The sequence below is a fragment of the Phyllobates terribilis genome, unplaced genomic scaffold (assembly GCF_046119375.1).
Source record: "Phyllobates terribilis strain yellow unplaced genomic scaffold, ASM4611937v1 Scaffold_3__8_contigs__length_932513732, whole genome shotgun sequence".
Lineage (NCBI taxonomy): Eukaryota > Metazoa > Chordata > Amphibia > Anura > Dendrobatidae > Phyllobates > Phyllobates terribilis.
Window position 1 is genome coordinate 339,154,555 of NW_027362763.1, and position 144,179 is coordinate 339,298,733.

Genomic DNA, 144,179 nt, shown 5'->3' on the forward strand with positions numbered 1-144,179 from the left:
GATGGGATGGGTGTAAAGCTGCGCTGCTAGACATTCAATACATGATAGGAAACCAAAAGCGTCAACGCGTTTCGAGGTAATCCAACCTCTTCACCAGGATAAACCACAAAAATCATTGATGAAAATGTTGGGTTTCTTCAAAACGCGTTGATGAATAAAATCGCATCTACATGAGTGGTCATAACCATAGATACCTAATCTACTACAATGCCTGCACATGACGTAAGTTACATAGCAAATCAGAAAAACTATACTACATTTCTTATTGGAGGTATTTACTAATATTGTTATTATTACACCTACTACATATTGGGATTGGATCTTGGAGATGGGAATACCCCTTTAATGTCAGTCCAATGATTCTTCCAACTGAGACTCCTGTCCATATGCTCTTATTTTTAGCATTTTCAAATGCCATCATGGTTAATGGATCTATTCAGAACCATATAGAATAAAAAGAACAAGTTATTAAATCATATCAACTGTATAATCAACTGTCAATATAATTTATAGAAAACCTGAATTTGTATTACTTCATGAGTCTTTGTTTTTCCATTGACCTAACCTTTCTAACATGCATTTCTAAGCAGATCTTATCCTTGTACAACAACAAAACATTTTAAAGCAGGTTGGCACAGACATGGCATTGCGACACTGTGCAAACTTACCAAGGCTTCCCATAAGTTGGTGGAATGTGGTTCTCTCCCTCTTTTAAAAGGCCATCTGCAAGGTGTGTCTGTTAGTTGCGTAACTTGGATACCAGCTTTCAGAATGAATAGAAAGACAAACCTGGCACTACACAAACCTGTTTACAAAATGCCAGGTTCTCATTACTCACTTGCTGCAAGCAATGTTGGGTATACTTAAGCAATATTCAATTTAAGCTTTAAGCCGTTTCAATGCAAGCTTTATGCAACCACCTGACAAAGATATGATCCCCGAAATAGACACTAAGCCACATACAGCTTTCCCCTCTAACAGTAAAGGTACTGTCACACTTAGCGACGCTACAGCAATCCCGACAACGATACGACCTGGCAGGGATCATTGCTGTGTCGCTATGTGGTCGCTGGTGAGATGTCAAACAGTCAGATCTTCCCAACAACGCAGCAACGATACGGCGACCCGTAGCGACCTGTATAACGATGTCGGCGGTCATTGGGACCCTGTCACATAGCAGCTACTCTGACGATTCAGACCTCGATGAGGGACGACTTCTCAGTTCTGAGTCGCCAACATGGTCGTTGGTAAGGTGTCAAACACACCGATGCATGCTACCCAGCGGGACCTCAACGATCAAAAAATGGTCCAGGCCATTTCAACACGACCAGCGATCTCACAGCAGGTGCCTGGTCGCTGCTACGTGTCAAACGTAGCGAGTTCGCTGCTGAGGTTGCTGTTGTGTCACAAAACTTGTGACTCAGCAGCGATCTCGCTTAGTGTGACAAGGGCTTAACAGAAATGCCAACAGATGTCCTATAGAATCCAAAGAAAACATTAGCCCTGAACTTGATTAGAATTGTAGAGTTTACTAGTTATAGAATTTCACATACAAATAATTTATATGCAATAAAAAATCCATGCTTAAAAATATAATAATAATAAAAATAATAATAATAAAAAATGATGAGTTCATTAGCATGTCATCCTTAAACATTAGCTGTGGCCAGTAGAATGCATCTATAGCCTGTTTTTTAGTATAAATTTAAAATAATGATGAGCTTCACTTGTCACTTCTGTTCATGTCTCATCTTTACTTGGGCATTTGATATTATTGTCAGAAAATTCCACACCTTCTTGTATACTTTTTTATAAGGTCGTTTTGTTGGCATTGATATAAGGCTACTGTTGCTGATACTTGGGGGGCTTTGTAATGAGAACACAGGCTCTGACATTTGGACATACTGGACATTGTGCAACAACTTTTTTTTACTTGTTCTAGTAACCATCTAAATAGGGATATATAATTACTTGGTTACAAATGCTGAAGAAATGCACAGGTCAATCAAGTTTAATCTTTCTCAGTCATATATACCATAGTCATTGCTAGATTAATTATAAATCTTGATACCAGTTGTTATACGATAAGCATCTTACTATTTTAATGATGACATAGTATGTTCCTTCTTACAGAGTGTCTATTTAAATTCTCCTCCTAACGCTTTCTAAAACTCAACATGGACAAAACTGGACTTAACATTTTTTTCTATACCACTCAATTCCTTACTAGACCTATCAATCACTGTTAATGACCCCACACTTTTCCCTGTCTCACAAGTCCTCTGCCTTGGTTTAACCTTCAAACCGCACTTCCAAGAGCTTACCACTTCCTGCCACCTCCAATATAAAACCTTTCTCAAATTTGCTCTCTTTCTTCAACCTCAACAAAAATGCTAGTACATGCCCTTATCATGTCCAAATTGGACTACTGTAACATCCTTCTCTGTGGCCTCCTATGTCGCACTCTTACGCTCTTCCAATAAATGATCAACTCTGCTACTCAATTTTTCTGGCTCTACTCATCTTTATCTCATCTTTGCCAAGTCCCTTTACTTGTCCTCCATTACTCAGAGAATTTAGTAAAATATGTTAACAATGACATACAAGGTTGTCATTTTCCCATTCATACATCAACAACCCAATTCCCCCAATACATCACTACATGTAGTCTCCACACAATACCATTTTCTTTGCTCTCATCTTGTATATTCCTCATAAATGTCTCAAAGATTTCTCCCGAGCATCACCCATTTCTTGTAAATCGCCACCTCATCGCACATTAGATTGTCCTCAACAACTGAAGCCTTCAAGCACAACCTGAAAACTCACCTCCTTAGAAATGCTTACAGCCTTTAATAACCCTTCTGCTACCTCACTTCCCAGGTCCCTAACCTATTTGGAGATTGTATGGCCACAAGGGAAGGATACTGTAACATACCTGTCAGTGTGCTTGCATAGTGCACCACCTCCCACTATGCAAGACCGCAATCTTACCCATCAGTCCAGCCTACAAACCTTGCTCCAGTTCATGCTGTGTGCATGTCTCTCGTCTGATTGCTTAGGGCGGTGGCCCAGTTACTTCCTGATTCTTATAGCCGCTGTGGGCACGCTCCTAATGCGTCCCCAGCCTAATGCTGTGAGTCACTGGATATTTAAACCCACTCCACCCAGAAGGAGGGGCATGAGCAACACCTTCACTCAGTTTGTCTTTGCAACTGAATTGCCAGGTCCTGTCCTGTATCGTGTCTGTTTCTGCCACCCTAGGGGCTGCATACCCAGGCCTGTTATCTCTGACTTCTAGTCTGCTTCCGCCACTCTGGGGGCTGCATACCCAGACCTGTTATCTCTGACTTCTAGTCTGTTTCCGCCACTCTGGGGGTTGTATACCCAGGCCTGTTACTTGTGACTTCTAGTCTGTTTCCACCACCCTGGGGGCTGTATACCCAAGCTCGTTCTTGTATCTCGTTGCAGTATCAGCTCCTGTCTGAACTGTCTCCTAGCCTGCTACCAGTTTGTCTCTATGTCCATACCTTCCCTTTTCTTGCAGTGTCTGAACCTGCACCTAACTCCAACTCATTGTCTCTGTACTTCAGTTTGTGAGTTTTGTGTCCACTCGCTACTTCATAGTAAGTACCTTGTGTGTATCTGGTTCTGCTTGTCCCTTTTCCCTTCCTCCGTATCTACCTCCTGTGTTCTAGCCATCTTCCTGTATTTTCCAGTCTGTTCCATGTGAGCAGAGTCCTGTCCTTTCTGCTGGCACCCTCAGCCCTGTTCGGCTCTACTTGCCCACCGCTCCGGCGGCTTCTCTCTGCTCTGCCTTGCCCACCGCTCCGGCGGTTCCGCTCTGCTCTGCCTTGTCCACCGCACCTGCGGTTTCGCTCTGCTCTGCCTAGTCCACCGCACCTGCGGTTTCGCTCTGCTCTGCCTTGTCCACTGCACCTGCGGTTTCGCTCTGCTTTGCCTTGTCCACCGCACCTGCGGTTTCGCTCTGCTCTGCCTTGTCCACCGCACCTGCGGTTTCGCTCTGCTCTGCCTTTTCCACCGCACCTGCGATTTCGCTCTGCTCTGCCTTGTCCACCACACCTGCGGTTTCACTCTGCTCTGCCTTGTCCACCGCACCTGTGGTCTCGCTCTGCTCTGCCCTGTCGACCGCACTTGCGGTTTCGCTCTGCTCTGCCTTGTCCACCGCTCCGGTGGTTCCTCTCTGCTCTGCCTTGACCACCACTCCGGCGGTTCCTCTCTGCTCTGCCTTGTCCACCGCTCTGGCGGTTCCACTCTGCTCTGCCTCTCCCAGTCTGTACTGGACCCTATCCAGCCTGCGCTCCAACCTGCTAGTACCTCCCTGTCTGCAATCCAGCCGTGCTTGCCAGTATCTTCCTGTCTGCACTCCAGCCGTGCTTGCCAGTGCCCACCTGTCTGCATACCAACCGTGCTTGCCAGTGCCCAACTGTCTGCATACCAGCCGTGCTTGCCAATGCCCACCTGTCTGCATACCAGCCGTGCTTGCCAATGCCCACCTGTCTGCATACCAGCGGTGCTTACCAGTATCCACCTGTTTGCATACCAGCCGTGCCTGCCAATACCCACTTGCCTGTATGCCAGTCTAACCTGCCTGTTCCTGCATTCCCCGGTGTGGGTCAACAGCTGTGACCGGGGTCTGACCTGGAGTAGCACCTGGTCCCTCTGCTCGGTTCCTCCTTGGTTCACGGAGTCGATTGAGCTGCCGTGCGACCTTGGTCGGATCGGGTTGATACTTAGTTACTCCCCTCCAGGCACTCCTCGGTTCATGGTACAGTGGGATCACTAATCACGCTCACGCCAGTCAGTCCGGGCGCGAGCGTAACAGATACTCTCCCTTTCTGTAACTTTCTGTCAGGGTTAGTTTGTGTTTATTGCTTTATATTTGGTGCTTTTGTCATGCCTCTGGATTCGGACCCTTGGTTCTGTGTTCTGTAGTCGGCGTCTCTTTCTGCTGAGCAGATACACCTTTTCTTTGGGTGTTTTAGTTCTGTTATCTTTGTTTCTGTTGGTTTTGGGTAACAGGTGTTTTTCATTTACTCTATTTGTCTGCCCTATCATCTTTTGGGTGCAGCTTGAAATACCTTCCCCTTACTGGTGTTTCCTGCTGGTGATAGACTTTGTTGGATTCATTCACTGTGCTGTATTTTGTGCTGGTTGCAGTAGTTTTGTGAGTCATTCCTTTATTCCTTAGAGAACTGCTACTCTAGCGATCCTAGGAGCTGCTAAGGACATTCAGGGTAAGCTGCTGTTGAGTGGGGGCGCCATTACGGTATCTTAGGGATCCAACCTCCGTGGTCAAGCAGGGACAGACCAGGGTCAGAGAAGGGTTTTTCCTGGTCTGATCAGGATCTGCCAGGTTCTGGTATTCATCTCTCTGGTTTGTACGTTACCCATGTGAATGTGCTTTGGCAGTCATAACAGCATTATGATATATTTTATGCATGTATACCCTCAGAACATGCAGAGCAACCTGGAATTAATGGTGTTTTGAAATAAATAATAACTGCTCATGTAGCACCCCGAGGGTTCGGTTGCTACAGAGGTATTGCATCTCACCCAGATGTGCGATATCTCACTTCCAGGTAAGGATGGAGTGTGGCTCAGGACCCTAACACCCACATGCACTACACCACATTTCCGGGGGACAGCTCGACGGTGCTCCCATTAGTTATGCAGGCACGAGTGAGCATGTCCCTGGCTGGAGTGGGGGGAGGGAACACCTAGAGAAGGGAACCCGGTAGTGTGTGCGTGGGGGAAGTAGATCCTGGGTGCACTCTGTACAGGAGTATAAAGGGAGGCACCATCTTGGAAAGGGAGTGAGTTGAGAGAGGAGAAGACAGGGAGCAGAGCTGCTTTATGGGCTCTGCTCCACAGGCAGGCCCTGTCAGGAGGCCTGAGCTTGGAGGAGGGAAGAAGGAGGAAGAGGAGCAGACTGGGCTCCAGGAAGGACAGAGGGGACCCCAGGGGTGTGGACTGGCTGGTAGCCACCACACGCCCGCCGCTACCTGAGTAGGGGGGTCAGGTCAAGAAGATGGGAACCGGATCCCAAATTAGTGGAGGAGAGAAACTACCCTCAACTAAGAACCGGAGGCTGCGACATTACATGTGGAGCAGCCCCTCACCACACCCGCTAGGAAGGCACCACATAGGACCTGGGAAACGCAGGCCAACGTTTGCCCACCAAGAAGGTCCGAGGCAGCTGGACATAAGCGTGGTCACTAGTGGGGTTGAAGACCAGAGACAGGGGACATAAAGGGGGTCCTGCAAAGCACTTCAGAAAGACCTGGGAGTTAACCGAGCCCCTCACCTGGTGAGCACAGCGCGACACAGGCGGCCACCTCTGCAGCGGTGGCCTGGAGCAGTAACCGAGTAACCATGAGTAAAGACCCTGAACTGCACCACCAAGACTCCGAGTTGTCTTTGTTGCGCTCGTGTACCACCATCACCCCCATCATCTATCCCTGCTGCCCTGAGGCCATACCCCTCCCGTTGGGGGTTATACCACCACGCTGCACATCCTCATACACCTGGCCTCAGTGGACTGTTCTGCAGCGGCGGCTTCAAAGCCGCACTCAACGGGTGGCGTAGTCGATCAAGTTAACATCTACTGCCATAGACCGCCACTTAGTCTGACTCCCTGGGCACGGACCGGATCACCGCCACGAGACTACAATCCTAAAGAGATCCGGCTCCGGGTAAGCTCCCGCGTGCGCAACGCAGCGCGACACAGGCCCAGGGGCGCGTCAACTTTTGGCGTAGTCGGCAGGATTTCGTGCCCGCAACCACCGGGTACTGCGTGCCTGAAAAAGAGACTTTTAAAACTTACCATCCGTGAAGTTTTCCCGCCATCCGGCGCCATCTTCAGCCTTCTTCCCGCCATCCGTGAAGATTCCCGCCATCCGGCGCCATCTTCAGCCTTCTTCCCGCCATCTGTGGAGTTTTCCCGCCATTGGGCGCCATCTTGAGGACGCCGCGCGGGAAGAAGAGGGGCGTGGACTCCGAAAGCGCGCGAGAACTGAAGCCCCGCCTCACGTCCGGACGTTGCGTAAGGTCCTGGAAGGAGCCCAGCAGACGCCGACGTCACTGGAGCGCGACGGAAGGTCCTCGACCCTGATGATCAACTGCGGAGCCGCGGCCTACGGAAGAGGATCATCGCCAGGTAGGCCACGGTCCACCAGGGGGGAGGAGGACACCAGGAACGGACAGCAAGATGGCGGACCGGCAGCAGACTAAGCTGCCCAGCATTGGCAGCGCCCCAGCCGTCGCGGGCCCCGACCAGCACCAGGAGAAGACGCGTGACGCAGGAGCGGTCGCGGGAGCAGGTAAGAGGAGTCTCCCTGTCCCGGACGCTGCCAGCGTCAGCCTGCTCCCGGGCCACCCGGTGGAGCCGCCGATCCCGGGCGCTGCAGACGCAGACCTGCTCCAGACCCCGCAACAAGCCCTGCAGCTGAGCCCTCCAGACCTGGGCACTGCCACCACTAGCCCGCGCCCAGGCCCAAAGTCGCAACCCCTGACCCCGGGCGTCATTAACAGTACCACTCAGACCCCGAGTACCAAGAGGGCCCGGACGGGTCTGAACCTGAGAAAGAGAAAGGAGCGTGTGGAGCACACCGTTAAGCGTAAACGTTAAAAGAGGAGATGTAAATAGTTACCCGACCGGGTATAAGGACTGTTGTGGGACTGTTTCCACTAAGAGTGTGGTCCCCGTTGGGACAGAAAGAGAACTGTTTCCCTTACCCCCTACCTGGCTGGGGACTGAGAACAGCCACCCCTTTTCCCTCTAACTGGCTGGGGACTGAGAACAGCCACCCCTACCTGGCCGAGGACTGAGTGCGGCCATATCCTGTAAATAATTATGTGTTTCTAGTAATGTATAGGAGTCCTTGGTGGATTTACCGGGAATCCTTTGTACAGTTAGTGGAGCGTAACCCAGGATGGACTAAAAGACTGTTAAGGACTCGGGGCAGGACAGACCCCTACCTGGTTACGTCTCCCTGTTTTAGGAAAATGGACACCTGGTTGCAGAATAAACTGTGACCTGTTATAAAGAGACTTCTTCGTGGATCTGATGCTAGAAATGTTTTATATGAAAAATTTATATGCTAGAATGTGTTACTATGAAAAAGAGTTCCAGAACAGTACATATGCACTTATACCGTTTAAGAGAGAGCCGTTCCCATAAAGGGAAACTGAATGTTGATACCTGTTATACTTGTTGTTTATGAAAAATTTGCATGTTCTAATGTATACCCTGTCTTTTGCTCAGTTCCAGCCCGCGGACGTGCTGGGTTTTGCCAGGGGGGAATGTAGCACCCCGAGGGTTCGGTTGCTACAGAGGTATTGCATCTCACCCAGATGTGCGATATCTCACTTCCAGGTAAGGATGGAGTGTGGCTCAGGACCCTAACACCCACATGCACTACACCACATTTCCGGGGGACAGCTCGACGGTGCTCCCATTAGTTATGCAGGCACGAGTGAGCATGTCCCTGGCTGGAGTGGGGGGAGGGAACACCTAGAGAAGGGAACCCGGTAGTGTGTGCGTGGGGGAAGTAGATCCTGGGTGCACTCTGTACAGGAGTATAAAGGGAGGCACCATCTTGGAAAGGGAGTGAGTTGAGAGAGGAGAAGACAGGGAGCAGAGCTGCTTTATGGGCTCTGCTCCACAGGCAGGCCCTGTCAGGAGGCCTGAGCCTGGAGGAGGGAAGAAGGAGGAAGAGGAGCAGACTGGGCTCCAGGAAGGACAGAGGGGACCCCAGGGGTGTGGACTGGCTGGTAGCCACCACACGCCCGCCGCTACCTGAGTAGGGGGGTCAGGTCAAGAAGATGGGAACCGGATCCAAAATTAGTGGAGGAGAGAAACTACCCTCAACTAAGAACCGGAGGCTGCGACATTACATGTGGAGCAGCCCCTCACCACACCCGCTAGGAAGGCACCACATAGGACCTGGGAAACGCAGGCCAACGTTTGCCCACCAAGAAGGTCCGAGGCAGCTGGACATAAGCGTGGTCACTAGTGGGGTTGAAGACCAGAGACAGGGGACATAAAGGGGGTCCTGCAAAGCACTCCAGAAAGACCTGGGAGTTAACCGAGCCCCTCACCTGGTGAGCACAGCGCGACACAGGCGGCCACCTCTGCAGCGGTGGCCTGGAGCAGTAACCGAGTAACCGTGAGTAAAGACCCTGAACTGCACCACCAAGACTCCGAGTTGTCTTTGTTGCGCTCGTGTACCACCATCACCCCCATCATCTATCCCTGCTGCCCTGAGGCCATACCCCTCCCGTTGGGGGTTATACCACCACGCTGCACATCCTCATACACCTGGCCTCAGTGGACTGTTCTGCAGCGGCGGCTTCAAAGCCGCACTCAACGGGTGGCGTAGTCGATCAAGTTAACATCTACTGCCATAGACCGCCACTTAGTCTGACTCCCTGGGCACGGACCGGATCACCGCCACGAGACTACAATCCTAAAGAGATCCGGCTCCGGGTAAGCTCCCGCGTGCGCAACGCAGCGCGACACAGGCCCAGGGGCGCGTCACTCACGTCACTACCTGTTGGGATTGAGCATTGCAAAGTATGACTACTCTAACTGTAAAGAACATTTGCTATATATTAATGTCTTGATCATATTTCCTCCACACATAATGAAATTTCTTTTGTCCTTTGTAAGGTCCCTTGGAGGAATTAATATTTTTTTTAGCAATTAATAAAATGCAAAGTCAATGAGTAAAAAAAGAAATCTAAATCAAATTAGTATTTGGTGTGACCACCCTTTACCTTCAAAACTGCATAAATTGTTCTAGGCACACTTGCACAAAGTTAGGGATTTTGTAGGATTATGGTAAGGTGTATGAATAACCAATTACACCAAACAGTTGGTAATGAAGATCATTTTCATATGTAGGTTGACACAGGCACTAACTGAAACATAAACACATGTGTAGGGTGAGGTGATGAACAGTTAAATTCTGTTACAAAGATGAGGCTGTGCAAGACAGTTTTAAGTCACAGGTCAAATACCATATATTACATCAGTAAGGTCTCTTCCAGGAAAAAATTTCAAGGCAGACTGTGGTCTCAAGATGTGGTGTTCACGCGCTTTTAAAGAAGCCTGAAGAAGTGGGCAACGTTGAGGACTGTACAAACAATGGTCAGTCAAAGAAACTTAGTGCAGCAGATGAAAGAAATATCATGCTTACTTCCATTGAAATCATAAGATAACCAGCAATGCCATCAGTTTAAAAATGGTAGCAACCAGTGAGACTCAGCTTTGCCCATAAACACTGTTCAGAAAAGTATGGCCAGAACTGATGTTCAAGGAAAAATTGCGTCATATCTTCTGCAAAGTGGCTCAACTATGCACAGAAACATAGGAACTGGGGAGCAGAAATATGGCAGCAGGTGCTCTGTACTCATGAGTCTAAATTTAAAATATTTGGCAGTATCAAAATGCAGGTTTTTTTGCCAAAGGACTGGAGAGTGGTACAATAATGAATGTCTGTTGGCAATAGTGAAGCATGGTGGCGGTTCCTTGCACGTTTGGGGCTGCGTTTCAGCCAATGGATTTGGGGATTTGGTCTGGATTAATGGGGTCTTCAATGCTGAGAAATATAAGCAAATACTTATCCATCATGCAATACCATCAGGGAGGCGTATGATTGGATAGATTAAATAGATATGATTGGATAGATCCGCATTCTTGAATATCGGTACCACATTAGCCATCCTTAGAGACCAGTAGCGGAGTAAATTAATCAATTTGGTATAATGTCCTATGCAGAACATAAGTGTGTTATTTGACTTTAAATGCCACACTGAACAAGTGAATTTTGAGTTTTGTTTCAAGTGTGTCTAGGCATGATATGTCTTGATTGATCATGGTGGTGTGTTCCAGAGAATAGAGGTGCATAACGAAAGGCTTTGTCTACAAATGTTTTAAACTGGGTTCTGGATGTGGATAATTTATTCATGGGGATTCAGTAGCTCCTTGAAGTGGCCTAAGTTATATGTGGCTTTAAAGATCACCTTATAAGTGACAGTTCCCATCATTAGACGAACCCAAGTTGTGTTCCTGGTCTGAATTTTGAAGAGTTGTGTTTCACAGGGATAGAGGCACTTAGCCCCTTCATGACACCCTTCAGTAACACTCATGATCAGTGCTAGCGCCGTTCGAAGGCGTTTAACCCCTCTGATGCTGCTGTCAATAGCGACAGCGGCATCGATCTGGTTACAGAGGGAGGGGGCTCCCTCTCTTCTCCAATCGGCACAACATGATTGTGATCTCGTTGAGCCAATGGTCTCCACGGTGACTCAAGGCCAAATAATACAGTCATATGAAAAAGTTTGGGCACCCCTATTAATCTTAAGCTTAATGTTTTATAAAAATTGATGTTTTTGCAACAGCTATTTCAGTTTGATATATGTAATAACTGTTGGACACAGTAATGTTTCTGCCTTGAAATGAGGTTTATTGTACTAACAGAAAATGTGCAATCTGTATTCAAACAAAATTTGACAGGTGCATAAATATGGGCACCTCACCAGAAAAGTGACATTAATATTTAGTAGATCCTCCTTTTGCAAAAATAACAGCCTCTAGTCACTTCCTGTAGCTTTTAATGAGTTCCTGGATCCTGGATGAAGGTATTTTTGACCATTCCTCTTTACAAAACAATTCCAGTTCAGTTAAGTTTGATGGTCGCCGAGCATGGACAGCCCTCTTCAAATGATCCCACAGATGTTCAATGATATTCAGGTCTGGGGACTGGGATGGCCATTCCAGAACATTGTAATTGTTCCTCTTTATGAATGCCTGAGTAGATTTGGAGCGGTGTTTTGGATCATTGTCTTGCTGAAAGATCCATCCCCTGCGTAACTTCAACTTTATCACTGATTCTTGAAAATTATTGTCAAGAATCTGCTGATACTGAGTGGAATCCATGCGTCCCTCAACTTTAACAAGATTCCCGGTGCCGGCATTGGCCACACAGCCCCAAAGCATGATGGAACCTCCACCAAATTTTACTGTGGGTAGCAAGTGTTTTTCTTGGAATGCTGTGTTTTTTTGCCACCATGCATAACGCCTTTTTGTATGACCAAACAACTCAATCTTGGTTTCATCAGTCCATAGGACCTTCTTCCAAAAGGAAATTGGCTTCTCCAAATGTGCTTTTGCATACCTCAGCCGACTCTGTTTGTGGCGTGCTTGCAGAAACGGCTTCTTTCGCATCACTCTCCCATACAGCTTCTCCTTGTGCAAAGTGCGTTGTATAGTTGACCGATGCACAGTGACACCATCTGCAGCAAGTTGATGCTGCAGCTCTCTGGAGGTGGTCTGAGGATTGTCCTTGACTGATCTCACCATTCTTCTTCTCTGCCTTTCTGAAGTTTTTCTTGGCCTGCCACTTCTGGCCTTAACAAGAACTGTCCCTGTGTTCTTCCATTTCCTTACTATGTTCCTCACAGTGGAAACTGACAGGTTAAATCTCTGAGACAGCTTTTTGTATCCTTCCCCTGAACAACTATGTTGAATAATCTTTGTTTTCAGATCATTTGACAGTTGTTTTGAGGAGCCCATGATGGCACTCTTCAGTGGAGCTTCAAACAGGAGAACAACTTGCAAGTGGCCACTTTAAGTAGCTTTTCTCATGATTGCATACACCTGGCTATGAAGTTCAAAGCTCAATGAGGTTACAAAACCCAAAAAAGTGCTTTAGTAAGTCAGTAAAAAGTAGGTAGGAGTATTTAAAACAAGAAAATGATAAGGGTGCCCATACTTATGCACCTGTCAAATTTTGTTTGAATGCAGATTGCACATTTTCTGTTAGTACAATAAACCTCATTTCAAGGCAGAAACATTACTGTGTCCAACAGTTATTACATATATCAAACTGAAATAGCTGTTGCAAAAACACCAATTTTTAGAAAACATTAAGCTTAAGAATAATAGGGGTGCCCAAACTTTTTCATATGACTGTAGCTGCGGGGTCACCCTGGTATGGTGGTCTGTAGGTGATGGTCTAGTACGCCTCCTGCCTGTGTCTGACTGACACCTCTAATGCCCTGCAATGCAGAGTTATAGACCAGAAATCAGACCATGGAAAGTAGATGTCCCATCCTGGGACTAAGCAAAAAAAATGTAAAAAGTGGCACAAAGTTAGTAGAAATGTGAAAAAATAAAAGTGGAAGTACGAAAAAAAATGAAAATATTTTGCAAGTAAAAATGCAGTTTTTCACAAATATAAAATGAAGGATCAAAAGTGCACATATTTGTTATCACCGCATCTGGAACGAAGCAATCTATAAAACTGTCATATTACTTAACTCGTTTGATGAACACCATAAAAAAACACAACAAAAATATAGCTTTTTTCTCATACTTGCCCACAAAACATAGAATAAAAAATGATCAAAAAATCACATACAAAAAAATTGTATCAATAAAATCGTCACCTTGTCCTGCAAAAAGCAAGCTTTTATATAGCTCCGTCGACAAAAAAATAAGTTACAGCTATCAGAGTATGACGATGGAAAACAAATTGTTTGTAAAAGTGTATTTAGTGTGCAAAAGTAGCAAAACCAAAAAGACAAATATAAATTTGGTATCACTGTTATTGTAATGACGTGAAGAATAAAGTTGCCTAATCACTTTTACCGCACGGTGAATGGCATGAAGAAAAGATAAAAAACATTTATGAATTTTTGTTTTTTGTTTGCTCACTCTGCAACCCAAAAATAAAAAAAAAGTTATCAAAAACTGTTATGTAGTCCAAAATGGCACAAATAAAAACCTAAACTCATCCTGCAAAAAACAAGCCCCCACACAACTTGTTCAGTGAAAAAAATAAAGTTATAGCTCTCAGAATATGATGATGCAGTAACATATACTTTTTTGTAAATCAGTGTTTTAGCATGCAAAAATAGCAAATGATAAAAATATTAAATAACTCTGGTGCCGCTATACCTGTACTGACCCGAAGAGTAAAGTCACCTTATCAAGTTTACTGCATGATGAACAGTGTAAAATGGTGTAAAAATAAACTAAAGACAATTTCTGAATTGCTTTTTATTTGTTCATTCTGTTTCTCAAAAATTGCAGTAAAAATGAAATAATAAATGTTATGTACAGGTGGACGCTGCAAAGAGATGTGTACCATGCGATATACATTTCTTTATAGTCTATAGTAGAGAGAAGAGCATTGTGAACCTAGCTTTAGTTCGGGCCACTGCTAGCGCAGTTTCAGCTGATCGTGAGATTGTCAGACGCCCACCAATCTTATATTGAGATGAGTTGTCAATTGTTTGGTCCTGGGCACCCTTTTAACAATCAATGTGGCACATGTCTCCGGAAGCACAAAAACAGGGACTATGTATTGCGCACTAAAAAACGTAATTTTTCATTTTCACGTCCCAGTGTTATAAAATTCTGAGAATAACCTGTGGGTTCAATATCCTCAATATGGATGGGTTCAATATGCTCACCACACCTTTAGATGAATTCCGTGAAGAGTATACCTTCCGAACTGGGGTCATTTGTGGAGGGTTACTGCTCTTTTGGCAGTAAAAGGGGTTTACAAATGTGACAAACCATACAAGCAAAGTCTGCTTCCCAAAACGGCACTCCTTTCTTTTGGAGAATCAGCATTGGCATATTCAGGAGAAATTGCACAACAAATTTGGCAGTCCATTTCTCTAGTACCCTTATGCAAATGGTACTAGATAAATCTCTAAATAAATTGCATGTGGGCTGCAGTTTCCAAAATAGGGTCACTTGTGGGGGTTTCCACTGTTTAGGCATATCAGGGACTCTACAAAAGTCAAATGGTGCTTCTTCCCTTTCAAGCCCTGCCATGTGCCAAAATATTCCAAGCCCTGCCATATGCCAAAATTCTGCTTTACTGTGCAACATGTGCACGCTGCAGATATGGATGTGGGGGTATAAAAGGTGGATGGTTGGTGTGCAGTATTACCCCTTGAAAAAGGTTTTCCTACCGAAACGTGCGTCGGGGTGACGGTAGCAGAGCCTGTCTGGTGGCCTTACCCAGGTACATAGCTATTTTAGCTTATTTATGACCAATTGTTTGTATTACTTCCATCTGTATAAGGGTTTTAACCCTTTTGTTTCTGGGTATTTTGATTGTGATGGGATATTATTGTTTTGGGGGTACAATTTGGAAAAGGTATTCTTGATGGGTGGTATATATTTATTAATACATGTGACCCTGTTGCTGTCCCCCTTATATTTCCACTTGCTATATAGGCTGACCTTTCGGGCGCTGTGTCACAGTTTTTAACATTGTTTTATTCATGTGGATCCAGCACTCTGTGTCCACTCTGTCGTCCGCATTTATCTTTGTAATTTGTGTTTACTACATGTGTTAATAAAGGAATTTTCTTACTTCTTTACAATTTTGAACTTGTGTGGCCATCTTTTTGTTTCTCTGCTTCACAGAGGAATAATCCCCCCTTTCCTTTACTGTTACAAGATGATGGCCCGTTCTCATTATTAGTCCTATATGCAATAATATGGGTCCATTGGGATTAGATTTATTTTCACTGAGTTGTTTGCATCTGTGTTTCTGTCTCTCACTACATGTGCCAAAATAGTAGTTTTCCACCAAATGTGGGGTATCAGCGTAATCAGGAGAAATTGCTAAACAAATTGTACAGTCCACTTTCTCCTGTTACCCTTGCTAAAATGAAAAATTTGGGGCTAAAACAACATTTTTGTGGGAAAAATGTACATTTTTTTCCTTCCACATGGCTTTAATTTTTGTGAGGCACCTAAAGGGTTATTAAACGTCTTAAATATGGTTTTGAGCACCTTGAGGAGTGCAGTTTTTAAAATGGTGTCACTTTTGGGTATTTTCTGTCACATAGGCCCTCAAAGTCAGTTAAAATGTGATGTAATCCTGTTATGAACATGTACACATTCATGCCCGGGTAATGGAAAAATGGAAGTTCAACCATAGGGAGATGCCACACCTACACCCAACTGGTCCCTCTACAGTCTACAGACTAAAAAGGCCCTAACTGCACAATTAAAAACATCACCTCGGACGTAAGTTCCTAAAATACCATTGAGGGGTTTCTCCAATCTCCTGAGGAATCAGAGGGGAAGCTGCAACACACTGCAAACAAGGGGAAAGGAAAGTGTGACGTAAGATACCAAAACCCAGGGTGAGAAACTAAAACACATTCATATTTGGTAGAGACGGAAATAGAATCAAAATAAAAGGAACAAATAACCTCCCAGAAACTTCAGTGGTAAAAGGAAAAGGTGCTGAGAAGGAAAGCAAACACACTCACTGCAGGAATACAACTGGAGTTTACCAAACAAGGTAAACTCCTTAGTTGAAGGGCTGGAACTCCTAAACACATCCACCAAGAAGTATAGCCAGCAAGGAAGTGCAGTGAGCGGTGAACATATAAACCCCCACCTAGACTTTGATAGGGCAAACCATAAAGGGAAAATGAGAAACACCTAGAGAGGATCAAACCAAAAAGGAAAAAACGAAGACAAAAGAATCCATAAGCATTTGGACAGGGAAGAAATAGATCATCAGACAGAGGAACTAACCACGCTGCAACAGGTCAGCGGATCGAATCCCCAAACCGAGCCATAGCAGGTCCCTAAAAAAATTGTTTTTGTCAATTTTGTTGGAAAAATTAAAAACTGCTGATAAACTTTTAACCCTTCTAACTTCCTAACAAAAAGCCTGTTTCAAAAATTATGCTGATGTAAAATAGACATGCGATAAATGTTATTTATTAACTATTTTGTGTGGTATATCTGCTTCAAGGGCATAAAAGTTCAAAGTTTGAAAATGTAAATTTTCAATTTTTTTGTCAAATTTTTGATATTTCATTAACGCAAATTATATCAACCAAAACTTACCACTAACATTATGTATAATGAGTCATGAAAAAACAATTTCAGAATCACTGGGATATGCTAAAGCATTCCGAATGTATTACCACATAAAGTGACACTGGTCTCAATTGAAAAATTTGCTCTGGTCAGGAAGGTGAAAACAGGCTTCAGGTTAAAGGAGTTAAGCTGCCATTTTGCTTTTAGGCTTTGATCTCCAACCAAAAGAACTTCAGCTTTGTTCAGGTTTATAACATACAATGGTGTATCAACTTGTAAGCTCAAGGTCCTTAATGTCCATGGTTACCATGTGGTCAAGGGGCTTAAATGCTCAGATGTGAAGATGAGAGGATTTGATGAGATTCTAATTTGACAAAATGCAAGGATTTTAGAGGAAAATTCTATTTGTAGCAATTTTTTTTGGCCCAAATTGAATGTTCTTTATTATGCTTTTGAGTCTCTCCAGACCTCAGAGCATAATAAATGTAGGATGTAAAAAAAAAGCAATACTCACCTCACCACTCACCTATTCTGCTGTCCCCGCAGCCCATTGTTTGGTCCCTTTTCTCCTTCCTCTGTCACTCATATTGTCTTTGGTTTCTTCAATCCAGACCGTGGAAAGTCTAAAAAGTCTAAAGTCTAAACATTGCAACATTACAACTCGCACCAGTGCAGGATGAACAGGCAGGGAGCTGGATAACAGTTAGGAGGGATAGAGAGAAGAAGTATAGGAAGGTTGGTTCAGAACCGGCATTATTGGAGCACGACAGATCCTCTGACAGCCGGGGGAGTGTATGCTCCAGTAATGAGGGGGAGGGGGGAAGTGTAGGGCAGGCAAGACAGGTTCTGGTAGTGGGTGACTCTATTATTAGGGGGACAGACAGGGCAATCTGTCACAAAGACCGGGATCGCCGAACGGTGTGCTGCCTCCCTGGCGCTCGAGTCCGGCACATCGCGGATCGGGTTGACAGGTTACTGGGTGGGGCTGGCGAAGACCCAGCGGTCATGGTCCACATCGGCACCAATGACAAAGTGAGTGGTAGATGGAGGGTCCTTAAAAATGATTTCAGGGACCTAGGTAGGAAGCTTAGGGCAAGGACCTCCAAGGTAATTTTCTCAGAAATACTACCAATCCCGCGAGCCACACAGGAGCGCCAACGGGAAGTTAGGGAGGTGAATAAGTGGCTAAAGAGTTGGTGCAAGGCAGAAGGGTTTGGGTTCATGGAGAACTGGGCCGACTTCGCGGTCGGCTACAGGCTCTACCGTAGGGACGGGCTGCACCTCAATGGGGAGGGTGCAGCGGTGCTGGGGAAGAAGATGGCTAATAGGTTGAAGGAGTTTTTAAACTAGAGACGGGGGGGGGAAACCAAGGAAATAGGTGGGATGTGAGGCAAGCAAGGGGGAAGGGGAGAAGTGAATATAATGAGGGTGGAGAGGGGGGTGGGGATAGTACAGTTAGATCGTTAGAGAAGAATAGGATGCTAAATAACCCCAAAGTTTTATCTTGCATGCTGACCAACGCAAGAAGCCTGATCAATAAGGCGGATGAGCTGCAGGCGCTTATATCGGAGGAGAGGTATGACATCGTAGGTATAACAGAGACTTGGCTAGACGATAGCTACGACTGGGCGGTAAATTAATTAGATTATAGTTTATTTAGAAGGGACCGGAAACAGGGGAAAGGCGGAGGAGTCTGCTTATATGTAAAGTCATGTCTAAAACCCAGACTAAGGGAAGATATAGGAGAGGGAGAAGAGGGGGTCGAGTCCATGTGGGTAGAGATAGAGGGAACTAAAAATAATAATAAAATATTACTGGGGGTCTGCTATAAGCCACCCAATATAACAGAGGAGAATGAGAATCTGCTATTAGGACAAATAGACAAAGTAGCAAAACATAATGAAGTGATTGTAATGGGGGATTTCAACTACCCGGATATTGACTGGGAAACAGAAACCTCAGAAAGGAAAAAGGTTCTTGACAAATATTAAGGATAATTATCTCTCCCAACTAGTGCAGGAACCAACGAGAGGGAAGGCCGTGTTGGACTTAATATTGACTAATAGGCCTGATAGAATAACTGAGGTACAGATAGGGGGGCACCTAGGTAATAGCGACCATAATATTATCGACTTCAAAATGCCCTTCAGTAGGGTTATCAATAAGGGAACAACAAAAACATTAAACTTTAGGAGGGCGAAGTTTGATCAGCTGAAAGAAAGCCTTCAACTTATTGACTGGGACAAAGTTCTTAATCAAAGGAATACGAATAGTAAATGGGAAACCTTCAAAAGAATTCTGAATACTCAGTGCGAGAGATATATACCGTATGGGAATAAAAGGGCCAGAAATAAGAGGAAACCAATATGGTTGAACAAGAACGTAAAAGGGGCGTTAAATGGCAAAAAAGAGGCAATCAAGAGATTAAAACAGGAAAACAGTAAGGAGGCACTAATGTGTTACAAGGAAAAAACGAGAACCTGTAAAAAACAAATAAAAATAGCGAAGGAGGAAACAGAGAGACGTATTGCTAGGGAAAGTAGATCAAATCCCAAACTGTTCTTTACATATATAAATAGTAAAAGGATTAAATCGGATAATATTGGACCGATAAAAAGTGAGGAAGGCAAAATCATAGAGAAAGATGAGGATAAAGCTAATCTATTAAATAATTTTTTTTCGACAACTTTCACAAAGGAAATCGAACTAACAGGAGAAATGAGAAGTGACAAACTTAATCCTCCACTAAGTATGACAAATCTAACCCAAGCTGGGGTACCGAAACGCCTCAGTAACATTAAAATAAACAAATCACCAGGACCTGATGGCATACACCCACGGGTACTAAGGGAACTAAGTAATGTGATAGACAGACCGTTATATCTTATATTTAAGGACTCTGTTGAGACTGGGTCTGTGCCACTTGATTGGCGACAGGCGAATGTAGTGCCAATATTCAAAAAGGGAGCGAAAAGTGACGCCGGAAACTATCGGCCGGTGAGTCTGACATCCGTTGTGGGCAAAATTTTTGAAAGCTTCATTAAAGAGGCAATTACGGAGCATCTTGATGCTAATAATCTTTTAATCCCGAACCAACATGGATTCATGAGGAATCGCTCCTGCCAAACAAACCTGATTGACTTCTACGAGGAGGTTAGCTCTCGAGTAGATCAGGGGGAACCAGTGGATGTCGTGTATCTCGACTTCTCAAAAGCATTCGATAGCGTGCCACATAATAGGTTGGTATACAAAATGAGAATGATGGGGCTGGGGGAAAATGTCTGCAAGTGGGTAGCTAACTGGCTAAAGGATAGAAGGCAGAGGTTGGTTATAAATGGAATATACTCAGATTGGGTAAGCGTCACTAGTGGGGTACCACAGGGGTCTGTACTAGGCCCAATGTTATTTAATATCTTTATTAACGACATAGTCAACGGGATAAATAGTAAAATATCAATATTTGCAGATGACACAAAGTTATGTAAAACAATTAATACAAAAGAGGACAGTGCAGACCTACAGAGGGATTTGGATAAGCTGGGTAGGTGGAGCATTAAATGGCAAATGAGGTTTAACGAGGAGAAATGTAAGGTCATACATATGGGAAGGAAAAATGGAAGTCACCAGTACTCACTGAATGGGAAATCATTGGGGAATTCAGAGATGGAGAAGGACTTGGGCATCTTGATTGATAGCAAACTAAATTGGAGTGCCCAAAGTCAGGCCGCTGCTGTAAGAGCAAACAGGCTAATGGGATGTATCAGAAGAGGTATAGCTGCAAAGGATGAGAACATTGTTCTTCCACTGTACAAAGCACTGGTCAGATCACACTTGGAATACTGTGCTCAGTTATGGGCCCCAATATATAGAAAGGATATAAATGAGCTTGAAAAGGTACAAAGGAGGGCAACAAAATTAATAAAGGGAATGGAGGGACTGCAATACCCAGAGAGGTTGGCAAAACTAGAACTATTCAGCCTGGAAAAGAGAAGGTTGAGGGGGGACATAATAAATGTGTACAAATATGTTAGGGGACAGTATAGAGATCTTGCCCGGGATTTGTTCAAAAGGAGGGATATTACGATAACAAGAGGGCACTCACTAAGACTGGAAGAGAAAAGGTTTCAGCACCAGCATAGGAAGGGGTTCTTTACGGTAAGAGCAGTGAGAATATGGAATTCACTGAGTGAGGAGACGGTAATGTCGGATTCACTACACCAGTTGAAGCGGGGACTGGATGCATTTCTAGATACCAGGCAGATTTCAGCATATACTTAAAAATAAAATAAAATAGTAGGTTGATACAGGGATTTATTCTGACTGCTGGTTTCAGAGTCGGGAGGGAATTTTTCCTCAGGTGAAGATTGGCCAAATCATTTGGGGTTTTTGCCCTCCTCTGGATCAACTTTAGCAATTACAGAACTAACAGGTCGAACTTGATGGACGCAAGTCTTTATTCGGCTTTACAAACTATGTTACTATGTTACCATACAGCTGACAGCACGGTCTATCTGGAAGCCAGGGCCTAAAGTAAAGTTGGCTGAAGAATGTGTGCACAATGGGGTAAGAGGAAAGAATGCCAGGCTGTCGGGATGGTGGGGCATGTGAACGGTGATGTATTATTAGGTATTATTATTTTTTTCTATTCATTTGTCTGACCTTCTACAGTTCAGCAAAATGGCAGCTGCAGCTAGAGACAAGTAAATTGCAAAAAAAAGTCTACTCGAATAAATTAGCTTATCTCTACTTAAATGCAGTAATACTTCTTGCAAGGTAGTTTTATTGGGTAGAGAACTATAATTACAGTCCCCCTAAATCTGTGTCAGACTGGGGTGCAAAGGGCCTGCTATTGATATTGATTCTGAGAATAACCTGTTCAGTTATACATAATATTCCCTGACCCTTACTCAGCCTATGTTTCTAAATAATAATAAACTGGGTAGTTTGTTAAATGAATGGTGAGATTTTGTCTATATCTGTACACATTACATTAAGTGTAATTTGCCAAATACTGCTCATGTAGAGGTTGGCAAGTTCACTCCTACTCAGGGCCCACCAGGGAAATCACCTCCTCTCATGTGGGCCAGTCTGAGCTTGCTCTTAATGATATCAAGCATATCTATTTTGCTGGTGAACACAGATTTAAAGTTGGTGTTAAAGTTGGTGTTAAAATGTCAACCTTCTCTTTATCCTCAACAAAACCAACAACCTAATATATTCTTAGGATGCTATTAAGCTGGGGTGAGGAGACCAGGCACCTCTCCTGACATCATTTCCCATATTCAGACTATGTTTTTAGACCTGTCTGAATTTTGACGCTTTCAATAAGCTTTACTATTACATGACATGAAAAAAACGCAATAGGAGTTTACATAGTTATCCACTTTCTACAAAATTACTGTTGTTTCCCTGTACCTACCATATTTGAATAAATGTTTTTATTCCATTAACTCTTTTTTAATACTCTTCTCTTGTTAATACATTGGAATAGAATAGCTACTCTATGTAATTGTATGTCAGACCTGTAGCATATGCTGAAGTTGATCATAATAAGATGTACAGAGCGTGCAAATATTGATATAGTCTATTCAACAGTTATAACCTTGAATCTGTTTATGCAAGGAAAATACTTCAAGTATCTAAAAAGAGCCCACGACACACACATTTTTTTTATGGCAATTCTATCATTAAGGACAGAAAAGTGAGAAAGGACAAGGCAGGCTGCACCCATATGGATCTATTATTCTCCAAATGCCACTGAATAAAAGATGTCCACCTCCGAGAACAGATTGTCCTTGTCATAGACTTGGTTGCCTTCCTGGATCTATCACTCACAGAGCCAAGCCAAGAAGCTCTTAGAATCCTGCTCTAAATTGTGTCTGCCAGAACAAAACCTCACATAGTGTACTCCGAACAGTTCCTTGAGCAGAAAGCAGCATACCTCAAAGGAAACATTTGATTTAAAGCCTTTGACGAGCAACATTGTAGCTGGCAATCCATACAGTGTTCTGAGAACTTCTACATAATTTGCATTTCCAGAAAACTGTCGTGTTTTGTGCACATATATTTAAAAACACATTAATAATAAAAAAAAAGAAAACTCAAAACAGAAGCAGAAGAAATATGGGAAACCATGTATGTCTCATATTCGTTGAATGTTGGAAATGATAAGATCATTTTCTTTCGGTTCATTTGGAGAAGTAGTCTGTAACCTGAAGCTTGGAAATACTCTCACAGTTCCTACTATATTTAAATCTCTGGTTAATGTATCTAAAAGGATAAACTAAAATGAAACAGATTAGTGAAATTACTAATTCACAATATATCAGCTGATAATTTAAAAGTTCCATGTTATTGGCATAATTTTTGTAAGGATGACACAACAACCAAAAGATGAATATTGATATGCAGAACTTCTCACGTGAACCCTACAGTCTCATGTACAAGACCCTCTTCAATGAGAGGATCCATGGGTATCCATTAAAACACCTTTCCTGCAGCCTGTCTGTACTGTTAGATCTCAGGTATCATGAATCATTCAGGAACCTGTACAGTGAAGGAAATAAGTATTTGATCCCTTGCTGTTTTTGTAAGTTTGCCCACTGATAAAGACATGAACAGTCTATAATTTTAAGGGTAGGTTAATTTTAACATTGAGAGATAGACTATCCAAAAAAAAAATCAAGAAAATAACATTGTATAAATTAAATAAATTTATTTGCATTTTGCAGTGAGAAATAAGTATTTGATTCCTCTGGCAAACAACACTTAATACTTGGTGGTGAAACCCTTGTTGGCAAGCACAGCAGTCAGACATTTTTTGTAGTTGATGATGAGGGTTGCTCACATGTCAGGAGGAATTTTGGTCCACTCCTCTTTGCAGATCATCTCTAAATCATTAAGACTTTGAGGCTGTCGCTTGGCAACTCGAAGCTTCAACTCCCTCCATAAGTTTTCTATGAGATTAAGGTCTGGAGACTGGCTAGGCTACTCCGTGACCGTAATGTGCTTCTTTTTGAACCACTCCTTTGTTTCCTTGGCTGTATGTTTTGGGTCATTGTCTTGCTGAAAGACCCAGCCATGACCCATTTTTAATGTCCTGGCGAAGGAAAGGAGGTTGTCACTCAGGATTTTACGGTACATGGCTCCATCCATTCTCCCATTGATGCGGTGAAGTAGTCTTGTGCTCTTAGCAGAGAAACACCCTCAAAACATACTGTTTCCACCTCCATGCTTGACAGTGGGGACGGTGTTCTTTGGGTCACAGGCAGCATTTCTCTACCTCCAAACACAGCGAGTTGAGTTAATGCCAAAGAGCTCAATTTTTGTCTCATCTGATAACAGTACCTTCTCCCAATAACTCACAGAACCATCCAGGTGTTCATTGGCAAACTTCAGATGGGCCTGCACATGTGCCTTCTTGATCAGGGGAACCTTGCGAGCACTGCAGGATTTTAAACCTTTAAGGCGTAATGTGTTACCAATGATTTTCTTAGTGACTGTGGTCCCAGCTGCCTTTAGATCATTAACAAGTTCCCCCCGTGTAGTTTTAGGCTGATCTCTCACCTTCCTCATGATCAAGATTACCCTATGAGGTGATATTTTGCATGGTGCCCCAGATCGATGTCGATTGACAGTCATTTTGTATTTCTTCCATTTTCTTACTATTGCACCAACAGTTGTCTCCTTCTCACCCAACGTCTTACTTATGGTTTTATAGCCCATTCCAGCTTTGTGCAGGTCTATGATCTTGACCCTGACATCCTTAGAAAGCTCTTTGGTCTTGCCCATGTTGTAAAGGTTGGAGTCTGACTGATTAATTGAGTCTGTGGACAGGAGTCTTTTATACAGGTGACTATGTAAGACAGCTGTCTTTAATGCAGGTAACGAGTTAATTAGGAGCATCTAACTGGTCTGTAGGAGCCAGAACTCATAATGGTTTGTAGGCGATCAAATACTTGTTTCTCACTGCAAAATGCAAATAAATTTATCTATTTTATACAATGTGATTTTCTTGATTTTTTTTGGATATTCTATCTCTCAATGATAAAATTAACCTACCCTTAAAATTATAGACTGTTCATGTCTTTGTCAGTGGGCAAACTTACAAAAACAGCAAGGGAGCAAATAATTATTTCCTTCACTGTATAGGGAATGACTGGCTGTACACATACTGTATGATTAGATAACAGTGAGTCCTACTATACAGAGATTTCTATGCTACAGAAATGGCCTGCCTGAAGACACCTCTGGGACGTCCATCAGTAGGGACCACATTGATATAATTTGGGAATGTGTGAGCAAAGCTGGATTTTCATCCTTCACCAAGAGTAAAGCTTTAACACAAAAATAGTCTACATTCACGCATCATGTTGTGCTTCACTATTATCTATTGCTAAAAGTTATAGATACAATTTCCATTAATGCCCATTTATGCTTTACTGTAGACGTGAACCTCATATCCTTCTCTTCCAATATTGTTCCTAAGAGATGGTTATAGTCAGGACCCTCCCTTCCATTCTCTTACCTATTAGATGATCAGTCAGGCCTATTTTTGTGCATAACTATGTTTTCGATTTTTGCTATATTTCTGCCTCAGTAATGCAATAAAAAACCATGACAATTTCTGGAGGACTAGAACTTTAGGACCAGCTCCAAAACCCAGGTCTTTAATTATTTAGTATATCCAGTAAAAATGGATATTGCCTAAGCAGTTATATCAATCCATGTAAGTAGGAACTATAGGGCGAGATCTTGCTGTTTCTTATAAATGGAGATTGAACTACTTAAATAAACTTTTATTTTCTTACAAAACTATTGGAAAAATCAAACTAAAGTTTGACGGCTTTTATGAGAACATTAGAGGAAATGCTTATATTCCCTTCCTAGTGACTGCTTTGACATAAAAGCATCACATTACTTTCAGGACTATATTTAGAGCTTCCAAGTCTGCACACACTTATTATACTAACAGTACTGGTACACTGTTGAAGACAAGCTGTGCTTACATTGATAGTTGGGAAAATAAAAAAACATCTCTTTCTAAAGTGTTTTAGTGACCCATTTGTCGTAGGCACCAAGAAAGCTCCTGGCACAAAGATGAAATGGACTCATAGGCACCCATTCACAAGAGAATGAAAATTCCAAAAGAGTATCTATTTGGCCTTGGTTCAGGTGCTTTACACCAAAAATGCTGTTTTTTTTTTTGTTTTTTTTTGCTTAATTGAATAGCACAGCCGACTATGATTTTCTATACAGGGACTTCCAGTAAAAAAATGTATACCATGCACTATATGTATTTATTACAGTGGAAGGCAATGTGTGATGGATGTCAGTGATATCTGTCATACATATACACCCTAGGTTTATATCTAGTAATCCTCACAGCTTGAACACACAGTGGAAACTGCAGTATGAAGGGCGTCTAAGGTTCACGCTACCTGCTAAAGTTTAAGTTTGTTATATATCTTTTTCTGATTATCATATATTTTAGTGTTGCTGTCAATAAAGATATCTGTACTGGATTAACATATCTTCTTTCCTTGACATAATTTATGTATCCAGGCCTAAAATTGAGTAAGAGTCCAAAAGGTCAGACCTAGAAAAGAGAAATTGCATTGACAAGAGAGTTTACTAATCACATACTGTACATCTTTACATGTAGGAATTTTTATGTACAATAAAACTTATTCAGTATGTAACCATGAAATATGTTCGTATTTAAGTACACTTCTCAAAAAAATAACGGGAACACTCAAATAACACATCCTAGATCTGAATGAATGAAATATTCTCATTGAATACTTTGTTCTGTACAAAGTTGAATGTGCTGACAACAAAATCACACAAAAATCATCAATGGAAATCAAATTTATTAACCAATAGTGGCCTGGATTTGGAGTCACCCCCAAAATTAAAGTGGAAAAACACACTACAGGCTGATCCAACTTTAATGTAATGTCTTTAAAACAAGTCAAAATGAGGCTCAGTATTGTGTGTGGCCTCCACGTGCCTGTATGACCTCCCTACAATGCCTGGGCATGCTCCTGATGAGGCTGAGGATGGTCTCCTGTGGGATCTCCTCCCAGACCTGGACTAAAGCATCCGCCAACTCCTGGACAGTCTGTGGTGCAACGTGATGTTGGTGGATGGAGCGAGACATGATGTCCCAGATGTGCTCAATCGGCTTCAGGTCTGGGGAACGGGCGGGCCAGTCCATAGCTTCAATGCCTTCATCTTGCAGGAACTGCTGACACACTCCAGCCACATGAGGTCTGGCATTGTCCTGCATTAAGAAGAACCCAGGGCCAACCGTACCAGCATATGGTCTGAGGATCTCCTCTCAGTACCTAATGGCAGTCAGGCTACCTCTGGCGAGCACATGGAGGGCTGTGCGCCCTCCAAAGAAATGCCACCCCACACCATTACTGACCCACTGCCAAACCGGTCATGCTGAAGGATGTTGCAGGCAGCAGATCGCTCTCCAAGGCGTCTCCAGACTCTGTCACGTCTGTCACGTGTGCTCAGTGTGAACCTGCTTTCATCTGTAAAGAGCACAGGGCGCCAGTAGCGACTTTGCCAATCCTGGTGTTCTGTGGCAAATGCCAAGCGTCCTGTACGGTGTTGGGCTGTGAGCACAACCCCTCTCTGTGGATGTCGGGCCCTCATACAACCCTCATGGAGTCGGTTTATAACCGTTTGTGCAGACACATGCACATTTGTGGCCGGCTGGAGGTCATTTGGCAGGGTTCTGGCAGTGCTCCTCCTGTTCCTCCTTGCACAAAGGCAGAGGTAGCGGTCCTGCTGGTGGGTTGTTGCCCTCCTACGGTCCCCTCCACGTCTCCCAGTGTACTGGCCTGTCTCCTGGTAGCGCCTCCAGCCTCTGGACACCACGCTGACAGACACAGCAAACCTTCTTGCCACCGCTCACATTGATGTGCCATCCTGGATGAGCGGCACTACCTGAGCAACTTCTGTGGGTTGTAGAGTGCGTCTCATGCAACCACGAGTGTGAAAGCACAACAAACATTCAAAAGTGACCAAAACATCAGCCAGAAAGCATTGGTACTGAGATGTGGTCTGTGGTCCCCACCTGCAGAACCACTTCTTTATTGAGGGTGTCTTGATAATTGCCAATAATTTCCATCTATTGTCTATTCCATTTGCACAACAACATGTGAAACTGATTGTCAATCAGTGTTGCTTCCTAAGTGGACAGTTTGATTTCACAGAAGTTTGATTTACTTGGAGTTATATTCTGTTGTTTAAGTGTTCCCTTTGTTTTTTTGAGCAGTGTATATCCATTCATTAAATTAATACAAGTTACTAAAGGATTTGTAGAATGGAACTTACTGTGGTATAACTACATAAGGCCTAGATATACCAAAAAAGCTATCATTCTTTTGTGAGCATGTTATGTACAAACAATATTTACACTTTTATGAAACATTGTATTGCAACTAGTGATGAGCGAGTACTAAAATGCTCGGGTACTCATTGCTCGGGTCGAGCAAATTGGAATACTCGGGTACTCGACCCGAGCAACGAACCCAATGTACAGTACAGACCAAAAGTTTGGACACACCTTCTCATTTAAAGATTTTTATGTATTTTCATGACTATGAAAATTGTACATTCACACTGAAGGCATCAAAACTATGAATTAACACATGTGGAATTATATACTTAACAAAAAAGTGTGAAACAACTGAAAATATGTCTTATATTCTAGGTTCTTCAAAGTAGCCACCTTTTGCTTTGATGACTGCTTTGTACACTCTTGGCATTCTTTGATGAGCTTCAAGAGGTAGTCACCGGAAATGGTTTTCACTTCACAGGTGTGCCCTGTCAGGTTTAATAAGTGGGATTTCTTGCCTTATAAATGAGGTTGGGACCATCAGTTGTGTTGTGCAGAAGTCAGGTAGATACACAGCTGATAGTCCTACTGAATAGACTGTTAGAATTTGTATTATGGCAAGAAAAAAGCAGCTAAGTAAAGAAAAATGACTGGCCATCATTACTTTAAGAAATGAAGGTCAGTCAGTCCAAAAAATTGGGAAAACTTTGAAAGTGTCCCCAAGTGCAGTTGCAAAAACCATCAAGAGCTGCAAAGAAACTGGCTCACATGAGGACCGCCCCAGGAAAGGAAGACCAAGAGTCACCTCTGCTTCTGAGGATAAGTTTATCTGAGTCACCAGCCTTAGAAATCGCAGGTTAACAGCAACTCAGATTAGAGATCAGGTCAATGCCACACAGAGTTCTAGCAGCAGACACATCTCTACAACAACTGTTAAGAGGAGACTTTGTGCAGCCGGCTTTCATGGTAAAATAGCTGCTAGGAAACCACTGCTAAGGACAGGCAACAAGCAGAAGAGACTTGTTTGGGCTAAAGAACACAAGGAATGGACATTATACCAGTGGAAATCTGTGCTTTGGTTTGATGAGTCCAAATTTGAGATTTGGTTCCAACCACCGTGTCTTTGTGCGACGCAGAAAAGGTGAACGGATGGACTCTACATACATGGTTCCAACCGTGAAGCATGAAAGAGGAGGTGTGATGGTGTGGGGGTGCTTTGCTGGTGACACTGTTGGGGATTTATTCAAAATTGAAGGCATACTGAACCAGCATGGCTACCACAGCATCTTGCAGCGGCATGCTATTCCATCCGGTTTGCGTTTAGTTGGACCATCATTTATTTTTCAACAGGACAATGACCCCAAACACACCTCCAGGCTGTGTAAGGGCTATTTGACCAAGAAGGAGAGTGATGGGGTGCTACGCCAGATGACCTAGCCTCCACAGTCACCAGACCTGAACCCAATCGAGATGGTTTGGGGTGAGCTGGACCACAGAGTGAAGGCAAAAAGGCCAACAAGTGCTAAGCATCTCTGGGAACTCCTTCAAGATTGTTGGAAGACCATTTCCGGTGACTACCTCTTGAAGCTCATCAAGAGAATGCCAAGAGTGTGCAAAGCAGTCATCAAAGCAAAAGGTGGCTACTTTGAAGAACCTAGAATATAATACATATTTTCAGTTGTTTCACACTTTTTTGTTAAGTATATAATTCCACATGTGTTAATTCATAGTTTTGATGCCTTCAGTGTGAATGTACAATTTTCATACTCAAGAAAATACAGAAAAATCTTTAAATGAGAAGGTGTGTCCAAACTTTTGGTCTGTACTGTAAGTCTAGGGGAAACTCGAGCATTTTTCAGGCGGCTCCCCCCGGCGGTCTGCAGAGGGCCTAAAAATTGTCCAAATCGATGGGAACAGTGCTCAAATGACATGGGAACAGCATGGGGAAGACCCCTGGAAGCATCTCTGACTCCCAGATCATTGCTGTCACCAAAGTGGTCAGAGTACTACGCCACTTTTACGGACTCACAATAAAACATACAAAAACAAAACCAAAATGGATTTTCCTGGGAAATATGTGAAGGAACATCCTTTCCAGGGTAATGACTTGTATATAAGGCAAAATAAATAACCAAAAACAAAAATACTCCTTCACAGCTTGGGCTATGTTCACACATAGCGTTTTTGATGCGTTTTTGCACTTTTAAATTGCTTTCAACCAAGACAAATGCATTCACCAGGAAATGTCATTTTAACATTTTACAACCTAATCTGGCCATGTGGTGTGTGACACATAATCAGACACATGCATACAGTTCTGAAAAGACATGGGAACAGCATAGGGAAGACCTCTGGAAGCATCTCTGACTCCCAGGTCACTGCCTAAAAGTGTACCCATCATAAGTGATCCTTGGCGCATGCGAAGATGTCTCCCGCCATGCACCAGTGGTTGCAGACTTGCAACAATCACCATCCACGTCCTTGTCCCACTGCAGCGTTCAGTTGTCCCTACCCCATTCCTTGGAATGCAACCGCAAGTATGCAGGCAGCCAGCCACCCACCCACAGGCTGCAATACTATACTGCCAAATTTTTGACAGCTGCTTGCACTTGAAATATGGCCTTTTAGGCTTGTGGAGGCGGAAGCATTTCATAACCTCATGCCGGCGGCGGCCGGGTGTCCATACTCGGTCCCCAGCCGCCACTATATTTCCCGGTATCGCCTCCGCCTTCCACAAGCTCAGGTCCCACAACATTACCCGTGCCCTCCCCAGTGCACTTACTGGGAAGGACTGCCTAACCACAAACACTTTTTTTGCTAAGAGTTGTATTTAGCTCGGTGAAAGGACTGGCATAGAGGGAAACCATATGTACCCTGCATGTCATTTCTCTCAGGAAGTCCTGTAATTGAGCTTGTTGCAGAAGCAATGGCAGCCCGTCCAACATCAACTCGCACTTGTCGGTGGTGCTTTGACACACACACATCTTTCTTTGCGCATTTAATTTCTTGAATGGAGAGTTGGACAATGGCCTGATCTGTAATGCGTTTTGAGAAATAACATGCATATGCATGGCCGATCCACATTAAAAAAGCAGCCATAGAGTGTCCGGGAACCTTCCACCACACTTTTCTTAGCCAGGGCTGCTTTTCGGCAGGGTTGGAAGGGCCCACCAGAGAACTGGAGACTCCTCTGGAGGGCCATGGCTTCTCCTTCAGGAGAGTTCATAGTGCCGAGTTGAGGCCATGATGATGATAGAGGCCACCATCTGCTTAGATTTCTGTTACTTGTAATGCAAGTGCAAGTATGCAGCCAGCCACCCACCGACCCACAGGCCGTAACACTAAACTGCCAGATTTCTGGGCAGCTCTTTGCACTTGAAATATGGCCTTTTAAGCTCATGGAGGCAGAAGGTTTTCACAACCTCATGCTGGCGGCGGCCGGGTGTCCATACTCGGTCCCCAGCCGCCAATATATTTCCCGATATCGCCTCCGCCTTCCACAAGCACGGTTCCCACAACATTACCTGTGCCCTCCCCAGTGCACTTACTGGGAATGACTGCCTAACCACAAACACGTGGACAGGTTAATGTGGCCAGGGACGGCACGGAGCCAGTCAACAACTTTTTTTGCTGAGAGTTGTATTTAGCTCAGTAAAAGGACTGGCATAGAGGGAAACCGTATGTACCCTGCATATCATTTCTCCCAGGAAGTCCTATAATTGAGCTTGTTGCAGAACCAATGGCAGCCCGTCCAACATCAACTCGCACTTGTCGGTGGTGCTTTGACACACACATCTTTCTTTGCGCATTTAATTTCTTGAATACAGAGTTGGACAATGGCCTTATCTGTAATGCATTTTGAGAAATAACATGCATAAGCATGGCCGATCCACATTAAAAAAGCAGCCATAGAGTGTCGGGGAACCTTCCCCCATACTTTTCTTAGCCAGGGCTGCTTTTTGACAGGGTTGGACGGGCCAACCAGAGAACCGGAGACTCCTCCGGCGGGCCCTGGCTTCTCCTTCAGGAGAGTTCATAGTGTTGAGGTGAGGCCATGATGATGATAGAGGCCACCATCTGCTTAGTTTTCTGTTACTTAGAATGTAAGTGCAAGTGTGCAGCCAGCCACCCACCCACCCACAGGCCGCAACACTAAACTGCCAGATTTCTGGGCAGCTCTTTGCACTTGAAATATGGCGTTTTAAGCTCATGGAGGCGGAAGCTTTTCACAACCTCATGCCGGCGGCGGCCGGGTGTCCATACTCGGTCCCCAGCCGCCATTATATTTCCCGGTATCACCTACGCCTTCCACAAGCACGGGTCCCAGAACATTACCCGTGCCCTCCCCAGTGCACTAACTGGGAAGGACCGCCTAACCACAAGCACGTGGACAGGTGAATGTGGCCAGGGATGGTACGGAGCCTGTCCAAACTTTTTTTGCTAAGAGTTGTATTTAGCTCGGTGAAAGGACTGGCATAGAGGGAAACCGTATGTACCCTGCGTGTCATTTCTCCCAGGAAGTCCTGTAATTGAGCTTGTTGCAGAAGCAAAGGCAGCCCGTCCAACATCAACTCGCACTTGTCGGTGGTGCTTTGACACACACACATCTTTCTTTGTGCATTTAATTTCTTGAATACAGAGTTGGTCAATGGCCTGATCTGTAATGCGTTTTGAGAAATAACATGCATAAGCATGGCCGATCCACATTAAAAAAGCAGCCATAGAGAGTCCGGGAAACTTCCCCCAAACTTTTCATAGCCAGGGCTGCTTTTCGGCAGAGTTGGAAGGGCCCACCAGAGAACCGGAGACTCCTCCGGCGGGCCCTGGCTTCTCCTTCTGGAGAGTTCATAGTGCCGAGGTGAGGCCATGATGATGATAGAGGCCACTATCTGCTTAGTTTTCTGTTACTTGGAATGCAAGTGCAAGTATGCAGCCAGCCACCCACCTACCCACAGGCCGCAACACTAAACTGCCAGATTTCTGGGCAGCTCTTTGCACTTGAAATATGGCCTTTTAAGCTCATGGAGGTGGAAGCTTTTCACAACCTCAAGTCGGCGGCGGCCGGGTGTTCATACTTGGTCCCCAGCCGCCACTATATTTCTTGGAATCGCCTCCGCCTTCCACAAGCACGGGTCCCACAACATTACCCGTGCCCTCCCCAGTGCACTTACTGGGAAGGACTGCCTAACCACAAACACGTGGACAGGTGAATGTAGCCAGGGACGGTACGGAGCCAGTCCACAACTTTTTTTGCTGAGAGTTGTACTTAGCTTGGTGAAAGGACTGGCATAGAGGGAAACCATATCTACCCTGCGTGTCATTTCTCCCAGGAAGTCCTCTAAAGCTGCTTGCATTTGAAATGTGGCCTGAACATTACTGCTGGTACTTTTCTGTGGGAATTTGCTTGCCTCCTACCAGCCTGGAATATTTTCAGCAAACTATGGTACGACGCCATGGTATTAGCACTGCCCCCAGTACCAGTAGCGAAGCCATCCCTAATTTCCTTCTCAGGAATTTTATTTGGTAGACTGAGTGGCTGCCCAAATACATTTTCTCACAAAGGAGCTGAAGATAGAGTGGCAGTAGGTGCAAGTTTCTCCAGCCTGTTAGATATTAGAGGGTGAACGGCAGCACATTGGATCAGTGGTTAGCACTGAAGCCTTGCAGCGCTGGGATCCTGGGTTCAAATCCCAGCAAGGACAACATCTGCAAGGGCTTTGTATGTTCTCCCCATATTTGCGTGTGTTTCCTCCTCAGTAAAAAAGCAGCCATAGAGTGTTCGGGAACCTTCCCACACACTTTTCTTAGCCAGGACTGCTTCTCGGCAGGGTTGGACGGTCCCACCAGAGAATCCTCTGGTGTGCCTTGGCTTCTACCTCAGGAGAGTTCATGATAGCGCTAACTTTGCAGCTGCTATGGGACTCTTGAGCGGGTGAGAAAGGTGAGCCCTCAGAATCAAATCCTCTGGTGGGCACAATGTTTTTCAATCTGAAACAGCTTCTCAGTGGGAGTTTTATTTCACCACAGCCATATTCTTTAGCTCGGTGAAAGGACTGGCATAGAGGGAAACCGCATCTACCCCGGCTGTCATTTCTCCGTCACCAGGTTCCGCCCATTGCCACACACGACCAGGCCTGGCTGTATGTTCAGCGGTGAGAGCCACAGATCAGGCTGCTGTGTTACAGCTTTCAACAACTCTGCAGCGCTGGGCGGTTTGTCAATTAAGCATTAAGCATGTTATCTACAGCACAGCCTGTTGTCGTTTGGCCAAGGCAGTGCTGCAGTGCTGTCAGCTTGTGACTGATGTGGTCATTTCGGAGATGGAAGAGGAGGTGCATGAGCTGAACAATGTGATTACATTGATGTTAAATTGGTGACTCTGTTTTTTATGCTAAAGAAAGATCCTATTGTTTTGGTTTTTTTACGTTATTTTTTAAGACAAATGCATTCACCGGGAAATGTCATTTTAACATTTTACAACCTTATCTGGCAATGTGGTGTGTGACACATCATCAGACACATCCTTTTTTATTCATGATGGAGGGACTCTAAAAGTCATAAAGCCTATTTTTATAGGGACATCAGACAGCCCTTACTATTCTTAAAAGGCCAGCAGTCGGCCCTAGCTATTGTTAGAGAGCCATCAGCCGGCTATGCTTTGTTGTTCCCATTATTAACAAGTGGGTATCCTATACTGTTATTGCGTATCCAGTGACTGCAAGGGCTGCCAAAAATTTGGACGGAACTCAATACCCCTTTGAAGAGACATAGAGGAGGGTCTCAGTAAAAAAATGTTCCCATTATAAAGGAGCGGGTCTCCTATAGTGGTAATGCCCATGCTGTGACTGCAAGGGCTGCCAAAATTTGTGAAAAACCCCCAGTAAGAATTTAAAGACACATAGAGCAGGGCCACAGTAACAAGGTATGACATGTTCCAATTAGAAAGGAGAGGGTCTGCTATACAGTTATAGGGTATGCAGTGAGTCCAACGGCTGACCAATTTTAGGAAAAACCCCACTAAGAATTTAAAGACACACGGAGCAGGGCCGCAGTAATAAGGTACGACATGTTCCCATTGGAAAGGAGAGGGTCTGCTATACAGTTATAGGGTATGCAGTGAGTCCAATGGCTGACCAATTTTAGGAAAAACCCCACTAAGAATTTAAAGACACACAGAGCAGGGCCACAGTAACAAGTACGATATGTTCCTATTAGAAAGGAGAGGGTCTGCTATACAGTTATAGGGTATGCAGTGAGTCCAATGGTTGACCAATTTTAGGAAACACCCCACTAAGAATTTAAAGACACATGGAGCAGGGCCACAGTAACAAGGTACGACATGTTCTCATTAGAAAGGAGAGGGTCTGCTATACATTTATAGGGTATGCAGTGAGTCCAACGGCTGACCAATTTTAGGAAAAACCCCACTAAGAAATTAAAGACACATAGAGCAGGGCCACAGTAATGACAAATTCCCATTAGAAAGGAGAGAGTATCCCATAGTGTTGGCCTATGCACTGAATGCAAGGGCTGCCAAAAATTTGGAGGCACTTCAATGCCCCTTGGAAGAGACGTGGAGGAGGGCCTCATAAAAAAATATTCCCATTAGAAAGGAGCGGGCCTCCTATACTTGTAATGCCCATGCACTAAGTGTATGGGCTGACAAACATTTACCTCTGGGGGGTATACATGAACATACTGTATAAAAAATTTTTTTTATGGGCATCATAAACACCCTTTAAACAAATTATGTGGGTGTTGCATCTTGGACCACGGTCACCCTGGTGATATGGTGGTGGAGGATGAGGAGGAGGAGGACAAGAGCAAACAGCCAAAATCAGGAAGCGTATACCCATGTGTGGGTGTGAAGAGGTGTATGGGAATACACTTCCCAAGAAAAGACACTGGATTTGAGTTTATGTTACGCTGCTATCATTCGGTGGTGTTGAGAAGTCTGGCCCAATCCAGCCCTTGTTCATTTTTATAAGAGTCAGCCTGTCAGCATTTTCAGTTGACAGGTGGATGCGCTTATCAGTTATAATTCCACAAGCGGCACTAAAAACCCGCTCTGATAAAACGCTGGCGGCAAGGCAGGCCAGGACCTCCAAGGCATAGAGAGCCAGTTCATTCCACATATCCAGCTTGGATACCCAATAATTAAAAGGCACAGAAGAATCATGGAGGATGTTGGTACAGTAAGCAAAGTACTCCCTCAGCATCTTCCCAAACTTTGCACTCCTTGTGAGAGTACCCCGCGCTTCAGGGCCTGTGCGATGGGAGGGTCTGAGAAAACTCTCCCAGAACTTTGACAGTGTTCCCCTGCCTCTGCTGGATTGAAGTTGTGTCTCTCTCGCCTGTTCTCCTTGGTTTTCCAACGAAGAGTGCCCTCTGCCACCAGCATTTTCAGATGGGAATTTTTTTAATAGTTCTGCAACAAGGGCCTTCTGGTACTACCCCATTTTTGTAGACCTGTCCACCTCAGGAATAAGAGATATAAAGTTCTCCTTGTAGAGTAGGTCTAGAAGTGTCACCAACCAGTAATGACTGTCACCCAAAATTTTTAGAACGCGAGGGTCATGGGAAAGGCAGCGTAACATAAACTCAGCCATGCATGCCATACTACTAACAGGCAAGACTTCCGTGTCCTCACCAAGAGGATGACTGACCATGCTCTCCTCCTCCTCCTCCTCTCTGTCCTCTGGCCATCCACGCTGAACAGACGGTATGACAGCTGTGCAGGTAGTACCGCCTATAGTGTATGAAACTAGCTCCTGTACTTCCTCCTCCTCTTCCTCATTGTCACCCAATCCACGTTGGGATGAGATGAGGCTTGGCTGTGTGTAATCACCCTGTATGGTTCCTTGCTCCATCTCATCCTGCTCCGCCTGCAATGCATCCTCTTTGATTGTGAGCAGAGAGCGTTTCAGAAGACAGAGAAGTGGGATGGTGATGCTAATTATGGCGTCATCACCGCTCACCATCTTGGTGGAGTCCTCAAAGTTTTGGAGGATGGTACATATGTCTGACATCCATGTCCACTCCTGACGTCTTATGTGTGGAGTCTGAACTGAATACAGATGGCCTTGTTGATGCTGGTACTCAACAACTGCCCTCTTCTGCTCACAAATCCTTCCAAACATCTGCAGTGTAGAGTTCCAACGCGTGGGGACATCACACACCAGTCTGTGAGCCGGAAGCTGCAAACGCTGTTGAAACACTGCAAGGGCGGCGGAAGCTGTAGCTGACTTTCTAAAATGGGCACACAGGCGGCGTACTTTAACAAGCAGATCCAGCAGCTCCGGGTAGGATTTGAGAAACCGCTGAACCACGAGGTTAATCACATGGGTCAGGCATGGTACGTGTGTGAGCTCGCCTTGCCTAAGAGCCGCCACCAGGTTCCGGCCATTGTCACACACGACCATGCCTGGCTGTAGGTTCGGCGGTGTGAGCCACAGATCTGCCTGCTCTTTCAGAACTGTCCACAACTCTTCAGCATTGTGCGGTTTTTCACCTAAGAATATTAGCTTCAGCACAGCCTGTTGCCGCTTGGCCGAGGCAGTGCTGCAGTTCTTCCAGCTTGTGACTGATGTGGTCATTTCAGAGATAGAGGCTGAAGAGGAAGAGGAGGCTGAGGAGGATGAGGTGCAGGAGTTATAGACCATGGGAGCAACCCTGATTGACCTAGGGCCCGCAATCCTTGGCGTCGGGAGGACGTGTTCCGTCCCAAGGTCCGACTGGGTCCCAGCTTCCACTATGTTAACCCAGTGTGCCGTCAGCGAGAAGTACCGTCCCTGCCCACAAGCACTTGTCCACGTGTCCATGGTTAGGTGGACTTTACCGGTAACTGCGTTGTTGAGAGCATGGCTAATGTTTTGGGACACGTGCTTGTGTAATGGGGGGACGGCACACCGGGAGAAATAGTGGTGGCTGGGGACCGAGTACCAAGGGACGGCCGCCGCCATCAGGTTGCGGAATGCTTCCGTCTCCACGAGCCTAAAAGGCAACATTTCGAGCGCAAGCAGTCGTGAAATGTGAGAATTTAGTAGTGTGGGCTGTGGGGCGTTGGCTCCATATTCGCGCTTGCGTTCCAAGGACTGGGGTATGGACAACTGAATGCTGCGTTGGGACAAGGACATGGACGTGCTTCCTAATGCTGCTACTTGAGAGTGTGCAACGACAGGTGCAGGGCAGGAGGCGTCTTCGCATGCACCATGGACAGAGGATTGGCTTGCATGCACAACAGCGGAAGAAGCAATGGTGCCACCTGCAGACACTGTTCCTGGACCCTGGGGTTCGGCCTGCAAAGTCGGGTGCTTTGCTGCCATGTGCCTGATCATGCTGGTGGTGGTCAGGCTGGTCGTTTTGCCACCCCTGCTGATGCTGGCCTGGCAGGTGGTGCAAATGGCCTTTTTGGGGTTTAAAAAACAACCAGACTCGGGAAGACCTAACAGCTGTACTGGTAACTTCCTTTGTGGTGGTGTTACGGGGAACGGTTGCCTGCCTTCTGTCTGCCGCCACCACACTGCTTCTTCCTGCCTGTTGAGGTGCTCTGCCTCCCTCCCCCTGTGTGCTGCTGTCCTCACTCTGCATGTCCTTCTGCCAGGTTGTTACCGCTCCTGATTTGGGACGTATCCCCTTGCCAGCACTCTCTTCCCCTACAGGTTTTTCCTAGTACCATAAGGGCTTCTCCCATTAGTTCCTATTCTCTCAACAGCATATACCAAATTACCTTATACAAACCTACATAGGTCGAAACGCCAGTTATTGTTGATCTAATACCCAATTACCTTGATAAAGACCTACTCAGGTCGAAACGTCGGTGAATGTTTAAGCGCAATATTATTGGACCATAAACAAGATAAGGATGGTATATGTTTATGTACATAAAAATATTTTTTTTGTGGAACTATCATTATGAAAAGGATGGATTAATAAACAGTATTCTCTTTTTGCATTATCTGCATTGTCCATATTCTCTTTTTCTTACGGTGTGCCGAGGTTTTCTTTCATATTATCTTCTGCCAGGTTGGGTCAGTTACTATATCATCCACCACCTCGTCTTCCACTTCCGCACCCTGGTCCTCCTCCTGACTTTCTGGCAATTGTGTCTCATCATCGTCCACCTCTTGTTACACTTTCCCACCGTCGCCTTCATGTGACCGTGGCTGCTCAAATATTTGGGCATAGCTACATGCGATCTCCTCTTGCCCCGCTTCAAGTGGACCGGACGAGAGGCCCGAATCTATAAATGGAAAAGTGAACAGCTCTTCAGAGTGTCCAAGTGTGGGATCAGTTGTCTCTGGGTACTCGGCATGGTGGGAGGAAGGAGGATCAGGGTGAGGAATATGCGGTCCAGACTCACGGCTACTGAGACTTGACCGTGTGGAAGACAGGGTGGTGGTGGTGGCTAAGTGACTGGAAGCATTATCCGCTATCCAACCAACAACCTTTTGACACTGCTCTGGGTTCAATAGTGGTGTGCTGCGGTCCCCTAGAAATTGGGACAGGAAGGTCAGGCGAGAAGATGTGGGTGTTTGCTGTGGCACAATTTCGGCTTGCCCACGGCCTTGTCCTCTGCCTCTGCATGCACCATTACCATGATGTCCAGTTCCCCATCCCTTGCCATGTGCCTTGCCCATTTTAAATGGAGGACAGTATCTTCCACGCTCACTACAAATGACTGAGTTTGGAGCGAACTTATATGTGATCCATGTGATAGAGAAAACAGAGCTTTAAATACCTGGCCTGTAGGTAAGTAGTTTGAACAGCAAACTGCGGTGAATTGCTTCAATGACACACTAAAGGAAATTTTTAATGGAGGCCAGAAATGGCAGTGTTTTCTGACAACGTATATGTGATCCGTTTGACGGAGAAAACACAGTTTTAAATACCTGGCCTGTAGGTAAGTATTTTGAACAGCAAACTGCGGTGAATTGCTTCAATGACACACTAAAGGAAATTTTTAATGGAGGCCAGAAATGGCATTATTTTCTGACAACGTATATGTGATCCGTTTGACGGAGAAAACACAGTTTTAAATAGCTGGATTTCTAGCGCTCTAATATGCAAAGGACCTGGCTGTATTCTGCAGTGCCAACAAGCAAATGACGCAGAAAAAAATTGTGTTCTCTGGATTGTTTTTTAAGCAAATAATGAGGATTAAGATCCAAACAAAAGTATTCCTGGCCCCTGAGTCCTGGGCCTTTGAATAGAAATATCTAACAGCAGCAGAAGGCAGAATTGGAATGGAGCCTCTTGTGCTATATGCACTGCAGTCTGCTATATACACTCCTGCCTATACACCCTGCCTGCCTGATATCTCTGCAGATGGATTAGTCCTCAGAAGGACTGTTTGTTAAGATGGATATGTGTAATGTAGGATTTTTCTCCCTACACTACCTAATACACAAGCAAATCTCTCCCTGACGCAGCAGCACCTCTCCCTACACAAGCAAATGGCGCAGAAAAACGGTGTTCTCTGGATTGCTTTTTAAGCAAATAATGAGGATTAAGATCCAAAGAAAAGTATTCCTGGCCCCTGAGACCTGGGCCTTTGTATAGAAATATCTAACAGCAGCAGAAGGCAGAATTGGAATGGAGCCTCTTGTGCTATATGCACTGCAGTCTGCTATATACTCCGCCTGCCTATACACCCTGCCTGCCTGATATCTCTGCAAATGGATTAGTCCTCAATAGGACTGTTTGTTAAGATGGATATGTGTAATGTACGGTTTTTCTCCCTACACTACCTAATACACGATCAAATCTCTCCCTGACGCAGCAGCATCTCTCCCCACACTGTCTGATCCGGAGTGACTGTGACGAGCATGGCGGCGCCAGGTCTGATATAGACCTGATGACGCTGTGCGGCCAGCCAATCACTGTAATGCCCACAACCAACATGGCTACGGCATTACAGTGCATGGCAGGTAATTCCTGCATGTTCATTGGCTCTCTAAAGAGCGCCAAACATGCAGGGAAGGGACCTGAGTTCCCGCCCGAGCAACCCGGAAATACTCGGCGAGCGCCGAGCATCTCGAGCAGTGAGATGCTCGGGAGAGCACCGAGCAGTAGCGAGCATGCTCGCTCATCACTAATTGCAACTCATTGAAAAAATATATTCTAAGACATCTGCATTTGTCAACAAGCATTCACATATTTGTATATGTTACACATGATCTAAATGCTGTGAAGAAGGTGGTAGCATAGTAACGTAGATTGAATAAAGACCTAGTTCCATCAAGTTCAACCTTCCTCAACCAATTGTACCCCCTACACTAACACTACACTAACTTACTAACTAACTGGGACTAGGCCTCACAAATGTATTATTATTACCATTTTTATTATTGCTGCACTGTTACAATTAAAAATGTACCTGTTTATAATTAAATTTTTTAAATTAGATTTATATTTTGTATTACTCTTGGGATTCTAATAATGGTATTACTAAAATCCTGTTACCCGGACGCCGCTAGGTTCAGAGTTCAGATAGGGGCGAGACAGGTTACATGAATTCTTTGGAATCCTGGGGGAACCGTTACTCAGGGCGGCCATATGCTGCAGCTCTCTCAGTCATACAGGGGGTATTGACCCTCAGGCACAGATAAGTGGGTGGATTCACTCGCTGACCCGACACATTTGACAAGAGTCCTCATAAACGGTAGAACAGTAGCATGCAGTATAAAACCGCACGGCCAGAGCAATTTAAGTCTCTTGAGCAACAGTCTCCAGTAACAAACAGTACAGTTTCTTCTTAAAGGACAAGAATAGGCAGTCTTTCCAGTAGCACAGTACAGCAAAGATCAAGTCTCTTTAGCAGCACACTTCTATGCACCCACAACCACAGGCTTTTCCTTCACAAAGGCACAGTAGTACACAGCATTCTTTATCCTGCTTTGAGATGGAGTGGGGGAGGGTTTGATGAGGGAGATGATCCCTGTGACACAATTCCTTCCAATCCTTATCTTTTCTGCCAGATAATACTCTGCACTGTTAGTTCAGGAAGTTTATCTGACCTGTGCTTAGCTTCACTCCTGATCTGAATTCTGTTCACTTCCTGGGAGCTTCTGTGAGATACAGATCACACACACACCACATTTCTTTTCGGCTCCAGCCAGACTATTAAACAAATTCCTCACAATCCCCCTGGTGCTCTGCTAACCACTCCCTGTCTCCTGCGACTGTGTTAATCCCTCTAGTTGCTGGATTCTTCTGAAACACAGCACTTCCTGTCTCCTGTGATTGTGTTAACTCTAGTTGCTGGATGCTTTTGAAGCAACAGCACTACTTCAGCACTACTTCTGTATGTCATAATCCCTATGCCTAAATCTGTTGATCCAGAAGAAGGCAAAACCCTCAGGACACCTTTAGCCAATTTAAACCCTGGGAAAAAGCGATCAGTCCTAGAACCCTGGATCAAACCTAACTATGTTACTAGTTACACACGTGGTCAAAATTGTTGGTACCCCTCGTTTAATGAAAGAAAAACCCACAATGGTCACAGAAATAACTTGAATCTGACACAAGTATTAATACATTTAAAATCTATGAAAATGAACAAATGAAAGTCAGACATTGCTTTTCAACCCTGCTTTCACAGAATTTTTTAAAAAAATAAAAAATGGGTGTTACTAGGTTGGGGTGTGTCCCTGCACCGTCTGATATTATCCAATCAGTGCTGACTGTATCAAACGCTTTAGTGACAAACCCTTTTGACAAGGCAAATGTTAGCACCCAGTTGTCAACCAATTCATACATTTCTAGGAAGCATAATGGAGGAATAGCATGTCATTGCTAAAATATTGTCCTTAATTGTTATGAAATGAAGAACTATTTCCTCATATAGCATTTACTAGAACATACATGCTCTCCATAGATAACTGCTGACCACTGAGAGTTCCTGCAGCGGTACCTACCACTGAAGATCAGCTTTATGGGCCATTTATGAAAAAGAAAATGTCAAATGAGGACTGCCCATGTAAGGCAGTAATATAATTAATGTAAACATTATTTCTTGACATTTATTTATTTATGCATATAGCTTATTGTCAAGTCAAGATAGGTTTACACGGAATTAGTTTTCAGAAATAGTAAAGCAAGTGTGAACTCATGGCAGCAGTTTCACTTCCCCATAAAGTGGCCTTGGTTGAAACCTAGAGGAACCTTGATCAGGATGTCTTTCAGATGATGCTAACTCACTATCACAGTTTTCACTTGCAGAAGCTCTTCATGCAGCAAGCTTAACAGTCCTTGTAAAGAGTGACTTATTCTCGAAGCTGCTCCAATCGTGAATATTATCATGGGAATCATATTAAAACATTGAAAGTTAATTTGCTATTAGCAGATGTGTAGTCTGGGTGAAAGTGCATAATCTAGGCCTTGGTTTCACAATCTTCTGAAAGTTGTGATGACTGTGCTTGAGGGCAGGAGTTGAGTTTCTCAGTTTTAACAGAAAGTTGAATAATTAAGAAGTTACTGGTAGCTTTTCTTTCTTTTGCTTCCTTACAAAAGTAAAAAAATCAGTAATTAATAGTTAAATATGTGCTGCCAGATCAATCTAAAGCATTTGTATAATGAGTAAAAAATATGGGTACACAACTGGCAGACCACTGTGCAAATTCAAGCCAGGGGCACCAGCTGTCTAGACACGTGATATCTAGATTTGGAATACGAACATGTAAGAGGGGACAGGAAATCAGAGCAGAAGATGCATGGGGAGACCAGCTGCATAGAGCGAGGATTACCGAAGGGAAAGAGCAATAAAGAGTCAGGGTGCAGGAAGCTGGACCTGGAGCTTGGCAATCCATTTGAATGCGCGAAGAAGCGGGATGGGCCTGCAGAGGAAAATGTAGTTAGTGTAAAACACAGGAAATAAGAAAGAGAGGTAAAGAACTGATTATAAAGGATAGACAGGAAGCAGTAAATGGCCCCACCACCCAAAGATGGAACATCAAATACAGATCTACTGAACTGTAAATTGTATCAGGCTGGAAATTTAGCAATAGCCCTTCTCTGCTATTAGCACTGTGCCACTCCTCACTGCTGCTTACTGGGGGCAGCTCTATTATGGGCTAATTGGGGCCAGTTTGCATAACCTTTTAACCTTATATTTGGCATGTACACCAGGAAAAAGCGCCAAGCGTATCTACAAGGCTTTATTCACCCAATGGATGCTAAAGAGTGTCCTTTTGGCCTTTATTTGGTTGCTGTACTAGGGAACTACACTTTTCTGGGTAGAAGCATTCCAGTAAAACACTTATAAAGCTTTTAATCATTTGAATCGTATGCCACTCTACGCTTGTACAGTGCCAACATCAGAGTCTTCTATTGGAGGTATACATTAGGAAATACTCCTGACATCTGCTGGAAGGCTCTGAAGTGATGTGAACCTTCCAGGCCAAGAGCTGCTTTCCCAATCAACCTATACTTTGTCGAAGTGTTGGTCTTCAACTAGGACCTACACCTAATAGAAGACTTAGGAAAGTAGACCTTTACTAGTGGAATACCCTTACAGTAGCCTATTTTTTTCTCAACTGCCTACTGCTATTCCTATCAAAATTAGGGATTTTGGGAATCAAAATAAAATTTTTTTCACAATCACTTTCCTTCCTAATTCTACCCACACAGCTGCAGTTTGTTACAGCGCATAAGTCTAAGTAACTTTATGCAAACCCTGTGATAAAAATATTGAAGACTAAAGTATAGTGTATATTAGAACATTTTCAAGTTCTGTCCGCAATGTATTCAGAGGTCTCTGTCGGCAGTGGCAGCCGATTTGTCAGGCAGAACAGAACTTTATGTAGAATGGCAACCACCACAACTGAACCTGATGGACAATGGTGTAAATCAATTGGGTCTGTTGGGCACTGTTGTGTCTATCAGTTGTCAGATCAAGTAATATCTTATGATTTCTAAACTTTGACCTTTTGTATGTCCTACAAACCTGAGATGAGGGGAAAACAGAAGAGAAAGCTCAGTTACTATACACACACACATCATGTATTAACAAACATAATATGTTTATTTAGCAAGAACAAATGGTTTGTTAAAGGGAACCTATTATGTGATTCATGTGGCCTAAAGTGTAGGCAGCATGAATTTGAGCCTGACAGCATGATTGCAGCCAGGTATACTTTTCTCTGATATACTCCATAGAGAAAAAAAACTTTAAAGTCTCGGTTAGGGACCATAGTCAGAGATGATACTAGTCCAGCACTGGTTTTTCCCATTGCTGCTAGAGGTGATTGACAGGTCTCTTCCTAGCAAGTGTAAGGCGGCGGTGTTCACATTGTGCAGTAATTGAGGCAGTGACCCAAGCAAGTCCAATATAAGCAGTTTTTATTCAGCACTCACGGGTAAAACAGAAAGTCCTTCGGATTGCAGCCGGGTTAACATCAGTCCATAACAACGGTTGCCGTGTGCAACAGCCGCGCTGGGCCTCTCAGAGCCTCACAGGTGCAGAGCCTTCCCAGGCGTGGGTTCAGCTACTCACAGGTCCGCTGAGCTTTCCTGCTATGCTCCTAGCAGGTCCCAACACTGAACAACACTAATCCTTAGTGCAGGGTTTTTAAAGGACATGTGGCAAGAGCCACTGGAAAACCCGGGTAGGAGGGAGGAGGCCGCCCCACTGCCTTCCTGTAGCCTCCTCCAAGAAATGAAGGCCCTGCCGATTTTTACTAATCTGCCTTACTCAGATAGCCTGAACAGGTCATTGCTCACCTTCATTCCTGCATTGCAGCCGCAGGTGAGTTTGTGACTGCAATGTGCTCCAATGGATTTAATAGGTCTCTGTACACATTCTGGGGGATATATAACGTCCCTCGTATACGATCCTGGTCACTGCCTCACACAAGAGACCTGTCAATCACCTGCAACAGCACTGAGAGAAGCTGGCCGGGGGCGGCACCAGGCTATTGTAGTCCCCGGCTGAATATTTAAAGTATAGATCTTTAAAGGAACGTTTCAGAGAAAAAGTATACCCGTCTGCAATAGCGAAATCAGGCTCTGATGCATGGTGCACATGTTTTGGGCAGCATGAATCAGATGACAGGTTCCTTTTTACATATAAAGGAAAAACAAGATTACCACAAGTGTTTTATTGAGATACTGTCCCCTTAAATGATATTCAAAAGCACAACAGCAGAAAGTCCCACTTTATGTTCACATCTAATGGCATTTTCTTTTATAACAGCTTAGTAATAGAAATACAAAGTCTCATCATAAGCAGACTTTAAAGCAGGAAGTCGAACTTTATCATCATGGCTGTGGTGAGATGCATAAAATATCAGTGAGATATGCTTTCACTACCACCTCCAGACTTTCCATTAGGAGGGGGAGAAAGGACTGTACTTTGCAGAAAAATACATAAAAACACACAACAACCGTCTCCAACCACAAACAAACACCTCTGTGTCATTCTGAAATCATATGTTATCATACCAAGGGCCAATCTCCAGATCATTGAGCCCACGACTGGCAGCCCATATGCTCAATAACAGCTTCAGTGGCATGTACTGTTACTAAAAAAGAAGGTCATTGTCATTCTGGAAATGATATGATGTGTAAGTACATGAGAGCAAGGCCAAATTGAAATATAAATGGGGTTACATGAAAACCATAAGTGAAAAGGGCCCAGATGTAGTGTTAGGCTATGTTCACACATTGCGTTTTTCTTACACTTTTTTTATGCTGCGCTTTGTTTATGCAAATTTTATGCTGTATTTAACAGTACCAGCAAAAGTGATGAGATTTTCAGAAATCTCATGCACACACATTGTTTTTTTTGGAAAACTGCTGCGTTTTTGCAAACTTCAGCATGTCACTTCTTTCAGCGTTTATGCAGCATTTTTTCAACCCTAGAAACCATATCAACATGCCCAAGAGACAATAAAAACGCAGCAAAAAACACAGCAAAACCTGCTTTTGTGACGCTGCTTCTTTACTGCTAAGAGAGCAAGTTTTGCCTGTGGAAAAAAATGCAGCAAAAACGCAACGTGTGAATATAGCCTTAGGACTCATTCAGACGTCCGTTTTTCACATATGAGTTCTAGCCATGTTTTTCATGGGTAGAATACATAGAACACGTACCCACTATAGTCTATGGTCTATAGTCTATGAAGTTGCTCAGGTAGTGCAGCTCATCCAGGATGGCACATCAATGCGAGCTGTACCAAGAAGGGAAGCTGTGTGTGTCAGCACTGTGTCCAGAGGCTGGAGCAGATTCCAGGAGACAGGCCAGTACACCAGGAGATATGGAGGGGGCCGTAGGAGGGCAACAACCCACCAGCAGGACCGCTACTTCCTCAGTTGTGCAAGGAGGAACAGGAGGAGCAGTGCCAAGGCCCTGCAAAATGACCTCCACTAGGCCACTAACATCCATGTGTCTGCGCAACTGTCAGAAACAGACTCCATGAGGGTAGTATGAGGGCCCGACGTCCACAAGTGGGCGTTGAGCTTACAGCCCAACACTGTGCAGGGCGGTTGACATATGACAGAGAACACCAAGATTGGCAGATTTCAGATTGGCGCCCTGTGCTCTTCACGGATGAGAGCAGGTTCACACTGAGCACATGTGACAGACGTGACAGAGTCTTAAAAGAATGAATAAAACTCGTCCATCCAAATCACTGGGCCATGGAAAAAAAAACAGACAACCAATGGATGTCATCAATGTCAAATATGAGTCTTGTCCATTTTTACTGCTGAAATGGAAACTACAGTATAATCAGAAAATTTACCTATTGCTTAAATTAGTGTTAAGTGTATTTTTAAAATATTTTTGGAATTTATTTATTTTTCACTTATCACAATCATATTAAAAATAAGAAAATAGAAACATAACTGTAGAAAAAAAGACTTGGACCGTACATCCAAAAGTTATACATTGATCTATTACGACTAAGCAAAAATGTACAAAATGTGAACACAAGGTATTTAACAATTTGATTAGACTGTATAGAGCCGGCTGACATGTTCCTAACCTTAAAGGTGTGGCGCAGTGCGGGATCCACTGCCAAAGCGATATGTGCTGTGAGGCACCTTGGTCGCTTCTGCTTCTGGTACATTATCGCTTCAGCGGTGGTCATTTTCTGATGATAGTTTCCCTTTAAAGGGTAGAAGAGGTTTGGAACTTTTGGGGTCACATAAAAAAAAGATGCTGATGGTAAAAATGGACACATGGACAAATAATGGTTGAAAATCAAATCCAGCACACTGATATGAAGTTGTCTGTTTTTTTTTCTCATATGCAAAGAAAACATGGATATCTGAATGAAGCCTTAAGGCGCAGTCAGACAGCCATATAAATTGGACTGCAATGCATGAACTGGCAGGTGGCTCTCCCGACCTGAGTGTGACAGCGTCATATATTTCTATGAGCTGTCACGCTCAAGTCAGAAGAGCCTCCGCCAGTTCATGCATTGCAGTCTGATATCGGTCTGATTTATGCGGCCGTCTATTTGTGGCTTTAGAGTAGGTCTACATGACTCGGTAATGCGGGTGTTGCCGGTCACTATGTGCAAGTAAAATCTACTGTACAACAGTTTACCTTACCTGGTAAGGGGATGAACGTTTTACAAATTTCATCTCCAGTACAAATGACCAGTTAAAATCCGCACCAGATCAATGCTTGTTTCCAATTTTGACCGCAGACTTAACCTCCTTTCAATGAGAGAGGTGAAATCCACAATAAAATTTTCAACGAAAAATCCGTAAGTTGCACATATATATTTTCTCGTCCTAAGTGCATAAACGAGATATCGACTGATGATTTTTTCTACTATTATCTTTACATTATTGAAACAACCTCATGAATGAGCTAAGATTTATGAATATGAGAGCTGCTACCAAATACACTACACTTTCTCTTTTTATTACTATATTTGTGATGGATATTATTAATACAAGACAGTTTTATGGATAGGAAACTAAATAATGTCATCCATAATATCAAAAAAGGCTTGTCCTCATTTTCACCTACAATGTAGCTTTTAAAAGCTTAAATTATGCATTAAATAATAATGATAGAGTACATTTTACATGTACTGTATCAATAACTATTATATATTTGTTCCTATCCATTTACAGTTTTTATGTACAGTATGTACTTCTGCTATTAATTGGAGCTGATATGGGCGTCTGAAATGTAAATATATGCCATTTCCATGGATTGAAATTGCTATAATAATACATATTAAATGTCTACTTCCATAACACAGCCTACCTTTACTAAGTAGAAATAAGTGGCATGCTTGATCCCACTGTAGAATTGTCTCTGCTCTCATCTAGATCCTTGTCTCCCAGTATTATGTGCAGTAGAGGAACAATCACTATACAGTGTGATCAGAGTATACAGTATGGCTGACTCATTTCACCTAAATGGAACGACTGACTTAAAGCAATGAAATATATTAACAATAGTTTTAAACACAAAGGTTTGTTGAAAAACAACACATTTTGCTGGCCGTTTTTTAAGGCTTTTTTGTGCGTTTTATTTATTTCTGCAACAATGATGTCATAATAAAGTCTATAGTGAAATAAAAATACAATACATGCAAAGCATTGTACAGACAAATACAAAATTGAAATTAATAAAAAACTACCACCAAAAACACCCAAAAATGTATGTAAAATGAATGCATTTTAAGATCACCTTTAATTGTACTGCTCAGTTATTTGCACATTATGTGCTAGAGTTAAACATTATAAAAGGGGAGGCGCTAATAAACTATGTCCCCGAATCATCATTTGCAGGGGGTTTTAAGTTACTTTCCTTTTTTGTCTTTTTGGCACTAAATTCATCAAAATGGCGCACAACGGTTCATTAATTTGGCTTTTTGATGTCTTGAACTGCTTTACGACTTTTGGCACCAAAAGTCACAATTTGGTGCCAAAAACACAAAAATGTACTCAAAATACTGGCGTACTCAAAAATACATAGGGGGACTGGAGTGAAATTGTGCCAAATATTGCAACTTTTTAAAAAGTCGCAATTGATGAATCAGGCAAAAAGATCTGGAATCACTAAACTCTGCCCACAAAGCAGAAAACAAAAAAACATAGGTGAGGGCATACAAAATAGACTTCAAACACAGAATAATGACTTGGATGCAAACAAGAGAAAGATGCTAAACAAACAAAACTAGACAAAAAAACAGACACAAAGCAATGATGAATCAGGGCCGATGTCTTTGCATTGGTGTTAATTATTCTACAAGTGTTACAGATCTGCATTATCAGATTCTATTGTATCATATAACCTTTTGATTTTTTCCCTAAGAGCCATAGTCCATGACCACTCACTTACCTGGAATACTGAAGAGAACTTAGGGAACATGCAAAATTGACTATTAGTGAAAAAATAAGAGGTGCTGCATGCTTCCAAATTATTCTCATCAAATATGACAAAATCTGAAACAAAGGTTCCAAATAGAACTCAGACTTAGAAGTTGGATGTCAGATCTAGAATGATGTCAATTTGAAGGACCGTTGAAATCTGTTTTCAATTCCTTAAGTACAAACCAACAGATCTTGATTTGAGGATATTATATAAAGAGAACCCTTGGGCCAATTTGTGAATTAAATAATAATTTTTGCAACAGTAAGGAAATCCTATGAAATGGGGGTATTAAAGGACTTTAAAACATGGGCATCTACTGATACATTCTGTGATATATTTTTAGCTAGAGCCACTTGCCCTTAGTGGCCATATATCAACCATGCCCATCCTCTCTATGCCTTGATCCCATCTCTCTGTAATTTCAGTAGTTTAAGCAAGAAACCAACTGAAACAACTTCTTTCTGTGAGGTAATTTCGGTACAGTCCCCCATGCACAGACCCCGAACACGAACTTCTCCTGGAAAACCGGGTTACTGTTCGGGCTCTTGAGCCCGAACAAAGTTTGTTGAAAGACTGCAGTGCAGCCAATTAACAAGCTTTTCTGGTGTGGGCATTTCCAACTCAATCACAGCCATGACAAGTATTGGCAGTGATTGGCCGGTACACTGTGTAAAAAAAAAAAAAGATGTGTGATCCCTTCTATGACTTGCTAACCAGCACAGGTAAAGCTGACAGCTACGCGATACAGCTCCCAGCTGTCAGCTTTATCTTGGCTGGTTATCAAAAATAGAGGCGTCCCCATGCCATTTTTTAAAATTATTTATTTAACTAATTTAAAAAAATGGCGTGGGGACCCTTCTGTTTTTGATAACCAGCTAAGATAAACCTGACAGCTGAGGGCCGCAGCATGCAACTCTCAGCTTTACCTGCACTGGTTATCAAGAATAGAGGGAATCCCATTCCATTTTTTTTTTTATTTATTGCACAGACACTGGCTGGTGGATACTCTCATCAGCGTACACCTGTTCTCGCTGCTATCAGCCAGACCGTATGATGATGAGAGTAGTGTTCTCATCAGCCAATGCCTATGACTGGCAGTCACCTTTTTACCGCTGGTCACAGCTGCTGGCTCACACACTGTCATCTGTGTGACAGCATGGGAGCCGCAGAACTTTGACTGGGGAAAATGAACTTACCACCAATCAGAGCCGGTATTTTCCATGATGTCACACAGATGACAGCATGGGAAACACCATATGTTCGTGCCCCCCATTCATTTGAATGGGGTCCGGGTTTGAGTTCGGGTACCCAAACCAAACTTTTTTTAAAAATTTGGCCGAACCCAAAGGACCTGAAAATCCACAGGTTCGACCATCACTAGAGATAAACAAACCAGTGGAGATGTTCAACCTGCACACCACATGTTCCAATATAGACTAGGCAAATCTCTAACTTGACCCTGATTTGTCCTGCCTGACAGTGGAGGTTGGCACCCTAAAATTACGCAATGGTGCCCCCACTTAATGTCAGCTGACCCTGAGTGTCCTTAACTGCACCCTCAACTATACACAGTGTAACCCAAAACAACAGAACATAGTGCACAAAGACACAGGGTGAGGCACAGGACGTATTCATACAATTATACATTCAAGACAGAAGAAAAAGAAAGGAACCCAAAAAACACTTTGGTATATGTGGAAACCCCCAGACCCTGAATGTAACAAAGTGGGAAGAGTGCTGGGAAGAAGCAATAAAAAAAAAAAAACCTCAGCGAGATAATCCTTAACTGGGGAGCTGGGACTCCAAACATCCATCTAACTTGGAATATAACCAGCAAAGACTGCATGTGCCAGGAGAATATAAATAGCCCCTCCAAATATGTGATAGGACAAACTAAATGAGGAAGTGAAAACACCTGTACAAAAGCAAAACAGCACAGCAAAGCAAAAAAAAGACAAGAGCATTATAAGCAGTTGGAAAGACACAACATAGGCTATGGTTCAACAGAGAGGGAAACAAACCACAGAGCGAGAAATAACAGGGTCAAGCCCCGGAGTCAAGCTATGACAGTGGGGTGGTATAATGTATGATAGCCAGACCTCTCTAGCCTTTATTTTAGCTACACTTATAGCTCAGCTTACATTGATTTCAACACAACAATACAAGCTTGCATGTTACTTGTGCTACTGTAAGCAGCCTGCAGTATGGTCTGAAGGTGCTACCATGGCTTGCAGTGTCTCCAGACTTTCATCTGACATATAATTTGTCTGCAATAACAAAGAGAGCTGCCAGCAGCTGATCTTGATGATTTGTGAGTTCAAGTGCATTCAGTGTGGCAGAACATTCCTTAGACAACCATTAATAATCACATCGATGGATGCCAATGCATGTAACTGCGTATACTTCTGCACGAGGCGCTTATACTCAATACTGAATAAATAGAGATGTTTTGAAAATTTTGCTTCCATTTTTTCATCAGTTGCATATCATTAGCACGTCTGTCGATTCGGTGATTTTCATATTTCCACAACTTTTTCTTCTTGGTGTTGTAATTTCATTGTTAAGTGTATTTAACTAATGAGTTGCTTATTATTAATCTAGCTCTGGAATAATGTCATGTCTGTCTGTCATGGATTTTTTTGTCCTTATTGGTATGAAGGTTAGTCACCATTGCACCATAAGACAAGCCAATAAACATTCATTAGCCCTTAAATAATTTTCACAATTCATACTATTTGTTTGGTAATATAATTGAAAATGAGTGATTATTCAAGCCATGCAGCACAGACACTGCATTAGCCCATAATATATGGTTAAATGAAATTGTGCAAACTGAAAAACAATATTTTTTCTACTTGTTTAATAGAGAAGCGCTTTTTACCATATGCATGGTATGACCTTTCTACAGGAAGAAAACATTCATAGCTGAAAACTATATATAGCTGATTCAGGCAGGAGCAGATAAAGATTTAGGCCATTTGAATTAAGAAAACACCATCATGTGGGAGGAAGGCAAAATACTCCAGTCATGAAATTCTGCTTCTGAGCCGAGCTGTTGTAAAATTCACTGACGTGCTTAATGACTTTAATACGACTCGAGCAGAAAAATACAGACATCAGAGTCTAGACAGATATTAGGGACATGAAATGAATAAAAAAGCATTTCCCATCACATAGCATTGGCTGAGAGGATGTTTTCTGTAGTCGCTTCCATTTTCAGCTATTATTGACATACACGACAGAGAAGGGTACTGATGCCTTGAATCAACTCCACTGTCAAAAAAATATCAGGATGTTTACAGCATGTATAAATGTGCCACGACTTTCATTGATTTTAACAATGAATCTTAGAATAAGGCAATATATATTTATCTAGGGTACAATGTGCCTTGTGTTCTCAACATAAATTTGCATATTCAAAGAATATTTTTGGAAAAGCAATGCAATTCTCCCATAGGATACTGATGTTCTTCCATTGTCCTTCATTACGTCTTCAAAGATAATACGTGTTTTTCACATTGATACCTTAGTGTATGCCTGGCTCTTCTCAAACAAACCTTACACCAATGAATGGTCAATGGGGTTTGGTCCTGTTATCCTGCGAGATGCAGAACTCTACTTTATAAGCCACAGGAGTTCATGATTTACATGCTTACAACAACCCGAGGCCTCATTTATACTCTGTAATTTCTAAAATAGGCAAAAAATAGTGTCATCAGTGTTTTTCATCCGATTTACATCAGCATTTGGTCAGTGTGCAAGTTTTCATCATCAGTGTTTCATCATGATTGTCCACAAAAGATAAGATGAGAACTACCATGAGTCCTGTGTCTGGCCAATGGTATAGTATCCTGACTCCATTCATATATGGGGTTGCTTCTCATCAAAGTTAGTGGGCTCACTCACAATTTTATGAACACTGCCATGAATAAAGAATGGCATCTAAAAGTCCTCCAAGAGCAATTTGTCCCAAATCATCCAGGAGCAATCTGGTGATGAACAATGGTTTTTCCAGCACCATGTCACAAGGGAAAAGTGATAACTAAGTGGCTCAGGGAACAAAACATTGTAATTTTGGGTCCATGACCAGGAAACTCCACAGATCTCAATTGAGAACCTGTGGTCAATCCACAAAAAGTGGGTGGACAAACAAAAATTCAGAAATTGTGGTAAACTCTAAGCACTGATTAGGGAAGTACAGGTAGCCATCAGTTCAGATTTGGCCCAGAATCTGATATCCTGCATGCCAGGACTTATTGCAGAAATCTTGAAAAATAAGGGTCAACACTATAAATAACGTTAATGGTGTAAACATTGAGTCTTTGTATAAACTTTATGTATTTGTAAAAAGGAAATTAAAAACCTATGAAATTTTTATAACTGGCGCTTACAGAAATCCACCAGTCGCAAATAGCAGTCGACATTCTGCCAGCAACGGGCACAGTCCTACAGCTTTCGGTATATACTGTATGGTGGTGAACACAGGGCACCTTACTTTATCACACCAAGAGAAGGTCATACTATAGCTCTCATAGGAACTGTCCATAAATATTACTAAAAAATGCACGGGACAACAATATTCAAACACAAACTCACTCCTAGAAGGTTTTCTGGTGCCGGCCACAGTCATTATTGCTGTCTCAGGTGTCGGAGACTTAAAGAGTAACTAAACTTAAATTTTTTATAATTTTGTTCTGCTTTTTACTGCCAGCATCAGCACTCTATACGAGTATGTTCTGATATTAATGCAGCTGGAGGCAGGCAAATAAAGTGAACAAAAGCAGGGGTTTGGAAGCCACTCTAATGCATTTTATTACAGGAATGAAGACAAATCTTCTAATAAAATGATGGGCAAAAGTTTCATAACTTTTCATGCTGGAAAAAAATCTTAAAAAAATAAATAAAAATGTAGTAACTTTTTAAGATTTAGTCCACCTTTACGTCACTATCTCAGAGCATAGTAGAGCTCATTGTTTAGGCTCACCTGGTGAGGTGCCTCCTCTAAGCATCAAGTATGGGTGGGCACACAGACCCCGGGTGTTGGTGCAGCAAGCAGGAAGGCATGTGGGAAGCGAAGACTTGGCATACTTAGGAATTTTGGGAGAAGCAAGACAGGTGCAGTGGAACCCAGCAGGGATTGAAGCAACATAAAGCCGGGTGTGCACAGAAGGTGACGTACACCAAATGATAGTCTTGAGCCTCAATCGCAAGACACAGGTGTGTGTCTAAATGGGCCTTAAATAGGTCTAGGGAGATGATGTCATTGATCCACTTATGGGCAACCTTCAAAATCCGATGAGGAGCTTAGCAGAGGGCAATTGACCCAGGTGAAGGAAATGGAGTCTGGGACACTCGGGACAGGTGCGTAACATTCATCTTTGTAGGCCACAGTCTTTCATAATGTATTTGGCAACAGTATTACTCAGCATTACAGGCTAAAGTGCCTCTCACTTTCCCAAGCCACACCATCTGTTTTCTTATAGGCCACTGTATCACTGACTCCGGACACACTATGTTGACACAGGCACTATAAGAGCACATAGGCTCCTGGGGTCAATAACTGCAGATCATTTTACAAGTATCTATCAAAATATTCATCCAGAGACTACAATCAAGGTCATGGGGCTCCTCTGCCTCCAAGTTTGCTAACAAACAGTCTCTAGGGAGCACTCTGCCACCACCATCAGAATCACCCTTTGGCTGACTGTCCTCAGGCACACACTCTACCCAACCACCATTTTCTGCTGTTAACCACAAAGAGCCATATCACCCTTGTTTTATTTTCCATCTAGAATGATGCTCTGGCAACTGGCACAGATGATCTATGACCTCAGCCAGCCAGAAAATCTAAAGCAAACAATATACATCACGGTGCCCACAACATATATATTTACATGCATCGCCTATAACAAAAAGTTTATACACTTTTCCAGGCCCACTACATATACAAGGGCTGAGGCAAGATGCCAGGTTACTTAAAGGGCCAGTGCTCACTGAGTCACTACTTTTTTTTTTTAAAGGATTAGTGTCTACATGCAACTACGATAGCATAGGGTGTAATATAGCACAAAATAATTTGCGTAGTCAGCAACTTTACAAGTCTTAAAGCGCACCTCCCCTTTCAAAAGAAACCAATTACAGAGCAGTACTGTGCCTTATAATCATTGCACTGTGCACAAAATTAGACAGCGTAAGCACTCGTGCATATGACCGTATTTTCAGTCCGAGTGCGATCCGACAAAACATCGGATCTCACTTAGACCAACGTTAGTCTATGGGACCATGCAGATGTCCAATTTTTTCCTTAGACTAACCTGGTCCAAAGAAAAAATCGCAGCATGCCTGAATTGGATTCAATATTCGGATCGCACTTGGCCATGCATATCAATGAGTCCATGGAGAACATTGGACTGCACTCTTATGTGATCTGATTGCATTCCCATTTCCACGGACTGATGCAATGGAGGGGAAGGAGAATTTTTTTTTTCTCCCCATCCTAGAGAATAGGATCACACTCTGATCACACTCTGATCAAAGTGTGTTTAGCATAATAAGCCAGATTCTCTTGAATGAGATAATACAGTTATGTGAAAAAGTTTGGGCACCCCTATTAATCTTAAGCTTAATGTTTTATAAAAATTGGTGTTTTTGCAACAGCTATTTCAGTTTGATATATGTAATAACTGCTGGACACAGTAATGTTTCTGCCTTGAAATGAGGTTTATTGTACTAACAGAAAATGTGCAATCTGCATTCAAACAAAATTTGACAGGTGCATAAGTATGGGCACCTCACCAGAAAAGTGACATTAATATTTAAACTGGGTTCTGGATGTGGATAATTTATTCATGGGGCTTCAGTAGCTCCTTGAAGTGGCCTAAGTTATATGTGGCTTTAAAGATCACCTTATAAGTGACAGTTCCCATCATTAGACGAACCCAAGTTGTGTTCCTGGTCTGAATTTTGAAGAGTTGTGTTTCACAGGGATAGAGGCACTTAGCCCCTTCATGACACCCTTCAGTAACACTCATGATCAGTGCTAGCGCCGTTCGAAGGCGTTTAACCCCTCTGATGCTGCTGTCAATAGCGACAGCGGCATCGATCTGGTTACAGAGGGAGGGGGCTCCCTCTCTTCTCCAATCGGCACAACATGATTGTGATCTCGTTGAGCCAATGGTCTCCACGGTGACTCAAGGCCAAATAATACAGTCATATGAAAAAGTTTGGGCACCCCTATTAATCTTAAGCTTAATGTTTTATAAAAATTGATGTTTTTGCAACAGCTATTTCAGTTTGATATATGTAATAACTGTTGGACACAGTAATGTTTCTGCCTTGAAATGAGGTTTATTGTACTAACAGAAAATGTGCAATCTGTATTCAAACAAAATTTGACAGGTGCATAAATATGGGCACCTCACCAGAAAAGTGACATTAATATTTAGTAGATCCTCCTTTTGCAAAAATAACAGCCTCTAGTCGCTTCCTGTAGCTTTTAATGATTTCCTGGATCCTGGATGAAGGTATTTTTGACCATTCCTCTTTACAAAACAATTGCAGTTCAGTTAAGTTTGATGGTCGCCGAGCATGGACAGCGCTCTTCAAATGATCCCACAGATGTTCAATGATATTCAGGTCTGGGGACTGGGATGGCCATTCCAGAACATTGTAATTGTTCCTCTGCATGAATGCCTGAGTCGATTTGGAGCAGTGTTTTGGATCATTGTCTTGCTGAAAGATCCATCCCCTGCATAACTTCAACTTTATCACTGATTCTTGAACATTATTGTCAAGAATCTGCTGATACTGAGTGGAATCCATGCGTCCCTCAACTTTAACAAGATTCCCGGTGCCGGCATTGGCCACACAGCCCCAAAGCATGATGGAACCTCCACCAAATTTTACTGTGGGTAGCAAGTGTTTTTCAAGGAATGCTGTGTTTTTTTGCCGCCATGCATAACGCCTTTTTGTATGACCAAACAACTCAATCTTGGTTTCATCAGTCCACAGGACCTTCTTCCAAAAAGAAATTGGCTTCCCCAAATGTGCTTTTGCATACCTCAGCCGACTCTGTTTGTGGCGTGCTTGCAGAAATGGCTTCTTTCGCATCACTCTCCCATACAGCTTCTCCTTGTGCAAAGTGCGCTGTATAGTTGATCGATGCACAGTGACACCGTCTGCAGTAAGTTGATGCTACAGCTCTCTGGAGGTGGTCTGAGGATTGTCCTTGACTGATCTCACCATTCTTCTTCTCTGCCTTTCTGATGTTTTTCTTGGCCTGCCACTTCTGGCCTTAACAAGAACTGTCCCTGTGTTCTTCCATTTCCTTACTATGTTCCTCACAGTGGAAACTGACAGGTTAAATCTCTGAGACAGCTTTTTGTATCCTTCCCCTGAACAACTATGTTAAATAATCTTTGTTTTCAGAGCATTTGACAGTTGTTTTGAGGAGCCCATGATGCCACTCTTCAGAGGAGATTCAAACAGGAGAACAACTTGCAAGTGGCAACTTTAAGTAGCTTTTCTCATGATTGCATACACCTGGCTATGAAGTTCAAAGCTCAATGAGGTTACAAAACCAAAAAAAGTGCTTTAGTAAGTCAGTAAAAAGTAGGTAGGAGTATTTAAAACAAGAAAATGATAAGGGTGCCCATACTTATGCACCTGTCAAATTTTGTTTGAATGCAGATTGCACATTTTCTGTTAGTACAATAAACCTCATTTCAAGGCAGAAACATTACTGTGTCCAACAGTTATTACATATATCAAACTAAAATAGCTGTTGCAAAAACACCAATTTTTATAAAACATTAAGCTTAAGATTAATAGGGGTGCCCAAACTTTTTCATATAACTGTATATGCTGGTGTGACCTTAGCCTTATGCTCCTGCTACAAGTCTACCATCTTCATTGCAGGAGCGAGCACAATAATATCTTACAACGCTCGCTCCTGCACTGAAGAAGGCAGCTAAGAACAACGAGCAGCACCTTGCTTACTTTAGTGCAACCTCCAATAGAGCGATTTAGTAAAATGGTTATACTGCAAAGTTATGAATTTTAATTAATTTTGTCTTTTGAAAGTGGAATTATGCTTTAAACAGTTTAGGCAAGTGAAACAGAATGAAACACTCCATGTGTGTATCAATCAAATAGGAAACGGAGAGGGGAATTGTGCTTACCTCGAGTCATTGTGCAAACCATGCACAACACTGGTAAGGGTGCTGAAGCTCTCCCTGAACTTTAGCTGCATCGGCCACAAGCACACAAAGTGGATCACACGAAGTTGAAGAAAAGAGTGAATGGAAGCAAGAAGCGGTATCATCTGGGCGCTGCACAGGAAAGAACCACTGACACCAGCTCCGGGTAAGAAAGGCTGTTTAATTGGCTATGCGCTTCAAGGATAGTCCATCCTCTTCATCAGGGACATACAAACATGACCTTTACAAAGGCCAACAATGACGTCACAATTAAAACTTCTAAATGAGAACCACTGGTGAAGTTTTTCCCAATAATCAGTTTTTAAACAGCAACTCATCCTTTGTAGTATGCTTGCTCGAACATAACTGTGGATTCCAATATGTCAGTTGGACCATTCAAGCTGCCCTCAATAGTAGAGTCCAATTGGAACCCCCTATATAACCTTAGAGAAGGGGTTTATATACATCCACATTCCTAATGCATTTTGAAATTTGAATGGGGGTTCACATGATTCCCGACTGGAAATAGGTTGAGATATGATGATTATCAGGATTTGAGTAATAACAGTAATATGAATTATACTGTAATAGAATATAGAGAATTTGATTGCTAAAGATTGTGTGTGGTGGGATATATATAGGATATGTGGTGGGATATATATGTATACTTACACATATATATGTATATTTGCACCAGACCAATTAGTGGTGCATTGTTATTATACGTATATTTAATTTAGTGTATAAATTTCTTTTTTAAGTTCATTTTTTGGTTGCTTTCAGTGACCGTTCTGTTTTAAATGGAATGGCTATTAGATGAACCATTTTATACATCACAGGTTTTAGATCACAACTTTTTGCATATTTTATTCATTGTATGAATTTATGAAGGTCATGTGTATTCTGATGTTTGTATGTGCCTGATGAAGAGGACAGACTGTCCTTGAAATGCGTTGCCAATTAAACAGCCTTTCTTACCCGCATCTTGCTTCCATTCACTTTTATACAGTTTAGGGATACATTTCTATAAGGGGGTGCAGCGGTAGTCACACTCAGACTTTCTTCAAATCACCCCATTACAGACATTTACATAATAAAACTAGTTGATATGAAGAACGTTAATGTTATTTACCTGTTAAGATATTGAATAAAGCCTACATAAGGTATACAAGATAATTTTAATATCAGAACGACTCCATTTACACGCTGCAAAGATCAGAATTAAGCTCTGCAGAGCTGTTCTTCTCTACTTCCCTGCAGGTGCTATTTACAGCAGTCTGAATCCTGACAATTGACCATTCTAAGAGCAATAGAGTTGTGCCCATGGACTCAGGTTTTGTACATATATGTATTTAGTTCTATTGCCCATATTACTTGGAATTGGGTTGAGGGAACATATAGACTTTCTTATGAAGCAGATGTTTTATATAACACTTGCAGATGTTAAAAAGTGAGTGGTCCGTGTCTACACTTACTCATGTTGTGGTATGCAGACAGGAAAACATCACAATTGTTATGACTCTCCTCTCGTTTCGGTACAATTTTAGGATAGGCAGATGAGAAGCAATGCTTTGTTACAGTAATGAAAACTAAGATATTCAAAATACACCTAATTTTGTTCTTTAGTCCCCCGAGAATGGTTATATGACTACTGTGTTATGTATATTAACATGTGCAGGATTTATGGGACAACTTGCAATGGCAAAGGTCTATTACCAAAAAGGTTTTCAGACAGGTACTTATCTGTTAAGACAAGAACAATAAGTTTCAATGTTTGTATCTATGTAAAAAAAAAAGTTGTAAAGACTAATTGATCATAGAGAATTATTCATGAGAATTTTCCTTGGTCAATATGTACTTTATTTTCCATATATAGGGTGCAGATATTGTAGTTGCAACTGGGAGTTCTTGCCCGTGGTCTGTTTGCCACAAGAAAGAACCTAAATAATATAAATGGCATGTTTTTAGGTTGAGTTGAGACCGACTAGCCATTATGCATGACAAGTTGAGATTCAAGACTAATTCACACCTTTTTTGCAAAAGCATTAACATACCGTAGAAACCAAACATGGACGATAATTTTTTCTGATCCACAGAAGTGATTTGAAGAAAACTTTAATTTATTGAAGTGGAAATATTTACTTTTTTTCTGTACTTTCCTAGGGTATAATCATATCACAAATGGACATAATAGCATTCTATGGAATGTTCTCATCTGTAGAGACTAGCATGTTTATGAAAAAAGGAAGGACTTCTGTCATTAGCAACCTCACAATTGTGGTTTCCACATTGGTAAATGGTCCACTTTTGGCCTAAAATGCGTTGATTCATTTATTGTAACATTATGCTGCAGATCTAAATGGATCCATGTTTTGTGCCCTGTATGGATCTGTGATAGGTGATTAGAAACAGGTATCACTTCTGTGTGTTTCTCATGTTAGTTATACAGAAGCACATGGGAAAGTGTTGTGCCCAGAGACACCATGGGGCAGCATACAGAGTGCCTATGGGTGCCACAGTGTCAGCTCCATGTATGTAGTCTGCAGAGTCTTTAGTTTGGTGGCCTGAAATCTGAATTGTGTACTTCTTTACTGGCTTCAATTATGATCCGCCTGATCACTTTAACTTTATATTGTGGTCAGACATAATACTGTTTATTCTATTGTGGAATCTCAAATCCTACCTTAGCCAATGCATTGGTTTCCTTTATTTTTTACATTAAATGAACTCTGAAATGTCTTTCAATTCCTGGTTAAAATGAGCTAAGTGTCTCAAAATATTATCTGATCATTTGAAACCATGTAATATGCTTCAGTGAGTAAAACAATGAGATTGATACGGTTTACTTTCACAATTTGTCATTTAGTATTATGAAATTTTGTCAAGCTACATCTTTCTTAGCAAGTAATATATGAACAGGAGACTACAGATATCGATCCTTTTCTCTCTACAGCCATGCAGCTTGAAACTGGTGTTCTTAGTATATTAGAAAACACTTGATAAGATTACAAAGCCTTGTTCACACTTGGCGTACTTTATTCGCAGTGATATTGATGCACAAAATTTTGCAGCAATTCTGCAAGAATCTGCAGTGAATTTTGATGCTGATTTCCCTGTAGAAAACTGCAGAAGATCTAACAGAAAAGAACAAAACACGATTTCTAACTTCCCTGGTGTTTCCATGGCTCACATAATGTTCTCCTCCTGGTTTCTGTGAAACCTGGCCTCGGTGATGATGTCTTGTCCCACGTGACTCTGCTGTGGGTTATTTGCTTAAAAATCAACAATTGGGGTTTGTTGTGGATTTTGACTCTTTTATTGAACTAAATAGGAAAAAATAAATGGCAACAAATCTACAAATCTAAATGGCAATAAAATAGCAAGAATAATTTATATACAGATTATAAAGAGAATCTGCAAGGAAGGTCAATGTCTGCAATAAAATGTTGAGGTTTACAGGGCTCTCATCTAGCAGTAATGGACAACAAGGGTTAACCATGGTCCTGAGAATCATTTAATTCAACTCTCGTGTATCACAGTTGTTATTCCACTTTTCTTGTTGAAATGTATATTTTCAGCCACGTTGGGAAAAAATGGGTCACATGGTATCAGATTACAGTGGCTTGCGAAAGTATTCAACCCCTTGACTTTTTACCATTTTTGTTACATTACAACCTGTGTTTAAATATTTTTGTAATCTTATTTGTGTGTGATGCATCAGCACTAAATAGTTACTTTGGTGAAGTGAAGTGAGAAAAATATAGGCATAAATTAAATTTAAGGGATCAAATAACTAAAAATTGGCATGTGCAAATGTACTCACCCATTGTGCTATGAAGTCCCTAAAAATTTCTGATGCAAGCAATTACCTTTATAAGTTACATGCTTACTGAAAGGAAGTCCACCTCTGTGCAATTTAAGTGTCACATGTTCTGTCAGTATATACACACCTTTTCTGAAAGGCCACAGAGGCGGCAACACCATTAAGCAAAGGGCACCACTAACCAAACAACACCTTGAAGACCAAGACTATCTCCAAACAAGTCAGGGTTGGGTTATAAAAAAATATCCCAATCTCTGATGATCCCCCGGAGCACCATCAAATCCATTATCATCAAATGGAAAGAACACGGTAGCACAACAAATCTGCCAGCTATGGCAGCCCACCAAAACTCTCAGTCCGAGCAAGGAAGTCATTAATCAGAGAGGCAGCACAGAGACCAAAGGTAACCCTGAAAGTACTGTAGTGTTCTCAAAAAAAGACTGATGTATCTACCCATATGACCACAATAAGCCATACACTCCATAGTGGTGGCCTTTATGGAAGAGTGGGCAGAAAAAAGGTTGTAAGGCTCGTTTTGAGTTTGCCAAAAAACATGTTGGAGACTCCCCAAATGTATGGAGGAAGGTGCTGTGGACAGATGAGAGTAAAATTGAACTTTTGGGCCACCAAGGTAAACGCTATGTCTGACGCCAAACCAACACAGCTCATCACCCCAAGAACACCATCCCCACAGTGAAACATGGTAGTGGCAACATATTGCTGTGGGGATGTTTTTTGGCAGCAGGGACAGGGAAAATTATCTGAGTCAAGGGGAAGATGGATGGTGAGAAATACAGGGATATTCTTGAGCAAAACCTGTTTAGTCTCTCAAAGATTTGAGACTGGGATGGAGGTTCACCTTCCAACAAGACATTTACCCAAAGCATACTGTTAAAGCAACACTCAAGTGGTTTAAGGGGAAACGTGTATATGTTTTGGAGTGGCCTAGTCAGACCTTAAATCAATTGAGAATCTGTGGTCAGACTTGAAGATTGCTGCTCACCAGAGGAAACCATCTAACTTATAGGAGCTGGAGCAGTTTTGCCTTTTAGAATGGGCAAGATGTGGAAAACCCATAGAGACTTACCCAAAGTGACTCGCAGCTGTAATTGCCACAAAAGGAAGTTCTACAAAGTACTGACTTTAGGGGGGTGAATAGTTATGTACACTGAAGTGTTCAGTTATTTTGTCCTATTTGTTGTTTGCTTCACAATAAAAAGGGATGTTCTTTATATGACTTGATGCAAACCCTCAAAAAAACCTGTGAAATTCCAGGTTGTGAGGTAGCATAACACCAAAATGTCAAGAGGGTGAATACTTTTGCAAGCCACTGTACAAACCATAACAAAATGATCATTCACAAATAAAGAAATGCAATCCATCAGTTACTAATTCTATCAGAGATACATGCAATTATTCTCAGCTAATTGAGTATTTAAAAATTGCAAATGTTAAATTAGTTTTAATAAAAACTGAAGTTTTCTATAAATTTTCTTTAAGGTGAATTTCTTCCTCAAGTATACATCTCACCATGAATTAATAAATTATTTAAAGGAAACGCTGGAATTTTAATTCCTTCACGACATGCGCTGTATATGTACGGCGCATGGCGTGTCTCCTACTTTGATGCGGGCTCCAGCACTGAGCCTGCATCTTTCCTAGCACAAGAAAGCTGAGCCGGAAGCGCGTCACTAATCCCGCCCATCGACTGAAGCGCTGCTGTGTGCAGCACAGGCGATCGGATGATTGCAGCTTCTAGTCTCCCATGGAGACTATTGAAGCATGTGAAAAGTAAAAAAAAATGTTTTTAAAAATATTTAAAAAAAATGAAAAATATAAAAGTTCAAATCAAACCCTTTTCGCCCGATTTAAAATAAAATAATAAAAAAACAAATATACACATAGTGTAGAGTTTAGAATCGCCCGATCTATCAATATATAAAAATTAATCCAATCGGTAAAAAACAACTGCGGAATTGCACTTTTTTGCAATTTCATCCCACTTGGAATTTTTTTCCATTTTTCAGTGCATGATATGGTAATATAAATGGTGTCCTTCAAAAGGAAAACTCATCCTGCAAAAAACAAGCCTTTACAAAGCCATATTGACCAAAAAATAAAAAAAGTTATGGCTCTGGGAAGAAGAGGAGCAAAAAACGAAAGTGCATAAACGGAAAAGAGCCGCAGCGTGAAGGTGTTAACCTAAAGATTTGTAATTATGTTTTATTTACTTACAGAGATATTGTCAGTTTTCTGTTTTTCAGTGGTGGTAGTAAGAAGTACTGTCGAATTGTTTGCCAACTTTAAAAGGCCTTCTCAAAGATTGATACTGAATGGTCAAGTCTATTGTATAACCAAGTTATTATTAAGTCTATCCTCAGCTTCTGAGAACATGACTCAAATGTGACAACAAATAAGACTGCACTTTCTGTGGTTAGTTGTTTTTTTTGCAAACCTGCCTTCCACAGCAAAAATAAAGCAATGACAATATATTTGCATGCAAATGATAAATACTTAAAAAAAACTTTGCATATCTAGATTACTAACATACAGGCTTTTTATGTGGAATTCTTCTCTAAGACTATGTTTACATGCAGCGTTTTTGCAGTGGTTTTCTCTGCAGCCAAAACCTTCCTTCTTGGCAGTAAAATCACTGTGTATAAACACAGCTATTTGCTATGTTTTGCTGCATTTATTTTGGAAGGCGAATTACGTGAGTGATTTGTCAACAGTACTTGTTTAAAGAAGTACTCCTCTCAAAGTTTTTATCCTCTTAGTATATTGCAGTCATCATATTATATAGCATTGTGTACTTACAATTGCTCATTTTGCCTCTCTACCCAGCTAGTTCTTCTCCTTTCCATTAGGTCTATGACATCATGTGATTAAAATCTGAATAGCTGAATCCTTCTAATCTCTATGTAGAAACAGGAGATGTCTTTTCTCTGTATGAGTCAGTACAAACTTCCTGGTAGGGGAGAGGAGGGAGCAGCTGGGTCAGGAGTTGAAGAGGGTGTGGAGCTGGGCTACCAGGGACTTTGCAGTGATGTAGAATTGCAGTTCTAATGAGGACTCATGCAGGGAAAATTTACCTCATGTTTCTCCATAGCGCTTAGAAGGATTCAGCTAGTCTTTTTTTAATCATGTGATGTCATAGACCTAATGGAAAAGAGAAGAATTTACTGGTTATAAAGGCAAAATGAGCAATTGTAAGCACACAGTGCTATATAATATGATGATTACAATATATTAAGAAGATAAAAACTTTGAAGTGAGTGCTTCTTTAATAAAGTTAGTTTTTGGGTATGTTCACACATTGTGGTTTTGCTGTATTTTTCCGCTAATTTTGCTGCCCATGCAAAGTGAATGAGATTTCTAAAACCTCATGCACATGTTGCTTCTTTTTTGCTTGCAGATTTGAAGCAGTTTCAAATCTCCAGCATGTCAATTCTTTCAGAGTTTTTGCAGCATTTTCACCCATTCTGATTCAAAAATTATCAAAAAGAGTGTCAAAAGTGCACTATTTTTTATGCGCATTTTCCCTGCCAAAAGACACATTTTTGATGCAGAAATGTCTGCAGCAAGTCCTTAATGTATCCACGTTCCCCAACTCAGTATCTATATCTTCTGAGATACAGACTTTTCCTCGAGTGTTTTTCAGGCAGTTCTAGAAACTTTCCACTAGAGTTTTCTTCTATGGTCACAACTTGCTTTTCTGGCTGCATCTGACGCGCCCCCTGGGCCGTGGGGTACCCGGTGCCGGGCCGGTAGATGCTGGGGGTTGTAGTCACAGTGGCAGTGACCCGGTCCGTGACCCAGGGCGGTCAATCCAAGGGGAATTGTATATGGGTTTTATTAAAGAGTCCGACTACGCCACCTGTGGAATGCGGCTAAAGGGGGCCGCCGCTGCTGAACAGTCCTCTGAAACTGGTGGTGTTGCAGCAAGGATATTATGACTCCCCACTGGAAGAGTTAGCTCCAGGGCAGGGTGTGGATGTTGGTGGTTGTGCAGGGTGTCGTAGTGCCGTAATAACCACAGAGTCAGTATAGTGTAGTCCCAGGGTCTTTACTGATGACAATTAGGCAAGCCTGGATTGGGGTACTGGCTAGAGGTAAGAGTCCGGTCAGCCTGGAAGCAAACATTGAGTCCTCCTTGCCAGGTGAAGTTGTAGGCCTGCCCTTCTCACTATACTCTTTGGCTTTGCTGCCTGTAGCGGTGCTATAGCCCACGTCCCTGAGTGTAACGTTCTGTGCTCACCCGTATGGTTTGCAGCTCGGGCCTTACTCATGCGTTGCTCCCACGTAGCGGTGCTGGTCCCTCTGTGCTGCTGAGCCTCCGGGCGTCTGATGGTGGCCAGGAGACCTGCAATCTCCTGCCCTACAGTATCTGCTGCTGGGCCTTCTGTGCCCCCACAGCCTCGGACTCCGGTGTCCGGTTCTCTGTGTATTTCACCTAGGACGAGCTTCCTCAGCTCCAGTCCCTAGCTCCTCTCTAAACTCAACTCCTAAGACTGAGACTCCCTAGCCCCGCCTCCAGATCCCAGTTGCCAAGAGGAGGGGACTCCCCTTGCTGGTCTGGAGCCAGGAAAGTGTTGCTTGTGTAGTGTACCTGACTAAAGGGACCCCTGCTTGCTTCCAGACATGGCATCACCTCTTTTGAGGGAGGCAATGCCACTGTGGCAACCAGGCCCTTGGGGTGCCACACATCTCTTGGCATCACATTAAGTCTTTGAAAGAGATGTTGCTGTGATCATCCTTGAAGATACACTCCAATAAGGAGACCCTTCTATTGCTGAGAAATTATAACACAATACATACAATGATTCCATGTAATACGTATCTGAAATAGAATATCATATTGACATCTTTGTTTACCACAAGGAAATTCTGAAATTCAATCACCATTGCCTGCTACCACTGGTGTGCTACACTCAGACGGATGTTCTGAAATTAAGAAGCTCCAGTGATTGCAGGGTCTTTCACGCAACATGTTGACTGAATTATCAGGAGCTTAGTCATTTGAGGCACTGAATTTATTGTGAACATGGGAAGGTGAGAGAAGGTGCTAATGTAACACTTCATCAGAACTGTAAAAGAGTTGGTGTTTATAGGTTACCACAGTGAGTCATAAATCCAGAGTCTTCATTAAATGCACTTTTCTACCTATGAAGGACTGAATATACTGACTTTCTCATGTCCTTATCTACACAATGCTGCTGAGAAAGAAATGAATGTGGAAACAACTGATGAAAATATATTTAGAATCTGTATTGTTTTATGTGGCCCAGACGCTGCGGAAGAGCTGTCGGCAGCTTCTGCTCATCTATGCAAATGAGAGGCAGCCATTTTTTTTTCACATGCGGATTTTCCTCATAGAGGTTAAGTCTATGGGGGAAGCCCGCATGCAGACCCGCTGGAGAAATTGACATGCTGCAGTCTGGAAAGACGTGCCACATCTCAGTTTCGCAGGTGATCCGCAGACACATAGTGGACATGGGATTTCTACAAATCCCATCCACTATGCTGTAACATCTGGCCGCTGCGGGTTTGACGCTGCATAAGTCCGCAGCGTTAAACCCGCAGCGGCTCTGGATTGTGGGCGTACAGCTTTAGAGGCCGTCATCTCATAAACAGACAGTATAAGTTTAACAGTTTAAAAAAACCCTCGTTTTAGCACTAGAATTCTACCAAATTTTAATATGTAATTGATCTAATCAGCAGAGTATGATTGGCTCATTGCCTCACACAGTCAGTGTTTCAATACATTGCATTAGAGATGAGCGGATCGATCTGTAGAGGATCAAGTTTGAGTCAAATTTCCTGAAATTACAAGCTTTCCAATATTGAGATTCTCATGAATTTATTTGCCAAAAATCAATTTTTTTTATAAAGGAAAAATATATCCTTGTACCATGTTAGCCAGTAGATAAAAAAATATTGAAAAAAATATTAAAATTTGAGAGTCCTCAGTGGTTGATATCTTTTAATGTCTAACTGAAATGAAGGTAATGAACAACAGCTTTCAAGACTACTCAGGTCTCTTCATTTGCCTGATAAAGAGACCCGAGTAGTCTTGAAAACTTGCCATTTGTTACCTTCTTTTCAGTTAGACATTAAAAGGTATTAACCACTGAGGACTCTCAAATTTTAATTTTTTTTTTTTGAAAGTTCATCGAGGTTGGCAAATTTGAATTTCAAAAGATCTGTTCATCTCTACTTTACATATTTAGGTTCTTCCAGATGAACAGTCAGATCATATATCTACAGTGACTGGATTGGCATGGTACCAAAACATGCCAGTTAGAGGTTACAACCCACTGGGCTTTTTTGTCTTAAGCAACTTGGGTAAACTTTCTCCACACTTGTCAAGATAAAGTTGTAATAGACATAGGGCTACTTTCAAACTGCCTAGGGAACACATATGTAGCACCCTGAGGACTCGGCTGCTACAGGGGTATTACACCTCAAGCCAGAGGTGTGGTATTCCACTCCCGGGTAAGGATGGAGTGTGGAACTGAGCTCAGTAGGCTGCATACACTACACACATCCCATTTCCGGGGGACAGATCGACGGTACTCCCACCAGTTTATGTGCAGGTACGATAGTGTCTGTCCCTGGCTGGAGTGGGAGGGGGGTGGAACATCCCAGTAGTGTAGGGGCAGATAGGGGGAGCAGTCTGGGTAATGCTAGGAGCTCATTGGGTGCTGGTCACCTGAGCTCACACATAGAGGGAGTATATAAGGTGGGAACCATCTTAGATCAGGGTCAGACAGGCAGACAGCTACTAGTCAGTCTGTTGTAGAGGGTCAAGCAGTCCTGGAAGAAGAGAGAGAGGAGTCAGAAGGACCCAGAGGGGAAGAAGAGGGAACCCCAAGAGCCCAAATACAAGCAACAGGGTGAAGGGTTGGCACAAGGGTACCGGATCCCAAGCTGGTGGAGGGCACTAATCCTCAGCCAGAGACCGGAGGTTGTGGGCAGGATCTGCCACGACCCCCCACTAAATCCACCAGGAAGGCAGACCAAGTATAGGGTCAGGGAACCCAGAGAAGGTGTACCCACCAAGAGACCCGAGGGAGCCGGACATAGGTGGATCCCTGGTGGGGAAGGCCAGAGAAAAGGAACGTCAGAAAGGGAGCTCAGGATCACGCTCCAGAATTACCTGGGGGTTGACCGAGTCCAGGACCTGGTGGACGCAGCACGGCTCGGGCGGTCACTCAAGGCCGGAGTGACCAGAACAACAGCAGTAAGTAAACACCCTGAACTGCACAGCCCGACTCTGAGTCTTAATACCATCCTCACTGCACCACCACAACCACCACCCTCTACAACTGACCCCCTGAGGCTATACCCCTCCCGTTGGGGGTTATACTACCAGAAGCTGCACACACACCACCAGCCTCAGCGGACCCTGCTGCAGCGGCGGCCGTATTGACCGCAAATCAACTGGTGGCGTAGTCGACACTAAAGAACATCCAGCAACATCTGTAGGACTGCCACACACTGAGCTTGACACCCTGGGCACGGACCGGGTCACCGCCACTCGGAGACTACAACCCCCATCTGATCCGGCTCCGGGTATCCCCCAAACAACACTGGCCCAGGGGGCGCGTCAACTTTGGCGTAGTCGGCAGGATTACGTGCCCGCAACAACCGGGTACTGCGTGCCTGAAGAAAAGTTCACCGTTACCTCAAAAAGAAGTCTCCCGCCGGTTCCGGAGGGTCCCCACCAACGGACCCCATCACAGGTCGTTTCCCGCCGGTTGTCCGCCATTTGCAGCTTTTTCCCGCCATCCATGGAGTTTCCCGCCACTGGGAGACGATTCCCGCCATTTCCAAAGATTTCCCGCCTTGGAAGAGCGGACGCCATTATGGGCGTGCCAGAGGGTGGCAAGAGGCCACCTCCCATCGTGGGCCAGGTCGAAGAATGGCGCCAAAAGCGGAAACCGCGCCCACCAACAGAGACTGTGATGCTGGAAGTGTCCATCAGCGTGAGAGAACTGCCCCTGGAACTGACAATCACAAAGTTGCCCCGGGACCACCCTCAATGTGGGCGGAGACAAAACAAGAGAGCGAAGATGGGTGCAGCCTGGAGGAGTCTGGAGAGAGCGCACCCGGAGACAAGAAGTCTAGAGAGGACTCCGGAGAAGTCGTACCCGGAGATGGAGGGAGAGACAGGCAGCACCGACCCAGTGGTCAGGAGCCTGCTGCAAGCAACAACCCCACTAGGCTTAGTGGAGATCCTAGCACAGCTCCCCCGAGACCGGGAGTGTGCACAGACCGCGCTGGAGGGCCTCGCACGGAGGATGGCCCAGGTGCAGCAAGACACGCTGACGGAGTGGAGCCGTGAGATGGCCCAGCAGACCGGAACCCGTTAGCGGAGCACGCCACCCGAGACGAGGAGGCAGACCGCCTCTGAGGATGGTGCAGGAGGAGTGAAGGCCGGAGACGGCGCCGAGAAGGGAGCTGGACAACTGGAGGCAGGTAAAGGGGACGTCTCTACCCCGAGCCGAGAAACCGTGAGCCTGCCCCAGCTCCCCGTCGCAGAGCCCGAAATTCCCCCTGCCGTGCCCGTCGCTGCATCGTCACCGTGCCAGACTAGGCCTCCAGTAGAATCCGCGGCCGCGACCCCTGTGACGTCACACGCCTCGACCCTGAGCGCGGCGAAACAGGAAATACCATCGGCCTGGTCGCAAGGTCTAGTACCTCCGGGCGCCGCAATTCCAACAGCGCCCCCTACCTCCGCGGAGTCACCGGCCTGGTCGCAGGGCCGAGTACCCCCGGGCGCCGCCGTCCTTACGGTGCCCTTTACCTTTAGGGTGCCCCAAGCCTGGTCGCAAGGCCTGGTCAACCCGGGCGCCGCTACCATCAACGCGCCCTCAACATCTCGAGTGCCGCACCTGGGCGAAGATCTATTTGCCCAGCACACGTGCCCGGATGGGCAGCCCTTTGTATGGCCCCAGGAGTACTACCAACTGGAACTCTAAAGAGCAAGGCCCCTGTGCGAGCCCCTGATTCCGGTTCCGAAGCCCGTCAGGAGAACCCCGCTCCCGCTAGAAGAAGCACAATTCGAGTGGGACCCCACCGGAGGAGACCTCATGGGGTTCACTCAAGAAACGCGGGCAGCTGCAGCAGAGCGAGTGGAGTGCTGCCGCCAGCAGTTGGCAGCCTTTGAGCAAGAGCGGAAAGAGAGGCGGATCCGAGAGCAGCGGCTGCAAGAACAGAGCGCAGGGCAGAAGAGCCGGACCAGGAGGAACCCCCGTGCAGCTCATGGTCCCCGTACCACCGGGACTGTGATTAAATTCAACCTGCAGCATGGGTGGGGCTTCATAAAAGACCATCATACCCCCGGTGACGTCTTTGTAACTCGCAGAGACGTAGAAAGCCATCTGCCGGAGGGACACAGAGGTCGTGACCTATATGTAGGGGACGAGGTCATGTTCACCCGGCACAAGTGTGCCAAAGGACCCTACGCCCTCCATGTGCATCGCCTGACGGAGGAGGAGCTGCGGTGTGAGGAGGAGCAAGAGGACCCGGACGGGTCTGAAGATAAAGAAGGAGCAGGAGGACGCCGTCGTTAAAGTACGGTAAAGAGACTGTAAATAGTTACCCGTCGGGGTACAGTGAACTGTTGCTGCTTTAAATATGTCCCCGTTGGGACCAGTGAACTGTTACAGTGTGTCCCATCTCCCCACAAGCTGAGGACTGTGAGAAGCCATCCCTAATCCCACTGGTCGAGGACTGAGAGCGGCCATATTCCCCTGTATATAGTTGCGCTTCCTAAGGCGCCCCCTACCGGTTTTATAGGAAACTGTTGTTTTTCTTGAAGAGACTGTCGCACTTTACCCGGTCACAAGTTGCACCGTGGCTGGAGGAACAAGAATGTTATTTATGAAAAGTTTATGCTGATAATATATGATGTTTTATATGTTTATGTTTTATGAAAAAAAAAATTGTATGTTTTGGATGTTTATTCTCTTACAGCCCGAGGACGTGCTGTGATTTACCGGGGGGGAATGTAGCACCCTGAGGACTCGGCTGCTACAGGGGTATTACACCTCAAGCCAGAGGTGTGGTATTCCACTCCCGGGTAAGGATGGAGTGTGGAACTGAGCTCAGTAGGCTGCATACACTACACACATCCCATTTCCGGGGGACAGATCGACGGTACTCCCACCAGTTTATGTGCAGGTACGATAGTGTCTGTCCCTGGCTGGAGTGGGAGGGGGGTGGAACATCCCAGTAGTGTAGGGGCAGATAGGGGGAGCAGTCTGGGTAATGCTAGGAGCTCATTGGGTGCTGGTCACCTGAGCTCACACATAGAGGGAGTATATAAGGTGGGAACCATCTTAGATCAGGGTCAGACAGGCAGACAGCTACTAGTCAGTCTGTTGTAGAGGGTCAAGCAGTCCTGGAAGAAGAGAGAGAGGAGTCAGAAGGACCCAGAGGGGAAGAAGAGGGAACCCCAAGAGCCCAAATACAAGCAACAGGGTGAAGGGTTGGCACAAGGGTACCGGATCCCAAGCTGGTGGAGGGCACTAATCCTCAGCCAGAGACCGGAGGTTGTGGGCAGGATCTGCCACGACCCCCCACTAAATCCACCAGGAAGGCAGACCAAGTATAGGGTCAGGGAACCCAGAGGAGGTGTACCCACCAAGAGACCCGAGGGAGCCGGACATAGGTGGATCCCTGGTGGGGAAGGCCAGAGAAAAGGAACGTCAGAAAGGGAGCTCAGGATCACGCTCCAGAATTACCTGGGGGTTGGCCGAGTCCAGGACCTGGTGGACGCAGCACGGCTCGGGCGGTCACTCAAGGCCGGAGTGACCAGAACAACAGCAGTAAGTAAACACCCTGAACTGCACAGCCCGACTCTGAGTCTTAATACCATCCTCACTGCACCACCACAACCACCACCCTCTACAACTGACCCCCTGAGGCTATACCCCTCCCGTTGGGGGTTATACTACCAGAAGCTGCACACACACCACCAGCCTCAGCGGACCCTGCTGCAGCGGCGGCCGTATTGACCGCAAATCAACGGGTGGCGTAGTCGACACTAAAGAACATCCAGCAACATCTGTAGGACTGCCACACACTGAGCTTGACACCCTGGGCACGGACCGGGTCACCGCCACTCGGAGACTACAACCCCCATCTGATCCGGCTCCGGGTATCCCCCAAACAACACTGGCCCAGGGGGCGCGTCACATACACTTGAGCAGGTTCTGCTTATATGAAGATAGATGATGCCAGTGACAGAGTTAGGCCGGAGAGACATTAACGTATGGTATCCAAAGCGAGAGCATCGGATGCAATATATTACCAATGACACTCGGCTCCAGCTCTGCTGCGAACGGGAGCCGAGTGTCAGGGATCTGTGCTCCAATCCTCTCACATGAGAGGATCACAGCACAGCTGCGGAGTTGACAGAGAAATTAATTTCTCCATCTCCACCACTGCCGGCATCTGCGGGAATCGCACTGCACTCCAGTGATTTCACATGCACCTATAGACTTATATGGCTGTGTGCAATCCGAATTTCGCTTGCAATCGCAGCATGCTGCGTTTTTGTTTTCCGATCGGAGCTGAAAAAAAAAATGCATATGAGCGCACACTCATAGATTAACATTGGACCGAATGCAATACGATTTTTTATCGGATTGCATTAGTCCGATTTAATCGCAAGTGGGAGCGAGCCCTTAGGCGATTAAGTGCATCGAGTGGACATGCTCCCTGATGACATCAGCCTGCCTGCCTACATAATTCAGATGGTGTCGCCTCCTCACTTACTCTCATTAGAAGAGATGAGTGAATCTTTTGAAATTCAACTTTGCCAGCTTTACCGAACGATTACCAAAAATTTGATTTGCGGTGAATTGATTTGCTATGAATGGTAATTACTGCAAAGACTTAAATTACTTTGAAAACTTGTGTACAACATTTCAAGGTTTCGTAGGACTGTAACCCATTAAACCCTTTTCAGGCTTTTTAATGGCAAAACACTCTTATGACCTCATCATAATAACGGATATTAACTGTAACTGGTACCAAACAACACCCATATGAGAACACAATACACTGACAAACTTTAAAAAAAAAAAATGTATGTCTCTAAGTTGTGTGATCAGGCAGACTGATCTTTTGCAGCCTGTAAGTCCAGGGGAGCAACTGAAATTTAATGCATAAGGGCCTGTTAAGAATTCACCTGCCTAGGCCTGTGGTTCATGCCAGACCTGGATTGACCCTGCATTTTAGGTGTTTTTTGTACCTTTTGTACCTTTTTCATCCCCATTTGGGGGGTTCTCAGCCCTTGGGTTAGTGCCTTGACTATTTATTGATGTTTTACTATTCAGCCTAGTGTATTTTCACTTGCATTGCCTTTTGCCCCTTATTGTTTTTAGATTTTGTACGGATTATGGGGTATTCCAGCAGTATTTTCTGCTCCCCTGCTTACTCTTTGAGTGGCTTGGCGTGCTTAGTGTCTATTACTTGCTGTACATCATGTTTTGCACTTTAATGTCGCCTACCTGAGGTCTGATTATTTCTGTTTGGGGTCTCTGCTCTTTTTGCACACATCATGATTCATATTCCCTCTTATGGACTTTACATGTACTTTTTAGTGTATTTATACCAATAATAAAATTCCTTTTGTATTTGCATTTTGAAAGCTCCGTTTCTGTCTCTTGTTGTTTATGTATTTTGGAGCTATGTTGCTGGTTTGACACGTGTGTGCTTGTAGACTTATATGGGCACTGACTTGCCTCCAGCAATTATGTTTTTGGGTTTGATTTTGCTAATATTTTATAAATAATGCACACATAACAGAAGTCCTGAATTTTTGTTTGAAAAAAAACCCAATTATTATTATTATTATTATTATTATTATTATTATTATTATTATTATTATTATTTATAATTATTTTAAAGGATCATTAATTCAATGATGCTGTACATGTGAAAATAAAGTAATCAAACTGACAGACTAGGACAGAAGGGAAGAGAACCCTGTTCTCATGGGTTTACAATCTACAGAGTAATAGGAAAGGACACAATAGGTCTGGGGGTTGCAGCAGCTCCGGTGGTCGTGAGGTGGCAGTGTGGTTATTGAAGGTTGTATGCTTTCCTGAAGGGACGAGTTTTCATGTTCCAAATGTTGGAGACAATCGGAAATGCTGAAGTATGGAATACCAGTGGATGGGGGATCCTCGTAAAAAATCTTGGAGGCAGTTTGGTAAGGAATGTACAAGAGTGGAGGAGAAAAGGAGGTTTTATGAGGACTGGAGATTACGTGTATGAAGGTATTGGGAGATTAGGTTGGACTTGTATAGAGGAGACAGATTTTGGATGGCCTTGTAAAAAAATGTTCCCTTTTGTGCACAGTTGTGGGCAGGAGCGCAATCCTGTGCAGGGTCCTATTGGGGGATTTCACACTACTGAAAAACAGAAAATCCTCATTTTTTTAAAGCCCATGACTCTTTGAAATTGCATTTGCCTTTTGTGCAAGATGAAATTGAGGACGTGTGTCATATAGCGAGCATATGTTGCTTTGCCCAAACACATGGCAGCCATAATATTTATAGAATTGGCACATACTTAATTGACCAGTTTTAATTGAAGAAATGCCATCCAGTGTGACATTTGATACAACATTCTGCCCTGTTGTTGTTGGTGAAGGGGAGATGTACTTTGAGGAGGATGTGTATGAGGTAGATAAGCATAGCCTCATGTGGAGGTGTCACCAATAAACATCTGCCCCGCTTGCAGTAGTGTATCTTTGCAGTTCAAAACATTAACTCAATGGGCCATTAAATTATTTTAAAGGACCTGGTCATAACTGTTGCTATTGACAATCGAGTGCTCCTTTCAGCACAAAGTAAATTTTAAGGAGAGATCCACAGTCTCTGCCACTTGAAAGCACAAAGCAGGAACAGCTTTCTTCATAAAATAATGGCAGCTAGGTGTTTTCCATCAAGACTCAGCACATGCCAATATGCCATCATTTCACAGTTTCGCAGTTCAACCCACATGTAACGCAGCTACTGTGGTGAACTTGGAAATGTGGAGTTGAGTTTCCACACTACCGGCAATTGGACCCATGTTTCTTGGACATCCATATGCCTCACTGATGACGTAATAAAGAAAGAGGAGGAAGAGTACGGAAAGCAATTTATGAAGATGATAGTGATAATGTAATTCCTAAGGCACTACTTGAGGATACAGCCTGTCTATCAGAAAGATGAGAGAAGGTAGGACTCAGCTTGAGCCTTGCTCATATTGCTGGACAGCTTGCTTTTCCCAATTGAGCAGGTGATGCCGCTTCATATGCTGATGGAGAGCTATAATTCCTAGTTGATTTGTGCTGTGACGTCCAAACCTTATTTTTCAACAGTAGACCCTACACATTCTAATAGTCTGGTCCTCCGGGAACATGCAAAAGAATTGCCACACCCAAAATACCCACACATACAAATCACCATTGGAACTTTCAAGTGATGTTGAGCCTTCTCCACCAACAACAGCTGCAGCATCACCTGCTCACGCACTGACTGAGGAAGAAAATCTTACCCCGGAAGACCTTTTGACTGAACATCTGCTGCACTCTTTATCACTGCCACCACCCTCCTCCTTTGATGACATCATCTCCTCATCACCCCAATTTTTTTCCAAGTTCCTCTCTACCACACAATCATCATCTTCATCTCTTAGTCAGGATGAGAGTTGCCTCAGTGTGTGAAATGTCCTGAGCCAACTCCCACCTCTAGATTTGCCTTTGCCACTACCAATTTCAGCTGCTACTGCCAGTGCCCATAACACAATCGCTGACAGAGCTACCATCACAGTTAGGCATTTGAATTGTGTCCTCCAACTCCTCTGGTCCCATGTCATCTGAGTACAAAGACTGACTGTTCATCTCAACCAATAAATCCAAAGGAATTTGTTGTGAATTATCTTCCTCAGAGTAAACAATGAAAAGATTAACTGTTATAGTAGTGAAGGAGGAGGACTTTGCAGATCACTTACTCAAACTGCCAGTGTCATTCTGCTGTAACTAAGGCAAGTGATGTCCCATACATTCCATCACGCCCTGCATTTCCTTTGCAATAATACGCTTACTAGAGGCAAAGGAGGACAATTGTGACCTGCATTTGTTAGTACTACTGCCTAGATGACTTGTACTAGAGGTCCTGGTGGTGCTGCTGTGCTTGTGGCTCTGATCTGACATTTTTAGCCAGAGAATGGAGTTTGTTTTAGCTTACATTACCCCATCCATTGACATTTTTTATTTTACCATACAATTTTTACATTATAATTAACTTTAGTCAATATTTTACACTCCAATTATTACCCCTTCCCAAAACAATGTAGCAAGAAATTTTAGGTAGGTACATGTCTATAAATTCAAATGAGGCAACAGGACACATTATTGGTGTATTGGTGTGGACTAAATGGATGTCAAATTGTAGTAAAAAATATCTTTGCAACCTTTTTAAAAATGATTTTCCTTTCCTTTTCAAAATGTAAAGTAACAAGAAATGCTGGGTATAAAATTACACATCCAAAAAGCCAACAACTGCAACAGATTGATATAATGGTGTGGTATATAAGGATATGAAAATTGACTGGTTAACAGATGTGCAAAAAAAGTAATCTGTGGTAATTTATGACACTCACATTTTGTGTCAGGATATTACTTAATTTTCTTTTGCATTTTTTTAACACAATAACCCATTTCACAAGAAGGATTGCACAAGTAATGCAAAACATAGTATAGTTGCACACTTTCTCTGACACTGAGTGTAGTTACTTTATTTCTTTTAGAAATATAGTGTTGGCTGGCTGCTTTTTAGTGCATGTAGAATGAAAAAATAATTTAAATGCATCAGGAGAGATGACAGCTACACTTTATCACTGATCAATCACACTTGGGTTGGCACTGCTGCTGACACCTCTCCTACTGTATCTCTTTCTCCCCCTAGCAATTGAATATCTGTATTATTTGCAGACTATCTTCTTCATTACAGCAGTTGTAGAACACATTACTGTCTGGAGTATTTGTCCAATATTTTAGGCATTTCTCTCCTCTCAATTGCTGAGCTGTTAGGTGTAATGTCCAGAATCACTCTAAAATTGCTGCTGCATTCCCTGCCTCACTTTTTTACAGGCTATGATAGACCCTCCTGATTGGCTGTGCTATACAATGTGATGTGATAGCTGCAACGCATTATAAGGAAGTGCACACAGCTCCACCTGAGGTAATGTGAGCCTTCTCTTGTTGAGTCGATATTCTGCTTTGTCTAAAATGAAGGTGAGCATTTTTTTGCAATTCACGCGACTCGAAATGCAAATTCTTCAAATTTGTAGGTGTGACAGTGTCCCCCCAGCCAGTTTTCGTGGACCATACTGTAATCAGGCCTATATTAGCATTTTCTGTCCTGCATCTAGTTGGGGCATGTGTTTCTTTGTTCCTGTCTTCAGGGACCTTCCCTTAAATACACAACTCTGCACACCGGCTGGAGACTGGAGTTCTAGAAGATTCTTCATTCTTTGAATTACCTGTAGTAAATGTTTAAGGCGTGGGGTGTGAGTATCTCTAGCCAACCTGGGGGCTGATCCCAAGAGAAGGAGAACAATAAGACATGTTTCGACTTAGTTGATGCTGTGCTGTGTGAAGGGCTAGCATCTGTTGCTGAGGCCAGATCCTGGTGCCGTGTATGGACTATTGGAGATCAGTTCGACTATTGGAGATTGAAGTTGGGATTGTGATGACTTACAACCCTGCTGGATTTGAGGATTTAGTCTGAGACATTTGCATTTTCCTTGGCATTTGATTACCGGGTGGCGCCCCCGTATTTGTCCCTTTTTGTGTGGCTACCTTGAAGACTATAAGGAACTATAGCTACGTTTGGTGTTTTATTCTCCTAGTCCCAATAAAAGTTGCTGGATTGTTCATCGGCCTGCTCCGTCTCACACCTTGTAATAGTAGGGTCCATCAAATTTACTAAAATTTGAGACAAATTTAATTTACAAATCAATCTGCTCCCTTCTACTCACTAGTTTGGTTGGTACTAGTAGCTGCCCATATCCAAGATGATGAAGTGCCACTGCCCCTATGAGTTTCTGAACAAGTGTCCACAACTACAATGGCGACGCTAATGTAATATAGGGATGTGATTTATGCTAATTAGAGCATGTAAGCTCCCTAAGCATATATCATTTGCCTTCCTATATGATTATGATGGTTTCTCAAAAACGAATGCCTTCTATTTTATTGCATTGACCTATACTATCGAATGTTTGTGACGTTTCCATATAAATAAACAGGAGGTATTTATTTTGAATAAATGTTAGTACATGTGTCCTAAACTTACCTCATTAGCTGATTGCATATATATTCAAGATGGCGACTGTGAGGTCAGTGACTCCTGAGTCAGCAGAATCACTAGGTTTCTACAGTACCTGACCATGTGATCATATAGACTGTGCGTCCCTTCTCATCTATAGTTGGGGAATGGCGGCATACAGGAAAGCCAGATACCTAGTAGTGAAGGTAGGAAATCTGGATATGGAAATTAAAAATTAACTGGCACTTTATGTTATCAAATGGGTATATAAAGTTCATGAGGTAGGTTTAAATCACATTCCTTGAGGAAGCAATGTTGAAACGTGTTGGAAAGGGTAAACACTATCTTGTGAAAAGATTTTCACTGGACAGTATGACCATTGTTTGTCTTTCTTATATGCTGTGTTCTACTACATGTGAGCTGTGTGCAAGTAAAATGCTATATAGATAGTAAAGGGTTGTCTGGTGAAAACAAGTTATCAACTGTCCGCAGGATAGGAGATGCAGTGGGTGAAATAAGTATTGAACATGTCAGCAATTTTCTAAGTAAATATTTTGCTAAAGGTGCTATTGACATGAAATTCTCACTAGATGTCGGTAAAAAACAATTCAATCCACACAGGCAAAGAAATTAAATCATGTATGTCCATGAATTATGTGTAATAATGAGAAATGACACAGGGAAAAAAGTATTGAATATGCTTACTGAAATTGAATTAATACTTCATACAAAAGCCTTTGCTGGTGATGACAGGTTCAAGACACCTCCTGTATAGAGAAACTAGTCGCATGCATTGCTCAGGTGTGATTTTGACCCATTCTGCCACAAAAACTCTTCAAATCCTGAAGGTCCCGTGGGCTCCTTCTATGAAGGGGAGAAGGGAAACTTTTATTCTCGTTAAAATGGAGTGGCAGCGCACATGTATGGCTGCTGCTCCATTCATTCAGTATAGAGAATGGACAAATAAGGTGGGTGTATAAAAGGCATCGGTCAATCGAAAATGTAACAGACAATTCAAGTACAAAAATATAAAGTACTTTATTACATGATCAGAGTAAAGAAAAACTTAAAAACAATTCAAAAATAAATAGTTGCCACATAATCACTTAGGTCTTCACATAAAAATGTATGTGAAGATCCAAACCAGACCCTATCAAACCAATGGTACATATGTACATGAGTAATATAATGAATAATAGTAGTAAATGGTCGTAGTCAACCAGTAGATCACAGAAATGCAATAAATACACCTATAGAAAATAATAAATTCAAATACCAAATGTCAGATGCCAGGATAGGCGGGTGACCTATGGTGTAACCCAAGAGGTATGAATTGGTAGGGAAAAGGTATGAGCTTCATTTCCTATGGGGGTGGCAAACACTGTGCTTCACTTTTTCAATTTTATAATAGGGATAAGAGTTCCCTGGTGCAGCTACCAGAGCTGGAACACCTACTGATCAGCAAATTAACTTTAACTGGACAACTCCTTTAAAGAGAAACTGTCATAGGTCAAAAGTGACCAGTATTTTTTCTTATTTTATTTCTTCTGATCCCCTGAGTATTCCTTTTTTTAAAAAAAATTGCCATTCTGTTCCAGTGATACGGGCGTTTATATATGCTGCAAATTTTGTTGGTCTTTACCAAGGCAGTGTAAGGAAGTGGAGGTGTTGTCCACAAGCCCCTGGAAGAATCAGAGCTGATATGATGCATTCTACTGCTTTGCACAAGTACTGTATTGCATGCCTAATGATTTGTATGTCAGCAACAGATAGTTAAGTAGGCACAGATAGAGTTAAGAGTTGGGACTAGCCCAGAATGAGAGGAGTTACAAGGGAATACAGGATATGACTTCCTATTAGAAATTTAAATAGGGACGAGCTTGCAGAAGAATTAGACCTCAGGTCTGATTAGTTGGCAGAACCACATGCAGTGGGTGTCCCTGTGGTGAGAGAAGGATGAGCCAGCCAATAGTGAGACACAGGACAGAGTAGAGAAAGCGTTATAGAAGAAGTGAGTTGTAGGCCAGAGTCAGAACAGAGTAAGGGAAGAAGAAGTATCGGGGCCTGAGGCAGGAAGCCTAGTGGGAAGGTACAGAGCTTTCAGACAAAAAGATAGTGGAACAGAGCAGAGAACGTAAAGTGAGATGAAGAGAGTGCCCCGTGCGGTAGTTCCGAGGCATCAACAAACAGAGAAGCTAAGTAGCAGCCATAATGGCATTAGAAACTCCCCTAAGAGGAGAAGGATGCATAACCGCGGGTCAAAGTACAGGACTTTCGCTTACTAGATTGTAGTGCCGTTATTGGGGACTAGGGATGCTCCCAAAGTACTGTTCTGGGCTGTGGTGAAGGCAGAGGAATTAACTAAGGCAGAACAGAGTGAGGCCAGGAGGGAAAGAGAATGTGTATGAAGATGTACTATGTTATTAGAGAAATGTCCATCAAGTTATACACCCGCTATCTGCGTATATATATAATTTCCACCAAGTTATTCTTCAGTAAAACACAGTTTAATTTTGAGTGGTGGTTTCCCTCACTGAACTCTGTAACACTTGGTCCTGGCCAGCCAATTCCAACGGCACCATGTGGTCTGTAAGGTGTATCGCCACAATAGCTAAAGTTCACACACTCCGTCAGGACCCCCGTTTTCATTTAGTGTGTTGGGGTGTGGAGGAAACTTCCCTTGCCCACGACTGTCACCCCCCAATACATTACAAGGGCATGGCCCACAGGATGTGGGCTGCTCTGAATCATTATCCTGTGAGCCACGTCCATGGAGACCATAAAAAATAGGCAACCAAAAAAAATTATATAAACAGGGTCAAATTATAACAAAAGAACCAGAGGAGATTAGACCCCTAAAATATAACCTTTATTAATTCATTTAAAAAGGACTAAAAAAATCCCCACAAAAACAATTAAAACAGTCAGGGAACACCAAAATCAGGTAATACACCAAACAGGAAGGCATACGGACTATCCTGTCCCTAGTTTATCCCTAATAGCTCTCCCTTCCTGACAGCGGAGGTTGGCACCCTAATTTGTACTTTGTGGCACCCCCGCTCCACGTCAGTGTCCCTCGTGGTGGTGCCACGAAGTACAAATTAGGGTGCCAACCTCCGCTGTCAGGAAGGGAGAGCTATTAGGGATAAACTAGGGACTGGATAGTCCGTATGCCTTCCTGTTTGGTGTATTACCTGATTTTGGTGTTCCCTGACTATTTTCATTGTTTTTGTGGGGATTTTTTTAGTCCTTTTTAAATAAATTAATAAAGGTTATATTTTAGAGACCATAAAAAATAGCATCAAATAAAAAGGCCCATATCTCTGGAACCATATGGCAAATTAAAAAAAATAAAAATAAATAAACAAAAAAAAACCTCCGGAATATTCAGATGAGCAGTACAAATAAAATGAGAGCAGAAACTGGCCACTTTCACAGGTCCTCTTTAAAGGGAATGTGTCACCCCCTGGGCGATATCAGACCTCTACTATGGCCATACAGGTAATAGAAAAATAAATCTATACATACCTGTATGGCCCATAGCAGAGGTTTGATAGCAGAGAAATCTGGTTTTATAAAGTCTGTATTCCAGAGGCTTGGCGTCCAGGGGACGCCAAGTAAACCGCTCCTATCTGCTTACTATTCCCCTAAATCGCCGCCTCTGTGCTAAATTACCATATTCCCCCCTCCCCTGCACACTGTGACGTACCCTGCTCTGCCTCTCCTCCCGCGCATGCGCAAAGCGCCGCTCCCATGGAGAGCGCTTTGTTTCCCTCCGGCCCCGTTTGGCTGTGTACTGCGCCGCAGCCTTGTATTGTGCAAGCGACGGTGAATCACTGAGACTTCCGCTCCGCTGACAGTACGCAGCCAAACGGGTCGAAGGGAAACAAAGCGCGCTCCATGGGAGCGGCGCTTTTTCGCATGCGCGGGAGGGGAGGCAGGGCAGGGTACATCACAGGGCCTGTCACAGGGCCCTGTGATGTGCAGGGGAGGGGGAATATGGTAATTTAGCACAGAGCCGGCGATTTAGGGGAATAGTAAGAAGATAGGAGGGGTTTGCTTGGCGTCCCCCAGACGCCAAGCCCCTGGAAAACAGACTTTATAAAACCCGATTTTTCTGCAATCAGACCGCTACTATGGGCCATACAGGTAAGTATAGATTTACTTTTCTATCACCTGCATGCCCATAGAAGAGGTCTGATAACTCCAAAGTGGTGACAGATTCCCTTTAAAATACACATGTTGATGTACAGATCATAGCTTCGCTTTTGGATACTATATCTGGGCCACATTTTCTAAGATATAATTAATAGTGGTGGTTTTGCCTACATCAGTGTGTGCATATTCCATTGTTTTTTATCTGTGTATATTTTATAATAATTAATTGTGCTATACCTGCTATTAATAAAGTAAATTATTCTTATGGAGGAATGTACAGTAAGTTCTTATTATATACGAAGATGCAGTACAGTAACAAAATTGTCAGATCCACCTAAACATCTTTTTTAACAATATGACCATTTCTACAAATGTATGTAAGATATGGTTTGGAAAAGTGGCGTTAGCTTGATTACATTGGAGTTTATATATTTATTAAATTAAAAATAAACTGTAAAGAGGAAAATGGGCACACAACATATTAACTACTCATACTTATGGGATTTTTTTTTTTTTGTATTGTTCCCTGTATACTTTTCATACCAAGTGACTACATCATGCTGACAGCTTACATATCATTATGTATTACATTAAATTTAGAACCTCATCTTACAGAAAAAAGGGTACATGGAACATGCAACTTCTCATCTTCTTATAGCTTAGAAAAGCATGGTGACAACTCTCCAGTCATTCTAGGTAATGATGATTCAGTTGTAGAAAGTCAGGTCATTTGTAGTCATTGTAACATTTAGGATTAGATATGACCTAGCATTACCTTGATGACTCGTGGAGTGAATCCAGGTAAAGTGGATATAAATTCAGTAAGAATTTTATGGAAGCATAAAGTAATATATGGCAATTAAAGCTATGCCAATACATATGCAGGAATGTAAACAGAAAGTAAAGTTTGTAACATGTTTATTGTCTCTAGAACTATGTAGAGCAAGCAATCTTTGGAATTATTACTGGTATTTCTCCCCTCCTCAATATTCTAGTTATACAATGTCAGAGGAAATGATGGCAGATGAAATGTCCATTTTTTATAGAGATAAGTGTATCATTGAGTGAAGTAGGAGAAAAAAAAGCCAACATGAAAAGCGAGAGACTTGTCTCTATGTCGAATGTGATAGGACAGCAAACATCATTGTAATGATATGTTCTGCTTTCTCTAAATGATAGATCTAATGGCATCATGGAAATATTTATTATTTCCTTATTGCTCTGCGATTCATACATTAAATGACAATTTGCATAATGTAGGTGTTACTCAACTGCACGACTTCTCTTTCAACCTCCAGTGCCAATAATAATGCACTGTGTTTGCACAAGGATTTAGAAGGCCAGTTCACTTTTTTACCTTTCTATTGCTGCAAAGGTGTTCTGGGTGCCTGTTTCACTGATCTGTATTCCTGGAGATGAACATTGAGGTTTTGTGACTAAATTGGCTCCTTGTCTGGCACATTCTGAGAAGGCCTAATGTTAAGTTAGCTCTGCCGATGTCTGACAGGACAAGGAAGTGTAGTGGTGAATCGAGGTGTGCAATAAGCTGGCTACAATCTGGACAATCTGCTCCTTTGCCAATCATTCTACTCAATCAGCTCCTCTTTCCTCCTTCCCCTTCCCCAATGAAGTATAATAGGAGGTGTAACCTGACACTTAACTGTACGGGAATTCTGCCTTCTCTTAGGCAAGCTGAGCTGATTATTTTTAGATGGCTAGTTCAGAGGACAGAGAGGATGGTAAGAAGTGGCTCATAAGTGGAGAAAGAAGTCATATTCTCTGATATATTCATATATTACAAAGTCTCTTATATTCGCTTGTACTATTCATTTATGCAACTTTTCTCGAAAGTACAGCTCCTTTGAACTCTTTAAGGATTTTGCTTTTTCATTTTTTTCTCCCTTTTTTCAAGCAGCTGTAACTTTTTTTTATTTTTACACCAACATAGCTATATAAGGCTTGCTTTTTGCAGGTCGGAGTTTTATTGTTATGCTGTTAATTGTGAAGCAAAAATGACCTGGTAATGTCATTCTCTTGGTTAGTACAATTATAGTGATACCAAAAATATAGTTTATTTACTACTTTAATGGTTTTTTTCACTATTTTATTTGTTTGAACAATTCTGAACTTTGCACAAAAAAAAAAAATTGGTTTGTGTCGGTGTAAGAAGGAAGACTTGCCTAGGGACAGGTGCGGAGCTCCGGCGCCAGAACTGCCAGGGTCCTGCCCAGTGTTGTCAGGGGACGGGATTAAGAGTGCACGGGGGACTTCCTGGACAGTGCTGGGGGACAGAGGAGAGGGACGGAAGAGAGGAAGTCAGGTGTCTGGGCTCGCGCGAAAGAGACAGTTGGTTGTGGAGAGCAAACCAACAGTTGGGGAGAAACAGTCTGACCTGCCGACAACAAGAGAGAGACGTGCTGCCCTGTCCTCAGTGAAATAGAGACGTGCTGCCCTGTCCTCGGTGAAATAGAGACGTGCTGACCTGTTTGCGGTGATGGACGAACGGGTGACACAGCTTGCCGCAAAACAAGGGGCGTGCGGTCTGTACCGGGCCTACAGAAAGTGATCGTTCAGTTACCTGCATCACCACAGTTTTCCAGACATCTGACGGTGACCTACGGGTGAGGACGCACCCGGGATTAGTGATTCTAACGCAGTTTGTTGTACGCCGGAGGAGCTTGCTACGGCTCTTAAAGGAGTCGTGACCGCTGTCGTGTGGTCAAAAGAACTGGGGGCCCAGTGGGTGAGACCCGAGACCGCCCACTACCGCCAGAAGACGGACACCCTCAGGAGTGAGTGTCTGAAGATGGATGTAGTTATCGATAAAGAACAGATTATTGCAAGCCTCCAGTAATCTACCTTCTCTTATTCAGCCTGAACTTTTGGGACTGCGCCGTATTGTTCATCCTTTCCGTGTTATAGTTAAACCACAATTGTTTATTGTCCGATTTTACTGTTTTATTGTTGTGTTACTTAAATTTACACTCCCTGCGTGGAGAAACCAAATCTTGAATTAAACCTCTGCCATACTCTCTGCGTGCTGTGTGCGGCATCCGAGCCTTTTAACATTGGCATTTTCCAAGACTATAACTTTTTCCATCAATGGAGCTATGTGAGGGCTTGTTTTTTGTGTGGTGAGCTGGTGTTTAAACCTCTACAATTTTGGGGTATGTACTATGCCTTGCATTGCATTTTTTCCAGTGTTACGGTGACCACAAACACACAATTATGGTGTTCCTTTTCTTTTTACACCATGTATTGATTGGGTTATTTAATCTTAGAATTTGATAGACGGGCTTTTATGAACACAGTTATACCAAATATGTCTATTTTTTTAATATTTTACATTTCTTTATCTTTAATTGACGAAAAGAGAGATGATTTGAGTTTTTAATTTTTTATATTATTAATGACTTTTTTATTTTTACTTTTCACTTTATTTTGTAGTCCTGATGTGATTGCTTGTACCATATACAGCAATAATTCAGTATTGCTGTATACAATGAAAATCAATGTCTGCTATGATGCCCAGTCACAGATTGGACTTCACAGGAGAATTAAAATAACAGGCACAGTGACCATTAGCAATGGCCCTCAGCCCCTTGCCATTGCTTCTTTGGAGGGAGCAATGGGCACCTGAATGAATGCCCGGACCAGATAGTAGCACTTAAATGCCGCTGTCAGTAAGGCCTCTTTCACACGTCCATGAAAAAATGGTGCTGGTGTCATTAGTGTTTTGGATCAGTGTGTCATCAGTGTTTGGTCCGTGTGTTTTTTTTTACCATCAGTCATCAGTGTTTTTCACAGATGGATAAATAAATAAATTACAAAGCTTCTCCTAAACTTTGCAATGTTAAATACAGACAGAACACTGATTGTACACTGATGCCACCTGTGTACTGTACGTGTTTTACACAGACCCATAAGACTTGTATTGGCTCTTGTCATCCGTGCTGCAGGAAAAAAATGGACATGTCTCCTTGAGTTTTGCACAGAAACATGGTCCGTGGAAAAACACAGACATCTGAATAGCACCATAGATTATAATGGGTACGTGTTGTATCAGTGAAAAAACATGGATGTATGAGTGAGGTCTAATTAACAGTGACATTTATGAATCTAACAGCTGCAATCGGCATTAGCACTGAACAATGCTGTTAGAGGAAGATGGATGCCAGCTATGTAATATAGCCAGCATCTGCCCTTTGTGCACTGAGCTTTGCTCCTTAGCCTGCTCCAAACGCTCTGACACTCCGCATGACGTAATAGAATATCATGGAGCAAAAAGGGGTTGAAGAGAGAAAGACAGCAGATTTGACCTCTTCAAACTCTGACAGAATTAGGTGAAGTGTGTAGATGTTAAATCATATGTAAACTTGACTTCCAGACAAAATTAAATCCTTCTTGTTTTTCACTGGATACGGAATAACTTGTTGATTGCTCAGGGTCTGACTCCTGAGAACCCCAGTGATCCCACGACTGAAGCTCTGGGTCAGTTCTGGGTGAGAACGGGCTCCGCTGAATGGAGCGGAGGTGCACGCTCGGTCTCCACTCCATTAATTGTCTAGGGGACTGGCAAGTACAGTGCTTGGCTACTGACAGTCCCATAGACTATGAATGGGGTGGAGGCTGAGCATGCACACCACCATTCCATTCTAGACAGGGCTACAGAGCCCCGTTCTTGGGATCATTGGGGGTCTCAGCTATTGGACCTCCAGTGATCATCAAGCTGTCTTCTATTCTATTGCTAGACGATAACTTATTTTTATGTGGATAATCCTTTAATTATCATTTCCGGACAGTAGCCAGAACTACATTCAACACTGTTTTTTCCATGAACTGCGACAGAAACTGTGATGGAGCCAGTTGATTGTGGCTCCGACTCAAATGTGCCCACAGCCTAAGGAAAAGTGATCAATTTTCATTGTGCCGTAACTGCTTTGCGACTTTTCCTAAAAACAGCAAAAAGAAGACATAGCTATGGAATAGCCGGCTGCACTGGAAGTTTGTGTTGTTTATGTAATCCCAGAAGGAGGTGAAAATTTGGATGGAAACTTCGTTCTAGAAGAGATCTGCGTGAGTTTTACATCACTATGTGAATCAGCTGAATCATGTTTTGCTTGAGTGCGTAGGAAGGTGTAGTCACAGAATTAACTGCTGTCCTAATTAAACCAGGAACTGATGATTACATGTTTTGTGGCCCCAATATACAGCTCAGTTTTTTCACCTTATAGTACCACGACATTTAAAGTTCCTAATGCTGCAATAAACTGTGCAGTACATCAATGTACAAGCAGTTAATGCATGAGCTGCAAAAACAAGTCTTTTACATCCATCCTCTACAGTATACATTAAATATTATGTAACCAACATTCACAACGTATAGCTGCTAATATAAAAGTAATAGTGGTATTTATAATTTGGATGACAATGCACTGCATTTCCTAAAATTACCAATTTCTACAAAGTAATGCTTTACCTTTAGTTCAAAGGTTCAAGTGTTTGCTTTTGACAATTCAGTTCAAGGTCTCATTCAGACGTACATGTTGTATCCGGGTTTTTTTCATGAATAGAACACATACCCATTATATTTTATGGTGCTGTTCACGCCTGTGTTTATTCGCGGACCGTGTGTACGTGCAAAACTCATGGAGACATATCCGTTTTTTTTACTGGTATCACGGATGAAAAGTGCTAATACAAGTCTATGGGTCCGTGAAAAACACGTACAGCATATGGATGGCATCTGTGCGTCCTCCGTGTGCCATCCGTATTTAACACTGAAAAGCACAGGAAAAGCTTAGTAATTTATTTATCATTTATCAATCCATGAAAATCACTGATGACACACTGATAGTAAAAATGGACACACGGACCTAAAACACTGATGACATCAGTACAATTTTTTTCCCATAGGTCTTTAAACATGAACGTGTGAATGAGGCCTAAAACTGAGTGGCTGAATAATTTATTGTTGCACACAGGCACTGAATACTATCCAGATCATATTTTGCCCACATAGGGGGACAACTAGGTATTGTATCAAAGCACTCCCTTGTACTATAAGCTTACATCTTGAAAAAAAAACGTGATACACAAAAGGTTGCACAACAAAATTCTGTCACCTGTGTACACTGCTAGACAAAATAATGGAAGAAGTGGTTACTAGTGTTGAGCGAGTATGTTCTGTCCGAGTATGCTCGGGCCGAGCTCCGAGTATTTATAGCTGCTCGGTGATATGGTTGAATCGCTCCCGTGTGCATGATTTGCAACTGTTTGGCAGCTTTATTACATGTGAGGAATGTGTAAGAAATAGACTTTCCTCACATGTACTAAAACTGTCAAACAGTTGCAAATCATGCACACGGAAGCGATTCAACCATATCACCGAGTAGCTATAAATACTCGGAGCTCGGCCCGAGCATACTCGACGAAAGGGTTAATAGAACATACTCACTCAACACTAGTGGTTACCTTTACTCAAGGTTAGTTCCTGCAGAGTTTATTTTTACCAAATTATTTAACTGCCTGATTAATTCAGGCTGCAGTAAAATGTCCGTGTCACACACCCGATGGGCTGATTGATCAAGGTGTATATTCCAGACAAGTGGCGTAAGAGCTTTGAAAAGTCATAAAATATTTGCGCAATGGGGATTTGAGCAAAGGTTTTGAGACTTTTGGCGTTTTCACACCAGTCTGAATCAGCTCTGCCAAAATGGCCATAGCTGGGGAGAAGCTGGGGCGGGACGGTGGTGTGACCACATCCGCCATCAAATTCAGCAAATGTACCTGCGTTTTGTACTCCAGAAATGCTACTCCAGTCCCTAATGCGCTGCGCCAGTCTTTATGAATCGGACCCGTAGGATTTAATTGATCCATACCCACCTCGATTTTAAAAAATGGGTCCATGACTCCAGACCGTGAGACTGAGAACATGCCCTATTGTCATCCTTTTTGTTTATCTGACTTGGCCATTAACATCTAAGGGTATCCATATAAAACTGATGAAAGACGGAAGACAGACTTTCTTTCTACTTCAGTTTTCCATCCGAGGTTCATTAATGTTCAAGTGATCCATTGCTAATGGCTAAAAAACAGTTCAGACAATTTACCTGCTTCAGTGAAAAACAAGGAATGAGAAAAAAATGGATGCAACTAGAATGACTCTTGAGAAGAAAATTGGTCCGTTTTTCTAGGATGGCAACAATTACTATTTATTGACTCATCCACACAAAATTTAGAAGCCTTGTTATTTCCAGTATCTTTGGCTCATTTCCCCAAATTGAGCTCAAGGGAAGTGACCAATTGGTACTTTTTTTCGGTGGGGTTCTTAAAATGTAGTGCTGCTTTTGCTGTGTCTTTCGATAATATAATGAATAACAAGTAGTAACAGATGAAGAAAATTGTTTAAATAAAATAATCACCAGTGGTAACTTTTGACTGAATTTTCATTATGGCTCCAGAGTTGCATAAGCTGGAGAGTGCCTGATTTTACTCATAATTCAGCTTTTCAGGCTTAAATTTTGTCATTGAGTGGGGAAGTCACATGTCACTGGTCAGCCAATCAACCTTAACAAATCCTCTAAGAAAGGGCTCCAAACCTCTTTGGAACTCCCCGGAGAAGAAAGACAACCTTTCCATCACCTGATAAATGTAAAAATGGGTTGTCCAGGACATTTATATAATTTGACATGGAGTCTAATGTGGAATCCTAATAAAATATGATATATAATCACTAGAGATGAGCGGATTGATCCAATTTGAATTGACTTTGAGTCAAATTTTATGGAATTTGGAGATCCTGAGAAAGTCAAACAATTTGCGATTCAATTTGCATGGATTGTGAAAAAAATATGCCCACTGCCATTTCACACATTGCTGAAGAGAGCAGGCTCACATGTTGTCAGGTGGCTGCAGCTGCATGGGTTGCTCCATAATGCCTTGGATCCATAGGCGTAGCATCCATAGTAGCAGATTATGCATGTCAGTCGGTGGGAGAAAATGCAAATATTTTTCCACAACTAAACTCATCATGTTCTGCGCATCAAATTTTTGTTAAATATCACTTTATCATTTTTTTGTGAAATTCATTTTTTTTTCTGTTTACATCTGAGGTTAAAATTATAGGTAGGATCCTGCGCAGGATTGGATTTCCGTGTAGGGATGGCCACAAATGGCAAAAATTGATTGAAAAAAACTGTGTCCTCTTGATTACTCCCAATTTTCTTTACATCTTTGCCTCACCACCATTTTTTGGCATACGTAAGAAGTTTTTGGGTGGCATCTACTAGTGACTTTCATCAGTAGGATACTGCAAAAGATTGGGTTCCTGGACAGAGTATGGCACAAAGGGTAAAATTGTTGCAACTTGGTAAACTAAAATTTTTGATATTCCATTAACACAATTTTCTTTACCAAAATTCTTAGGTCTTGATTTATCTTGGTGTAAAACACTTCGACATTTTTTGGACTTTAATATTTACATGTCAGTTTTGGATCATTCTGCCAACATGGGCAAAACTGCTGAGGATCCGTGCTGGGACGTGGCTATGCCTGCCCTGCAAATTCATAAATTTATCAACTGTAGTGGACTTACATCAAAGACAGTAGCAACATTTCTGGAGAGGCGCATGGAAGCTCACACCTCTGATGAGATGCACCAAATTCAATAAGTGGTATGCTCCTCTTAATGAATTTGGCGCATCTTATTGCTGCACGCTGCTCATTATGACTGTAATATGAAACACAAGCTTTAATGAATTGGGGCCTTCATTTTTGCACAGACACTCAAGGTCCATGTTACATGCAGCAATATGTGGAGGAGGAATAGGAGGAGGAGCAGCAGCAAGTTTATATGGAGGGGAAAATAGAGTTGTAACAGGCAGGGGACCAGAATGAAAATGATGACAATGGCAATGCTGGCCATAATGAACAACATTCTCAGCGAGGTGCGGGAAATGAAATAACACTGTCCATGGAGCCTTTGATTAATAATGTTTTTAGAGTTTCACCATCCCAAAAACTTCTGGGGCAACAGATTGGACCAATGGTAAGAACTGGACTAGTTTAGTTGCTATGGGCATACAGACATGTTATGCCTCCAGTGTGATGTCAGAGAAGGGTTCATCATGTCTGTTGGCTTTGTCACACCTAAATGAACTAGGTTGTCTACCTCAAGCATGGAAAACCTAACATTTGTCAATGTCCATTACAATAATTAAATCAGCCAAGTCTGCCTGACTGTCCATTGTCTGTCTTCTAAACCTCTCTGCTGCTGCCAGTGGTGGTGGCCCACACTCAATGGGGCATCTACTCCCATTTTTTTATGTCATCTATGCTGTAGTACTGCTGTAACCAACCCTGCCATAGCTGGCTTTAATCTGCCACAAATCTTCTTGCCTGCCCCGTCCTAATTCTCTACTATGCGCTTTTGTCACTGACATTGCACAGCCATGCAAGTCACACATCTCCTGCCTGCCCACTGTATTTTAAAGTGCTAGACGATACTGCTGCTGCCAGGGTTGCCATTGCTGGTCCTACACTGCACATCTACATACATGCCCCTTCCTAATGCTCTACCATGCAGCTTCTGATGCTGTTACTATTACTGCAGAGCTACGCCGACCACACATCTCCAGCAAACAGAGTCACACTGCCTGAACAGCCATGGGAAATTGTCCCTAGACTGTGTCCTTTCTCCAGTAGATACCCTGTGCCCCAAACCTGTGGACGTCTGGCTCACCAGATTGGATGAGGAGTGAAAACTAACCTAGTTTGCTATGAGTATACTGTCATGTCCAGCCTCCAATTTGCTGTCAAGGAGGATATTCAGCTTGGCTTTGACACACTCAAGCATATCAGGTTATCCTTCATAAGCATGGAAAACTTTACATTAGTCAAATTGGATCAGGCATGGATCAGCGCCAAATTTCATTTAATTATGGCTGATGCCAATGGTTATATTGGCCACACCATCTGCTTATCTGTTGGCTGAGTTCTACACTGTTCTTCGGCCTGACCTGTCATATTTTTATACCGTTTGGCTTCTGCAACTGCCACCGAAACTGCACAGCCATGCCATCGACACATCTCCTGGATGCACACTGTGTTTTATAGTGTTATAATGTGCTGCTGCTGGGCCTGCCTTTACTGGCCATACACTGCCAGACATCTCCTTACCTGCCCCATTACATTTTTATGCTGTGCGGCTTCTGTCACTACCACTGCACAGCCACACTAATCATATATGTCTCGGCTGCACATTGTATTTTATTGTGCTACAGTGCACTGCTGTTCACATTGCCTGTCCTACATTGCCAGACATCTGCTCACCTACTTCGTTATATTTTTATAAGCTGTGGATTCTGCCGCTGTCATTGCCACTAGACATCCGCACACATCTCTTGTGATTGTCCAATGCAGTTTTTATCTACAGTGGGGAAAAAAGTATTTAGTCAGCCACCAATTGTGCAAGTTCTCCCACTTAAAAAGATGAGAGAGACCTGTAATTGACATCATAAGTAGACCTCAACTATGAGAGAAAAAATGAGAAAATCCTGAAAATCACATTGTCTGATTTGGAAAGAAATTTTTTTCAAATGTTGGTGGAAAAATAAGTATTTGTTCAATTACAAAAGTTAATCTCAATACTTTGTTATATATCCTTTGTTGGCAATTACAGAGGTCAAACGTTTTCTGTAAGTCTTCACAAGGTTGGCACACACTGTTGCTGGTATGTTGCCCATTCCTCCATGCAGATCTCCTCTAGAGCAGTGATGTTTTGGGGCTGTCGCTGGGCAACACAGATTTTCAACTCCCTCCAAAGGTTTTCTATAGGGTTTAGATCTGGAGACTGGCTAGACATCATGGGGTGAGATCTTGTGTGGAGCTCCAGATCGAGGGAGATTATCAGTGGTCTTGTATGTCTTCCATTTTCTAATTATTGCTCCCACAGTTGATTTCTTCACACCAAGCTGCTTGCCTACTACAGATTCAGTCTTCCCAGCCTGGTGCAGGGCTACAATTTTGTTTCTGGTGTCCTTCGACAGCTCTTTGGTCTTCACCATAGTGAAGTTTGGAGTGTAACTGTTTGAGGTTGCGGACAGGTGTCTTTTATACTGATAACAAGTTCAAACAGGTGCCAGTACTACAGGTAATGAGTGGAGGACAGAAGAGCCTCTTAAAGAAGAAGTTACAGGTCTGTGAGAGCCAGAAATCTTGCTTGTTTGTAATTGACCAAATACTTATTTTCCACCAAAATGTGAAAAAATTTCTTTCCAAATCAGACAATGTGATTTTCAGGATTTGTTTTCTCATTTTGTCTCTCATAGTTGAGGTCTAACTATGATTTCAATTACAAGCCTCTCTCATCTTTTTAAGTGGGAGAACTATCCCAATAGGTGGCTGACTAAATACTTTTTTTCCCCACTGTATATGTACTGCTATTGGGAAGCGAACGTACCCACTTCAGCATTTACAAACAGCTTCTAAAGTAGGGATATTTTTTTACCCTTACTCATGATGAGTAAGGGTGCAGAGTGCACCAAAAATTAGTTTATGTTCTAATGTATATACTACAGATGTATGTGAAGTTATTTTAATAATGCACCAATAAAGCTGAAGATTTTTACTCTGTTGAGCTGGATTTCATGACTATTTACCTGATTGTTATCATCTCTGGCCATAAGGTTTGCTCCATGCTCTGGACAGAAACAAGCAGTGAGCTGTTTTTTTCCCTTTTCTGTATTTTTTTACCAACTTGTCGACAAGCCATTGCTTCTTTACGTTGAAAACAGCTAACTTATTCCTGTTCTCTAAATAAAGGGATAATTTCTGGACGACTTAATAAAAAGCCATCATAGTTGTTTATTCATTTTGAGAATAGCAAAACTGTTGTGTAGTCCATAAAAAGGGACATATTTTTTAACTCAGATTTGAGATGTCGTTGCTTTCAAATAGAACACCTGTTTTTGATCCCTAAATAGATAATTTTTGAAAGGCTTGTGAAAAAGCTATTGCTTTTTCATATAGCAAAAAACGAAGCTCTTGATACTTCTCAAATAGGGATATTTTTTGCACCACCTCTTGTGAGAAATTCCTGGCTTCTTCCGTTTACACCACTAGTAAGGCAGACATCTTCCCACCAAAAGGGTTTATTTTTGGACCGCTTTTACAATTTAAGTAACATAAAAAGTTTGGTATTACAGTGTTATTAAATGGGCTGTTGGTTCACACCCGTTACCATCCATTTTTTTATTAGCCAGACATGTTAAGTTCATTTGGACTTTACTAAGGCTGTGTCTGTGTTAAAGTGCTCAAAAGAGATTTAATACAGTCCTACATGTCCTAAGAGTGTTCTACACGCCTTTTCCAGGCAACTAGAGGTTTTGCAGTTTTGAGATTATTCACTGCAAATCAATTTTTTTTATTGGTCAAAGCACACTATTTCGAATTTTAAAACATAAAATCCAAAATAGACTATCACAAAAGGCACAAGATGAAGGTTTTACAATGGCCCCCACTGTCCCTTGATCTGGACATCATTGAAAATCTATGACTACTAGACCTCAAAATAGTAGTGCATGCAAGACGACCCAGGAATCTCACAGAACTGGAAGAATTTTCCAAGGAAGAATGGATGAAAATCCCTCAAACAAGAAATGAAAGACTCTTGGCTGGCTACAAAAAGTGTTTACAAGCTGTGATACTTTCAAAAGGGAGTGCTACTAGGTACTAACCATGCAGAGTGTCCAAACTTTTGCATTGGCTCATTTTCCTTTTGTAAATTTTAAAATGTGAAAGAAGAAAATATACATATGTTTTTTGCCTAAAATACAAAGGAAACGTGTCATCTTTAACTTTAGGCATTTTAGAGATCATTTCATCTTGAGCTTGCTTAACTGTTCAAAATAACAGTAATTTTGACCAGGTGTTACATGCACGCCACTAGGTTCAGATAGAGCGAGACGGGTTTCATGAATTCTTTGAAATTCTGGGGGAACCATTACTCAGGGAGACCATAGGCTGCAACTTCTCTCAGGAACACAATAGATTCAATTGCTGACCAGACACATCTGACAAGAGTTGTTTTCAACAGTTTAACAGTGGAATTTAATCTGAAGCACAGCCAGTGCAATTCAGGGATATTACAGCTACAATCTTCATTACAGTACAGTCAGAGTTTCTTGAGCAACTGGCTCCAGTAACCATACAGTAGTTTCTTCACAAGGCACAGTATTAGGCTATGTGCCCACGTAGCAGATTTGATGCAGAGCATTTTTGCCTCTCTCTGGCAGAAAAAAACGCATGCAGATCTACATGCGTTTTTTCTGCCAGAGAGAAGCGTTTTTTTCAGCGTTTTTACATGCATTTTCGCATGCGTATTTTCAAGCAGTTTTCCAAGCGATTTTGAGCATCACTTGGAAAAATGCTTGACAAGTTGGTCACACAATATAAATCCATGCAACCGGCACATATTTATATTGTGTGACCAGCTTAGATGCTTTAAATGCTGCATCTATAGTAAAAAAAAAAAAGAATTAAAAAGTTAAAATAAAAAAAAAAACTGTATATTCACCTCTCCAGTCTCCTCCCGGCGGCGATCCTCTCTCCTCGACGTCCCGCGGTGTACTTGCAGGACCTGCGGTGACTTCATTTAGTCAGCTGATGGTCACGCGACCATCACCTGACCGCTGACGTCAGCGGTCGCATGACCATCAGCTGACCAAATGACGTCACCGCAGGTCCTGCAAGTACACTGCGGGACGCCAAGGAGAGAGGACGCCGCCGGGAGCAGACCAGAGAGGTGAGTATACAGGTTTTTTTTATTTTTAACTTTTTTATTTCTTTTTTTCACCGCGTGGTAGCTGGGATGAAGAGGAGTTGTAGTCTCCTCTTCATCCCGGGTACCACACGCACCGTGATTACGCTGCAAATTCGTGACCACTGAATTTAATTGAAACACAGCAAATCCACATATACCTGCGTGTGGTTGCTGCGTTTCAGTGTTCCTCAATGGTCGCGAATTTGCAGCGTAATCATGGTAGAAATGGTCATGCTGCGTTTTGCAACGCAATGCGAATTCAATGCGCTAATTAGCGCATCATGTGCACAGCATATCCGAATTCACATTGCTTTGCATGGCAGACGGTTTTACAAGCGTTTTCGCGGCTGTAAAAACGTCGCAAAAACGCTACAAAAATGCTACGTGGGCACATGGCCGTACAGTCTCTTCAATAGCATAATTCAGCATAGATTAGATCTCTTAGCAGCAAACTTCTATGCATACACAACCTCAGGCTTTTCCTTCACAAGGACACAATAGTACACAGCATTCTTTATCCTGCATGGAGATGGAGGGGGGAAGGGTTTGATGAGGGAGATGATCCCTGTGACACAATTCCTTCCAGTCCTTATCTTCCTGTTAGTTCAGGGAGTTTATCTGACCTGTGTTTAGTTTCTCTCCTGATCTGAATCCTGTTCAGTTGCCTTCTGTCAGATCCAGATAACACACCACCTTTCTCTTGGGCTTCAGCCAGACTGCAATAACAAGTTCCCCACAATCCCTCTGGGGCTCTGCTAAAACACTCCCTGTCTCCTGTGACTGTGTTAACCCCTCTAGTTGCTGGATTCTTCTGAAGCACAACACTTCCTGCCTCCTGTGCTTGTGTTATTTGTAACAGTTGCTGGATGCTTTGGAAGCAACAGCACTACTTCTGCATGTCACACAGGGGTGCCCAAGCTTTTACATTCAAATGTAATATTCAGAAAAAGAGTGGGATATTGAGATTTATTGTGCCTTCACAAAAATATTGGTTGCTGTATGACAAAGGGGCCACTTAAATTTAGGTTTATGCAATGAATCGTCCAATTAATTAAGTGCAAAGTTCAAGTGTACAAGTCCACAAGTTCATCTATAGTAAATTCACAACTCAAGTTTGCTCACAATGATTCTGCAATTTTACAATAGTATAAAAGAACTTTGTATTGGACATATTCTCTTTCTATTGTAATCCATTATCCATGTGAAATAAGTAGAATAAATAGCACAGACATAATAATCAATGTGTGTACATTAGTTTTCTCTAGTATTCAATGTGGAGTGTACAACTGAATGCTTCTCTATGAATGGACAATTAACATTTCAATGAATTCTGATTGTCTTCCTCTTGCTTTTACTGTTCTGTGAATATGGAAAACAGCAAGTGGAAAATAACAGCTCATTACGAAATAAAAGTAGATAGAAGGTGAAAAGGGCAATGGCTCCAGTGTTACTACAGAGACAAATAGACTTAGCTGACCAAAAATGACATCATGTGCATGCTGACCACCTGCTATGAAATATTGTAAATGTCTTATGATGTATCATATACCAGAACAAATCAATACTAAGGATAAAAACATATTTTTTGATGATAAAAGCGAACACAATGTTTTATTGCATGTTTCTTTCCATAGCTCATTGCCTCAGACACCCCATATTGCATGGAAAACATATGAGCGGGTGATCTGAAGAGCACTAATACCACACCACATTACAGAATATGTATCCTTGAGCTTTTAGAAACAGTTATCATCCGTTATGTTTTGCACTTTTCCAAGTCCTTATGTTTTATGTAGTCCCTTAAGAAGGGACCTATGCAGAATTTCTATTTATACTTCTTGTGAGTAACGGTGAACCAGACTGACAGTCTTATATGTCAGAAATGCGTTATGTGGTGAAGGACATGTATTATGTGGTGAAGTCACATGGATTAGAAGTGGTTAAGTCACATGAGGCTGCATACAGACTACAAGTAGGCAGCTACTATGGCTCAAGGTTAGGAGTTAGCTAGTTAGTAAGTGGGTGACGGGTGAGAGTGTACAGCTCAGAAATAGCAAAACTTTCTCAAAGCAGTGAGATGTTTGGTGGATAAAGTGGGGACTGATGAGAATAGCAGAGACCATGAGATCTGATGCAGTGATTGCAGATTACTGTCTAAGCCGAGACCTGCTCTGGACAGTTAAAGAGATGTGTACATACCCTATTCATCAGTATACTTCAATTTATGAATGCATGAACTCCTCTGCTGCTATACTCGTAAAAAACATCATTTTTTGATCAAAAAGCGTAAAATGCCAACAAACCACAACAAAGTATCCCTCATGGATGAACATTGCATCTTTTAGTTTACCTCTCCATGTGCCATCTAGGCTTCATATAAACTGGGACAGAGATAAGATTAGCTCTAATTAAAGCTGGGTGGAGCTACGCCTGGCTCCTATCTCTTCCCCATTTTACTTGAGGTCTGACTGGGCATATGGAGAGATGAGTCACTAGAGTTTGGTGTAACACAGGTGCCGAAATGCAACGCACAGAAACACAAGGCGGGAACAGTAACAACTATTATGCAAGGGGGTTAGTAACAGGGGTAATAAACAGCAACTTGGAATAACAATAAGAAATATCTTTCAGTGAATAACAGTAAAGTTCTTTCCAAAAGTGTGATGCACCCAGTTGTAGGAGTCACCATGTGAGTTCTCTTTATATGGCCCTAGAGGGGGTCACCGGTTATTCCCGCTAGGCCACAAGTCTCTTCCAGATAAAGTCTATCAGATCCCGTTTAGCCTCCCATGCTCCTGTGGCACCCCAGGGGTCCGGTTGCCACAGTGGCATTGCCTCCCTCACAAGGGGTGATGCCATGCCTGGAAGAAAGGAGGGGTCCCCTAATCAGGTTTACCAGCATACAACACTTTCCTGGCTCCAGACCAGAAAGGGGAGCTCCTCCCCTTAGCAACTGGGATCTGGAGGCGGGGTTAGTGAGAGTGAGTTGAGAGGAGTTGAAGACAGGACAGCGACAAGGAAGGACCTTGGGAAGGGAGCTGTGTACAAGCTCACCTCAGAGGAGAGACGCGCAGAAGAACCGGACACCGGAGTCCGAGGTTGTGGGGCACTGAAGGCCCAGCAGCAGAAACCAGAGGGCAGGAGATTGCAGGTCTCCTGGCCCCACTAGACGCCCAGTGACATAGCAGCATCATAGAGCCCAGCACCACCACATGGGAGCGACACTTAAGGAAGGCCCGAGCTGCCTGCCATATGGGTGAGGTAAAAGACGTTTTACTCCGGGACGAGGGTCACAGCATAGCTACAAGCAGCAGGGCCAAAGAGAACAGCACAGAGGGAAGGCCTACAACTTCACCTGGCGAGGTGGATCCCCAATTTGCTCCCAGGCCGCCCGGACCTCTACTACCAGCTAGTACCCGTGCCCCGGTCTGCTTAGCAACCACAAATAAAGATAAGAGGAAACCGCCATTAAGCTGTGGACTGGTCATTATCTGCGCCATCACCTGCAATGCACCGCACCAACAACATCTACCTCACAGCATCACTATATCCTGCCCTGGAGCTAAACTCTGCCTGTGGAAAGCTGAACCAACTCTGCTGCGTCACCATCAGCTCCAGAGGATCAGCACCACAACGGCGGCCCTATATAGCCGCATACCACAGGTGATGTCACGAACATTATCTCTATAAAAACTTTTTTCCACTTTTACATTCCCTTTAATTGACCGCCCTGGGTCACGGACCGGGTCACTGCCACCGTGACATCCCCCAGCATCGACCGGCCCGGCTACTGAGTACCTCATGGCCCAGGGGGCGAGTCAAACTTGGCGTCAAGAACAAGATTCACGAAGCCCGGTATAACCGGGTACTGTGTGCCATAGACTTTACTGAACTGTGTCATCACGTCGTTTGCTGTCAGCCGAGGGGAAGCAGGAGGCCCCGATCCGGAACCGCCGGGTAAGTGATCCGTCTCACCTGCAGAGCAGCATACTGGTACGTCAGCGAAAACCCAGGACCTGGCTGAGGTTCACAAGGGGGGAGGAAGATGCCCAACCTGGGAGAGGATTCAGCCGCGGGCGCGGCCGCCGCCACGGTAATGCCGTTATCTATGCCGTACATACCAGGGGTGGCGTGGTTGCCCCAGTACTCAGGGGAGTCGCAAACCCTGAGCAACTTTGGGGAGAGACTGCGCAGTTTGTTCCAAGTGTACCCCCTGTCCGAGGAGCAGAAAATCAGCATCCTCATAGGCCAGTTAATCAGTGCAGCCCAGAGAGAGGTGAAGTCCTGGCTGGGCAGGGACAAAAGCATTGTTAAGGAAATACTGGCCCGGTTAAAGGATACCTTTGACACCCGCACAGCAGCAGAGATTAAAATTAAGTTCTACGGGTGCAGGAGGCGCTGCGGGTCATTAAACAGGTAGACCCCGACAGTGTGCGAGACGAGGACAGATTGCTAACTGAGCAGTTTATTGAGTGGCTCCTGTCTAATGCTCACCGGACACAGCTGCGCATTATGGCTCTGCAAAACCCTGATCTGGACTTTGCGCAATTTAAAGACCGAGCCATCCGATGCTGCGAGAATCAACCCCAAGTGGCACTGTACCCCTCTGGCACCCGGCTGTCACATACCACCAGGAGGTGACGTCCTTTTCCCCAGCACCTGTGGAGGCTGACGCGCAGACCCTATATAATGACCCGTCTGCAGACCTACGCCTTCAGGTCCAGGAGCTGACCAAAAGTGTGGCTACGCTAACCAAAACCGTGCAGGCCATGCAAGTGTCCCCAAAGGAAAGAATCCAGCTGGCTTCCAGTTCAGATGACGTCCCATGGCGACAGCAGAGAAGAATTACACCGACCAGAGGGAGGAACAGCGATCGCTACAAACCATCTGCTGCCGCTGTCAAAAGGTGGGGCACTTCGCAAGATTCTGTAATTTAAACGAGCAACCCCTGGGGCAGAGGGCCAACCCCCAGGAGTAAGACAATCAGGCCCACAAAGCTGGTGAGACAAGTACGTGGGAGGACGACCGGTCCTACCTGTCGTGATTGATGGCATCCCGATGAACGCATTACTGGACACTGGTTCACAGGTGACAACGATGCCATATATCCTTTTCAAACGATACTGGACTGATTCAGACATTACCCGCAGTCCAGATGAACATCTTAACATCTATGCCAGCAATGGTCAGCCCTTGCCTCAGGTGGGGTATAAAGAGGTGACCATAAAAGTTGGCCGAGTAGAATTGCCATCACAAGGAATGATTATTGTTGATATTGATCGCCGAGAAAGTCATCCTATGATAACTATAGGCACCAATGTGATAGAGAATTGTCTTGGGGAAATTATGTACCGGGTGGTCCAAGAATATGAGCGAGTCTTTAGCAAACACCCTCTAGACTTTGGGCAGGTAAAAGGGGTCCAACATCATATCCCCGCAGGAGATCACCCACCCATTAAAGAGAGGTACTGGCCTGTACCCCCAGCTCAATATCAATGTGCCAAAGGAATGTTACGGGAGATGAAGGAGGCTGGGGTGATCAGAGTTAGTTGTAGCCCCTGGGCAGCTCCATTAGTCCTCATTAGAAAGAAAGATGGTACAATGAGGATGTGTGTTGATTATAGGCAGATTAACCGCATTACACATAAGGACGCCTACCCATTACCCAGAATTGAGGAATCATTAGCTGCACTAAGATCCGCTAACTACTTCTCCACTTTAGATCTCACCAGTGGGTATTGGCAGGTTCCCATGGCAGAGGCGGACAGAGAGAAGACTGCGTTTACGACACAAATGGGCCTCAGCGAGTTCAACTGCAATGCCCCGGGAACTTTCCAGCGGTTAATGGAGTGTTGCCTAGGAAACAAAAACTTCTAAACCGTTCTGCTGTACCTAGATGACGTAATCGTCTACTCCAAGACGTACGAAGATCACCTGGAGCTCCTGGCCGACGTGTTCGAGGCCTTATCCAGTTTTGGCCTGAAAGTAAAGCCGTCCAAGTGCCACCTGTTGAAGCCCAAGGTGCAGTACCTAAGCCATGTGGTAAGCGCCCAAGGTGTAGAACCAGACCCTGAAAAAGTCACCTGTTATGATCTGCTACAGGGACTAAGGAAAGACAGGAGAACTGTCCCTACAATAGAACTAAACTAGATCCCTACGATGTAACGGGGAACCTGATCCTGCGATCAGACCCGCTAAAGTCCTCGGCTAGTATGAACGAAGACCTATAGATGTGAGGGAGGGATCCCTACAAGAACTAGGGACTGGGATAAGTTGGACACCTCCTAGCAGAAATAGTAGCAGTCAAAGACAAACACACAACAAAAAGCATAGAGGTCAGAAGACCTAACAAAACTAACAGAGAACGGCAACAGAGCACCAAGCTAGCTCAAGAGTAGTAAATACAATGAAGTCCAGCAAGACCAGGAGGGCGGAGCCGGATTAAATAGGCAAAAATGGTCATGTGACCAGCAAACTAAAAAAAAACTAACAGGAGAGTTCTAACAGTACCCCCTCTTCTAAGAGGATCCTCCGGATCCCCTAGGCCCAGGCTTACCAGGAAACCTCCTGTGAAACGCTCTGACAAGTCTGGAAGCAGAAACATCATCCGCCCTCACCCATGAGTTATCCTCAGGTCCGAAACCCTTCCAAGCGACGAGATACTGCAAACTCCCTCTATACCGTCTAGAATTTAGGATGCGGGAAATTTCATATTCCCCGTCCTCCACCACCGGAGGAACAGTGGCAGAGGCGTCACCATCAGACACATCAGCTTTTTTCAACAGAGAAACATGAAACACCGGGTTAATCTTCCAGGACGTAGGAACCTCCAACCTAACAGCAGATTGGTTAACTATCTGAAGCACCTTAAAGGGCCCTACGAACTTGGGACCCAATTTTTTAGAAGGAATCCTCAATCGCAGATTCTTAGAGGACAACCAAACCATGTCACCAACAGCAAACAAAACCTCTTGCCGTTTCCTATCAAAGTACCTCTTAGATTTTTTGTTAGCCTCCTGAAGATTACCACGCACATCCGTCCAAACTCTCTCCAAATCACCGGAAAAACTCTCCTCCTCAGGCACAGCCGAAACCAATTTGGAGAATGACCCAAAAGACGGATGTCTCCCAGAACAACAAAAAAAAGGCGAACACCCAGCAGAAGAGGATGTATGGTTGTTATTTGCAAATTCAGCAAGTGGCAGAAACTCAGACCACCCCTCTTGATTGTCTGCCACAAAACAACGCAAGAACTGCTCAACATCCTGGTTCTTCCTTTCTGTCTGGCCATTAGACTCAGGATGATATCCAGATGAAAACGACAAATGAACTCCCAACCTGTCACAAAAGGCACGCCAAAAACGAGCCACGAACTGAGGTCCCCTATCAGAAACAATGTCAGCAGGAACACCATGTAGTCTGACAATTTCCTTGACAAAGGCCTTAGCGAGTGTCTTAGCGCAAGGCAGTTTGATGAAGGGAACCAAGTGACACATCTTGCTAAAACGGTCCACGACCACCCAGATGACCGTGAAACCTTCAGAGGGGGGAAGGTCAGTAATAAAGTCCATAGTCAGATGTGTCCAAGGTGCACTAGGAACCTCCAGAGGGCAAAGCAACCCGGCAGCAGGAGCATGCGAAGACTTGGATCTAGCACACACAGTACATTGGCGCACCCACTTAATGACTTCCTTCTGCCATCCAGGCCACCAAAAACTGCGACCCACAAGTCTCTTGGTCTCAGAAATTCCTGGATGACCTGCCAACCGAGACTCATGACACTCAACAAACAAATCTCTCCTAAAGGTCCTAGGCACAAACAACCTCCCATGGGGAGTGTTAGATGGGGCATTCTCCTGAGCTTTAAGAATCTCATCCTCCAAAACGGAGTCCAAAGCAGCAATCACAACACCTTCTTGTAAAATGCTCTCCTCTTCCTCCTCAACACCGACCATGGGAGAAAAGCTGCGAGACAAAGCATCCGCTTTAACATTCTTGGTACCCGGGATGTAAGTAACGGAAAAATTAAACCGCGAGAAAAAAAGTGCCTACCTAGCCTGACGGGCATTCAAGCGCTTGGCAGCATCAAGATAGATCAGATTTTTATGATCAGTGAAAACCTGAATGGGAAATTCAGCACCTTCCAAGAGGTGACGCCAGTGTTCAAATGCGAGTTTAATCACCAGCAATTCCCGATTACCAACATCGTAATTAAGTTCAGTCTCAGAAAAAAAATTTTAAAAAAAGGCACAGGGATGTACTCCATCCTTGTTTTCCTGAGACAACACCGCACCGACCCCCACCGAAGAAGCATCAACCTCAACCAAAAACGGCTTAGTCACATCAGGCTGCATAAGGATGGGAGCAGAGGTGAACCTCTCCTTTAGAAACACAAAAGCTTCAATGGCCTCAGAAGTCCACTGAACCGCATTAGCACCTTTCCTGGTGAGATCGGTCAGCGGTTTGACAATAATAGAATTTTTTTTTATGAATTTTCTGTAATAATTGGCGAAACCCAAAAACCTCTGTATCGATTTCAAACCAATAGGCCTAGGCCATTCCTGCACAGCTTGAACTTTAACCGGGTCCATCTCAAAACCTTCACTGGAGATAATGTAGCCCAAAAAACTAATTCTCTGTACAGCGAACTCACATTTCTCCAGCTTAGCAAAAAGCGAATTGTCCATTAATAACTGTAATACCTCACGTACGCTCCGCCAATGAGACTCCAGATCAGGCGAATAAATCAGAATGTCATCCAAATACACAACCACATTTTTGCCGATTAAAGGTCTAAGGATGTCATTAATAAGATTCTGAAAAAATGCTGGAGCATTGGTAAGACCAAAAGGCATCACCAGATTCTCAAAATGACCCACAGGAGTGTTAAAAGCAGTCTTCCATTCATCACCCTCCTTCATGCGCAACAAATTGTATGCCCCCCGGAGATCAATTTTAGAGAACCACTTGGCCCCCACTAACTGGTTAAATAAATCAGGAATCAATGGCAGTGGGTAAGGATTGCGTACAGTAATTTTATTAATCTCACGAAAGTCCAGACAAGGACGTAAACCGCCATCTTTTTTTTTTACAAAAAAAAATCCAACAGCCACAGGAGACTTGGAAGGCCTAATGTGACCGGCGGCCAAGCTTGTCTGTATGTATTCCTCCAAAGCCTTTCTCTCAGGAATAGTAAGATTAAATAAACGACTTTTAGGAAGAGTCGCTCCAGGGACAAATTCAATGGTACAATCATAGTCTCTATGGGGAGGCAAAATTTGTGACTCCTCCTCAGAAAAAACTCTCCAAAAATCCTGAATAGGTACAGGCAATTCCCCTTTATCCACAGCAGCAATACGTCCGTTACAACACTTGTCATAACACTTAGGGCTTTAGGACTTAATTTCATTGGTAGACCAATCCAGTACAGGATTGTGCAATTTTAACCAGGGTAACCCCAATATTACTGGAGAAGGCAAATTATCCAATACCACCAAATCCAAATTTTCTTGGTGAATACCATTAATAGTGAGGGGAAATTCACAGACCTTATGAGTAACACTCTTCAAGGGAGAGCCATCAACAGAAACCACAGCAATAGGGGATGACAAAGTTTTAGGTTCTAATCTAAGTTTTTCCAAGAATCCCCCATCAATCACATTCAGAGTAGAACCACAATCCACAAATACCCGAAATTCAATTAATTCATCCTGAGCAGCAGTAGTGGCAGATAGGAATACTCCCTTAGAATTTAAACAGGCAATACGGGCATAACTGACCATTTTTTTTTCTTTCTTCAAACGAAGCACACAGTTCTTAATAAAATGACCAGAATTTCCGCAATAGAAGCACAAGCCTTCAGAAAGCCTGCGATCTTTTTCCTGAGAGCGGGGTGGCATCGCCCCAATCTCCATCAGCTCTCCATTGTCAGCACAGACCCTCTCAAGACTCGGAGCTGACATAGCAGAGGATTTGCTCTCATTAACCCTTGCACGCAGTCTCCTGTCCACCCGTATAGCTAATTGCATAGCCTCCTGCAAGTTTCCAGGTGTGGGATAAGCAATCAGTAAATCCTTAACCCTTTCACCTAGCCCTGCAAGAAACAAGCTTTTCAAAGCTGAATCGTTCCACCCCACCTGGGCAGACCACCGACGGAAGTGAGAACAATATTTTTCCACATTACCTGATCCCTGCCTCAAACGTCTCAATTCAGACTCAGCAGATGAGACACGATCAGGATCATCATACAACAAACCCAAAGCAGAAAAAAAACTATCCACTGATCTAAAGCACGGATCACTAGGTTGGAGAGAGAAGGCCCATCCCTGAGGATCTTTGCGCAAAAGTGACATTATGAACCCTATGCGCTGTGATTCATCACCAGAGGATCCGGGTCTCAAACGAAAATACAATAAACAAGCATTTTTAAAAGAAAAAAAATCTTGTTGTTCGCCAAAAAATAAATCAGGCAGACGTACCTTTGGTTCCACAAAATGTGCTCCAGAGCAGCTACTCACGTGTTGTTGGAGCTTGGCCACCTCCAGAGAGAGTCCCTGCAAGCGTTGAGCCAAATCTTGAACCGAGACCATGATGGAAAACTGGAGGTCTTTCCTTAGAGAAAAAATGTTTTTTCTTTTAGGGCTGGACTTACTGTTATGATCTGCTACAGGGACTAAGGAAAGACAGGAGAACTGTCCCTACAATAGAACTAAACTAGATCCCTACGATGTAACGGGGAACCTGATCCTGCGATCAGACCCGCTAAAGTCCTCGGCTAGTCTGAACGAAGACCTATAGATGTGAGGGAGGGATCCCTACAAGAACTAGGGACTGGGATAAGTTGGACACCTCCTAGCAGAAATAGTAGCAGTCAAAGACAAACACACAACAAAAAGCATAGAGGTCAGAAGACCTAGCAAAACTAACAGAGAACGGCAACAGAGCACCAAGCTAGCTCAAGAGTAGTAAATACAATGAAGTCCAGCAAGACCAGGAGGGCGGAGCCGGATTAAATAGGCAAAAATGGTCATGTGACCAGCAAACTAAAAAAAAACTAACAGGAGAGTTCTAACATCACCGTGATCAAGGACTGGCAAAGACTCTCCACTATCAAGGAAGTGCAGCAGTTGTTCAGGCTGGTAGGCTACTACAGGAGATTCATCAAGGGTTTCACCAAGATAGCGGCACCCATGCAGGACCTCTTAGTAGGCCAGTCCAAGAGGACCAAGAACCCGAATCCTCCGTTCAAATGGGGTAAACCAGAAGACAAATCCTTCACTTGACTGAAAGTGGCTCTTACTAGAGACGAAGTCCTGGCCTACCCCAACTATGGCCAACCCTTTATACTCCATACGGAAGCTAACAACGTGGGATTGGGAGCGGTGCTGTCCCAGGTACAGCAGGGCAGAGAGAGAGTGATTGCCTACACCAGCAGGAAGCTCCGTCCGACGGAAAGGAACCCCGACAACTATAGTTCCTTCAAGTTGGAGTTTTTAGCCATAGTCTGGGCTGTAACAGAGCATTTCAAACACAACCTCGCCTCCTCCAGATTTACAGTCTTCACAGACAACAACCCGCTGACGCACCTGGAGACTGCGAAGCTTGGTGCCCTAGAACAACGATGGATGGCTCGACTTTCCAACTATGAGTTTACCATCAAGTATCGGGCGGGGCAAAAAACCACTAATGCTGATGCACTGTCCAGGATGCCCAACTTGCCAGATGGGGGAGAAGACCCGGAAGAGCTGGAGGAGATAGAGCTACCCGCTTTCCATCGTCACAGGGTGACCCAGTGCTCCCACTGTGTGAGGAACAAGTGCTCTGCTAACAGAGAGGCCACGTTTAGCCCATTGCCCCACCATAGATGGGCAGAGACGCAGGATAGTGACCCGGCTGTCCACCTAGTAAAGGAGTTGCTGACACAAGCTAACTCGCACCCTGATACAGATGCTTCACAGGAGACCCAACAGTTATGGAAGGAGATGGGCAAGCTGTTCATCTATGAAGGGAAGCTGTGTCGGAGAAGCATCAACTCCTGGACACATGAACTGGTCTGGCAGGTGGTAGTCCCGAGGCGGGTTGCGCCAATGGTCTTAGAAGCGTACCACGATGGAGCAGGACACTTCGGGTGGAAGAAGTGGGAAGCCCTGCTATGTGAGCGATTCTACTGGGCTGGCATAAGGAAAGCAATCGAGAGATGGTGTTGAGAATGTGGTCCATACAACCTGTGACGGAAAGACCGTGACAGCCGGAGGGCTCCCCTACAGCCCATAATCACCAAACAACCACTTGAACTGGTAGCCTTGGACCACGTGAAGCTAGCCCCAAGCCTGTGAGGCTATGTCTACGCTCTCACCATAGAAGACCACTACTCCCGGTTCTTGGTAGTAGTGCCAGTGAAAGATCAGACAGCTCAGACGGCAGCCAAAGCGTTTCAACAACACTTTTGTCGCCTGCACGGTTACTCTGAACGAGTGCTGACCAACCAAGGCCCAGCCTTTGAAGCAGAAGTGTTTCATGAATGCTGTAACTTGTACGGCTGCAAGAAAATAAGGACGACTCCGTATCATCCCCAGACCAATGGGCTGTGCGAGAAGATGAACCAGGTGGTAATAGACCTGTTGAAGACGTTGCCCCTTGAAGAACGTAGCCTGTGGCCAGAGAGGTTACCAGATTTGGTGGACCTATATAACCACATCCCGGTGAACTCCACCAACTGTACACCCACTTACCTGCTGAGAGCAAGACCTGGTAAGCTACCCATTGACTTAGACATGGGAGTGTTAACACCAGAGACGACATCACCAGATGCAGACTGGGATACGGAGCGGCAGAAGCAATACTGCAAGGTACAATACTGTGTGGAGAGAAGTTTGTCCCAGGCGAGACAGAGACAGGAGAAAACTTATAATCAGCATGCACCTGCAGTTCCCTTGTCACCTGGAGAACAGGTACTCAAAAGGAAAAGACGAGAAACTTCAGCGGCAGTCTCAAGAGACCACCTGAAGATATGCCCAGATCAATTGAAACACCAAGGGGAAAATCAAAATAGCCCCCAGCACACAGAAAAGGTGGAAGAAATGGTTCAAACCATCCTTGGAGAATTTCCCCGGTCTTGGACGCAGGTGAACCAAGCAATTGTGGTACCTGTCCAGACCTTTCCCCAAGTAGCCTCACAGGCCCACCGACAGAGTGCCCTGAAGCCACGCCCAGGAACGATACACAAAGTGGGTCGAGGCGGTTCCCACCAACGAATCTTCAAGTATCTGGAAAAAGACAATTCCTGGTTAGTGGCGTAAAGACTAAGCGCCGTGATGACTGCTACCAATTTTTGTTGGGCTTTTGTGATTTTTGCTTTTTGAGACTTTGTAAATTGTTGGTAATGTGGATTGTTATTGTTGTTAATTGTTAATTCAAAAAGGTATGCTCAGTCCGGGTGTACTGAATTTAACTAGGGAGAATGTGGCACCCCAGGGGTCCGGTTGCCACAGTGGCATTGCCTGCCACTGTGACATCCCCCAGCATTGACCGGCCTGGCTTCCAAGTACCTCACGGCAAAGGGGGCGCGTCACTCCCAACCTGAAATCCTAATCTCAACTGTCCCCAGTACCGTAGGTGAGAGTTGGAAGTGATGGCCTTGTTCACTTGCGCGATTCCTCTGTGGTTGCTGGCGCGTATCTCCTGTCACAGTTCCCTCTCAGCTCTTCTCTGTTTGGCCATCGAGGGTAGTCTCTCACGTTTGCGGTAAGGGGATTCAGACCTCGGCTCTTGACAAGCGGCGTCCGATCCCGGGGAACTTACTCAGTGTGGGGCGCAGGTCCTGACTCTGACCAACATGCGCAGGACTCAGGGCGCTTCTGTAAGGGGTCTGGGGCTTCTCAGGCAGTGTCCGGCTCTGTTGCAGCGCAGGCCTACGGTTGAGGCCTGTCGCATTGGGCTCTGCGGTCCCTCTGGAGCAAGTCCGCTCCACTCTGCAGCCTGGCGCCAAATCTCCCTGTGTCTTGGCGCACTGGACTCTTATATCCAGGAAATTGTTCCTGGATGTCACCTGATCAGGTCTAGCGTCTGAATCTGCTCCCGCTTCAAATCCTCTAGCACAACTTGGTTCCACTTGATTGCATCTGGCCAGCAGATGGCAATCTCTCCTCATCTCTGGCACATTCTGCAAGAGTTCTTTTGATGGCATTTTGCCTTCTACTACATTGGGACCATCCATATGAGGTACACCTTGGCGTGGTTACATGCCTTTTTAAGTTTTTTGGTCAAAAATTTTTTAATGAAGTACTCGCTTATATAGCAATAGTGGAATTCATGTATTCATTAATTGCAGTGTTATGACGCACAGTGTATGCATGTTTGTATATTGGCCACATAATTCATATTAATTTATAGTATAGTTGCAGAGATGCGATAGCCTTCTATATAGAGATTAGTGTTGAGCGAGCACTAAAATGCTCGGGTGCTCGAAGCTCGGGCCGAGCTCGCCGTGATACTCGGGTGCTCGACCCGAGCAACGAGCCCAATGTTAGTCTATGGGAGACTCGAGCATTTTTGCGTTGGCACCCCCGGCAGTCTTTTAAAAGCCTAAAAAGTGCCCAAAACGATAGTGACAGTGCTCAAATGACATGGGGACAGCATGGGGATTGCCCCAGGAAGCATTTCTGACCCCAGGTCACTGCTGTCAACAACGTGGTCAGAGGTATTAAGCCACTTTTACAGGCTCAAACTAAAACATTCAAAAACGAAAGTGAAACTTTTTTCCTGTGAAATATGTTAAGGAACATCCTTTCCAGGGTAAAGACTTGTGTATAAGTTAAAATAAATGACCAAAAACAAAAATGCTCCTCCACACCTTCGGCTATGTTCACAAGTAGCATTTTTTATGCGTTTTTGCACTTTTGTATTGCTTTCAACTATGACAAATGCATTCACCGTGAAATGTCATTTTAACATTTTACAACCTTATCTGGCCATGTGCTGTGTGACACATGCATAAAGTGCTGAAAAGACAAGGGAACAGCATGGGGAAGACCCCTGGAAGCATCTCTGACTCCCAGGTCACTGTCTAAAAGTGTGCCCATCATAAGTGATCCTTACCGCATCAGAAGATGCAGACTTGCAACTATCCCCATGCAAGTTCTAGTCCCAGGGCAGTGTTCAATTGTACCTTCCCCATTCCTTGCAATACAAGCTCAAGTATGCAGCCTGCCACCCACCCACCCCCAGGCTGCAATACCATACTGCTTGCTTGCTTGAACTTGAAATTGGGCCTTTTAGGCATGTGGAGGCGGAATCTGGCCACCACGTCATGGCTGTGTTGGCGGCCTGGAATCCATACTCAGTCCCCAGCCGCCCGGCGGCCGGGTGTCCATACTCGGTCCCCAGCCGCCCCGCAGCCGGGTGTCCACACACGGTCCCCAGCCGCCTGGGGGCAGCCGGGTGTCCATAAACGGTCCCCAGCCGCCCCTATTTCTCCTTGGAACATCCCTCCACACACTTTTCTTAGCCCGGCCTGCTTTAGGCAGCATTGGACGAGCCCACCAGAGAACCAGACTCCTCCGGTGGGCCCTGACTTCTCCATCGGTGGAGTTGATAGTGCCAAGGTGAGGAGCATGATGATGATGACAGAAGTTAGCATCTGCTATGTTTTCTTTTAATGCAAGTGTAAGTGTGCAGCCTGCCACCCACCCACCCCCAGACTGCAATTCCATACTGATAGCTTGCACTTGAAATGGGGCCTTTTAGTTTGGAGGAGGCCGAAGCTGGCCACTACCTCATGGCTGCTTCGGCAGCGAGGTATCCATACTCAGTCCCCAGCCGCCCACATTTGTCCTGGTGTGCCTTATACATAAGATTAAGCGCGTATACCAAAACATTATCTGTGCCCTCCCCAGTGCATTTAGTGGGAAGGAGAGCCTATTCCGCTGTAGTGTGTGCATGCCAAACCCCTGTTCATGGTACATGCGAAGATGCCTCCCACCTTGCACCTGTCGTTGCAGACTTGCAACTATCCCCATTCAAGTCCTTGTCCAAGGGCAGTGTTCAATTGTACCTCTCCCATTCCTTGCAATGCAAGCGCAAGTATGCAGCCTGCCACCCACCCACGCCCAGGCTGCAATACCATACTGCTTGCTTGCTTGCACTTTAAATTGGGCCTTTTAGGCATGTGGAGGCGGAATCTGGCCACCACGCCATGGCTGTGTCGGCGGCCTGGTATCCGTACACAGTCCCCAGCCGCCTGGTGGCCGGGTGTCCCCGCTTGCTCCTCAGCCTCCAGGGGGTGGCCGGGTGTCCATACTCGGTCCCCAGCCACCCCTATTTGTCCCGGTAACCTTTCCCACACTTTTCTTAGCCTGGCCTGCTTTAGGGCAGCATTGGCCGAGCCCACCGGACTATCAGACTCCTCCGGTGGGCCCTGGCTTCTCCATCAGGGGAGTTGAGAGTGCCAAGGTGAGGAGCATGATGAGGATGATAGAAGTTAGCATCTGCTTTGTTTTGTTGTAATGCAAGCGCATGTATGTAGTAGCGGCTAGGCCTGAGGTGGTCAGTGTTTTGGCGCATATCCTACCTCCTCCGAGGATTACTGGATGTTTTCCTGCTACTATCCAAGTTCTATGACTCCCGTTAAAACAAAGCTTCAGGTGATAAATGATGGATGAGGTAGTGGCAAAGGAGAAAGAGCAGGAGGAACAGGGACCATTCACATCAATATCAGGCCAGTCAACCAGATATGTCTTGTAGGATATGTTTCTGTAACAAAAGTAGCGGTTCGGCTACACAGTTATAGGGCATACAGTGAGTGCAATGCCTACCAAAAATTTCGAGCCACTCCAGTGCCCCTTGGAAATGACATGGAGGTCAGAGGGCGTTAACTAAACCTTTTTTTCCATTTATAGCAACTGGGTCTCCTGTGCACTGTTGGCCTAAGCAGTGAATGGAAGGCTTTCCAAAAATTATGAGGATCTGAAATGCCCCTTACAAGAGCCATGTGTGGCACCCCAGGGGTCTGGTCACCACAGTAATAGAGATATTACGTCGGAGAGCAAGTGGGAGGTTTCCTGGTCAGGATTCCTTAAACATGCAACATCCTCCTGCCCCAATCCTGGGAGGGGAGAATTCTGCCCTTATAAACTGGATCTGGGGCGGGGTTGAGTGAGTCAGAGAACAGTCAGAGTCAGAGTGAGAGCAAGGGAAAGTAACAGCAAGGAGCTCTGTAGGAGCTAGGAGCTAAAGACCACGGGCTGGAAGCTGAGCAGAGCTCGCCCTGGCAGAAGACAATAGGAACCGGACACAGGAGTCCGAAGCTGTGAGGACTTATATATCCAGCAGCAGAAACCAGCTGGCAGGGGATTTCAGGTCCTCTGGCCATAGAAGCCCGGAGACTCAGTCACAAGCAAGGGACCAGCACCGCCGTCGTGGAGCGGAGGCTAACAGAAGGCCCCAAGTCACCAGCCATACAGGTGAGCACTACACGGTACACTCAGGGACGTGGGCTACTTCAAACCCGCTTACAGCAAGGTAGCCAGGAAGAGTGCAGACAGATGGGGAGGCCTACAACTCCAACTGGCCAGGGGAACTCCAGCTTGCTCACAGACTGACCAGGCCTCTTATGCTAGCCAGAACTCCCGGGAGGGTCTACCTTATAATCATCAGTAAAGACCCTGAACTGTACTGCAAAGACTCTGAGTCATTCCTGCTGCGCTCGTGCACCATCACCCCCATCATCCACACTCACTGCCCTGAGGCTATACTCCTCCCGAGGGGAGTTATCCCATTCTATGCTGCGCACACAACACCAGCCTCAGCGGTCTGCCTCGCAGCGGTGGTACTCCCTGACCGCAATCCACGGGTGGCGCAGTCGGACAATTAACCTCAAAACCTAAGACAGACTGCCACTGGTTTGACCAGCCTGAGCCACGGGACAGGGTCACCGCCACGGAGACTACAGACCCCAGAGACCCGGCACCGGGTATCCCACACACGTGTACACACGGCCCAGGGGGCGCGTCACATGCAGTACAGCATATTACAAACATAAGTCCCATTATTGGGGAGTGGGTGTCCCATAGTATTTGCTTATGCTTTCCCAGCAAAAGCTGCCAAAAATTAGGACGGAGCAACTTGCAATGCCCCTTACAAGAGCCATGCAGTACAGCATATTACAAACATAAGTCCCATTATTGGGGAGTGGGTGTCCCATGGTATTTGCTTATGCTTTCCCAGCAAAAGCTGCCAAAAATTAGGACGGAGCAACTTGCAATGCCCCTTACAAGAGCCATGCAGTACAGCATATTACAAACATAAGTCCCATTATTGGGGAGTGGGTGTCCCATAGTATTTGCTTATGCTTTCCCAGCAAAAGCTGCCAAAAATTAGGAGGGAGCAACTTGCAATGCCCCTTACAAGAGCCATGCAGTACAGCATATTACAAACATAAGTCCCATTATTGGGGAGTGGGTGTCCCATAGTATTTGCTTATGCTTTCCCAGCAAAAGCTGCCAAAAATTAGGACGGAGCAACTTGCAATGCCCCTTACAAGAGCCATGCAGTACAGCATATTACAAACATAAGTCCCATTATTGGGGAGTGGGTGTCCCATAGTATTTGCTTATGCTTTCCCAGCAAAAGCTGCCAAAAATTAGGACGGAGCAACTTGCAATGCCCCTTACAAGAGCCATGCAGTACAGCATATTACAAACATAAGTCCCATTATTGGGGAGTGGGTGTCCCATAGTATTGGCTTATGCTTTCCCAGCAAAAGCTGCCAAAAATTAGGACGGAGCAACTTGCAATGCCCCTTACAAGAGCCATGCATTTCAGCATATTACAAACATAAGTCCCATTATTGGGAAGTGGGTGTCCCATAGTATTTGCTTATGCCTTGCAAGCAAAAGCTGCCAAAAATAAGGACAGAGGAACTTGCAATGCTGGCACCCTGGTGGTATAGTGGTGGTGGAGGCTGAGGATAAGGAGAAGAAGATTAAACAGCCGAAACGAGGAAGCGTATACCCATGTGTGGGTGTGAAGCGGTGCATGTGAATACACCTCCCGAAATAACACAGTGGATTTGACTTTATGTTACTCTGCTGTCATTTGGTGGTGATGAGAAGTCTGGCCCATTCCAGCCCTTGTTCATTTTGATAAGGGTCAGCTTGTCAGGATTGTCAGTTGACAGGCGAGTGCGCTTATCAGTTATAATTCCCCCAGTGGCACTAAAAACACGCTCCGATAACACGCTAGCGGCAGGGCAGGCCAGGACCTCCAAGGCTTACAGAGCGAGTTCATTTCAAGTGTCCAGCTTGGATACCCAATAATTAAAAGGCAAAGAGGAAACACGGAAGACGCTGGTACGGTCGGCAAGGTACTCCCTCACCATCTTTTGAAACTTTCCACTCCTTGTGAGAATACCCCGCGCCTCAGGGCCTGTAAGCTGGGCGGGTGTCAGAAAACTGTCCCAGAACGTTGACAGTGTTCCCCTGCCTCTGCTGGATTGGAGTTGCATCTCTCTCGCCTGTACGCCTTGGTTGGGCAACGAACTGTGACCTCTGCCGCTAGCGTGTTCAGATGGAAATTTTTTTAAGAGTTCAGCAGCAAGGGCCTTCTGGTATTGCCCCTTTTTTGTAGACCTCTCCACCTCAGGAATAACAGAGTGAAAGTTCTCCTTGTAGCGGGGGTCTACAAGTGTCACCAACCAGTAATGACTGTCACCCAACATTTTGACAACGCGAGTGTCACGGTTAAGGCAGCGTAACATAAAGTCAGCCATGAGTGCCAGACTGGTAACGGGCAAGATTTCCGTGTCCTCACCAAGATGACGACTGACCATGCTCTCCTCCTCCTCCTCCTCTTCCTCCTCCCCCCTGTCCTCAGGCCACCCACGCTGAACCGACGGTATGACACTTGTACAGGTACTACCGTCTACAACGCATGATAGCAGCTCCTGTTCTTCCTCCTCCTCCTCCTCCTCCTCTTCCTCTCCCTCATTGTCCCCCAATGCACGTTGGGATGAGATGAGGCTGGGCTGTGTGTAATCGCCCGCTATGGCTTCTTGATCCATCTCATCATACTCTGGCTGCAATGCCTCCTCTTTAATTCTCTGCAGAGAGCGTTGCAAAAGACAGACAAGTGGGATGCTGACACTAATGATTGCGTCATCGCCACTCACAATCTTGGTGGCCTCCTCAAAGTTTGCCAGGATGGTACATATGTCAGACATCCAGGTCCACTCCTGAGGTCTTATGTGTGGAGTCTGACCTGAATATCGACGGCCTTGTTGCAGCTAGTACTCCACAACTGCTCTCTTCTGCTCACAAATCCTTTGCAACATGTGGAGGGTAGAGTTCCAACGTGTGGGGACATCACACACCAGTCGGTGTGCCGGAAGCTGCAAACGCTGCTGCAAAACAGCAAGGGCGGCGGAAGCTGTAGCCGAATTGCGAAAATGAGCTGACAGGTGGCATACTTTCACGAGCAGATCCACCGCTGAACCACGAGGTTAAGCACATGAGCCAGGCATGGTAAGTGTGTGATCTCACCTCGCCTCAGAGCCGCCACCAGGTTACGGCCATTGTCACATACGACCATGCCGGGATGTAGGTTCAGCGGTCTCAGCCACAGATCTGCCTGCTCTTTCACAGCTGTCCACAACTCACAAGCAGTGTGAGGTTTATCACCTAAGCTTATGAGTTTCAGCACAGACTGTTGCCGCTTGGCGGAGGCAGTACTGCAATGCTTCCAGCTTGTAACTGATGTGGTGATATCTGAGATGGAGGCTGAACATGAGGAGGAGGAGGAGGAGGAGGATGCGCAGGAGCTGTGCACTGTGGGGGCAGCTCTGACTGACATAGGGCCCGCAATCCTCGGTGTGGGGAGGATGTGTTCCGTCCCAAGGTCCGACTGGGTCCCGGCTTCCACTATGTTTACCCAGTGTGCCGTCAGAGAGATGTACCGTCCCTGGCCACAAGCACTTGTCCACGTGTCCGTTGTCAGGTGGACTCTCCCAGTAACTGCGTTGTTGAGGGCACGGCAGATGCTTTGGGACACGTGCTTGTGTAGTGTGGGGATGGCACACCGGGCAAAATAGTGTCGGCTGGGGACCGAGTACCGAGGGATGGGCACCGCCATAAGATTGCGGAAGGATTCCGTCTCCACCAGCCTAAAAGGCAGCATTTCCAATGCAAGCAGTCGTGAAATGTGCGAATTTAGGCCTGTGGCCTGTGGGGCGTTAGCTGCGAATTTCCGCTTTCGTTCAAAGGTCTGGGATATGGACAATTGAACGCTGCGGTGGGACGTGGATGTGGACGTTGATGCTGTTTCTTGAGAAACTGCCATAACAAGTGAAGACTGAGAGGAGGGGGCATCTTTACATGCAGTATGGACAGGGGATTGCCTTGCACACACAACAGGGGGTTCTATTGCATGCACAACAGTGGAAGAAGCAGGGGTGACACCCGCTGACACTGGTCGTGGACCCTGGGTTTCGCCCCACAAAGTCGGGTGCTTTGCTGCCATGTGCCTGATCATGCTGGTGGTGGTCAGGCTGGTAGTTTTGTTATCCCTGCTGATGCTGGCATGGCAGGTGGAACATATGGCCTTTTTGGGGTTATCAGCAGAGTCTTTAAAAAAATTCCAGACTCTGGAAGACCTACCGCTTGTACTGGCAACGTCCCTCGTGTTGGTGTTACGGGGAACGGTTGCCTGCCTTCTGTCTGCGGCCACCACACTGCTTCTTCCTGCCTGTTGGGGTACTCTGCCTCCCTCCCCCTGTGTGCTGCTGGCCTCATTCTGCATGTCCTCCTTCCACTTTGGGTCAGTTACTAAATCATCCACCACCTCCTCCTCTTCCACTTGCGCACCACGATCCTCCTCCTCACTTCCTGGCAATTGTGTCTCGTCATCGTCCACCTCTTGTGACAGATTGCCAACGTCGACTTCCTGTGGCCGTGGCTGTTCAAATATTTGGGCATCGCAACATGGGATCTCCTCTTCCACCACTTCAAGCGTATCAGGCGAGGGGCCCAAATATGGAAATGGACCAGTGAACAGCTCTTCAGAGTGTCCAAGTGTGGGATCACTTGCTGTCTGACGACACTCGGCATTGTGGGAGGAAGGTGCATCAGGGTGAGGAGGAGTATGCGGTCGAGACTCACGGCTACTAAGAGTTGACCGTGTGGAAGACCGGAGGTGGTGGTGCCCAGGTTACTGGAAGTATTATCTGCTATCCAATTAATAACCTGTTCACACTGATCAGTTCTCAATACTGGTGTTGTTCTGTGCTTTCCTAGTAATTCGGTCAAGAAGTGGGAGCGAGAAGATGTGGCTGTTGGTTGTGGAACATTTTCACCTTGGCCACGGCCCCGTCCTCTGCACGAACCATCACCAGAACGTCCACTTCCACGTCCCTTGCCACGCGCCTTGCCCATTGTAAATGAAGAAAAATAGCTTACACTTGCACTATCAATGGAAAAAGGGTAATAAAGAGTAGATTAGAACCGTGGAAGAGGAATACCACAGTTATTGTTTACTGGGATATACCACACTTTTTTAAATAGAGATATTTGCGGCTGAACAGTGAGCGACACACTCAAACTGCTTTTTTTTTAGATACCAAAGGCCCAAAACTGGATAGTACAGCGATTTGACCCGTGGAACTGCGAAACCACACTGGGATGTCGGGCCTACACAAGACTATTTTCAACAGATATATTTTTGTGTCACAACAGTCAGGAGACACTACTGTTTTTCTTTACGGAAAAAACTACCAAAAGCTGAATAATAGAGATTTTTTACCGTGGGATGGCAAAACAACAGTTATTGTTTACTGGGGTATACCACACTTTTTTAAATAGAGATATTTGCGGTTGAACAGTGAGCGACACACTCAAACTGCTTTTTTTTTAGATACCAAAGGCCCAAAACTGGATAGTACAGCGATTTGACCCGTGGAACTGCGAAACCACACTGGGATGTCGGGCCTACACAAGACTATTTTCAACAGATATATTTTTGTGTCACAACAGTCAGGAGACACTACTGTTTTTCTTTACTGAAAAAACTACCAAAAGCTGAATAATAGTGATTTTTTACCGTGGGATGGCAAAACCACAGTTATTGTTTACTGGGGTATACCACACTTTTTTAAATAGAGATATTTGCGGCTGAACAGTGAGCGACACACTCAAACTGTTTTTTTTTTAGATACAAATGGCCCAAAGTGGATAATACAGAGGTTTGAACAGTGGAACTGCAAAACAACACTTCTGTTTCTCTAGCCTACACCAGACTATTTTCAACAGTTATATTTGTGTCTGAAAAATCAGAGACACGCTTTTTTTGGGGGGGGGGGGGGACGACACACCAAAAGGTTAATAAGACGTGTATTTGTACAGTGTGAAGGAGGAAAAAAAAAGGAGGATTTAGATGAAAAAAAAAGGATTTTTCCTGGCCCCCGACACCTGGTGCTAAGTCCAGCAATTTCAGCAACAGGAGCACACAGGACTGTAATGCAGCGTTTGCTGGTATAACCACTGTGTCTCCTATACAGCCTGCCTGCCTGGTATCTGGTATGGATATTAGTCCTGAAAAGGACTGTTTGTTTGTTCTGGCAGCCTTTACAGACCCTACACTAACTATTTCGCAGTTTATATCTCTCCCTAAATCAGCAGCACTGTCCCTACACTGTCTAATCTGGAGCGACTGTGTCCAAGATGGCGGCGCCCCGTTTTAAATACTCGAGGTGATGCTGTGCGGCCAGCCAATCACTGTAATGCCCACAACCAACATGGCTGCAGCATTACAGTGACTGGCTGGCAATCCCTGCATGTTCATTGGCTCTGTAAAGAGCGCCAAACATGCAGGGCGGAGACCCGAGCTACCGCCTGAGTAACCCGGAAATGCTCGGTGCTCGCCGAACATCCCGAGTAGCGTGATGCTCGGGCGAGTACCGAGCAGTGTCGAGCATGTTCGCTCAACACTAATAGAGATACTTGAGCAGAAGGTCATGGCAAAAACAGGAGTGGCTTTTTGTGGGGTGTGGCTTATATAAGCCACCAGCAGGAGTAGTACTACAACAAGTACTACAAGTACTACAAGAAAACATTGACATCACTTAAGTGTGATGACTAATTACAGACCACTAAGGCTCTCACAGCGGACAGCATCACATAATAAGCTAAGCTCAGCAGACAGTAGCACACATGAAAGGCTTAGATACATTGGGTCACACATAGGCTGTGCATAGTCACTACTGTCACTCTATTTGGGGTACTAGGTATGTCCTTAGTTAAACTTGTCATCCACTTTCAGGTAAATATCCCGCTCTCCTCTATCAGAAATGTTCATCACCTGGTTTTATGAGTCCTTTTTCAAGATACCTCTACTCTAACTTCTAGCATGAAAATAGCTCCAAATTTGCAGCAAAGAATCAATTTCTAACCCATCCTCCTTCCCTATGATTTCTATGACAATAGACAAAAATGAGGCAGGGATCATAGAAGAGGACCAGAAACCAACTGTTTGACAACAACTCAGGCTGTCTACATTGTATCTCATTGCAAATATAATGGTTACTCTTTAGTGATGAGCAAGCACTAAAATGCTCGGGTACTTGTTGCTCGGGTCGGACAAATTGGAATACTCGGGTGCTCGACCCGAGCAACGAGCCCAATGTAAGTCTATGGGAAACTCGAGCATTTTTCAGGCGACTTCCCCCGGCGGTCTGCAGAGGGCCTAACAATTGCCCAAATCGATGGGAACAGTGCTCAAATGACATAGGAACAGCATGGGGAAGACCCCTGGAAGCATCTCTGCCTCCCAGATCACTGCTGTCAACAACGTTGTCAGAGTATTACGCCACTTTTACAGACTCACAATAAAACATACAAAAACGAAACCAAAATGGATTTTCCTGGGAAATATGTGAAGGAACATCCTTTTCAGGGTAATGACTTGTATATAAGGCAAAATAAATAACCAAAAACAAAAATACTCCTTCAAAACTTGGGCTATGTTCACACGTAGCGTTTTTGATGTGTTTTTGCACTTTTGCATTGCTTTCAACCAAGACAAATGCATTCACCAGGGAATGTCATTTTAACATTTTACAACCTTCTCTGGCCATGTGGTATGTCACACATCATCAGACACATGCATACAGTGCTGAAAAGACATGGGAACAGCATGGGTAAGATCTCTGGAAGTATCTCTGACTCCCCGGTCCCTGCCTAAAAGTGTGCCCATCATAAGTGATCCTTGGCGCATGCGAAGATGCCTCCCGCCATGCACCTGTCGTTGCAGACTTGCAACAACCACCGTCCACGTCCTTGTCCCACTGCAGCGTTCAGTTGTCCCTACCCCATTCCTTGGAATGCAAGCGCAAGTATGCAGGGAGCCACCCACCCACCCACAGGCTGCAATACTATACTGCCAGATTTCTGGGCAGCTTTTTGCACTTGAAATGTGGCCTTTTAGGCTCGTGGAGGCGGAAGCTTTTCATAACCTCATGCCGGCGGCAGCTGGGTGTCCATACTCGGTCCCCAGCCGTCACTATATTTCCCGTTATCGCCTTCGCCTTCCACAAGCATGGGTCCCACAACATTACTCGTGCCCTCCCCAGAGCACTTACTGGGAAGGACCGCCTAACCACAAACACGTGGACAGGTGAATGTGGCCAGGGACGGTACGGAGCCAGTCCACAACTTTTTTGCTGAGAGTTGTATTTAGCTCGGTGAAAAGACTGGCATAGAGGGAAACTGTATCTACCCTGCGTATCATTTCTCCCAGGAAGTCCTGTAATTGAGCTTGTTGCAGAAGGAATGGAAGCCCATCCAATATCAACTCGCACTTGTCGGTGGTGCTTTGAAACACACACATCTTTCTTTGCGCATTTAATTTCTTGAATACAGAGTTGGACAATGGCCTGATCTGTAATGCATTTTGAGAAATAACATGCATAAGCATGGCCGATCCACATTAAAAAAGCAGCCATAGAGTGTCCGGGAACCTTCCCCCACACTTTTCTTAGCCAGGGCTGCTTTTCGGCAGGGTTGGATGGGCTCACCAGAGAACCGGAGACTCCTCCAGCGGGCCCTGGCTTCTCCTTCAGGAGAGTTCATAGTGCCGAGATGAGGCCATGATGATGATAGAGGCCACCATTTGCTTAGTTTTCTGTCCCTTGGAATGCAAGTGCAAGTATGCAGCCAGCCACCCACCCACCCACAGGCCGCAACACTAAACTGACAGATTTCTGGGCAGCTCTTTGCACTTAAAATATGGCCTTTTAAGCTCGTGGAGGCGGAAGCTTTTCACAACCTCATGCCGGCAGCGGCCGGGTGTCCATACTCAGTCCCCAGCCGCCACTATATTTCCCCGTATCTCCTCCGCCTTCCACAAGCACCGGTCCCACAACATTACCCGTGCCCTCCCCAGGGCACTTACTGGGAATTACCGCCTAACCACAAGCATGTGGACAGGTGAATGTGGCCAGGGACGGTACGGAGCCAGTCCACAACTTTTTTTGCTGAGAGTTGTATTTAGCTCGGTGAAAGGACTGGCATAGAGGGAAACCATATCTACCCTGCACGCCATTTCTCCCAGGAAGTCCTGTAATTGAGCTTGTTGCAGAAGCAATGGAAGCCCGTCCAACATCAACTCGCAATTTTCGGTGGTGCTTTGACACACACACATCTTTCTTTGCGCATTTAATTTCTTGAATACAGAGTTGGACAATGGCCTGATCTGTAATGCGTTTTGAGAAATAACATGCATAAGCATGGCCGATCCACATTAAAAAAGCAGCCATAGAGTGTCGGGGAACCTTCCCCCACACTTTTCTTAGCCATGGCTGCTTTTCGGCAGGGTTGGACGGGCCCACCAGAGAACCGGAGACTCCTCCGGCGGGCCCTGGCTTCTCCTTCAGGAGAGTTCATAGTGCCGAGGTGAGGCCATGATGGTGATAGAGGCCACCATCTGCTTAGTTTTCTGTTACTTGGAATGCAAGTGCAAGTATACAGCCAGCCACCCACCCACAGGCCGCAACACTAAACTGCCAGATTTCTGGGCAGCTTTTTGCACTTGAAATATGGCCTTTTAAGCTCTTGGAGGCAGAAGCTTTTCACAACCTCATGCAGGCGGCGGCCGGGTGTCCATACTCGGTCCCCAGCCGCCACTGTTTCTCCCGGTGTCGCCTCCGCCTTCCATAAGCACGGGTCCCACAACATTACCCGTGCCCTCCCCAGTGCACTTACTAGGAAGGACCGCCTAACCACAAACACGTGGACAGGTGAATGTGGCCAGGGACGGTATGGAGCCAGTCCACAATATTTTTTGCTGAGAGTTGTATTTAGCACAGTGAAAGGACTGGCATAGAGGGAAACCATATCTACCCTGTGTGTCAATTCTCCCAGGAAGTCCTCTAAAGCTGCTTGCACTTGAAATGTGGCCTGAACTGGTACTTTTCTGTGGGAATTTGCTTGCCTCCTACCAGCCTGGAATATTTCCAGCAAACTATGGTACGACGCCATGGTATTAGCACTGCCCCCAGTACAAGTAGCGAAGCCATCCCCAATTTCCTTCTCAGGAATTTTATTTGGTAGACTGAGTGGCTGCCTAAATACATTTTCTCACAAAGGAGCGGAAGATAGAGTGGTAGTAGGTGCAAGTTTCTCCAGCCTGTTAGATATTAGAGGGTGAACGGCAGCACATTGGATCAGTGGTTAGCACTGAAGCCTTGCAACGCAGAAATCCCAGCAAGAACAACATCTGCAAGGACTTTGTTTGTTCTCCCCAAGTTTGCGTGTGTTTCCTCCTCAGTAAAAATAGAGTGTCCGGGAACCTTCCCACACACTTTTATTGGCAAGGACTGCTTCTCGGCAGGGTTGAACGGTCCCACCAGAGAATCCTCTGGTGTGCCTTGGGTTCTACCTCAGGAGAGTTCATGATAGCGCTAACTTTGCAGCTGCTATGGGGCTCTTGAGCGGGCGAGAAAGGTTATCCCTCAGAATCAAATCCTCTGGGGAGCACAATGTTTTTCAATCTGAAACAGCTTCTCAGTGGGAGTTGTATTTCACCATAGCCATATTCTTTAGCTCGGTGAAAGGACTGGCATAGAGGGAAACCGTATCTACCCCGGCTGTCATTTCTCCGTCACCAGGTTCCGCCCATTGTCGCACACGACCATGCCTGGCTGTATGTTCAGCGGTGAGAGCCACAGATCAGGCTGCTGTGTTACAGCTTTCAACAACTCTGCAGCGCTGGATGGTTTGTCAATTAAGCATTAAGCATGTTATCTTCAGCACAGCCTGTTGCCGCTTGGCCAAAGCAGTGCTGCAGTGCTGTCAGCTTGTGACTGATGTAGTCATTTTGGAGATGGAGGAGGAGGTGCATGAGCTGAACAATGTGATTACATTGAGGTTAAATTGGTGACGCTGTTTTTTATACTAAAGAAAGATCCTTTTGTTTTGTTTTTTTTACATTATTTTTTAAGACAAATGTATTCACCGGGAAATGTCATTTTAATATTTTACAACCTTATCTGGCAATGTGGTGTGTGCCACATCATCAGACACATCCTGTTTTATTTATGATGGAGGGACTCTGAAAGTCATAAAGCCTATTTTTATAGGGCTATCAGACGGCCCTTACTATTCTTAAAAGGCCAACAGTCGGCCCTCGCTATTGATAGAGAGCCATCAGCCGGCTATGCTTTGTTGTTCTTATTATTAATAAGTGGGTCTCCTATACTGTTATTACGTATCCAGTGACTGCAAGGGCTGCCAAAAATTTGGACGCAACCCAATACCCCTTTGAAGAGACATAGAGGAGGGTCTCAGTAAAAAAAATGTTCCCATTATAAAGGAGCGGGTCTCCTATAGTGGTAATGCCCATGCTGTGACTGCAAGGGCTGCCAAAATTTTGGAAAAACCCTACTAAGAATTTAAAGACACATAGAACAGGGCCACAGTAACGACAAATTCCATTTAGAAAAGAGAGAGTCTGCTATACAGTTATAGGGTATGCAGTGAGTCCAATGGCTGACCAATTTTAGGAAAAACTCCACTAAGAATTTAAAGACACACAGAGCAGAGCCACAGTAACAAGTACGACATGTTCCCATTAGAAAGGAGAGGGTCTGCTATACAGTTATAGGGTATGCAGTGAGTCCAACGGCTGACCAATTTTAGGAAAAACCCCACTAAGAATTTAAAGACACACAGAGCAGGGCCACAGTAACAAGGTACGACATGTTCCCATTAGAAAGGAGAGGGTCTGCTATACAGTTATAGGGTATGCAGTGAGTCCAACGGCTGACTAAATTTAGGAAAAACCCCACTAAGAAATTAAAGACACATAGAGCAGGGCCACAGTAACGACAAATTCCCATTAGAAAGGAGAGAGTCTGCTATACAGTTATAGGATATGCAGTGAGTCCAACGGCTGACGAATTTTAGGAAAAACCCCACTAAGAATTTAAAGACACACAGAGCAGGGCCACAGTAACAAGGTACGACATGTTCCCATTAGAAAGGAGAGGGTCTGCTATACAGTTATAGGGTATGCAGTGAGTCCAACGGCTGACTAAATTTAGGAAAAACCCCACTAAGAAATTAAAGACACATAGAGCAGGGCCACAGTAACGACAAATTCCCATTAGAAAGGAGAGAGTCTGCTATACAGTTATAGGATATGCAGTGAGTCCAACAGCTGACGAATTTTAGGAAAAACCCCACTAAGAATTTAAAGACACATAGAGCAGGGCCACAGTAACAAGGTACGACATGTTCCCATTAGAAAGGAGAGGGTCTGCTATACAGTTATAGGGTATGCAGTGAGTCCAACGGCTGACCAAATTTAGGAAAAACCCCACTAAGAAATTAAAGACATATAGAGCAGGGCCACAGTAACGACAAATTCCCATTAGAAAGGAGAGAGTCTGCTATACAGTTATAGAGTATGCAGTGAGTCCAACGGCTGACGAATTTTAGGAAAAACCCCACTAAGAATTTAAAGACACATAGAGCAGGGCCACAGTTTCAAGGTACGACATGTTCCCATTAGAAAGGAGAGGGTCTGCTATACAGTTATAGGGTATGCAGTGAGTCCAACGGCTGACGAATTTTAGGAAAAACCCCTCTAAGAATTTAAAGACACATAGAGCAGGGCCACAGTAGCAAGGTACGACATGTTCCCATTAGAAATGAGAGGGTCTGCTATACAGTTATAGGGTATGCAGTGAGTCCAACGGCTGACGAATTTTAGGAAAAACCCCTCTAAGAAATTAAAGACACATAGAGCAGGGCCACAGTAGTGACAAATTCCCATTAGAAAGGAAAGGGTCTGCTATACAGTTATAGGGTATGCAGTGAGTCCAACGGCTGACCACATTTAGGAAAAACCCCACTAAGAAATTAAAGACACATAGAGCAGGGCCACAGTAACGACAAATTCCCATTAGAAAGGAGAGAGTCTCCCATAGTGTTGGCCTATGCAGTGAATGCAAGGGCTGCCAAAAATTTGGAGGCACTTCAATGACCCTTGGAAGAGACGTGGAGGAGGGCCTCATAAAAAAATGTTCCCATTAGAAAGGAGCGGGCCTCCTATACTTGTAATGCCCATGCACTAAGTGTATGGGCTGACAAACATTTACCCCTGGGGGGTATACATAAACATACTGTACAAAAAAATTTTTTACGGGCATCATAAACACCCTTTAAAAAAATTACGTGGGTGTTGCATCACGGACAACGGTCACTCTGGTGATATGGCGGTGGAGGATGAGGAGAAGGAGGAGGACAAGAGCAAATAGCCAAAATCAGGAAGCGTATAACCATGTGTGGGTGTGAAAAGGTGCATGAGAATACACCTCCCAAGAAAAGACACTGGATTTGAGTTTATGTTACGCTGCTCTCATTCAGTGGTGTTCAGAAGTCTGGCCCAATCCAGCCCTTGTTCATTTTTATAAGAGTCAGCCTGTCAGCATTTTCAGTTGACAGGCGGATGCGCTTATTAGTTATAATTCCACCAGCGGCACTAAAACCCGCTCTGATAAAACGCTGGCGGCAGGGCAGGCCAGGACCTCCAAGGCATAGAGAGCCAGTTCATTCCACGTATCCAGCTTGGATACCCAATAATTATAAGGCACAGAGGAATCACGGAGGACGTTGGTACGGTGAGCAAGGTACTCCCTCAGCATCTTCCCAAACTTTGCACTCCTTGTGAGAGTACCCCGGACCTCAGGGCCTGTGCGATGGGAGGAATAAGAGATATAAAGTTCTCCTTGTGGCATGGGTCTAGAAGTGTCAGCAACCAATAATTACTGTCACCCAAAATTTTGAGAACGCGAGGGTCATGGGAAAGGCAGGGTAACATAAACTCAGCCATGCGTGCCAGACTGCTAACAGGCTAGACTTCCGTATCCTCACCAAGAGGATGACTGACCATGATCTCCTCCTCCTCCTCTCTGTCCTCTGGCCATCCATGCGGAACAGACGGTATGACAGCTGTGCAGATATTACCGTCTATAGTGCATGAAACTAGCTCCTGTCCTTCCTCCTCCTCCTCCTCTTCCTCATTGTCACCCAATCCATTGTCACCGTTGGGATGAGATGAGGCTTGGCTGTGTGTAATCACCCTGTATGGTTCCTTGCTCCATCTCATCGTGCTCCACCTGCATCCTCTTTGATTGTGAGCAGAGAGCGTTTCAGAAGACAGAGAAGCGGGATGGTGACGCTAATTATGGCGTCATCGCCACTCACCATCTTCATGGAGTCCTCAAAGTTTTGGAGGATGGTACATATGTCTGACATCCATGTGCACTTCTGAGGTATTATGTGTGGAGTCAGAACTGAATACCGACGGCCTTGTTGATGCTGGTACTCAAAAACTGCCCTCTTCAAACGCTGCTGAAACACGGCAAGGGCGGCGGAAGCTGTAGCTGACTTTCTAAAATGGACACACAGGCGGCGTACTTTAACAAGCAGATCCAGCAGCTCTGGGTAGGATTTGAGAAACCGCTAAACCACGAGGTTAAGCACATGGGCCAGGCATGGTACGTGTGTGAGCTTGCCTCGCCTCACAGCCGCCACCAGGTTCCGGCCATTGTCACACACAACCATGCCTGGCTGTAGGTTCAGCGGTGTGAGCCACAGATCTGCCTGCTCTTTCAGAGCTGTCCACAACTCTTCAGCATTGTGCTTTTTTTCACCTAAGCATATTAGCTTCAGCACAGCCTGTTGCCGCTTGGCCGAGGCAGTGCTGCAGTGCTTCCAGCTTGTGACTGATGTGGTCATTTCGGAGATAGAGGCTGAAGAGGAGGAGGAGGCTAAGGAGGATGTGGTGCAGGAGCTGTAGACCGTTGGGGCAACCCTGATTGACCTACGGCCCGCAATCCTTGGCGTTGGAAGGAGGTGTTCCATCCCAAGGTCTGACTGGGTCCCGGCTTCTACTATGTTAACCCAGTGTGCCGTCAGCGAGATGTACCGTCCCTGCCCACAAGCACTTGTCCACGTGTCCATGGTTAGGTGGACTTTACCGGTTACTGCGTTGTTGAGAGCACGGCTAAAGTTTTGGGACACGTGCTTGTGTAATGCAGGGACGGCACACCGGGAGAAATAGTGGCGGCTGGGGACCGAGTACCGAGGGACGGCCGCCGCCATCAGGTTGCAGAATGCTTCTGTCTCCACGAGCCTAAAAGACAACATTTCAAGCGCAAGCAGTCGTGAAATGTGAGAATTTAGTAGTGTGGCCTGTGGGGCGTTCGCTGCATATTTGCGCTTGCGTTCCATGGACTGGGGTATGGACAAATGAATGCTGCGCTGGGACAAGGACATGGACGTGCTTCCTGATGCTGCTACTTGAGAGTGTGCAACGACAGGTGCAGGGCAGGAGGCATCTTCGCAAGCACCATGGACAGGGGATTGGCTTGCATGCACAACAGCGGAAGAAGCAATGGTGCCACCCACAGACACTGTTCCTGGACCCTGGGGTTCGGCCCACAAAGTCAGGTGCTTTGCTGCCATGTGCCTGATCATGCTGGTGATGGTCAGGCTGGTCGTTTTGCCACCCCTGCTGATGCTGGCCTGGCAGGGGGTGCAAATGGCCTTTTTGGGATTATCAGCAGAGTCTTTAAAAAACAACCAGACTCGGGACGACCTAACAGTTGTACTGGCAACTTCTTTTGTGTTGGTGTTACGGGGAACGGTTGCCTGCCTTCTGTCTGCAGCCACCACACTGCTTCTTCCTGCCTGTTGGGGTGCTCTGCCTTCCTCCCCCTGTGTGCTGCTGTCCTCGCTCTGCTTGTCCTCCTGCCAGGTTGGGTCAGTTACTATATCGTCCACCACCTCGTCTTCCACTTCCGCACCCTGGTCCTCCTTCTGACTTTCTTGCAATTGTATCTCATCATCGTCCACCTCTTGTGACACTTTCCCACCGTCGCCTTCGTGTGACCGTGGCTGCTCAAATATTTGGGCATCGCTACACGCGATCTCCTCTTGTCCCGCTTCAAGTGTACCGGGCGAGAGGCCCGAATCTATAAATGGAAAAGTGAACAGCTCTTCAGAGTGTCCAAGTGTGGGATCAGTTGTCTCTGGGTACTCGGCATGGTGGGAGGAAGGAGGATCAGGGTGAGGAATATCTGGTCCAGACTCACGGCTACTGAGACATGACCGTGTGGAAGACAGGGTGGTGGTGGTGATGGCTAAGTGACTGGAAACATTAACCGCTATCCAACCAACAACCTTTTGACACTGCTGTGGGTTCAATAGTGGTGTGTAGTGGTCCCCTACAAATTGGGACAGGAAGGTCAGGCGAGAAGATGTGTGCCTGCCTATACACACTGCCTGCCTGATATCTCTGCAGATGGATTAGTCCTCACAAGGACTGTTTGTTAAGATGGATATGTGTAATGTAGGATTTTTCTCCCTACACTACCTAATACACAAGCAAATCTCTCCCTGACGCAGCAGCACCTCTCCCTACACAAGCAAATGGCGCAGAAAAACGGTGTTCTCTGGATTGCTTTTTAAGCAAATAATGAGGATTAAGATCCAAAGAAAAGTATTCCTGGCCCCTGAGATCTGGGCCTTTGTATAGAAATATCTAACAGCAGCAGAAGGCAGAATTGGAATGGAGCCTCTTGTGCTATATGCACTGCAGTCTGCTATACACACTGCCTGCCTATGCACCCTGCCTGCCTGATATCTCTGCAGATGGATTAGTCCTCAGAAGGACTGTTTGTTAAGATGGATATGTGTAATGTCCGTTTTTTCTCCCTACACTACCTAATACACAATCAAATCTCTCCCTAACGCAGCAGCAGCTCTCCCTACACTATCTGATCCGGAGTGACTGTGACGAGCATGGCGGCGCCAAGTCTGATATAGACCTGATGACGCTGTGCGGCCAGCCAATCACTGTAATGCCCACAACCAACATGGCTACGGCATTACAGTGCATGGCAGGCAATCCCTGCATGTTCATTGGCTCTCTAAAGAGCGCCAAACATGCAGGGAGGGGACTCGAGTTCCCACCTGAGGAACCCAGAAATACTCGGCAAGCGCCGAGCATCTCGAGCTGTGAGATGCTTGGGCGAGCACCGAGCAGTAGCGAGCATGCTCGCTCATCACTATTACTCTTTCTTCTGAGGAGGAATGAGGAGAAGTAGCTAGTGCTGGGGAATAGGGGGCAAGGAGGACTACTGACTGTCCAAAATTACAGTGCATTGTGAAAATATTTGGCCCCCTCAAACTTTTTTACCTTTTGCCACATTTCTGGCTTCAAACATAAAGATATAAAATTCTAACTTTTTTGGGAAGACTCAAGAACAAGTGGGACACAATCGTGAAGTGGAACGAAATATATTGGATATTTTAAACTTTTTTAACAAATTAAAAACTGAAAAGTGGGGCTTGCAATATTATTCGGCCCCTTTACTTTCAGTGCAGCAAACTCACTCCAGAAGTTCTGTGAGGATCTCTGAATGATCCAATGTTGTCCTAAATGACTGGTAATGATAAATAGAATCCACCTTTGTGTAATCAAGTCTCCGTATAAATGCACCTGCTCTGTGATAGTCTCAGGGTTCTGTTTCAAGTGCAGAGAGCATCATGAAGACCAAGGAACACACCAGATAGGTCTCAGATACTGTTGTGGCGAAGTTTAAAGCCGGATTTGGATACAAAAAGATTTCCCAAGTTTTAAACATCTCAAGGAGCACTGTGCAAGTTATCATATTGAAATGGAAGGCGTATCAGACCACTGCAAATCTACCAAGACCCAGTCGTCCCTCTAAACTTTCATCTCGAACAAGGAGAAGACTGATCAGAGATGCAGCTAAAATGCCCATGATCACTCTGGATGAACTGCATAGATCTACAGGTGAGATTGGAGAGTCTGTCCATAGGATAACAACCAGTCGTACACTGCACAAATCTGGCCTTTATGGTAGAGTGGCAAGAAGAAAGCCATTTTTCAAAGATATCCATAAAAAGTCTCGTTTGAAGTTTGCCACAAGCCACCTGGGAAACACACCAAACATGTGGAATAAGGTGCTCTGGTCATATGAAACCAAAATCGAACTTTTTGGCCACAATGCAAAACGATATGTTTGGCGTAAAAGCAACACAGCTCATCACCCTCAAAACAGCATCCCCACTGAAAACTGCTGTTCACAAACGCCCTCCATCCTACCTCAATGAGCTCGAGCTGTTTTGCAAGGAAGAATGGGCAAGAATTTCAGCCTCTCAATGTGCAAAACTGATAGAGACATACCCCAAGTGACTTGCAGCTGTAATCTCAGCAAAAGGTGGCGCTACAAAGTATTTACTCGAGGAGGCCGAATAATATTGCACGCCCCACTTTTCAGTTTGTAATTTGTTAAAAAAATTTAAAATATTCAATACATTTCGTTCCACTTCATGATTGTGTCCCAGTTGTTGTTGATTCTTCCCCAAAAAAATAGAATTTGATATCTTTATGTTTGAAGCCAGAAAAAGGTAGAAAAGTTCGAGGGGGCCAAATACTTTCACAATGCACTGTACAATGAGATCCAAGCACTGGTGCGACAAAAATTAAATAACATTTATCAAGAGATGTGTTTCCAACCTATGTACTGTGGTGTTGACTAGGTAGCCAGCTGTGGGACAATGTAAACCTGGTGACTCCAGGTAAAAAACAGGTGACTTAACAACTCTGCAGCTGTGTGTATTGGGCAGGGAGTGAAAGGGCTCCTACAGAGAAATGACCTTGAAATTAATGAGTGCTCATAGACCGCTTCTGGTAACTACTGAAATTGTGGCATTGGCAGTGCATTGAAATGCCCTGTGAAGTGTATTGTATGGTCCTTAGGCAACTACATACAAGCATGACGCAAATTATGGGTTTACAACCTTTTCTGGTCCAATGTTCTAAGGGATATTGGCATCTAAGACAATTAAGTTACATCAGAAATACATGCCTTATGTCTACTGGTGCTGGTTCAAGTTTAAGAACTCATATCTTTTTAAACAATGGGGATCCCCTCATCCTTTTTTCATGCTACAGAAATGGAGGGACCATGTATGAATACAGCTAAACGTTTCACTTCTCCACAGATGTCACACAGATGTCAGGAGTCCCATATTTTTAAAATATATGGGTATTCCAGAGGTGGCCAAATGGTGCACCATTAGTACGTTCTCTTACCTGCTCCTATGTTATGCACCACTTTTCTTCCATCTGTAATAGAAAATACATGTGAGCAGTCACCAAACAAACACCAGCATGTGTATGGTGGATGGGAGCCACACAGAATGGCATCATGGGCCACAGGTTGTTCACTTCTACCCTATAGTGATGTGCAATTGTTGACTGCACAAGTTTGGTTGCCCTGCAACTATTACCTAGGATTGTGAAAGCAACTGTGGACTGAAATAATGAGTTCTGCTTTGGCCTGCCCAAGTGAAAATAACTGTAGCATGAACCATTGAGATTTGCTGGGTCTTGAGATAGTAAGAAAATGGTGTCCTGCACCATTGTGTTCCACTGTGGCCTCTATTATTGAGTTCTTTCGAGACCTTTATGGAATTCTACTGAGACCTGCATCATTGAGGACCACTGCAGGCTGTTCCCAGTGAGAGTACTGTACAGTCATGGCCAAAAGTATTGAGAATGAGACAAATAGTAATTTTTCCAAAGTTTACTGCTTCATTTTTTGTAATGGCAATTTGCATATACTCCTGAATGTGAAAGAGTGATCAGCTTAACAGCAATTACTGTACTTGCAAAGTCAATATTTGCCCAGAAAATGAACTTTAACCCCCAAAACACATTTCAACATCATTGCAGTCCTGCCTTAAAAGGAGCAGCTAACATCGTTTTAGTGATTGATCCATTAACACAGGTGTGGGTGTTGATGAGGACAGGGCTGGTGATCAATCAGTCATGATTAAGTAAGAATGACATCACTGGACACTTTAAAAGGAGGCTGGTTCTTGGTATCATTGTTTCTCTTCAGTTAACCATGGTTATCTCTAAAGAAACACGTGCAGCCATCATTGCACTGCACAAAAATGGCCTAACAGGGAAGAGTATCGCAGCTACAAAGATTGCACCTCAGTCAACAATCTATCACATCATCAAGAACTTCAAGGAGAGAGCTTCCATTGTTGTCAAAAAGGCTCCAGGGCGCCCAAGAAAGACCAGCAAGCGCCAGGACCGTATCTTAAAACTGTTTCAGCTGCGGGATCGGACTACCAGCAGTGCCGAGCTTGCTCAGGAATGGCAGCAGGCTGGTGTGAGTGCTTCTGCACGCACTGTGAGGTGGAGACTCTTTGAGCAAGGGCTGGTTTCAAGGAGGGCAGCAAAGAAGCCACTTCTCTCCAGAAAAAAACATCAGGGACCGACTGATATTCTGCAAAAGGTACAGGGAGTGGACTGCTTAGGACTGGGGCAAAGTCATTTTCTCTGATGAATCCCCTTTTCGATTGTTTGGGACATCTGGAAAACAGCTTATTCGGAGAAGAAGAGGTGAGCGCTACCACCAGTCTTGTCTCATGCCAACTGTAAAGCATCCTGAAACCATTCATGTGTGGGGTTGCTTCTCAGACAAGGGAATCGGCTCACTCACAGTCTTGCCTAAAAACACAGCCATGAATAAAGAATGGTACCAGAATGTCCTCCAAGAATGTCCTCCAAGAGCAACTTCTCCCAACCGTTCAAGAGCAGTTTGGCGCCCAACAATGCCTTTTCCAGCATGATGGAGCACCTTGCCATAAAGCAAAGGTGATAACTAAATGGCTCATGGAACAAAACATAGAGATTTTGGGTCCATGGCCTGGAAACTCCCCAGATCTTAATCCCATTGAGAACTTGTGGTCAATCATCAAGAGACGGGTGTACAAACAAAAACCAACAAATTCTGGCAAAATGCAAGCATTGATTATGCAAGAATGGACGGCTATCAGTCAGGATTTGGCCCAAAAGTTGATTGAGAGCATGCCAGGGAGAATTACAGAGGTCTTGAAGAAGAAGGGGCAACACTGCAAATATTGACTTGCTGCATTAACTCATTCTAACTGTCAATATAACCTATTGGTACTCATAATATGATTGCAATTATATTTCTGTATGTGATATAAACATCAGACAAACACTAATAAAAACCAGAGGCCAGCAGATCATGTGAAAATATAATTTTGGTGTCATTCTCAAAACTTTTGGCCATGACTGTAGACTGTACTCGGTGTGCTTTACTGTGTAGAGTGCCCACTAAATTGCCTTGAGGTCTGATCTGTGTAAACTGCCTGCTGTAAATACGCCAAGCTCTGTACCTCAATCCCAAACATAACTGACAAGTCTTGTATTACCATTTGTTCTGTCACCATCAGGCTCTGTGTCCTTGTGCCATGTTTAACTGTAAAATCTGTACTTTCCTTGAGAAACTGTAATATGACATTGGTATACGTAAAGTTGAGGACTAAAACCAGCATTCAGTTGAAAACTGACAGTCTATGTCAGCCTTTTTGGGATCAAAAGCCATATAAAAAGCTGAACTGATAAAAAAATGTTTTACTGAAAACACTTTACAAATGTTTTACTTTCAGAATAGTCTTTTTAAATAATTCACTCACTTTTTCTTTTCAAAGTTGGTTTGGTTAAATGGTTGCACCACTGCTTTTATATTCAAACTAGCTATTGAACCCGTTCTACACCCGGGTGGCGAGCTTTATTAATGGTATATGGTCTCCCATGCTGGTATGTGCTGCCCCCATCCTGTCCCCACAATCCTATCATGGTATGCATGGCACCCCTCATCCCTATCTTTGTATGCATGGCACCCCTCATCCCCATTCTGATATGCATGGCACCCTTCACCCCCAATCCTGGAATGCATGGCACCCCTCATCCCCAATCCTGGTATGCATGGCACCCCTCACTCCCAATCCTGGTATGCATGACACCCCTCACCCCCAATCTTGGTATGCATGGCACTCCTCATCCTTATCCTGGTATGCATGGTACCCCATCCCTCATACCTATCCTGGTATGTATGGTACCCCTCATCCTGGTATTGATGGTTCCCCTCATCCCTATCCTGGTATGCATGGCACCCCATCCCTCATCCTGGTATACATGGTAGCCCTCATCCCTATCCTGGTATGCATGGCCCCCATTCGAATCCTGGTATGCATGGCCCCCCAACATCTCTATCCTGGCATGCATGGCACTCCTCATGCCTATCCTGGTATGCATGGTGAGATCGCGGTATGCGTTCAGTGTTTACATCTCTATCCTGGTATGCATGGCACCCCTCATCCCCAATCCTGGTATGCATGGCACCCCTCATCCCCAATCCTGGTATGCATGGCACCCATCATCCCCAATCCTGGTATGCATGGCACCACTCATCCCCAATCCTGGTATGCATAGCACCCCTCATCCCCAATCCTGGTATGCATGGCACCCCTCATCCCCAATCCTTGTATGTATGGCACCCCTCATCCCCAATCCTGGTATGCATGGCCCCCTCAACCCCCAATCCTGGTATGCATGGTCCCCTCATCCCCCAATCCTGGTATGTGTGGTACTCCTCATCCTGGTATGCATGGTCCCCTCACCCACAATCCTGGAATGCATGGCACCCCTCACCCCCAATCCTGGTATGCATGGCACCCCTCATCCCTCATTCTGGTAAGAATGGCTCCCTCATACCCAATGCTGGTATGCATGGGCCCCTCACCCCCATCCTGGTATGCATGGCACTCCTCATCCCTATCCTGGTATGCATGGTGAGATCGCGGTATGCGTTCAAGTGTCTACGCATACCGTGATCTCCGGCGCCATACACTCCTCTTACCTGTAACGGCTCCATGCGTGCTTCTGTCTGGAGCCAGACTGCGCAGGCGTGTTGCGCTTGCGCAGTCTATAAAGGCTTCAGACAGAGACACGCATCCCCGGTTATATTATAGATAGGAATGGACGTGCAGTACCCGGCTGCAGCCACTACACAACTGACAGACTTTTGCTGTTCAGCACTGTGAGTGCTACTATCAGACCACTGACAGCACAAGAAAAGCTGATCACTGGGGGTGTTGTTTGGTAGATCCCCACTGATCTGATATAGATGACTTATCCCAGAATGTATGGCACTCCTCATCCCTATCCTGGTATGCATGGTACCCCATCCCTGATCCCTATCCTGGTATGTATGGTACCCCTCATCCTGGTATTTATGGTACCCCTCATCCCTATCCTGGTTTGCATGGCACCCCATCCCTCATCCTGGTATACATGGTAGCCCTCATCCCTATCCTGGTATGCATGGCCCCCATTCGAATCCTGGTATGCATGGCCCCCCAACATCTCTATCCTGGTATGCGTGGCACCCCTCATCCCCAATCCTGGTATGCATGGCACCCCTCATCCCCAATCCTGGTATGCATGGCACCCCTCATCCCCTATCCTGGTATGCATGACACCCCTCATCCCCAATCCTGGATTTGTTTTCTTATTTTGTCTCTCAGAGTTGAGGTCTACCTATGATGTCAATTACAGGACTCTCTCTTATCTTGTTAAGTGGGAAAACTTGCTCAATTGGTGCCTAACTAAATACTTTTTTCCCCACTGTATGATTAGTTGTGCAGATCTTGACATGTCACTGCATTATTACTGTATGCTTTAGGTCTTTGTCCTGCTGGAACACTATGTCGTCCTTTTCATACCCATAGTACTCAAGTGTACGAAGTAACTCATCTTGTAGGATACTCACATATAACTCAGTATTGAGACCACCATCGATCCTGGTCAAGTATTCAACGCCTATGGCTGTGAAACAACCCCATATCATCAGGCTTTCTACACTGAACTTGACAGTTTCTTCAATTTCTCCATCTGTTAGCCCCTTCTTTGCTTGTCTCTTTCAGACCCATTTGCACCTATCAGAACCTAGTCTATTGACTTTAGTCTCATGGCTCCAAATCACCCATTTCCATTCTTCTGCTGTCCACTTTCCATACTTTTTTGCAAACTCAAGCCGACGCTTCTTATGATATTGAAGTTGAGACTTCTTCATCTTTTTTCGGGCCACCATTCCAGATTGGTGTAACAAGCATTGCACGGTGCTTGCATGGATGTCTGTGATCTCACTATTACGAAGCATATGAGCTATCTCCACTGCCATGTTTTTCGCCCCAGAACTGATAGAGCATGTGATGAGCCGACTGGTTGACTCCAATATTTTGCCTGGACGTTCACCTCTTGGCTTTTTAATGGATGGACGGATACATGATGCAGTTTGGCAATTTTTTTGGCCGAGAGATCGCTATCGATAAGCTGGATGATGCCGTTTCTCTTTTCTCAGGAAATCTTCTTCATGGCTGCTCCTCGATTAGAACCAGTGCCCTTTCACTTAGGAATCAACCTAATAACACACTGAGCTATTAGGGAATGTAAGAACAGGTTGTATTGTGTGGTGTACAGGAAGAAAAAGATTTTTCCACCACCAGGCGCAAAACAGTAACAGTGCAGTGACATGACAAGAATCTACATAACTAATCATATGCTAAATAGTTGCAATTCAAATTTATGTATGAGATAGCCAAGATGATTGTCTATAAAATGATGGTAGTCTCACATTTGAAGCAGTAGTGGATGGTGAGATATGGAGCCTGAAAGTCAAAAGTTCAAAACATCGTAAACCTTTTGCGTGTCAGTGTATATATCCTGTAATTCATTTATAGCACCTGTTACTGACCACCAAATGCATATACCTGGTGGGGTCCTAAACAAGAAGCCCCATTAGATAAACATAAGATAAATAGTCTTTTGAGAAGACTATATCTAGCGTCCGAATAGTGATCTCATCCCTTAAGCGTTCTTTAATTCCTTGGGACAAAATGAAAAACAAGAACTCTATTCTTGGACTTCTGATCAAACAACTGAGAACATATTGCCGGGAAGGTATAAATCACTTATCAGTCAATTACGTTCGAAAAGCTACTCTAATTACAGATAGCTTACACAGTACTTTCCAAAATTTAAGAGACTGGAGGACCTGTGTTTAGCAAAAATATGTCCCTCTGCCATTGGAATTAAGCAGTACTAATGGAAGATTTTTAAGTTTCAAAATATTATGCATGCTCCAGCATGAGCATAAGGTTAATGAATACTCTATTAAAAGGCATTTAATTTCATTGAGTGCCTGTCTTCCAAGAATGTAAAAAGCTTGCAGTAAACATAGCCAAGGATATCACTCAACAAATTGATATCATAGATGTATTAAGGTTACTATATTGGGATGAAACTTTATCCTAATGACTTTATCCTGTAATCCAGAAAAATTAATAGATCAACAGATTTTTGACAGTAAAAAGTGGTGTAAGCATTTTACTTATGACCTCATAACTCCTTTGTGGTGATTTAGTGCACCAGTTTTAATTAAAGTGTTGTCCTTCAAAAGTCTATTTAGTTAACAAATGGATTGAATAAATATATATTTTTGGCACAAAAGCATGATTAAGATCATCACTTGTAAACCCTGGCCTTAGAAAAACGTACGGGCATCAAGACTGGACACATTTGTGAAAAAGCAGTCTAAATATATGATTTAGTGAATGTTGACCATGATGTTTAGACAAGCATAGAAAGACCTGATTGTATGAGGTAATGAAAAATCGCTCTGGAATTGATAAAGTCAAATACCTGATGCAAATCACTGTGGGTACTCCTGGTGGCAAGAAGTGCCAGTTAACACAATGTTCTCTTAATCTACTCTCTCCATAGATAACTTAGTTGAACTGAGCATTCACATGTATGAGGAGATTGAAAGGATGACTGTCGAACAAAAGAGCATTCAGTCAACAGCTGTCTCAGGTGCACGATCACCTTCAAGGGAATGTCTCATAAAAAATGTCAACAATTGAAAAATTATTTATTAGCAAAGGTGTTGTCGGTTATTCGGACAACCCCGTCTCAATCAGCATGTGTGCCCCCAGTAAAATAACAGCACTTATACTCACCTCCGGTGCCGGCCCTGTTTCAGTGGTGTCAGCATTCGCTATCCTGGGGATCTTATGACAATGTCATGTGGCAAATCAGCGCTGGCTTCACTCTCCCCGCCTGTCACACAAGGTGTGGAAAAGACAGTGCAACACAAAGGGAAGAGGGAAAGGGAGCCCAGACTCTAGGGAAAGGGGGCAGTGGAGACCTCCTAGGCTGATCTAATATCACCCTGTCTCCACTAATGTCCATGTATTGGCTCTTCACCAATCGCCGCACACGAACCTAGCCCTGTCTTTCCCTGGCGTTGGGCCCTGGGTAGGGAAGAGAGGGGGATGAGCGCTAGTCGATCCGTACTGACCATTAAAGACAACAAGGGGGAACAAACAAGGGAAGATTGCTTAGCTTTTAGTCGACTTCAGAGAGATTAATACCCATCCTCCAGAGAGGATGAAGTAATGCACTTGCTCTGAGACTTCAAAAAGGGTAATGTGAGTATCGCTGGCACCTCCCTCTAGCAGACAGCAGGTATTTATACACCCAGGCCAGGGTGTTAATTAGCCAGAGGAAGGTAGCCACTGGATCCTAGAGAGCCAGCCTCTTAGAAGGTGTCTGCAATGCCAAACATAGAGATCTCCTGCAACCAACTGCAGGGCGACTGTCTGTCACTTCTGACACACCTGTGACACCGCGTTTGGAAATATCAGCTATCAAGAGGAAGTGAGAAATGCGGCTGGCCACTCACTTCCTCTTGATGTCTGATTTCTTCAAAGGCGGCGAGAGTGAAGCCAGCGCTGATTGGCTGCAGGGATTGATTGATATAACAATGTCATGGGATTCCTGGGAGAGCCAGTGCTGATACCGCTACAGCAGTGCCGGAACTGGAGGAGAGTATAGCTGTTTTTATTTTACTGGGAGCAAACATGCTGATTGAGATGAAGTTGTTTTTCAAAAATATGAAATATTAAAAATTAGTTTAAAACTTTTGGACACTAGGGGAATCAGTTGCTGACATTTGCTATAAAAACCTAATGTATATAAAATCCCTGGTGGCGTGCTGGCATGGCTTACCACATCCCACCACTCAAGACCGCCATTTTACCTATCAATCCAGGCTGCACACTTTGCTCCAGTACCTGCTGTGTCTCTTGTCTGATTGCTTAGGGCGGCGGCGCGGCTACTGGCTGATTCTTATAGTTACTGTGTGCGCACTCCTAATGCCTCCCCAGCCTATTGCTGTAAGTCACTGGATACTTAAACCCCCTCCCCCCAGTAGGGGGTGCCTGAGCAACACACTCTTACAGTGTGCTCTGTGCAACTGAGTTGCCAGGTCCTGTCCTGTATCTTGTCTTTTTCTGCCACCCTGGGGGCTGTATACCCAGGCCTGTTACCAGTATCTGTGACTTCTAGTCTGTTCTGCCACCCTGGGGGCTATATACCCAGGCCTGTTACCTGTATCTGTGACTTCTAGTCTGTTCTGGAACCCTGAGGGCTGTATACTCAGGCCTGTTGCCTGTATCTGTGACTTCTAGTCTGTTTCCACCACCCTGGGGGCTGTGTTCCCAGGCTCGTTCCTGTATCTTGTTCCTGGTTCAGTTCCTGTCTGAACTGTGTCCTAGACCGTTACCTGTATGTCTCTATGTCCGAATCTCCCCTTTTCCTGCAGTGTCTGATCATGCACCTAACTCCAACTCGTTGTCTCTGTACTTCTGTTTGCGAGTTTTGTATCCACTCGCCACTTCATTGTAAGTACCTTGTGGTTCTGCTTGTCCCGTTTCCCTGCCTTT